We start from the raw sequence: 144,179 nt of genomic DNA, 5'->3' as shown, positions 1-144,179 counted from the left end.
ACGAGATGTGACTATAAAATAACGGGACTGATACTGTTACATGTGCCAAAGATGATCGACCAGTGGTTGTGAAGAGTGAAGCCTTCCTGCGGCATCTCTGGTGTCTGTCAACAGATTAGTGTCGGGGGTGGCTTTGGTTTGTTTGAGAGCTGTTATTTTATTTGGCCGGGAAAAAATAAGTGTGATAACAGAGCAACAAATTGTTGTTAGTTTGACGCGAAACTCGGAAAACCTCTGACCGAAACTTATCTGTTACTATATTATCACATACGCGAGTTTTTGAGTGGTTCATGCGCTTCCTTGGCGGAGAAGACGTTGAAGATGACATATACGCGAGCCGCCCTTCAGTATAAAAAAGTATCGAATAAATAGGTAATCTGATTTGATCTGACCGTCGATTAAGTATTCGATCGATCACTGAAACTGTAGGAAATGACAAACAATTTTATACACCCAAGTGTGTGCGGATCTAGTGCTGAAAAGCTGCGCGGGCTGGCTCTGGGCACTATGGGACTTAACTGTGGTCATCAGTCCCCTAGAACTTAGAACTACTTAAACCTAACTAATCTAAGGACATCGCACACATCCATGACCGAGGCAGGATTCGAACCTGCGACCGTAGCAGTCGCGCGGTTCCGGACTGAGCGCCTAGAACCGCTAGACCACCGCGGCCGGCCAAGCTGCGCGGGATTAGCCGAGCGGTCTAGGGCGCTGCAGTCATGGACTGTGCGGCTGGTCCCGGCGGAGGTTCGAGTCCTCCCTCGGGCAGGGGAGTGTGTGTTTGTCCTTAGGATGATTTAGGTTAAGTAGTGTGTAAGCTTAGGGACTGATGACCTTAGCAGTTAACTCCCATAAGATTTCACACACATTTGAACATTTTTCGTGCTGAAAATTCTCACGATCAAACAAAAAGAAGCTCGTGAAAATGTTTGTACTGATTCTTTTTTAACACCAATGAAAATGAGTCTAATTTCTTGGAAAGAGTGATAATACGTGACAAATCTTGATTTTTCGCTTACGATCCAGAAAATAAGCACCAATCCATGCACTGGAAGGGCCCAACTTCACCGAGAGCGAAAAAAGACAAGGCACCAGCTCACGCAGCACTGTCAGTTAAAAGATTTCTAAGGAAGTACAGCATCCTAGTTTTAGACCATCCACCTTATTTGTCTTACCTGTCTTCAAGTGACTTCTGTCTGTACCCCAAGGTCTAATATGCATTAAAAGGAACAATATTTCAGTCCAATGAAGCAATGAAAGGAAAGGCAGAACGAATCATCAAGGAGCTTACAGAGGAAGACTTCCAGCACGGTTTCCATCAATGAAAAATTCCCAATGAGCGTTGTAGGGACTAAGGAGGGAAATAAACTTAGCGTTACAATAATAAAATATATAAGTTTTTGAAATAATTACGAACAACTTAAATTGGAAAGAACATATAGAAAATGTTGTGGGGAAGGCTAACCAAAGGCTGCGTTTTATTGGCAGGACACTTACAAAATGTAACAGACCTACTGAGGAGACTGCCTACGCTACGCTTGTCCGTCCTCTTTAAGAATACTGCTGCGAGGTGCAGGATCTTACCAGGTAGGACTGACGGAGTACGTCGAAAAAGTTCAAAGAAAGGTAGCATGTTTTGTATGGGAGAGAGTGTCACAGAAATGATACAGGATTTGGGCTGGAAATCATTAAAAGAAAGGCGTTTTTCGTTGCGACGGAATCTTCTAACGAAATTCCAATCACCAACTTTGCCCTCCGAATGCGAAAATATTTTGTTGACACCGACCTACATAGGGCGGAACGATCACCACGATAAAGTGAGGAATATCAGAGCTCGTACGGAAAGATATAGTTGTTCATTCTTTCCGCGCACTATACGAGATTGGAATAATAGAGAATTATGAGGTGGTTCGATGAACCCTCATCCAGGCACTTAAATGTGATTTGCAGAGTATTGATGTAGATGTAGATAATGTTTTACAGCAATAGTCCCGTTATTGTATAGCCGCGCCTCGTACACCGAGATTTTCCGCAAAATCCTGGTTCTCCTAAATCAAGCTTTCTAGACGTCATACCGCTACCATCCGGTTGGATCACGGCTATCACTCTCCACATCTTTATAGGATAAACGTTCAGCCATCTTCATATTGCGAAGTCCATCCAACTCATATTGACCTCAACTGTGTGATACTAGGTGTTCACGTTACGACAGACAATGCTGCCACGTTTCTCAGGGCCTTGATCAGAGTAGGTATTCCCCAACCTACGTCTGTGACGGAACTGTTTTGGCAGCTGTCCACTACGCACTATGTAAATTTTTTCCTGTTTCTGCAAGAAACGAATATCAAGTGGTAAGTCAGATACATAGGATTCAGCGTGAGAAGTTATGATACACGGGCTGTGTTGAATGTGAGAATGTACAAAGTGTAGCATGAAGTTTAAGTGATATTAACGTAACTTCTAGTGGCTACTCTGTATGCAGGGCGAGGAAAAAGTGCCACACTAAGCGCTCGGCATGCGATTCCCCATCAAAATAAAAAGTTTTTAACAGAAATGTGGTTTAAGAAACGAGGCTCTGGCAACGCTGTAACTGCGTGCAGAGTGGCCAGGAACAGGCAGCATTAACTCTGCACTGTGTCAGAACTGACCCATGAGCTCTGTCAGACGAGGCTATGCCGTGGGGAACGCACCTATGTTCGAGTCACGATCGCAAGCAACTTGTTTTCCAGTTAAGGCATCAAATTTTATCGTATTTACACCTCCACAATGCGGAATCTTGAAAATTTCTTACTGTTACTTTTATTTAAACATTAAAACATATCATGAACTTCTTACAAATGTAAACGACCACTTTCTTTCGACCATGATACAGATAAATCCAATAGAAAATACAGCGGACACAGATAACATCTCCTGTATCCAATGAAGTGTACAAAAAACACAATAGTAGGCTACATTTTGATTGCACGTTAATCTCCGCACAATAATTCCACCTATAAGTTTGACATCCGGGCTTATCTTCACAGAGCCGGTGGGTACACGTACGAGCAACGTTCACATTAGAGGAGATGTTCAAAGCGACCACCCTGCCTTTGCAAACACTTCGCCACTCGCTGGATCATACTTTGCTGGACCCCACGCAACACATGAGCATCCACTATTACCGAAGAGGGATCCATACGAGTTATTAGGCCGATTGCATCCATAACTACTACAAACTTGTTCCTTTGTGTGACACCACAAATAAAAATCTAGTGAATTAAGGTCCATGGAACATGGAGGCCAGAACACAGAACAGTGGACCTCCACGACCAATCCATTTCCCTGGAAACGGTTCATTTAAATAATTTCGCTCATTCATTCCAAAGTGTAGCGGTGCACCATTATGATGAAACCATAGCTGTCGCCTAACACCAAGTGGAAAGTCAGGCAAAGTATTGCAAAGAAACGTACAATACGTGGGTCGCATTCATTTCGTCCGGTAATAGGTAACAGCCCAAAGGCATTCCTCCCACGATTCCAGCCCACAGGTTTATGTCAAAAGGTGTCTGAATGTCATATTCAAAGGTCACATGAAAGTTGTGTTCCGATCACTAATGGCTGTTCTGGAGATCGAAAATACCTTCAGGAATGAAGCTAAATTCGCCATCCCACATCACATTATTTATAAAATGTTCAGTATCCTCCACTCTGTGCAAAAGCCATTTACAAACCACTGCTCGTCGAATGCGGTCTTCTGGCCGCTCTTGTCCATTGCTCTAGTGGACGAAAATCACCGGTTTCCCGAAGGCGTTTCTTCAGGCGCCGAGAAACATTCGTATCGGGATGGCGCCTCCGAACGTACCGTGCAACATACGCTCGAGCAGTAGAAGGAGATTGATTATCGGATGCAACCAGCACCAAAAGCGTACTGACATTTTCATCATCTCTGTACTCCATCGGGAAGCCGCCCTAGATGAATTTGACAGGACCAGTTATAATTGTGCAGTATGCGGTTAGTACACGGCTGACTACGGCTGATACTGTGGTACAGGGTGATATATGTTCCTCTGCACATTGCAATCCGCTGCAAGATATGACTGTGTTGCCAGATCCTCGTTTTCATACATGTGTTTCCAAATTGCACCCGATCTGATACTGCTAGATAAATTTTTGTCTTCAACCTGGATGAGAAAATGGATGCCGACCTCCAAGTGCGGCATTTTTCTCCACCGTGTATATAATATTCTACACCAAATCTGTAATTACTAACTTCTCTGGCTAATTGATTAACGCCAAATACCACTAAATAAATAATAAAATAGCTAGCAGACGATACTGTATTCAGACGGCCTGCGCACATGTAAACTGTGATGTTTGTGATCATAATCACAGGGCAATATTTACACAGGAACAATACTCGTATTTACACGTTCCTTTCGTCCGTGTTGCTGAGCTTCCGTAGCGTCACACGAAATCACGTTCGCTGCCGCGGCTAGAACCCCGTCCGCACTGCTGGCGACCGAGGCGCGTGAGGCAAAAATTACACGAGTCACAGCTGCGCAGGTTTCTTCGTTGTTTTTTATTTTTTTTAGAGGACTTGAAGATTAATTCTCTGCACTGCTACACATCTAAAATCTGTTTAAATGAGAGTCGTCACACACGCTTCGACCCGCGAGATAGGGTTGAGTTTCTCACTGTTCCAATGACAATAATTGAAAGCCCTGTAACAATCCAACTACGTTCAGAAATATTCCAAGATCCGACCTCTGGACTGGAATATGTGCAAAGTTTCAACGGTGTCCGAAAATAAGCGGACCCCGGAGATTTGCAGACACAACCAGTTCACAAGGATTTCAGTGGTCCAAAGGGATGTGTACACTGTCTCCTCCCCCACCTCTCGCCCGTACTTTGGCCCTGTCTCAAGAGCTGTCTGAACGTCGCTCTAGTGTAATACATAAATAAAAAAATGGTTCAAATGGCTCTAAACACTATGGGACTTAACATCTGAGGTCATCAGTCACCTAACTAACCTAAGGAAATCAATACATCCATGCCCGAGGTAGGATTCGAACCTGCGACCGTAGCAGCAGCGCGGCTCCGGACTGAAGCGCCTAGAACCTCTCGGCCACAGCGGCCGACAAGCATAAACACCCAACCTACTTTGCTTCTGAAGCAAGGCCAGGAGATTGTAGTGTTTAACACGAAAAACACAAATTGTTCAATAACTGGCCATGTTTTCTAGTATATAAAAAAGTAGAAAGCATTGTTTAGCGGCACAATACACCTGAAATACCAGTATATGCTTCCACACATGGCTTTGTAATCACATTTAAATCAAAGCAAAAACTGAGGAAGTAAGTACGAGGGTGGTTCGAAAACTTCTCGGAATCACCACGAAAGGTCAGCGTTAGCGCAACGGGTTGTTCATATGATAGTCACTAGACTGTTGCCTGTAATCATGTGTCACGTCAGTGCTGTAGGAGGAGAGCTGTTGCGGTGACGTGGCTCTGTTGTTGTTCTCGCGTAGTGATTTGCGAAGACGGAACAAATCGAGATTCGAGCAGTGTCACAGTACTTCGCAAAGAATTGTATGAAAGCAAAGGACATTCATTTCGATATCCAGAATACACTGGGAGACTCTGCTCCTTCATATTCAAGTGTTGCCAAGTGGACGAATGAATTTAAATTTGGTCGGGAGAGCTTAGATAATGATGCGCGAAGTGGTCGACCAAGATGTGTCACTACTCCAGAAATCATTGCAAAAATACACAAAATGGTTACGGAGGATCGCCGATTGAAAGTGTGTGAAATTGCTCACGCTTGCCAGATGCCATCTGAAAGGATATATCATATTTTAACTGAAGAATTAGAAATGAAAAAATTATCTGCAAGATGTGTGTCGCGACTCCCCTACCTACTAAGATTATTTTGTTTTACTGAGGACCACTGCGTCGTGAAGACCTCATGGGATGTACTGCAGGTATTTTACTGAAGGAAAATGAAAAAATACATTTTTTCAACGCAACAGTCATTCTATGAGGTTCATTCAAATGAAACCTGGCCATCGCGTCTACATTTGCAAAAATGTTCAAATGTATGTGAAATCTTATGGGACTTAACTGCTAAGGTCATCAGTCCCTAAGCGTACACACTACTTAACCTAAATTATCCTAAGGACAAACACACACACACCCATGCCCGAGGGAGGACTCGAACCACCGCCCGGACCAGCCGCGTCTACCTTTGTCATACACGTAAGGCGGCACCACGTAACTGTGGGTATGGCGGCGCCATCTACTGGTAGAGAGACTGACGCGTGCGCACCGTTTGATGTTGCATAGCGCCTGTGTGGTTTCACGCCGAAGAGAAGGTGGTCACTCAAGTTATCGTCCACTTCCGAACATGCAGTCGAGCACGCAGGAACACCGGTAAGTGATCCGATTTTTGGCGCGGGGGGAGTTGGAGGCCGTGAAATGTAGCGACGGATGAAGGCTGTGTACGATGAGTACAGTCCGATTCGTTCAAGTGTTGTGGAATGGCGCAAACGATTCATTGAGGGGCACGAGTCACTGGAAGACGATGCCGTCGCCATGGCAAAATTACACCAACTAAGGTAAGAATTATTGCCACGCCCGCTTATTACCCGACATCGTTCTGTTAGACTTCCATCTTTTCACAAAACTGAAAATTTTTCTTAGTGGACGAAGATTCACTTCAAACGAAGAACTGATAGCCGGAGTTGAGAACTATTTTGCAGGCCTAGAGGAAACTCATTTTCTAGAGGGACATCGTTGGACCAAGTTCATTAATCTACAAGGAGACTACATTGAAAAATAAAAAAAAGTTTCAGTGATGTCTTTTTTTTCTATTCCGTTCCGAGAACTGTTCAAACCACCCTCGTATTTCAATTCGAAATTCATAGGTACCGTTAAGTTTATGCAATAATAATTACATTTAACGTTTCGGAATATGGTTTACCAGTGACTCTCTTGGACACTGCTTTCATTTTAAATATTAGAACATAGTTTTAGCTTGTCGAATTACATTACAGCACTATTCCACATTGCAGCTACGGGAAACTGTTTGTTCTTTGTACATTCATGGAATAACTGATAGTCTGTAAAATGCACGGTATCTCCATAGTGGCACCAATTTTTTCTTGGCATACAAAATAATAATCCCAAAACACATGTTTCTTTACTGTTCTTTAATTAACTAAAAATCTAACTGCACGACAAATATAAATGCTTTGTAGCTTTTCATGGCAATTACACTTCTCGTTCTGCTAAACATTAAAATGTCATTCAAATGATCTTACCGCCGCCAGCAACTTCAGTTATTCCTAACCTTTCTTTCGACTGTAGTTTCCTTCTTAATTACAAGGTTTTCTTTCTTGGTTTTTTTCCCCAGGATTTCGTTACTAATTTTCATACGCCGCAATGGATTTCAGTGGGCGTCAATTTTTTCTTTTTTTGCTGAATCATTAACGTACCCATTTTTTCTGTTTTCTTATTGAATTTACAACAGTCATGAACAATAAAATATCAATAAAACGCTTAATCGTCGCTTAATCGTTCTTCGACAACGTGCCTTCTTGAAATTGCGTTTCCATATGAAAATACAGAGATAATTATTGTAGGTGTGACGGTAGCTTTAGTACACTGAATGACTGACACTACCGAACGTCGGGAAGGCACATGTACTGGCGACGTCGTGAAAGATGCCGACACGACAGTTTGAAAACAGAGATTTCCGAACGCCACCAATTCGAGGAAGCGATAGGTGCTCAGATTACCCGGCACACGTGGTGTCCACGAATCGCCGGTGAACCGTGCTGTCGGCGTATTTCCGTGTCCGCATTTCTCTGGCATTCGCCTGCAACTGGCTGCTAGAAACTCTCACCGATAATCTTAGCAAAACAACACTACACTTCAGCGTCAGAGACACACCGAAAGATTCACTATCAAATTTCCAAGGAAACAAATCTAATTCTCGTTCACTTAAACACGACTATCCAGCTATCTACTGGCTCTGCGAGCTGATACGGGATTTGCCTACCGAGCGCCTGCACGCTCTTAAAAAAGCAGCATTCGATTAGAAAACCGGAGAGTTCCTGAACAGAATTCCACTGTAGCTCACGGGAACGCCCTTTCGAATGCTTGTAATCTTCGAATACTGAAAAAAATACTTGGTTAATCAATCACATCAACAACTACCAATTTCAGATACAGACATTACAAAAAAAACATCTCCGCCCCAGAGGACACACAACACCATCTACATGTGCGAACGTTGTCGGCCGACTCTATGGCGCCGCGTCCTCCAAACGATCCACGAAATTAATTAACATTTAAGATATCCAGCCAATTAAGAATCTGGAGCAGAATGTAGGCATTTTCGGTGGCCATGTTTTCCGCAACCAGTAAACGCAAGAATTTCGGCAGTGTAGATACTCGCTTCCGTCGGAAGCTGAAACATAACCCAAAATAATGGATATCTGCAGAAGCAAGCGAATTTGGTGCCCTCTCTTGTTTTGGAGCTGTCACTAAACATCTAGACCGATGGCGGCCACGTTGATGCAGTCAGATGGGAAACGCCAATAGAAGTAGTGAATGACGGATCCGATTCTCTGGGCTGATACAAGCTTTTGGGCTGGTAGTTCAGTACTTCGTATTACAAGCTAAATGCAGGAGGAAGAGGGTAAGAGAGTCTTTTAGGACGAAAGGTATCACATATATTTGCCGTCGGGAGCTTTGGACTTGTAGAGTTGTCCTCCTCCTCCTAATCCTATCGACGTCGATGTTTTCCCCAATGAGGCAGTCAAGGTTGTGTAGGAGACTCACGAGATGGGTCGTTTTAGTCGAGTTCGGCGCTCACACAAAAGACCGTAATCACGATCTCGGACATTGTTATCGTCCATCTCTGGCGTGTAAAGACAACCATCGAAGATTTGGTATCTGTGAAGTTGAGTTCAGTTCTGCACGCCCACGAGAACAAGCATGTCCGCCGCTCTATCCAGCCACATCAGCGTCATTCTGAAACTGAGAGGAAACGTGCACACGCAGATGTCATTAGTGTACGTTAAGATTTTTGCTGAAGGACCAAAGATTGCACCAAGATCTGACGAGTACACTTCATAAACATTAGACTTAGGCTGCCTATGGTTCCTCTTCCTTCTCGAAATACGTATTGAGATCCGAGCAGAAGAGATTTCCTCCGAAACTATCATTTCAATCGGCTCTTCAGGATCTTTCTAATTTTTTAAGCATGCAAGAAGAGAGAACGATGGGACGGTATGAATTGACCAAACCAGGTTTTTCGCCAGATTTGAATATGGGAACAACTACGTAAGCGCGCCAATCGTTCGGGAAGTTGCCTACTTTCCATAAATGGCTGTAGATGTCGACCAAGATGTGCAAGGCTTGGTCTGGGAAATTAGCTAGCATTCTGTAGTGGACGTTGTCATATCCAGGAGCAGCATCGTTATTACCTTTAAAGATGATTCGCACTTTTAAGAACTCAAATGAAATCAGTAAGAATTGCATCGATCCGAGGGATGATGGAGAATCAGCGTCCGAAGTTTAAAGTAATTCAGGGATGACCAAAGGGGACGCGACGATTTGTGCGAAGTCATCCAGCCAACCACGTAAATCTTTACCGAACGGGGACATGTTTTGGAATTTGGTTATGGAGGACCAAAGCGATAACAACGGAGTTTCTCTCGTGATTGTCTCACAAAACTGTGTTTTTTTTCAGCTTCTTAAAAAAATTAGGGCGGTGGCCATCTGTTTTTATTTGATAAATTCGCCACTTCGCCCAGGTGTGTTATCTTTTATAGATTCTGGAAGTTAGCTTGCGTTTAGCAACTTGTCTCGGAACCACCAGGGAACCGAAAGGCCTTTCGGCTTCTGGATCGATTTGACTTGGCTTCTAGAAAAGACGACCACCTCAATAATTAGGGAAATGAACCGATTATAGCGTTCGTCTGCGGGTATTTGTAATAAACCTGCATGGGGGCGTTCCCCAACACATGTTTTAGAAGCAACCCCCCAAGTCCGCTTTGCATATGTTCCATCGTGAAGACGGCATGTATGGTCCCTATCACTCTTATTTAGCATAGTTAATGAGAATGGCAAAATGATTCGACACCAGCTGGTAGAGGCAGACCTCCTTCTTAAATTCTTGCGAAATATTCGGAGTACGCACTGTGATATCTATCGCAGACGAGCGTCATCCAGAATAAATAAATTGTATTCATCTGTAATGTCCAAAACAGCTGAGCCATATCTGTCTTTCACGTCTTATCCCCAGATCGCATTGAAGTCTCCACAGAACGGAAATGGTTGTCGAACTAATTAACGAATGTATGGCACTCACCAGTTTCGATTTTGGTTCTTGGGAGGCAGTATATCGCCACTGTAGTAAGGTCTAAAGTCTTTAGCGAGTGCGCACACCTACTGCCTGAAAGTGTCTTACTTTTGTGTGGTCTCAGTATCCAGCAGAAGCAGGACCTGAAGTCCGCCTATTGTGTCCTGTCTGTTTTCCCGTAAATTTGAAACCCTGGTGGCGGGAACAATGAATGTGGTTTTAACTAAGTTTCTGAGATATCTGTCTTGGGTTTCTCTGTTGGGAAAGACGGACCTGACGTTCCACTGTAAATTTTTAATCGCCATTTTGTTGTTTCAGAATTTCAAGTAATATCTGGCGTATCGTTGTGGAATTAACAGTTTTTGTGGTGCCCTTTGGATTTCGTGAATGACCTGCATGTAAAAAAGTTTTTCTCGCAATGTGTGTGACTCCGGAGGCGACGGCCTTCCTATTTTCATCTTCGGAGCGGAACTTTCGTCACAAGAGTTGTTCTGCGACATGGAGGCGTGGTGTTGAACTGGGTACGGATCGGTCCAAGTGGCAGGATGTTCGGCTGCAGAGGTGGGGGCAGCGTCCATTAGGTTATGCACGCCGGGCTGGTGACCCGGCGTCGCTGCCTTGCGACTGTACTCGTATATCTGTGCCGCCGAGCCGGCGGACCTGGGAAGGCTCGCTCATCAAGTAGGGGTGGAGGAGAATACACTGCTTCGTCATACGGCCTATGTGAAAGTGATGCCTTGCCTAGTAGCGACTTCCTTAATGTGCCTCTGGTTTGCGTATTCTGGGCACACCCTGTTTACTGACTCATGTGCTTGGTTGCAAAGTACACACCGCGGCTGAGTGGAAGGGCAGTTGGCTGTAGCGTGATTTCCACCACACCTACCGCATCTTGTGGCAGGGCGGCACTGGCTGCTTACATGATTAAATCTGAGACAGTTTAAACATTGCCACACAGAAGGGATATGTGCAGGGTGAGTCAAAAGGGGCTTTAAAACTTTGTTGAGATAACGTACGGAATCGGTAGATGTGTCATTTCTAGCTAACAACCTCAAGTGTCACATGAAAGTGTCAAGCGTCATTTTGGTTCGTGTGACTACTATTTGTGATGCAACAAGCGTCGCACTAGTTGTCAACTCCTTCCCACATTCGTTGCAGCAAATCAGGTGTAACTTCAGCAACAGCAGCATAGACTCGATTTTTGAAGGTGGCTATATTGTTTGATTGGGGAGGGGGGGTGACATACATGCGGTCTTCAATGAAACCCCAGAGAAAGAAATTCGGTGCGTCTTGCTGGTAGTAAATCATCCCATCACGGCCATCTTTCCATCTCGGTCATCTACGTCGATACGCCGAAAAATTGTTGCAGAAGTCGTTTCACGAAACCAAAACACACAGCGAGCACGCTTCGAACCAGTGAAAGTAGCCATTTAAAACACAGAACAAGAAAAAAGAGAAACCCAACTCCCGTGTTAAAAGTGGGAAACACAGGCCGACAGCAGCGCCTCCAGTGGTATGGAGATGAACTAAAATATGAAAACATTGCGGTTTCATTTACCCCCCCCCCATTTACTTATTTTTATTTTAATTCTATTACCTTATTTTTCTGGGCGTGCTATGTAATTATTTTGTCTGGCATCATAATAAAATAATTGAAACACAGCTATAGCACACTGTAAAACCTATTGACAGACAAGAAAACATGATAGGAGCAGCGACTGCCAGGCGCAAACGTCAAAAATAGACTTTTTAATTGACATGCTTATATTGTTACATATCAACATGTAAAAGCTCCAGCATAGATGCAACACTTGAAACTGAGAGTAAGTTGAAACAAGCTTGTAGTGTAAATAATTGAAGCAAAAGAAAAATAACATTATAGCAGCTAAACTGGACTACAAATATTCCTGAATAATGTCATAATTTTTACCTCATACAAGCTGCTGGATCAATGGAGAAAAAAAAGCCTATTATTAAGAGAATAAGCAGCAGTTAAAGAGGTTCAATTAAGAAATATTTATCACAGTATTAATTAATGACGAATTCTAAAATTTGTTACAACTATGTTTCAGGACTAGTAAGTTTCAGAACTAGTAAATTCTGAGTAACTGCCCAGCAAACTTGCACTACTGACCATTAATTTCTTAAAAAGGTTCCTACATCTTACTACTGTAAATGCTTCAACACAAAAAAGAAAACATCAATATCAAGTACCAAAAGCAGGAAAGGTGGATAAAAACAGTGAAATGAAAACAAAACTTATCTTTTATTTATTTCTCAAGCACACACAAAAAAATTTCTTTCAACTGTTATAAAGCTTTAAACCGTTTTTCACAAGGAACACCTGTCACATGTTTTGGAAACACATCGCTGTTTAGCCTATGCCTACTTTTATTCATAAAATCTTCTTCGAAAAAATGATCTTCACAAACAAAATAAGAAGCACAGTCACATCTGGTGACAGTTTACAAACACTCTTCCACTTCAGAAGCAACGCTTGATGTTGTTTTGGAAACCTGTAGAAATGCTTGTTGCAGATTTCCTCCGTTGAACCCACGTAATAGCCAGATGAACAGCCGGGGAACTTGCAGGAGTATTTCAACGTCAGTCTGTTGTGTTGAATATTCTGAAAGAAAAACCATAAAAGTTTTCATTAAATAAAAGTACTACAGACATATCAAAATTACTTAAATAAACAAACGGAAACCACACTGCTTAATTCACGATAGAAGAGAATACATTTCATTTATAGGCTACGAGATTATTTAATGAAAAATTATATGTCGTACCTTACAATAAATTGTGGACATTTTTCAGCAGGAAATCTTCTCAATTCCACGGTGAACTTTATGGATTTAAAGTAAAAAATTTGTTTATAATGAAGAGGAGTAGTATGTAAATATGAAACAAATACAAAGACATCTGTAACCGAGGACCACAGACTTCAGTGCAGAGCAAGACGATAGAATATTTCAAAACAACCACCACTGGAGTTTAGACAGCTCTCATTGGTCAATTCCAGCTTCGTTTGACCCCTAGCGCCTCTCCTTTTAGGTCATATCCTTAAGATCCATCCGGCTGGTTCTCCTTTTAGTTTCTGTGATATGTGTTTTTTGGTGGTGCGGGTTATCAGCCCACAGCCCCCGAGTGTCCTAGTGGGGCTGCCATCTCATGGCCTGGACACCTGCCAAGGTATTATTTCAGGGCCTTACCCCTTAGATAGCTTGTCTTCACTACAGAACGCTATCCATCCCTTCGCAGTAAGGCCTATGTGCATCAACGTTGTCCTGGTTTCCAAGGATCTTCCGCTGTCACATTAGGGGACTGTGTCTTCTGCCACACAATCACAAGGAGGAAAAGGAAAGGAAGGGAGTGTATAGGATGGGACAGGACAGAACAGAATAGGATAGGACAGGACAGGACAGGACAGGACAGGACACTAGACGGGACGTTGTGAGACACACTTTGTCTGAATCCTCTATAGAGACCTGTCCGGCTTGGGAGGCCCTGCTGGTAGTTACACCACCGCCGGCATAGCCCTCCACTTCATTGGATCACACAAACTCCCTCGCCCACATGGACAGTGTCGGGAATGGAACTACGTGGCTTGTTGCCTCTTCGCCCACATAGCTTTCACCCCCGTGATTTAAAATGTGCACTACGCTGGCGCTCCTGGTGGCTGAATGGGGTACTGATGCACTACGTGAATCAAACTCCAGATTGTTTGCTACAAAATGACATATCTATCGATTCTGTAAGTTATCTCAATAAACTTCTGTATCACTCCCAATTTGTTAAGTTCTTTTTGACTCCCCGATATATCCATCGGGTAACGCATCCCGTAAATTGTAACGAAGTCTGGCAGCACTTGCGAGGCAAACTGAACGTGTCGCATGGTGCGGTACTGATGATCCCGTGCCTCCTCACCTGATTTGACATGGCGCCTAACGTGCAATACGTTACAGCGTGAAAAGATCGCACGAAAGAGTTCTTCCGCGTTTAAGCTGGTCTTGAATTTTCGAATTACATCCTAGCGCATAATGAATTTCATCCTGTCGCATAATGACGTGATTTGATATGCACGCCTCCAGTTGGTGGGCTGAAAATGCCGGGGACTCCACCGGTAAGTTAGCTGCTCTGGGAGAGTTAAGTTCATTTTTGATTCTTTTGTATCCTATTGATTCGATATTTGTAATGCATTATCTGCTCTGTGAATTCGTTGTGTACATAAGGTGTGCGCCTGCCATAGGATGCAGCCTACCAACATTTCCTGCACGTCCTTCCACACTGATACTGAAAGAGCCAATGTCACCGTTTTGATGTCGGTTATTTTCACTCATTGCATAAGCTGATCGATCGGAGGGACGAGCATTGTTTTTATCACGAGATGGTGCAACACCAGAAGAGCTTGAGAACAGATCTGATGATGGTCGTTAAAGACCGAAACCGGTAATCTGTTAACAACAACTTTGTGACCATAGACGTAAATTAAAGGAAAGCTCTTCTATTCTTCCACACAGTCGAAGGTCCGTTTCCGTAGGGCACACGAAGCTCCGATGCCGGATGAGCCCATGGTGGCGTAGCTGGAATAATTACTCAGAACTTCCTTGGCCTCCACGATCGCTGAGGTTATTGGTTGCTGGTCTGCTGTCGATTGACGTACAGCTGCCTTGGGGCATGGTAGCCACCTTCTCTGTAGGGCCCACTGTCCATGTTTAAACGAAGTTTTATCTCCTTTGCTAACTATTCGACGCTATTGGCGTGTCACAGTGAGAAGAATGTACGTAAGCCGTCCTCACACGCGTAGCACGAACAGAAGCAACGGAATGACCCTAGACACGGAAATCCTAATAAACAATGCTTTCGCTGCTACTAGGAAAGTTAACGCTTCGGAGTCTCGGCGCAGAATGACGTCTACTAGCTGAAGTTGACTAGATTGTGCAGAGGAACATGTCAGTACCGACCGAGGCCATTCGGCTTCTATTGAAACAGCAATTGCGGTCAGACTCCGCGCGTAATATCTTCTTAAAGTGAACATTTACAACACATTTGCCAATAATATAGTACTTGCGTGAACACTTAAGAAATGGGATGTTTATACGCATGTCCGGTTCTGTCAGCGGTCTGCTCTGTGGATTCTCGTCATTCCTATTTCGAATGTCTCTAGGTGGTAGTTTTGCATTCGGGGATACGGGGTTGACGTTTGCGATCAAAACAAATATAATAGTGATTTTATCGTGGAATAGATAGAATCATGTAGCTATGTATTGGTAAACGTACAAAAAGGCGAATGAAGCAAGTGAACGTACCTAAATCTATTAACCTTCTGTGTGACACAGACTAGAGTGTCTGTGTAGGGCTCGTGAGATGATGGTCAAATGTTGCTTCCAGAGCTGTAATTGTATAAAACATTTGGCGCAGAAGGTGAAGTCTGGGCAGAAACAACAATCCAACAATCTGTAGCACAAGCTTCTTAAGGAATATATCTGTCTGTAAAGCTAAAAAGCATGAAATTTGTTGAGTAGCTAATTTTTTTATGATCTGTAGATGTTCCAAATATCACCTGAATCGAAAATAGGAATTTGACTGGCTCTGTTGGTTGTACACCAAACTTACGGCCATTCTAAGCAACAGGGGAAGAGGTCTTAACAAACGTGCAACAGACTGTAGAAAATATGGCTGCTTCTTCTGAACCTATCGGTACAAAAAAGTTGCTTCTCCAACCAACTAACCGAGCGACGTGATGTAGTGGTTAACATACTGGGCACTCATTCTGGAGGACGACAGTTTAGAAGCCACTAAGATTTAAGTTTTCCCTGATTTCCCCAAATTGCTTAAGGCAAATGCCGGGGTGGTTACTTGGAAAGGGCTCGGCCGATTTCCTTCTCCCTCTCTACCGAGTCCGAGCTCCGTCTGTAAGGACCTCGTTGTCTACGGACTTTTTTTCTTCAGCCATCAAGAGTGTTGGACACTTTCTAGATAGTCTCGCAGTAGCCTGGCACTGGCCGGAACCAGCTGTGCCTGAGTATGAGTATCGAAGCGCAAACATCGCCTAGGTGGCAGTATGCAGGCCTTTGCTCCGCTAGCCTGTTTACGGTGTGTGCCGGGAAGTTCATTCTATCACTTTGAATGGTTCATGAGATGGATAATTAGTTGTACTCCACTGATGAGACCTATGACGATAATAACTGCGTCTGACCCAATGGCCGAGTACAAGTCTTCAATTGCATGCCACTTCTGTAACATTTGTGTCCCCAATCTAACCGTTATCCAATCGGGAAAAGGAGCCCAAAGTTTATCGTGGAATCCGAACTTCATATCGTTCGTGGCGACTCTTCACATCGCTGAAAGCCGAAGGCTAGATTAAAGTCGGTTTGAAAATTTCCGTGGTTCTGCCGGGATTCGATGCCGCGATCTCGACAGACGGCATCAATGTTGCAAATAGAGGGTAAATCGGATGGAGACAGCAACCAGCAGCGATTTATTGTCTTGAAATACTTATTCTCTCATGAGCTAACTTTCAAGCGATTGCACGATGAAACGGTGCATTTCCTTCTGTTTCTATCTTTTGGCTTATGAGAGTAATTTTGTATTTGTCTACAGTGTCACTTAGTGCATTAATTTCGTATTGCAATGAAACGCATCCCTTTTATTTTTCCATCGTTCAAAGTAATGACACCCTGCAGTTCTTCGCAGTCTCTATTCAAGACACTATCCATTCAGTTCCGCTGCTCTTCCAAGTCCGTTTCCGACGCTAACAAAAAAGCCTTTATTTCTTCTCTCTTTGCAAATTTATCCGTAATTTTTCTCATGGCTTACTGAATGTACAGATGGCATAACATCCGGCATATGCTACACTCTGCCTCACTCCCTTCTCAAATTCTGCTTACCGTCCATGTCCTTCGTCTTTTATAACTGCAGTCTGCTTTCTTTGCAAATTTGTGGTAAGGTCTTATGGGACCAAACTGCTGAGGTCATCGGTCCCTAATCTTACGCACTACTTAATCGAACTCAAACTAACTTACGCCAAGGACAACAAACATGTTAATGCCCAAGGGAGGACTCGAACCTCCGACGGGGGGAGCCACGCGGACCGTGACAAGACGCCTGAGGCCCGTTGCACACTTACGCGGATGGTTCGCGTTCCGCGCGCGGGTGGCGACCCGCGTCATGGTTCACACAGTCGGGCGGATGCGCGCGGTTCTGTGCAGCCGAGTGAACGCGGTCTCCCCTGCACTGTGCTGGATCTCATCTGTGGTGTAACACATCGTTCTGTTTGATCGGATCTATAGAGATGAGATCGCTGCAAGTAAAAGTCATTTCAGCCTATATGATACACAAAAAGAGAAATTCCACGCGCGAGAGACGGTTTTGGGTGCAGCCTATGGTGGAACAAAGATATGCGAAAGGAGCGTTCGTCACATTGTATTCCGAATTGCGCAAAGACGAAGACAAATTTAATACATTTTTTCGTATGTCTATTCGTTGCTTTGACGAGCTTGTCGGCAAAATACAAGACAACCTGGCACTTGAAAGTCTCAGAAGGGATACCTATTACTCCGACACAACGAGTAGCAGTAACCTTAAGGTAAGAATATGAATATGTATACGGATGACGATTACTTTAATAATATATTTAATCATTCAAAGCTTTGCTACAGCTATGTATTACATTCGTTTGGCAATAGACAGTTTTACATTTGTATTGTATTACTACTGAATTCCAATAATTTTTATGACATCTCCCAAGATGATGATGACTTTGATTGGGCTGAGAGGGATGGGGAGTCGTAACTCGTGTCTGTACGGACGGATCCTCGCGGTACTGCATTGATTGGTTAGGATGCTGTTGGGATATTGAAGGTGGGGCGTAGGTAAAAGAGGTCGGTGGATAGTGGAAAGAGCTGATGGGAGCTGGGGGGTGTATATTTAAATTAGCCTGATTTGTGTGCTTAATCCACATAAGCAGTTGAAGTACCTGAGTACGAAATATAGCTTCTGATCAACATTTAATGTCTTCACAGAGGGCAACAGCGAAACAAAGAATGCTCGGTCGTCGCCTTCCTCCTTTTCCTTACCATCTTTTAATAATGTAAGTAAATTATCTTCAAATGTTGTGTTCTTGATAGGCCTCTTCCTCTTGAAGGATTGTTTTTCGGTGTTGACATTCAGTCGGACATCATCGGTTTGTTCTTCAGAGGGTTCGTCTCGACTGTTTTCTGCGAGTGCATTGTTGTTATACAGATTATCTTGCACGACCGAAACTGAGTCAAAGTTACTCTCTGTTGGTGCAACTCGGAGACGGTCAGGAAAGTGTAACTGCTCATGGTAGATGTATTTTGGTCTCTTAGTTGGTGCTGATCCGGACCTCGTTTGCTTTATTCTAGTGAGGCTTTTAAAATAGGCATCCCGTCCAGTTTTCCATCTGGTCTGGACCTTGTCAACTGAAATAACAAGGTCGACAAGTCTTTTATTACTGAGGACGCGTACATATATTATTTTAAGAAGGAATACATCTAAGCTTTTATGTCAGCGTAGCCGACGTAATACCTAGAATTAATTCTACTTTCCTCTGTGAATGTACATAAGTATCAAATATATGCTTTACACGTTACAGGTATCTTGGAAGCGGAAACACATTTACAGATCTGCATTACTCTTATTTAATGGGTGCATCAACAATTCGACAGATTACAAGGCAGGTGAGCGCCACTATTTGGACTACGTTAAGAGAAGAATGCATGCCTGAGCCCTCAACAGACAAATGCAACGAAATTAGCCATGGTTTCCAAAATGTCGCTAATTTTCCTCATTGCATCGGAGCCCTGGATGAAAAACATATTCGTCTAGTAAAACCTATCAAAAGTGGATCACTTTTCTTCAATTACAAGAATTATTTCTCCATTATTCTTATGGCCATCTGTGACACTAACTATTGTTTCACGTTCATTGATGTAGGAGGATACGGAAGGAACTGTGATTCAAATATTTTTAAAAACAGCGTCTTTTGGAGGAAAATGGAAAAAGGAAAATTAGCGTTACCCCCACCAAAGCCACTGCCAGGTACACACGACTCTCCAGTGCCAAATGTTCTTGTGGCAGACGAAGGCTTCACATTAACACAACATGTGTTAGGCCATATGCGCGAAAAAACATTACTCACAAAAAGAAGATTTTCAATTACCGACTTACCCGAGCCCGAAGGTTTATTGAATGTACTTTCGGAATATTAAGCCACAAATGGAGGGTTTTTCACCGGCCCCTGAATGTCAATCTTGATCTAGCAGTATCTATTGTCAAAACGTGCTGCATTTTGCATAATTCTGTTCGAGTAAGAGACGGATACAACTTTGAAGATACCCTGTATGTTACCGGCTTCGAAGATGTGACAGAAACTACACCTGTCAGTAAATCGGGTAATACTGTACGAGATAAATTTGCGGAATATTTTGTCGGTAGAGGAGCTGTGCCCTGGCAGGAATCAAAAATTCACTGAACACAGGCCACTTATCTCAATGACAGACATTTGCGCTTGTGTACAGTTTTTCTACATAATCAATGTTTGTATTGTGCATAAACTGAACTTGTGAATGTCTATAATTGTAAATCATTGTATTTTGTATAGAAAAATGGTTCAAATGGCTCTGAGCACTATGGGACTTAACATCTATGGTCATGAGTCCCCTAGAACTTAGAACTACTTAAACCTAATTAACCTAAGGACAGCACACAACACCCAGCCATCACGAGGCAGAGAAACTACAATAAAAACGCAAGGAAAATATGCGTCTACTTACCACACTTTTTCTGATCTGCCTCGTTCAGACCTTCAAAGTAGAGTATTATATTTGCACAGACGTCTAGCCACGCCTTCAATCGCATTTCACGGTTCTTGTAGTCCCCATGCGATGGATCCCATATGTGAGGCCTTTCTTCAACTTCGGCAATTAACATGTCTGTATCGATTTCACAAGACATTCTGGAAACTTCTTAATCACACCCGTATTTACCACACTAGTCGAATGCTACGGCTGAAATGAGGTACTCTGCTTCTACTGTGCGCGCGGTATCCGCAGGACTGCGCACGCACCAACTTGTTTCTGTGTATTCAACTGACGCGGACGGTCCGCGGCGCGCAAGGGCTGCGCGGACGGCTCCGCCGCGTGTGGACCGTCCGCGTAACTGTGTGGTGCCCCATTGGAATACGTGACTACCGACCGCGCGCGGAACGCGAAGCGCGGACCATCCGCGTTAAGTGTGCAACGGGCCTAAGACTGCGCGGCTACCTCGCGCGGCCTCTGCTTCCCGTGCAGGTTATAAATAACCTTCCGTTCAATGTATTTTACCCCTGCTTCTCTCAGTATGTCAGTCAGTGACTTCCACTCAACAGTGTCATATGCTTTCTCTACATTTAGAATGCTATAAACGTAGATTTGCTTTTCTTCAGTCATTCGTCTCAAATAGTTCATGTTATTAGTACTGCCTTACTCTCTCCTAGCTAGCGAAATACATGGAAAGTTTCCTTCCATTACCCGGGGTCGAAACGATTGCCCCCGAATTGAGCGCCTGCACACAAGAGTACATTAAGACCACAGCTGCTAAACATGTTGCAGAGGAGTAAAGAGCAGTAGCATAAAAGGCTACCGTTATTCAGAATAAGAGTACAAGAAGAACTGCTGACGTCTAATCGCGCAATCGGTAGCGATTGGTTCAGAGCTGTGTGGTCAGTAACCGTGACCCCGGCCACACCAGCACGTGGAGGCGTTGCCGTCCTTGGTGCGTGCGCGTGGCTATGACGTAGCGCCCTAGCACATGTTGCCTGCCGTCGGCGCTCATTTGCCAGGTTGAGTACTCCACGCTCGTCGCTCTGAACAGATGCGCAGCTGCTGGCGCGAGGCGCTCCAGATGTTGCTGTACCGTTTTATGAAAGACAGTTTTCAGCTGTTCAAGGTAGCAATTACTGAGTGCTCGGTACCTTCAGGATTACCTCTTCTTCTCCCTTCCAGGTCTCATTGTCCATAACCCCAGCTGCACCGCCATCCATTGTACAACTGGTTAAGAAGTCCTTTTTCTGTCTCATTAAGGTGTTAAGAAAGAATTGTTGCACACTACACTTCTGTAACCAGTTCTCTAAGCTTATCGCAAGACAGCCATTCAAGCAACGATTTCCTCTTGTAGCACTTCTGTATGAGGTATGCTGATCTGTTGCAGTGCCAGCACTAGCTCCAGAATTCCTTTGACAACTTCCTCCAGGCCCGCGGGCCCACGATTCCAATAGTATTCCGGGATTATGTACTTCCGGGATAGAGTCTTGCTTGCAGTTCCCCTACCAGATCAGCCTTCTTTCTCACAATCCTCTCAGGATTTCCGAATTTCCATCCGTCTTCTCTAATGCTGATTTTGCATTTTCGTTCTGTTGCACAACGCTTCGTAGTGGTAATCCCTAGGTTTGTAAACTAGTGGTATTTACCACTAACGTTAGAATCTGATATTATTTGATGTTTTTCGTGTTCTTTATTGCCGTGACTGAGATTCAACGGTTGTACTGCCGGTCCGCGTCTTCCCAACACGATATTTCGACCTCGTGACTCGGCGTCCTCATGAGGTGTGATGACGAAAAATCGTGTAGGAAGGATGCGGACCATCGGCAGTACACCCTGTTCTACGAGATGAGATTTGACATAATGTCGGGACGAATCCACCGAGTAATCCAGAGAGAAAACCTTAAACGTAGGCAGAAGTGGAGACAAGTGACCAATAGTGCTTTGCGATATTGAGATGACCGTGAAAAGAATACACCACCAAGTCCTGTGTCACACGGTGGTGGAACTTCTAGGCAGCCGCCGTACCCTCTAATTGGCCGGTGGAATGGTGTGTGGCGCACCGGCAGGCGAAGCTAGAGCTGGCGGGTGTCCTACTCTGTCTAGCAGCCGAGGTCCAGTCCAAAGTCGCCCAGCCCCGAAACAGAATTACCTTGCATTTGTCTCCATTATGAGAGGTGACAGTCACACCAAGTGAAGATACCATCTTAATTCCTTCAGTGTTTTCTTACATTCATCTAGCGACGAACCTTTGCGATATTAATACACTGAGATGACGAAAGCCGTGGGATCCCTCTCTAACATCGTGAGCTCACGAAAGTCATGGAGTATCTTCTAATATCGTTCGGACCTCCTTTTGCCCGGCGTAATGCACCAATTCGATGTGACACGGAAGTCCCCCGTAGAAATATTGAGCTATGCTGCCTCTATAGCCGTCCATAATTGCGAAAGTGTTGCCGATGCTGGATTTTGTGCACGAACCGACCTCTCGATTATGCCCCATAAATGTTCGATGGGATTCATGTCGCGCGATTTGGGCGGCCAAATCATACGCTAGAATTGTCCGGAATGTTCTCCATACCAATGGCGAATAATCGTGGCCCGGTGACATGGTGCATTGTTACTTGTAAAAATTCCATCGTTGTTTGGGTACATGAACGGCTGCAAGCAGTCTCCAAGGAACCTAACATACCCGTTTCCAGTCAGTGATTAGTTTAGTAGGACTAGAGGATCCTGTCCATTCCATGTAAACACAACGTACACTATCAGGGAGCCATCACCAGTTTGCACAGTGCCTTGTTGACAACTTGGGTCGCCGCGCTTGGTAGGCGTGCGGTCTAGGGCATCTTGTTACGGTCAGCGCGGCTCCCGCCGTCGGAGGTTCGAGTCCTCCCTCCAGCATGGGCGTGTGTGTTGTTCTTAGCGTATGTTTAAGTTAGATTAAGTAGTGCATAAGCCTATGGACCGATGACCTCAGCAGTCTGGTCCCATAGTCTTTACCACAAATGTCCAAAATTTTACAACTTGGGTCCATGCCTTCGTGGAGTCTGCGCTACAATCGAACCCCACCATCATCTCTTACCAACTGAAACCAGAATCAGGCCACGATTTTGCAGAAGTCTAGGATCCAACGAGATGGTCCCGAGCCAAGGAGAGGCGCTACAGGTGATGTCGAGCTGTTAACAAAGGCACTCGCTTCGGTCTTCCGCTGCCATAACCCATTAACGCCTAATTCCGCCGCACTGTCGGACACGTTCGTCACTCGTCCCACATTGATTTCTGCTGCTATTTCATGCATTGTCGCTTGGCTGTTAGCACAAACAACTCATGCAAACGCTGCTGTTCGCGGTCGTTAAGTGAAGGCCGTCGGCCACTGCGTTGCCCGCGATGAAGAAAAATGGTTCAAATGGCTCTGAGCACTATGGGACTCAACTGCTGTGCTCATAAGTCCCCTAGCACTTAGAACTACTTAAACCTAACTAACCTAAGGACATCACAAACATCCATGCCCGAGGCAGGATTCGAACCTGCGACCGTATAGCCGCGATGAAGAGATGTGATGCCTGGACTGTGGTATTCTCGGCACACTCTTGACACTGTTGATCTCGGAATACTGAATTCCCTAACAATTTCCGAAATGGAATGTCTTATTCATCTCGCTCCAGCTACCATTTCACTTTCACAGTATGTTAATTGACATTGGAAACCTTTTCACGTTAATCACCTGATCCAAATGACAGCACCGCCAGTCCACTGCCCTTTTATACTTGGTGTACGCATTACTACCGCCACCTGTTTGTGTGCATATCGCTGTCCAATGACTTTCGTCACACTCAGTGTAGTGTAGTCCGCCGACAGTAAAAGAGTGCTACTGAAACTAAACTAATCTCCGTCCGAACAGGTCATGAAGGCCCGGCCGCCGTGTCATCCTCAGCCCATAGACATCAAAGGATGCGGATATGGAGGGGCATGTGGTCAGCACACCGCCCTCCTGGCCGTTGTCAGTTTTCTTGACCGGAGCCGTTACTTCTCACTCAAGTAGCACCTGTTTGTCTTACAAGGGCTGAGTGCACCTCGTTTGCCGACAGCGCTGGACAGACCGGATGGTCACCCATCCAAGTGCTATCCCAGCCCGACAGCGCCTAACTTCGGTAATCTGACGGGAATCGGTGTTACCACTGCGGCAAGGCCGTTGCAGAAGAGTGCTACTAACAGGTCCACTTATTATTTTATCTATATTGGAGAGCGTTAGTCGTTCTATTAAGCGTCGTTGGGGTAAACATGATGGTACTTTAATTTCGTCTAATTTTGTCAGTAAAACTGTCTTTCAGGGCCAGTCACGTATAAGAGGAGATAATGCGTGTGATACTTTACTCGTTATTAATCCGCTATGTTGTACAATGTAAAACGCTTTTTCAGATCTAGGAATTGGGAATTTATGTGTTCACGTGTGTCGTATAGTTTGCAACATATCACTTGTATGTGTATGGAGGGGATGCTGTGTTTGACACAAGTGTAGTCCACTCTAAATCAGTTATTATTCTTTGAGATCGGCTCCTTTCTGGTCGAGAAATATCGTAATCTTAGTGCATTGTACCCTAGGGTGAAGCATTAAATAAAATATGTTGGTCTTATAGTCCGTGTTTGTTTTTCTACCCTTTACTATGAACCTGAGTTCTTTCATAGACACTTAGGATTATTCGCTCCGCGTTATATATTCCAGAAATATGAGCTGAAAAAGTATTAAGTTTCCCAGCCTATCCTGTGTAATATTTAACGATTTTTGTCGTGGTCTAAACATGTCTTTAGCATTGGTAGCAGACCTGTACATGATTGAGCCGGCAGGGGTAGCCGAGCGGTTCTAGGCGCTACAGTCTGGAACCGCGCGATCGCTACGGTCGCAGGTTCGAATCCTGCCTCGGGCATGGATGTGTGTGATGTTATTAGGTTAGTTAGGTTTAAGTAGTTCTAAGTTCTAGGGCACTGATGACCTCAGAAGTTTTTAAGTCCCATAGTGCTCAGAGCCATTTTTTTAGTACATGACTGACCGCCGATATTCTGTTCGACCTGAAATTCGTAGGACTTTCTTTGCCGTGGTTTATTTGTAAATTATGCATGCTTCTTTCAGATGAACTAGTTGCTACTGTTTTCCCTGTCATATATCTTCCATAATTTTGAAAGCTTTTTTTACCATCCGTATTTTCTGTTAATTTTGCCGTTAAAAAAATTTGGATCTTCGCTCTATTTTATTACTTTTTTTTAGCATAATTATCTGGAGCACAAGCTTCGAGAACGTCATCTGCAGTTGTCATTTTGAACTAAAGATCTTAATCCGTCTTCTAAGTAGGGTGTCCAAAACAGTTTGATGTACTTTCACTTGGAGCTAAGCCGACATCTTACCAGATCCGGTCCGGTGTCTTGCAGACAGTAGGGTATTATTTAGCACCAATGTGATTGCTAGACTTTGCCCTCTAATATTTATCCCTCATAGTTACAGATTATACGCGGGGATCCCCTGTGTAACCCTGACTACACATCGACGTTTTTCAAGTTCGTAGTGGGGACCATGGGATCACTGTTGCCATAAACTGAGCTCAAGGCGCATGCCTCTCCGACAAGCTTTTGTATTTCTGGCGTCATTGTTCTTTATGAGAAGTCAGACTAACAACAGTCCATTGAGTACTGCAAGCCCACTGTCACCTTTTCTTGTTGCATCGCCCGTGCGTCTTGCCTGAGGTACATACACGTCGGTCTTCTACTCATATTTATCAAAATATGTGATCATTAGACTTGAAAAGTCACCAGCTTTATGACAGATTTGTAACTTCGACAGTGTACTACCCAGTACAGATGATTTAATGTTAGGGAGTCATAATTATGAACTTCTTTTTGACGTTCGCTTTCATTGTAGAAACGTAGGATATTCGGACGGCAGGTATAAACCTCTACTCCTGAGTAATCGTCGTAGTGTCTGCAGGTTAGAGGCAAAATACTTTTATAGTAATTGATCAGTGTTAACGACAGAATCATAAACGAATGTACTTAAGACATTTTTTGTGGAACGGCCGACTAAAGATTTGAAGTTGAAGAAGTTCATGATTTTTTTCCTGTTGGTATTTGTGAAAGACGGTAGTGTGAAATTACACCAGGGAAATTTCGAACTAATTTCTGAAATTGATATTACCAAATTGCCAAAATTATGACGAATAAATGAGAGCAGAACAACGCTTTAGCGAATGTTACACCCTACTTTGCAGATGGATTGTTTGTTGTACTGATAAAGTAGTTCAGCGAGATGCAAAACGAAACACGTTCGTTAAAACAGTTCAGGAGAAATTTAACAGAAACGGTTTTTATTAAAAAGGGCTGCATTATTCTAAGCCTCCTAAAGGCAGTCGCTATAGTATATACATTTGCTTTTTTCTCAGCGTTTGAGTGTGGTTATTTGTTTACGGTTGTAGGGGGGGGGGGGTTGCTGTCGATAGGCGACCTAGAGAAAATATATAATAAAGTCCTCGTATACTGTAAAAATGTTTTATTTTCAGTGCAACTTGAACATTATCCTCGGATAATGTAATAAATATTTTATTTTAAGTGCAACTTGAACATTATCTTTTGCGTTTCACTATAGTAGACACAGAAGTCAGAAATATTGACTGTTGATGAAATATTTCAAAAATAAAAACACATGCCAACAGCCGAATCAGGGGGGCTTGTTTCCTTTACTGGGACAGCCTGTTTCTGTGAATGGATTGTACTGTAACAGCTGTTGAATGTTCTACACATGTAAGTGTCAGTACATGTCACATTTTTTTTTATTATTTTGAGGAGCTTTTTGTTGGCATCTGGAACCGAATAACGTGTTTTCGAAACCAAGTAGGCTGCAAAGGTAAAAAAAAAAACCTGATCAGAACACTAACTACTAGTAAACATCTAATGAAAAGCCATTCCTTAAATTTTTTCATAGTGGGATACTTAGATCTAAGACTAGACAAAATTCGTGGCAACTCGCATTGCATTGCTATACACCACGTTGTCTGCTCCTACAGCACGCACCTTTATATTATTAATATACCAAAATGTTGTGAACTGCTCGTACTTTTCCAATTACGGCTGCAGAAATTTAATCAGTTGTACCATATCACTTCGACGTTTCAATCATTGATGCGAGCCAGTTCCAAGAACATAGTACAAATATGACATTTTTTCACTGTTGCTTTGTATCTCCATGGAACAACGTACATCTAATGGCGAATCTTCGCCAACTCGGCGTACACGTAACGACCGCTAGCAATATCCACAGGGAAATCGAGCCGGCGTATCGATAACATTGGTCTCACGGCCTCATACTTGGAAGATCAGCTGTGAAATTAGAGATACAGAAGGCATACGATGGTTAACGTGTATAAACACTAAGGCACATTCGATAGAGGCGTTTCAGCACCGTGCACTGGAGTATCTTCTGGAGCACACCAATCGATGTACGCAAATGGCTCGAGAATCGCGTGTAGAATGATTATAAATAAAATGCTTTTTATACCGTGCTTTCAGTTACACTTAAGCTGATTCCTATTAACTTGCGAATTATCGGATGCTGCAGCCCATTATCAGAGCATTAGCAGCTACGTTTTTCCGCAGATGCTAAAAACGTCACCAACGCCACATCCTCGGCAGATGCTAAAAACGCCACCAGCGCCACATCCTTGCTGTCGTCATGCCGATAAAAATGCCCCTTGTCACATGAATGCTGTGGCAGAAGATACTTCCCTGTGTAGCTGTGGAGGGAAATCCGATTCGCTGATAAGTTACAATGTGACGATGTGACGGGGGAACTGTGACGTTACGGAATCGTTTTCCGATACCCCGCAGAAGACTGGCTGGGTCCATAAATAAACTCTACAGCTTATCAGCTAGCTGAGACCACAGTGCTTTGGCGTGGGGGAAACACAGGATCATGGAAGAATCCCCCAATCCAATGAAACAGAAGTTTTACTTTATAGTCGACCAGATGCTGATCTCTGCTGAGTCAACTGCTTAACTTATGTTACAAACACCATCCCGTTCACCTCTCTCATTATACACTGGTTCAAAGATACCACCAAATTTTAGTCTAATTACCAAGAGAGCCAGTGTGAAACGTCAGAATTGTCTTCGAAAGACGAATAAGATGAACTGGGGCAGATGGCATGTGTCCCGAATTGTGAGTAAAAATCACTTTCCTAATAGACAGAAATTACTGTCGGTTGACTGCACCGTCTCATCTCGATTCCTTTACGAAGTCTCCAGAGAGAACTGCATTTGTTGTGGCGTAACACGAAACAGACCTTTGTCCACTGCAAACGAAAATTTTTCTCCATCACTGTTGCAACGTAACATCAGCTGTGAACCGCATGGTAGCGCAAATGTATTAAACTATTTAGTCTAATGGAGTTTTCGCCTGAATACGCATCGCCAGTGGTGTCACATTTATTGTAAGCCTTTATACAACGCCCCGATAGAGCTATGTATAAAGTGTACTACAAGGTGATGTTCCGGGGTGCTTTTATTGCATGGAAGTGGACCGTTTGGCTAAAGCGAGGGCACCCTGATTTGGAATAATTAGGAGCTGCTGGAAAGCTGCGAGAGTGTACGGAAAAGTAATACCTCTGAATTTGTATGTGAAAACTCGTAAACCTTTTTTTAAAAATAAAACAAACATTATTTCATTCTACATGCTTATTGTTGATGTTTACTTATTTGCAGACCTCTGCTGCTAAAGGACTCCGGACTTAGCGTGTAATATGGCGATGTCTAACAAATCCTATGTCGACGCGTGAGAAACAGTGTGCTGTAATTGAGTTTCGAATTCGAAGAGTTCATTCACACAGTGCTATACCACGCGCTGCGACATCTGCAACAGTCCGATGCTTTGGGTTCACTGTCATCGATCATCCTGTATATATAGTCCCGACTTGGCCCCATCCGATTTTGATCTGTTTCTAAAACTTGAAAGAACATCTTCGAGGACTTCAGTTTGATAGTGATGAAGCTGCGGAAGCAAAGGTGGGGTTGTGTCTCTGTCAACAAACATTCTACGATGATGGTAGCAAAAAACTGATGTCTAATTAGGAGAAATGTGTTCGTCGCCAGGGTGGCTACATTGAGATACAAAGAATAAATATATAGGATGTTATCAACGTTTATTTTATTTTAAAGGGTCAAGAGGTTTCACTTAAAAAATCGGAGACATTATTTGTCAGCATGCCCTCGAAGATTTTACATTTTTCCCATCAATAACTTTTACATTATTCCCATCTACTTATCAATAACTGCAATTCACTTATCCTTTATTCCAAGGTGACTGTTCTCAATATCTTCCAAGGTGATTGTTCTTAACATCTATAATTAAGTTATGTTTGGCATAAGACAGGTTTGAGAGCAATCAATTCGTTTTAACTGGCTGGAACATTCTTACTAATAGAAATGGAGCGGAACATAACAGAAGCTGTTAAGACGAAGACATTACAACAGTATGGCCATTCGGAACTAATGGATGATAACAGATGGCCAAAATATTTATGAAGATAGATGCCAGAGGGAAAAATAAAACGAGGTGAACCGTCTAGACGACAAGTGATAGGTATCAAGGTAACTACGGACATCAGGAATCTACAAGAGAGGGATTGGGAAGACCGTAAAGTATGGTGGTTTAGAAGCGAGAGACGGCAGTAGCTGTAAACAACTCGATATATATCTCTTCTATTGAACAAGTGCTCGCAGCTCTTAAAGTATGCGTTTTAGAGACCACATTTACTCTACTATTTTTTTGTTTTTTGTTCATACTATCTCCTCCCAAATCAGGGAAAGCAAAGAGCTTGCACCAGAAGCGATTTACTTCACAGTATTGAGGATAAAGTGGTCATTGCTGTTAAGGTATGCAGATTACAGCTCATGTTTACTGGGCATCTTGGCTTCGAATGAACGTTCCTGTAACATCCCTAAATATTGCCCACTCCTCCTGGAACACCCTGTAGACAAAATCCTCTACGATTTTCTGGGATCAGCAAGGAAAGTCTAACGTCGACCTGTTATTGTCGTTATATGGATATGGTGCTGACACCATTGATGACCTGTAGCTGTCTAGAACGACATTGCAATTACATTAATATCTTCAGCTGCCGACGGGCGTTGATATATATCAACGGGAACAGGGGGAAATGTGTGCCCCGACCGGGACTCGAACCCGGGATCTCCTGCTTACATGACAGACGCTCTGTCCATCTGAGCCACCGAGGGCACAGAGGATAGCGCGACTGCGGGGACTGTCTCGCGCACGCCTCCCGCGAGACCCCCATTCTCACCTTTAATGTCCACACACTACATTCGTAGTGTCCCACCCCAAAACATTACTCGTGGAAGACATGTCCGAAAGAACAGACACCACATACATATAAGTATATAGTTCTGGCAAGACCGGCCATGACCTTCTTGTTCTGTGCAGATGTACACATATTCCCCGAACTCTTAGGGGACTTCATAAGAATGTCTTCCACGAGTAATGAGTGTGTTGGGGTGGGACACTACGAATGTAGTGTGTGGACATACAAGGCGAGAATGTGGGTCTCGCGGGAGGCGTGCGCGAGATAGTCCCTGCAGTTGCACTATCCTCTGTGCCCTTGGTGGTTCAGATGGATTGAGCGTCTGCCATATAAGCAGAAGATCCCGGGTTCGAGTTGCTGTCGGGGCACACATTTTAACCTGTCCCCGTTGATATATATCAACGCCCGTCGGCAGCTGAAGATACTGAAGATATTAATATAATTCTAATTTTGTTATTGTCGACGTGGCAGGAGCGGTTGGACCCCAATGCCCCCTACATGCAAAACCTAATCCATTCATTTAATCACGGTTGCTATCTAGGTCGTGCAGGTGACAAAATTTTGCCCATTGAGCGTGCTCCTTATCGTGTGGATTTATTGGCTGTCGCGCACACAAGCCAACCATTCCGCGGGACAGCCGACAGTAATTATTTTTGCAGTCAGAAGCGGAGCGGCGCAAAGAGGTTTGCAGTTTCCGGCGAGTATTTAAATGATATCGGCCGGTGCAGACCGCATTAACGGCCGCGCGCAGTATCGTGTTGGCGGCATTCCGCGAACCGGACTCTCCTTGGCGCCAGCGCCGATTGGCTATCGCGCCGGCTGCGTCTGCGGCCGCGGCGGGGCCCGGAAGCGCCGCGATAACGCAGCAGGATGCGACGGCGCGTTATTTGTGGAGTCGAGAGCGTCCGTTCAGTGCGAGTGGCCAGTGCGTACCGACAGCATCGTTCGCCCAGCCTCGCCATGTTGATCGAGACCAGGCCTCCGCCGGCGCCGCCGAAAGGTAACGCTGCTGCTCAACGGAGATCCGTGCAGTGGAACAAGAAGCTCAGCACGCCTAGTCCCACGTCGTGTGTGCCTCCGCGCTTTAGGTCGTGGATGTCGCGTAGGACATCAAGCCGTGGAGGAACAGAAGCCTGTGATGTTATGAATGAATCTCTCTCTCTCTCTCTCTCTCTCTCTCTCTCTCTCTCTCTCTCTCTCTCTCGAGCCCGTAATCTCCACCGACAAATTTCGAATGTTGTTGAAGGACATTTTCAGAGTATTTTGCTATAAGGGATCTGCGGCCTCCAGTGCCTCGTCATAGATTAATAATCAAATTTATTCGGTTTGTTCCCCAAATACCACACCAATACCCATGAATGGACGTTGGAGTAATCTGATGAATTACAGACCCGTATTGCTAACGTCGATTTACATTACTAGTGTGGAACATACACTGCGTGCCGGCCTTTGTGGCCGAGCGGTTCTAGGCGCTTCAGTCTGGAACCGTGCGACCGCTACGGTCGCAGGTTCAAATCCTGCCTCGGGCACGGATATGTGTGGTGTCCTTAGGTTAGTTAGGTTTAAGTAGTTCTAAGGTCTAGGGGACTGATGACCTCAGATGTTAAGTCCCATAGTGCTCAGAGCCATTTGAACCATATACTGTGCTCGAACATTATGAATTACCTCGAAGAACAGCGATTTATTGACAAACCGGCAACACCTATTCAGAAAATATCGTTGTTGTGAAAAGCAACTAGCCCTTTATTCCCACGAAGTAATGAGTGCTATCGGTTTTTTTTTTTTTTTTTCTTCACAGGGCTTTTGACACCACCGTTCCTCACAAGCGAACTCTAATCAAATTGCGTGGCCATAGAATGTGGTCTCAGTTGTGAGACTGGATTCGTAATTTTCTGTCAGAAAGATCACAGTAAGTGACGGAAAGTATTCTAGCAGAACAGAAGTAATATCTTGCTTTCGCCAAGGAAGTGTTATAGGCCCTCCATGCAATCGCCGCAACATGAAGCACTATGGACAATCCCAGTGCCACTGTGGACAACAGCATCCTGCAGCCAGGGAGAGGAACTTAAGACTGTTTTCGGATGATGTTATCATATACCGTCTGGTAAAGTCATTATATGATCGAAACGAATTGCAGAATGATTTAGATAATATATCTGTATGGTGCAAAAAGTGTCATTTGACTCTAAATAGTGAAATATGTGAAGTCATCCACATGAGTACTGAAAGGAATCCGCTAAGTTTCGGTTACACGCTAAATCACAGAAATCGGAAGGCTGTAAACTCAACTAAATACTAGGGATCACATGAGTACTGAAAGGAATCCGCTAAGTTTCGGTTACACGCTAAATCACAGAAATCGGAAGGCTGTAACTCAATTAACTACCAGGGATCACATTTACGAATAACTTAAATTGGAACGATCACATAGATAGTGTTTATGGGAAAACAAACCAAAGACCACGATTTATTGGCAGAACACTTAGAAAATGTAACAGGTCTACTAAAGAGACGGCTTACACTACGCTCGTCCGCCCTCTTCTGGAGCACTGCTGCGTGATGTGGGATCCGCATCAGATGGGATTGACGGAGGACACTGAAGAAGTTCAAACACATGCAGCTCGTTTTGTATTATCGCGAAATAGGAGAGTGCCACATATATGACACACGCATTGCGGTGGCATTCATCAAAGCAGAGAGAGTTTTTCGCTGCGGCAGGGCCTTGTCATGAAATTCCAATTACCAATTTTCTCCCCAGAGTGTGAAAAAATTTGTTGGCGGCCCACCTACATATGGATGAATGATCAACATAGTAGAATAAGAGAAATCGGAACTCGCGCAGAAAGAGTTAAGTGTTCGGTTTTTCGTACGCTATTCGAGGGTGGAACGTTAGAGAGGTAGCGTGGAGGTGGTTCGATGAGCCCTCTGCCAGGCACTTAATTACGAATTGAAGATATACCTTTGTTTCTGTGAAAGTATGAAAATACTTTCCAAACATCGAAAAAGCCTGTAATAAGCCAATACCAAAACTTAAAAGCACGAAACACGGGATAATGCAACAACTCTTGAGGCAAATGCAAAAGTAGTGTGGTGTGGTTGCCGTCGCTACGAGAATAGTGTTGTTGTACTGGTGTTCAGTTGCACTCGGTGACCCCATACACGAGGTGTAATATCGGCCAACTCTATCGATCTGTTCGTATACTGTTGTGAGTCATTGTTAACAAACAGCTAACACTGCCAAAAACATTATCAAGACAATGGAGCAGCTCAGAAAGCGATATTGAGAGCGCATTACTGTCAACCGCCAGTTCCTAGTGCCATTAGTGAATAGTTTATTTCCAAACAAGATACACAGCGCGTCCCATTGCTATTTACACTTTTGAGCATATATTTTAAGTGGAGCACAGGTGCAAACGTAAAGGGGGATAATAAATCGAGCGGAATGTAGTTATTCTGTAACGAGCCAACGAAGACCATACATACGTCCCTTACACCAAAATACTGAAGAAATATTCCAGAACAGCATCCGAAATTTTGTCGTCTGAGTTCGATTTACTGTGATATGAGTGCGTCATCCTAAGTTTCTACGACATGGAAAGTGCTAACAAGGGGTGTTTCCGATTGTGACATCTACTTTGGAAGTGGAAAAGAAGGTGACTGTGAAGGCGTATTTGCAAAATTGATGGCGTAAATTGCCAGCGGTTTGCTTACGAAATGGGTTTAATTGTTTGTATTTAAAGGAGAACATTGCGTCGCGCGTTGGTGTGAAAACTTTTTACTCTACAATTTACAGTGTATCTAATAAATTAAGTTGGTTTCGTCACTGAACTGTGTCACTGACATTAACGTAGAGAGATACATCGAGTGACATGGATTGTAAAGCACAATGTAACGTAAAACGTAGGACAAGCTGATAGGATTTACCATTTGAGGTAGCTCATTAGAAAATAAGGAAAATATTTTATTCATACGAAGAATGTGCGTACAGCAAGAAGCTGTTTAATGTAAAAATAATATGACCATATCGTGATGATATGGTGTTGTCAGTGAGGTAGCACATACAATTTAATTTATTAAATAAAATCTAGATTGAAATATTGTAACACTATGTTTGTTCCTCGATGTGATCTACGCATCCCTAAAAAAAACATTTAAATTCAAACAATAAAACGCGTGTGTAAACGAACAGCCGGCGGGAAACGCCTACAGTTTCACAGACAAGCTACGTTCATGTGCCCTTTCATTTTGTTCGATAGCCTGCGGTCTAGTCGCAGACTCCTATTGTTAGTGTGTTAACTTGATAGACTATTCCCAGTATGAGGGAGAGGACGTGTGAGTTGGCTGTACACTCATGTAAAGTGTTCTTTTAACGAAAGTAAAGCAATACGGGTGAGATGAGGTGTTGCATTGCCTTAATTGAAGCTTCAATTTTACTGCGGGGTCCTGTAGGCGAACGAACAAATGCTGTACGTTCCGGTCTTTTTGTCCGTGAGGAACGATGGCAGTCTAATCAACGGACCCAATGTAAAACCTGGTAAACACTTAACGTCGAATATCTTCTTTCTCCTGCATGGATTCCCTTTGTTTGCAAGCGGCATACACCGTCTAACAGGTTTCTGGTGGACTCGGATTCTGTCATCAGCTTATATCAATATGTGCCTCGATTCATGTCCAGACGACTTTTCCCCTCGTTTTGGGCGTCCATTGGCGGTGTTTTTCCTGTGCCTACCATATTCACAGTGGTCAGTACTTATTGACGTGCGCTCAACACATTTATGTGTGGGGGCATTAGCTTTCGTACTCACAGCGAGTTGGTAGCTCTGAATGGCGTATAACTGCTCACTAGTCGCTGTTATACAACAATGAATCAGCGAGTGGTTTGCTGTACTGTGACCAGTGTATCCGCAGTTGCAATCCTGGATAAACGATGGCAATCGTCACCAGCGTGTTGACGCACACGGTAACTGACTCAAAAGGCGGCGGTTTTCTCTGAACGCTGCACCGTCGACACATTGGTTCGAGAAAAGTCCAGTACCTGAGCGAACTCAGAGGTAGGAGGTGCAAAGTTCCCGCGACCAGATGTACTCATATCGCGCGTCTCGCCCTTGACTGCCACACTGACACACATTGCAGCACCTAACGACATTTACATCTTCATATATTCTCCAAAAGCCACTACATAGAGCATGACGGAAAGCATATCGTAACAATGTTAGCAACTTGCTTTTGTAATCGATTCGCGAACTGAACGAGGGAAAAACAACACTCTAAACTCCTACGCGCCCTAATCTCTCATCTTTCTATCATGATCCATACGCGAGATACAAGGTCTGTTCGAAAAATTTTGAAACTTTATCCACAACATTTTTCTTCACTTACCTTTTGCTTATCGTGCATAGTCTCCTTCGAAATACTCTCCTCGCACAGCTGATAAACCGCTCCAAAAGCCGTTTCCACTTCCGGAAGCACTCTTGGTATGCCTATTGCTGGATCGTACGAAGCGCCGTTTGCGTCCTTTCAACGGGGTTTTCAACTTTGGAGATAAAAGAAAGTACGCAGGGGCCAGGTCTGGAGAGTACGGAGGATGAGGCAGCTCAGTGATTTCGTTTCTTGTGCTATAGTCACTCAACAATAAGGATGAATGTGCGGGTGCGTTATCGTGACGCAATAGTCATGAATTGTCTCGCCACATTTCAGGCCGTTTCCTTCTCACATTTTCTCGCAGGCGTCGCAGCACGTCCCGATAGTACCATAGATTAAGAGTTTGTCCGTGTGGGACGAATTCACGATGATCAAATCCTTCATAGTCAAAGAAAGCTATCACACGGCTTTGACATTTGACCTGACCTGACGAGCTTATTTTGGTCTTGGAGAACATTTTCCTACCCATTATGAAGATTGAATCTTTGTCTCAACATCATAACCGTAGACCCATGACTCATCACCAGTTATGATTCTCTTAAGGAACATTTCGTTCTCATTTGCGCGATGCAAAAGCTCTTCACAGATTGCAAGACGAAGGTCTTTCTGGTCTTGACTCATGAGCCATGAGAAGATCTTGGCGGCAACGTGGTGCATTCCAAGATGCTGTGTCAGGATCTCATGACATGATCCTACTGAAATGTTACAGTCTTCTGCAATCTCTCGGGCAGTCAGTTTTCGATTGGCACGCACAATTTTGTTGACGTTCCTGATATGAGCGTCGTCGATAGCCGTCAAAGGGCGTCCCGATCGAGGGCCATCTGTAACTTCCGTCTGGCCATTTTTAAACCGTGTGAGCCATTCATAACACCGAGTACGGCTGAAGCACTCAGCACCGTAGGCTTTCCGCATCATTTGGTTTGCCTCTGTAAAGTTTTTTTTTTTTTAGTTTCATGCAAAATAATACGCAAACGCATTGCTCCTCTAACTCTGCCATCTCGAAATTCGCAAAGTGCGACATATCGTTCTAACATACACAACAATGAATCTTCCGGCAATTACACATTCAACACAGTCGTGTGCAGTTATGCCAACAGCATTTCTCTCCAACTCACCATTGACGCGAAACTACGAATGTTCCGGAATTTTTTGAACAGACCTCGTATACATTATTGGCGGCATAATGGTCGCACAGATACCCTGGAATACAGTTTCAGTGAAGTTATACCGTCCTGTCACGATCCTAGTAGCTAGTCTTTGAGAATTAGTTCGATTTCTGTTGTCATGCACACTTGATTAGGACCGAAACACTGGAACAATATTCAAGACTTCGTCGCACTATACTCTTGCATGCAGTCTCCTTTACAGACGCAACACACCTTCCTTTAACGCTACCAAGAAGTCTGAATCTTCCGTTCGCCGTCACTATTACTGATTTTACATTTTCCTATTTCATATCGCTTCTTAGTATTACGTTGAAATATTTATACCAGGGTCGCCCACTTGGTGCGCGGGTGCGGCGTGTAGACCGCATGTTTGCAGAGGCTCTAGCGTCCCATTTCATTTAGCATTGCCGTGCGGCATTTTTCGGTCGGCATGACTTCCTTCAGTTCGTCGTGTCAGTGCTGTTTATCGTTCGTCAGGAGTTAATGATATAAGAAAGTTCATAGGTCCAGTGGATGTTTGCACAAATAGACAGTCTAGCGATCTAGGGCCACAGGCCTTTAAAAATGAATAGAAATGACATACGAGAAGAATAAAAATTCTCAATATATGTTACGTGATGCACGGTTGCGTAATCGACAGGTACCACAAATTTGTTATGGAATGACGTAACAAAACCACGCAGAATGAATATAACGATTAGCTGATAATGCAAGAGCAAAAAATTACAACGATCAACAAATGGGAGCCATTGTTCAGATTGCATTCTATGCTACATTTACAGGCATAGGGCACGTCATTAAATTTTCAGGAGTCCCACACTCTATTCAAAAAAGGCACTGAGCACTATGGGACTTAAGAGCTGAGGTCACCAGTCCCCTAGAACTTACAACTACTTAAACCTAACTGACCTAAGGACATCACACACATCCATGCCCGAGGCAGGATTCGAACCTGCGAACGTAGCGGTCGCGCGGTCCCAGACTGGAGCGCCTAGAACCGCTCGGCCACTCCGGCCGGTACACTCTATTCCACTGTCAGTTGTGAGTTCAAATGGTTCAAATGGCTCTAAGAACTATGGGATTTAACATCTGAGATCATCAGTCCCCTAGACTTAGAACTACTTAAACCTAACTAACCTAAGGACATCACACACACCCATGCCCGAGGCAGGATTCGAACCTGCAACCGTAGCAGCAGCGCAGTTCCGGACTGAAGCGCCTAAAACCGCTCGGCTACCGCGGCCGGCCAGTTTTGAGTATGGAGGCTTCATATATTACTGCAAATTACGTTGATTAAGCCGCCTTGAACGATTTTTCGATTTAAAATCAGCTGTTGTTGAATTTATGAAGGAAACAGGAGAAGAACGAAAATCAGAACATCCGGAATGGATTGCAGACCTCACACTTTAAGTGGACTTGACTGCACACTGTCCACAGTAAGACATTGCAAAGTGAGAAACAACTTATTCTCGACTTCACAGGGATGCGTTCTAAAAGGAGAGCGTACGTTCTTGTGAGGAACAAATCCTGATAAAAACATCAATTTTCCTGAGTTTACTGACGTTAATATGTGAGGTTTGAACAATTAATTATTGCCTCGAAAGAATTACAACGTTTTGACACTGCCATTCTTCCACCCGTTTTGGAAATGTCTTCGAGAGCATTTGCCGTTTCAGTTGAAAGGGCACCTGTGCATGTGCGGATGAAACTGACTAATCTGCATTGTAATTCCTGTTTAGAAGATAACTTTTCCGCGTTAAAACTGTCCAAGAGTTTCTACGTTGTTTTCCTCAAGAAGAATTTCCACATCTTCATCATGGGATTGCATACGTGATAAAATATTTAGAAAAATAATATCTGTATAAAGGCTTTTTTCGATTACGAAGCTAAATGAGGCATGATTATTTGGGAACCTGAACGCAAAAATCTGTGAAATTGTCATGTCTGTCCGTATGCCAACAGTTTGTACCAGATTAAAATTATATCTTAGGCAAACCAAAACTAATTGTATAATTTTGTTTGCGATCTGTGTTGTTGAGAAATATGAAACCAAATCGTATGCAGTGCGACTGCATTGACATTTAAAAGTCGTACATTCGGTTTCCTTTCTTCTCCATCTGTAACTCAGATGGCGTGGCGTGGCTTGGTGAAGGGGATATGTGTGTTCAGTCAGGCGAGAGAGCGGTAGCACGCGAGCCAGAGCCGCCCGCGTGTTTAATTCTGGGTCGTCCCTGCACCTCGAAACACACGATCTGACGTACTCAAGGTGTTCACCACTAATCTTGTAATCAGATGCTGTACCATTATTTTCTTTGTTAAATGAATTATCTTCCACTCATCTTCATTTAAGAAATGGCAGAAATGTCTCTGAGCACTATGGGACTTAACATCTGAGGTCTTCAGTCCCCTAGACTTAGAACTACTTAAACCTAACTAACCTAAGGACATCACACACATCCATGCCCGAGGCAGGATTCGAACCTGCGACCGTAGCAGCAGCGCGGTTCCGGACTGAGCGCCAGAACCGCTCGGTCACAATGGCCGGCTTATTTAAGAACAGCTGCCGCTCATTACACCAAATGGTGATGTTCAGTTTTTCTTCAATTGCTTACAATCGTCCCACGATGCTATTTTGCTGTACACAACTACGTCATCGACCAACAGTGTTATAGTATAGCCGATCCTATCAAGCAAGTTACAGATTGAACTGTTCCTCTCTCTCTCTCTCTCTCTCTCTCTCTCTCTCTCTCTCTCTCTCTGTGTGTGTGTGTGTTTGTGTGTGTGTGTGTGTGTGTGTGTGTGTGTGTGTGTCATATGCGATTCAATTTACTGTTGACAATAAAAGCATAAGAGGCGAGGGTTTTAACATGAAGAAGCATGAGATGTTGCAAGTGACTACATTGAAGGCAGAGCTTCGGCACTCTAACAGTATTCTTGGAACTGATACATGGATGTCCCCGACGGCATTTACTTATCGAAGTAACGCAGTCACGTTCGATTTCCTTCCCCAGGTCCGAGAAAATGCTCAGTCTGGAATGATCTGGTCATCTTCGGAACTTTAAACCCTAATCTTCCTAATCCTCATACGTTAAGATTTTTCTTCCTGATGGGAGCTGGACATGTTTTCGATCGTTATGGCTGTCATTTTATCGGCCGCGTTTGGTTACGAGACTGTAGTGCTCTTTCCTTCGAGTGGTGAATTATTATTTAAACGAACGTACACCACTCGTATCTCTTGCTTAAACTGTTGAGGGTACCATTGGAGACTGTAAGTGTGGGATCTTCCCTGACACCGTCACTTACGCGTTTCTGAACTGCTGCGAGCCGGAGTACGGCGTGGGTGGTGGCCGTGTCGCTGCTCGCCTGCGCAATATTCGCCTCACGGCGCCGGTGTGGGAGCGGGCATTCCTGCCCGCCAAACACCGGCTGACGTCACACTGCCGGCGCCTCAGCACGGCGTGGCACGCCTTAGCGGTCTCTCTCTCTCTCTCTCTCTCTCTCTCTCTATCTCTCCCCGTATGTGTGGCTGTCGGAGGGGGGGGGGGAGGAGGAGGGATAACTTACAGGTGCGCAACAATGAGTCAGGTGTACAATGTGAAGCGCATAATAGTGGGGATAGAGAACATCGCCGAAACACTTTGTCATGAAAGCCGTTACCTCACAGGCTATGAAGTTGGTGAGATTCCGGCGACGTAAATATATTACACTACTATCAATTAAAAATCCTACACTAAGAACAAATGCAGATGATAAACGAGTATTCATTGGACAAATATACAGGGTGTTTCAAAAATGACCGGTATATTTGAAACGGCAATAAAAACTAAACGAGCAGCAATAGAAATACACCGTTTGTTGCAATATGCTTGGGACAATAGTACATTTTCAGGCAGACAAACTTTCGAAATTACAGTAGTTACAATTTTCAACAACAGATGGCGCTGCGGTCTGGGAAACTCTATAGTACGATATTTTCCACATATCCACCATGCGTAGCAATAATATGGCGTAGTCTCTGAATGAAATTACCCGAAACCTTTGACAACGTGTCTGGCGGAATGGCTTCACATGCAGATGAGATGTACTGCTTCAGCTGTTCAATTGTTTCTGGATTCTGGCGGTACACCTGGTCTTTCAAGTGTCCCCGCAGAAAGAAGTCACAGGGGTTCATGTCTGGCGAATAGGGAGGCCAATCCACGCCGCCTCCTGTATGTTACGGATAGCCCAAAGCAATCACACGATCATCGAAATATTCATTCAGGAAATTAAAGACGTCGGCCGTGCGATGTGGCCGGGCACCATCTTGCATAAACCACGAGGTGTTCGCAGTGTCGTCTAAGGCAGTTTGTACCGCCACAAATTCACGAAGAATGTTCAGATAGCGAGATGCAGTAATCGTTTCGGATCTGAAAAATGGGCCAATGATTCCTTTGGAAGAAATGGCGGCCCAGACCAGTACTTTTTGAGGATGCAGGGACGATGGGACTGCAACATGGGGCTTTTCGGTTCCCCATATGTGCCAGTTCTGTTTATTGACGAAGCCGTCCAGGTAAAAATAAGCTTCGTCAGTAAACCAAATGCTGCCCACATGCATATCGCCGTCATCAATCCTGTGCACTATATCGTTAGCGAATGTCTCTCGTGCAGCAATGGTAGCGGCGCTGAGGGGTTGCCGCGTTTGAATTTTGTATGGATAGAGGTGTAAACTCTGGCGCATGAGACGATACGTGGACGTTGGCGTCATTTGGACCGCAGCTGCAACACGGCGAACGGAAACCCGAGGCCGCTGTTGGATCACCTGCTGCACTAGCTGCGCGTTGCCCTCTGTGGTTGCCGTACGCCGTCGCCCTACCTTTCCAGCATGTTCATCCGTCACGTTCCGAGTCCGTTGAAATTTTTCAAACAGATCCTTTATTGTATCGCTTTTCGGTCCTTTGGTTACATTAAACCTCCGTTGAAAACTTCGTCTTGTTGCAACAACACTGTGTTCTAGGCGGTGGAATTCCAACACCAGAAAAATCCTCTGTTCTAAGGAATAAACCATGTTGTCTACAGCACACTTGCACGTTGTGAACAGCACACGCTTACAGCAGAAAGACGACGTACAGAATGGCGCACCCACAGACTGCGTTGTCTTCTATATCTTTCACATCACTTGCAGCGCCATCTGTTGTTGAAAATTGTAACTACTGTAATTTCGAGAGTTTGTCTGCCTGAAAATGTACTGTTGTCCCAAGCATATTGCAACAAATGGTGTATTTCTATCGCTGCTCGTTTAGTTTTTATTGCCGTTTCAAATATACCGGTCATTTTTGAAACACCCTGTATTATACTAGAACTGACATGTGACTAAATTTTAACGCAATTTGGATGCATAGATCCTGAGAAATCAGTACCAAGAACAACCACCTCTGGCCGTAATAACGGCCTTGATACGTCTGGGCATTGAGTTAGACAGAGCTTGGATGGCGTGTACAGGTAAAGCTGCCCATGCAGCTTCAACACGGTACCACAGTTCATCAAGAGTAGTGACTGGCGTATTGTGACGAGCCAGTTGCTCGGCCACCATTGACCAGACGTTTTCAGTTGGTGAGAGATCTGGAGAATGTGCTGGCCAGGGCAGCAATCGAACATTTTCTGTATCCAGAAACGCCCGTACAGGACCTGCAACATGCGGTCGTGCATTATCCTGCTGAAATGTAGGGTTTCGCAGGGATCGAATGAAGGGTAGAGCCACGGATCGTAACACATCTGAAATGTGACGTCCACTGTTCAAAGTGCCATCACTGCGAACAAGAGGCGACAGAGGCGTGTAACCAATGGCAGCCCATACCATCACGCCGGGTGATACGCCAGTATGGCGTTAACGAATTCACGCTTCCAATGTGCGTTCACCGCGATGTCGCCAAACACGGATGCGACCATCATGATGCTGTAAACAGAACCTGGATTCATCCGAAAAAATGACGTTTTGCCATTCGTGCACCCGGGTTCGTCGTTGAGTACACCATCGCAGGCGCTCCTGTCTGTGATGCAGCGTCAAGGGTAACCGCAGCCATGATCTCCGAGCTGATAGCCCATGCTGCTGCAAACGTCGTCGAACTGATCGTGCAGATGGTTGTTGTCTTGCAAACGGCCCCATCTGTTGACTCGGGGATCGAGACGTGGCTGCACGATCCGTTACAGCCATGCGGATAAGATGCCTGTCATCTCGACTGCTAGTGATACGAGGCCGTTAGGATCTAGCACGGCGTTCCCTATTACCCTCCTGAACCCACCGATTCCATATTCTGCTAACAGCCACTGGATCTCGACCAACGCGAGCAGCAGTGTCGCGATACGATAAACCTCAATCGCGATTGGCTACAATCCGACCTTTATCAAAGTCGGAATCGTGATGGTACGCATTTCGGCTCCTTACACGAGGCATCACAACAACGTTTCACCAGTAAACGCCGGTCAACTGCTGTTTGTGTATGAGAAATCGGTTGGAAACTTTCCTCATGTCAGCACGTTGTAGGTGTCGCCACCGGCGCCAGCCTTGTGTGTATGTTCTGAAAAGCTAATCATTTGCATATCACAGCATCTTGTTCCTGTCGGTTAAATTTCGCGTCTGTAGCACGTCATCTTCGCGGTGTAGCAATTTTAATGGCCAGTAGTGTAGTTCTACGTTCTAAGGGACTGATGACCTCAGATGTTAAGTCCCATAGTGCTCAGAGCCATTTGATCCAGTTGTCAACGGCGATGGTGGAGGAGTGGTACGCCGTACCACAACTACTCCTTACCAAACTTGTGGCCAGCATGAGAGTTCGCTGCAGAGCATAACTGCAATCCATGATGTCCACACGTCCCTCTACTAAGAACCATGTCTCGCCTTTTCTAATATCCAGGGGACCAACAAACGTCGCGATGTCTTGCAAAGTTTTATTTGTATTTGTCTCATTACGTGTTCATTTAGATTAACTTATATACAACCACGAAGCAGTTCTTTCTATGCGTGGTCCAAGTTTCATAGAGCTATGTTACTTGGTAGTGCACATCTAGCAACATTTACTTTCACCTAAACAGTACCGTAGCAATATTTCTATGTTTGGTCCTGTTTTATAGAAAACTCTTACGGTACTGGATACCGTTAAGTCGTAAAAGACAGGCCGAAGATGAGTGCACATTCGTCAGCACTTAGTGGCAAACTAAATACTATATTATCATTTTCAAACAGAATGTTCGGCCATGGTATGCTATAAAAATTTACTGAATTTTCTGTACTCCGTCGTCCACTTTCCCAATTTGGCTCCGTCGCCACTGCTCGTGGTTTCAGACGTCAAAGAAAGGAAAATCCATTTTCTATTTCGCCTTTTTTTATGATGAGCTTCAGCGTGAAACTCTACATCCTGTCCCCACATGCGGGCTGTTGGGAAGCACTGTTAACTTCACAGTACTCCATAGCTGGACTAATGTGCGGTTTGAACGCTCTCAGTCCCCGCATTTCAGATGCCGGACTCATCACTCAGCGCTCATTGGGCTCTGTCGGCAGGTTCCCTGGCTGAGCAGTGTGGCTGGTCACGACAGCCGGCTGAACACAATAGGCCGCGAGCGCCGCCTATTGCCGTCTCCATGCGTAGCGCACTTGCGCGTGAGTCACGGGAAACCGGCACGCATATCAAGCACAACAGTCGGTCGCTAAGGGTGACGGGTCGACTTCGCTCTGTTCTCTACAATGTGAAGTCATTGTGAACAATAGAGCTCACCGATCTCCAGCGGGTTTGAAGCTATTTTTTAGGCTCCCAGGTAATCCCGGTTATCTTCCCATGCCCCTGCCACAAATGTCAGGAAGGCAGTAAAAGAATCCAGTGGAGAGCTTCATACAATTCCCGTTGTGACGGATTATTTGCCGGTATTGAATCGGAGGAATGTGAGCTTTAACATACGTTTGTCCCTTTAATTTTTTGGTAAAGTCATTGCTTGTTAAAAACTTCAAATTTCAACGAATGCATAATTCTGATTTTACCATATCGATCTCATTTTGTTTCTAGCGTCAGACCTCAAATTATTCATGTGACTGACGACTCTTCCCGCATAGGAATTATCGTTCTGATAATTTTACAAATCAATAAATAAATTAGTTATTTGGGTGGAATTCTAAAAATACCGAACCATTCACACTACGGTTCCGAACACCAAACACGGGGCTGAAATATCGAACAGTTCGGTAAAAAATACATCACCTTCAACCCAGGACGTGACCTATGCCCAGGGCAAACTGTAGCTTTGCTCACACATTCCCCCCGTCTCATTTTCCGGGCCGACATCCCTCATTTTTTGTTTAGCTCTCGTCGCAACATCCCTGTTTATTCGTTTATTGAAATCAACACGACTTTACAAGTATACGCATTGGAATAACTATTTTCCGTATGATACATTTCAGAACTTGATAACACACTGTTCATAGTCACGTTGTTCATTCTTTAAATGCTGATCAGTGCAAAGGCGTATGAAACCACTCCTCAAACGCAAAATATACTTCTATTCAATTTCGCCATCGATATATTGAAAAAAAAAAAAGTATCGGTATATCGACGTACTGGCCTATAAAAATATCGGCTGCACATTGTAAATATAATGCCGATTTTCGAACTGTACATTTAAATATTGATTTAGTATTAGATATTCTGTACATCAACAAGCTAGCAGCCTGCCCATCCTCCTTAGAGCCAGAATTGAAGGAAAACGGTGCACGTTCACGCTTGGCGATAACCACTTTGCTAAGAATGGTAACTGCATGTAACTGGCACAACAAAAGATGTCCGTCGTTCGGTTTCGTCACATATCGGATGTGTCAGGAACACTTCATGGCGACTTCCCTGTTTTCTTTCTTTCTTTTCCTTTAAATCGTGTGATGAAGTTTTACATTAGCATTTCCCCTCACACGTGTCAATTCCAATCGCCCCCCCCCCCCCCAAATTGCAACCGGACTACTTCTTTTTGTTACCTGTACTTGCTTCACGCAGTCAAAGGGAAAGACTGGACGTGATGAAAGCTCAAGTAGTAAGAATCCTTCATACGTAAAAGTAAATTATGTTCTGCTACAATTTCAAATATTTACCGAAAATTGTGAAAGAATATATTATAATATAAAAATATCGGCACTTGATATTGTCATTTTCGAATAGATACCTAATGGAAGAAGTATCGATACATATCTATATTTTATCAACAGCCCTAGTTTGGGAAACTGGATAGGGCTAGCAGAAATTATATTATACTTCTTCAACCGTTTTAAAAACATGTTACATTAAAAAGCTATTTATTTAAATAATTCGCTAACGTTCGGACGTTCCGTCTACTAGTGCCTATGAAATTCCGTGATTTTTGAAAGTATAATCTGTTTATCATCAAGGCCGGACCGGGTTCGATTCGCGGTCAGGTTGGGGATTTTCTCTGCCCGGGAACTGGGTGCCTGTATTGTCCTCATCATTTCATCGTCGTCATCATCATCACCTTTCGTGACAGTAGCTAGATAGGACAGGCCTGTTGACCAAAGCAGCAGTCTGTAGCCCAGCAGCCTCACGAGAGCCGGCCCCACAGAAAGGTGCTGTTTGTTAGTCGTGGTGTGGACTGCCGAATCCGAAGGCGCGAAGTTTCTTAGTTCGCTAACTGCTTAGAGCTCTGCAGCATAATACAACCTTTTTATTTAGTTTGTTAAGTTTCTGGGGAGGAGTGAGAAGGACTTCTTTACTTGTGTGTCTGGATGAACAGACATTTTTGAAGAGAGACAGAATGCCAAAATTATTTCGAAATAAATTCGCTTAATGCGACTAACTTGGCTTCAGCTGTATTAGGTGTACATGTACTACCTATTGGTGACTATGAAAATTTGTGCCGGACAGGGACTCGAACCGGGGTCTCCCACTTATCGCGAGCGCTCACCTTAACCAAACTTACATATGTCACACTGTCTACATCCCTACACCATAATATCCTATGTCCGTCACTAAAGGGTCGCAGCTATACACTGTATGCGTACCAGACACAGCTGAAGCCAAGTTATTCGCATTCGGCGAATTTATTTCCTAGCGACTTTCGTGATTATCATATTGTTGGTGCTCCATAACTCGATAGTTGAAAATGAGAAACGATTTGCAGGGAATTGACATGTGGCGCGCTCTCTGTTGCAGACTTGGCGCTGTGGAACAAGAGCATCTCGCAGCGGTGGCGGCGGCTGCGCAGGCGCTGCTCGTCGTTCACGACGCCGACGTCGACGTCGCCAGGGTCCGGGCAGCAGGAGCGGCTGCTGGAGGCGCCGGCGACGCCCGTCCAGGTGAAGGCGGCGTCGGCACCGCGGCACGCGCACATGGCGTCGGCACTGAGCCGGTCCGCAGAGCGGCTGGACGCGCGCCAGCGCGCCGCTGAGCCCGAGGAGGCGGCCACCCCCGGGGGCGGCGGCTCCACGCCCGGCCGCGGCGGCGGCTCCGTGCCGCTGCTCCGCCGCCTCCATGCGGGGCTGCGCAAGCGCAGGGCGCTCTCCGTTCACGAGCCGGTGAGTACTACGAATCACAAATGAGCTCGCGGCCCCTATGACATCTCCGAACTTCGAGCTCCTGTAAACACTGAAGCGCCAAAGAAGCTGGTATAGGCATCCGTATTGAAATACAGAGATATATAAACAGACAAAAATACTGCGCTGTTGTTAGATCGGTTACTGCTGCTACCGCAGCAGGTTATCAAGAATTAACTGAGTTTAAACGTGGCGCTATAGTCGGTGCACGAGTAATAGGACACAGCATCCCCGAGACAGCGATGAAGTGGGGATTATCCCGTACGACCCTTTCACGAGTGTACCGTGAATATCAGGAATCCGGTAACACATTAAATCTCCGACATTGCTGCGTCCGGAAAAAGATTCTGCAAGAACGGGACCAACGGCAACCGAACAGAATTATTCAACGTGACAGAAGTGCAACGCTGCCGCAAATTGCCACTGTCATTACCTCCCTTTCCTGTTCCACTCGCGTATGGTTCGCGGGAAGAACGACTGCCGGAAAGCCTCCGTGCGGGCTCGAATCTCTCTCTAATTTTACATTCGTGATATCCTCGGGAGGTATAAGTAGGGGGAAGCAATATATTCGATACCTCATCTAGAAACGCACCCTCTCGAAACCTGGACAGCAAGCTACACCGCGATGCAGAGCGCCTCTCTTGCAGAGTCTGCCACTTGAGTTTGCTAAACATCTCCGTAACGCTATCACGCTTACCAAATAACCCTGTGACGAAACGCGCCGCTCTTCTTTGGATCTTCTCTATCTCTTCTGTCAACCCGACCTGGTACGGATCCCACACTGATGAGCAATACTCAAGTATAGGATGAACGAGTGTTTTGTAAGCCAACTCCTTTGTTGATGGACTACATTTTCTAAGGACTCTCGCAATGAATCTCAACCTGGCACCCGCCTTACCAGCAGTTAATTTTATATGATCATTCCACTTCAAATCGTTCCGTACGCATACTCCCAGATATTTAACAGAAGTAACTGCTACCAGTGTTTGTTCCGCTATTATATAATCATACAATAAAGGAACCGTCTTTCTACGTATTCGCAATACATTACATTTGTCCATCCGTCAACACCGACATTGGACTGTTGATGGCTGGAACCATGTTGCCTAGTCGGACTAGTCTCGTTTCAAATTGTATCGAGCGGATGGGCGTGTACGGGTATGGAGACAACCTCATGAATTCACGGACCCTGCGTGTCAGCAGGGAACTGTTCAAGCTGGTGCAGTGTCTGCAATGGTGTGGGGCGTGTGGTGTTGCAGTGATATGTGACACCTGATACGTCTCGATACGACTGTGACGGGTAACACGTACGTAAGCATCCTGTCTGATCACGCATTCTAAAGGACTTGGGTCGGAAGTTCCAGCAGGACAATGCGATTCCCACACGTCCAGAATTGCTTCAGAGTTGCTCCAGGAACACTCATCTGAGTCTAAACACTTCTGCTGGCCCCCAAACTCCCCAGACATGAACGTTACTGAACACATCTGGGTTGCCTTGCAACGTCCTGTTCAGTAGAGATCTCCATCCCCTCGTACTCTTCCGGATTTGTGGATAGCACTGCAGTATTCAAGGTGTCAATTCCCTCTAGCACTAGCACGCTTACCAAATAACCCTGTGACGAAACGCGCCGCTCTTCTTCGGATCTTCTCTATCTCCTCTGTCGGGTCCATGCCACGTTGGTGTGCGGCACTTCTGTGTCTCGCGGTTGTCCTACACGATATTAGGCAGGTGTACCAATTTCTTTGGCTCTTCATTGTAATAGGCTGAACCGTCCGCCGTGTGTTCTCCAACTCTGAGGATTTGGCAGTGTTTACCATGTGGTTCAAATGGCTCAAATGGCTCTGAGCACTATGGGACTTAACATATATGGTCATCAGTCCCCTAGAACTTAGAACTACTTAAACCTAACTAACCTAAGGACAGCACACACATCCATGCCCGAGGCAGGATTCGATCCTGCGACCGTAGCAGTCGCGCGGCTCCGGACTGAGCGCCTAGAACCGCTAGACCACCGCGGCCGGCTTACCATGTGGGTCACTAACCTTTTCACGTAACTTCTTAGAGTATTTCTGATACTACATGTATGAAGTGTGCCAAACAGTAATGTGTATAGAGATACTTAGAATAGCCTTTTTAATTAATAGGAGAATGAAAATGTAATTACACGGCTAAAATACATATGCTCGGAACTAGTGTGGTAGGTCGTAAATATTAAAATATAATGCACTAAGAATTTCGTACCAATGTCTTCAAATTGGTGTGTTATGACTATACCGATTTATTTGTTTTTGTTCATGTTTAGGCACTCCCAAAAGTGATGTTTATTTTTTAATCTTAAGTAGGTTCATTAAGAAATGCGGCAGATTATACAGAGGGGAAATTGGACCATGAATGAACTCAAACCTAGAAGTATATTCATATAGGCCTATTACCCAAAACTAACTCTGAAGATTATGTTACTGTGCCTGCGCACTATGGGCAATCCACTATGAAAATACCTTAATTACCTCTAGTCCTATAGGAAATGGGGTTAAGTGTTATTTCGTTTGTGCATATATGGTTATGACAACCACGTATAAATAATCACAATAAATATTGCTTTCAACTTTGCCAACTGCGAAAATGTCTTAGGAATGGAAAAATTTTGAGACGAACTCCTTGAGTATAGTTTTCGACTGGCGGAAGAAAGGCAATTCTGTACAACTAGTTTCATGTTCATAGCATGTACCTGCAGTAATACACAATTGAGCTCCTTGTCCTGGTTGCTAGTTGTCATTGCGGCAATGTATGGCACATCTGTCTCTTTGTTCGGGATCACATGGAAACGTAAACGTGCTAAAGTCAAGCAGTGGTTAGTGCACTCTACAGCTTAGGAGAACCAATATTTAAGAAGAATTCTTCAATGCATTTAATTTGCACTCGCAACGTGACACATATGTGAACTAGTATGAATATCGTATACTTTAGGGGAAACATGGCGGACAGTTCATCTTAGGTTGTATTGTATTGTATTGTATCGTATTGTATGGAGCTGGGGACCTAGAAACGACGGAGAGGCTTCATCCCCGCCGTAGCCTGCAGTGGTACACAGCCCACAACAGGCTACAGCAGTCTGCTCACCCCACCGCCGCCCCACACCGAACCCAGGGTTATTGTGCGGTTCAGCCCCAGTGGCTACCTGGTAGGTAGGGAAGTCGCAATAAGTGATCTTCGATGGAGAATCATCGACAGACGTAGAAGTAACACAGGGTGTCCACCATGGACTTCATGATGTGTGTATTAATGACCTTGAGGACAATATTTAATAGTAACCTTAGATATTTCGCAAATGATGCAGTTATCTTTAATGAAGTGCAGTGTGACAGAACTAACTCTCTCTCTATGCGAGCAGGCCTCGGAACGCCCAGCGGTACCGATCGACCGCCATGTCATCCTCAGACGGTAGGCGTCACAGGATGCGGATTTGGAGGGCATGTGGTCAGCAGACCGCTCTCCTGGCCGGTGTCAGGTTTCGTGATCGAGCCCGTTACACTTCAGTCAAGTAGCTCCTCACTTCGCTTCACAGGGGCTGAGTGCATCCCACTTGCCAACAGCGCTCGGCAAACACAGACGGTCACGCATCCAAATGTCAGCCAAGCCCGACAGCACGTAACTTCCGTGATCTGACGCGAACCGTTGTTACAACTGCGGCAAGGCCGTTAGCGCCTGAAATAAGTCGCATAAATATTCAGTCAAATTTTGATCATTTTTTAAGGAGATTCAAAGAATGGAAACGCACTTTAAATGTATAAAAAATGTAAAACTATGCACTTCACAAAACAAAACAAAAAACAAAAAAACGTAGTAATCTGTGACTACTCACAGTTGGAACCGGTTAACACCTCCGAATATATGGACTTAACATTGTGTAGGGATATGAAATGGAATGATGACATAGGCTAAGTCGTGGGTATAACAGGAAACAGACCTCGGTTTGTTGATAGAATGCTAGGAAAACGCAACCAGTCTACAAAGGAGATTGCTTACAGATCACTCATGTGACCGATTCTAAAATATTGCTCAAGTGTGCGAGAGCTGTACTAAATAGGACTAACTGGGGATATTGAACGATACAGAGAAGGACAGCACGAATGACCACAGGTTTGTTTGATCCATGGAGGAGTGTCATTGCGATGATGAAGAAACTGAACTGCTAGGCTCTTAAAGATAGGCGTGAACTATCCTGAGAAGTCATACTTACAAAGTTGCAAGAACCGGCCTTAAATGACGATGACTCTATGGATAGTCAGTACAAGATTAGTTTAACTGCGGCACGTACAGAAGCATTTAAACAGTCATTTTTTCTACGCTTGAATTGAACGGGGAAAAGCGCTGATAACTTGTAGTATGGGACATAACCCTCTGGCAAGGACTTAAGTGGTTTGCAGGTAATTGATATAAATCTAGATCCACGCGAAAGTGGGTCCAGTACTTTAAGCATAACGCCAATCTTGCTTTGTTCTTGTAACTAGCTGAAGCTCTAAATAAATCGCGGTGTCACAGTAATCTAGATTTAACTGTAGGGAGCCACTTTAGAATTAAAAACGACACTTACGTCTGGTTAGAGTATGGAAATGATGGATAAGAATTTTGAGACTCTAATGTATCACACCTTGAGATGGTCTAGAACTGAATAATACAACTCAGTCTAGAAAATGACAGAGGTGTTTTCTACGCAGCTCGTGCGGAAAATAGCTTTCAGGAACGCAAATGACACGTGAACATATAGGAAGTCCTTTCTCGTGACACATTCTCAGGGGCAAAACAACCGTGGGCTGTCGATAATAGTGTCATTGCGCAACAACACCGTTCTCAGCTTGTATTATGAGAGTGGACTCGTGGCGTGACGGCTGTTGCAGTTTTCCTGTTTGTAGCTTGAGGCGGCCGTTGGAAATGTGATAAGGATCCTACGCAACTGGCTAGTTTTTGCCCACTGTGGCTCTGGCTGCGGACGAACACTGTCCGGGAAGTGCGTTATCAGCCACGCCGTTCCGCACAGGTCATTCCCCGTACTGTGCATCCACTAAAAATAGTACACAGGTCTCTGTGCATTTGCCTGACGTACCGTACCCTCGATGTGACTACTTCCGTATCATGAAACTACAACGGGAGGGCTCTTGTTCATGAAGGCACCGGGGTACAGCATGAGGAAATTACAAGTGATGTACAAGGCAACACGCTGAGATGAGAGAAGTCATGGTATACCTCCTTTTGTCCGGCGAAATGCACCAACTCGACGTGGCATGGACTCAAGTCGCTGGAAGTCCTGCAGAAAGATGTAGCCATGCTCCTTCTATAGCAGTCCATTATTGCGGAAGTGTTGCCTGCGTAGGATTTTGTGCACGAACTGAACCTTCTGTTATGTCTCATAAATGTTCGACGGGATTCGTGTCGGGCGATCTGAGTCGCCAGATAATTCGCTCGAATAATCTTGAATGTTCTTCAAACCAATTACGAACAATTGTGGCCAGGTGACGTTTGGAAATGTGAAGTCCATGAATGGCTGCAAATTGTCTCAGAGTACCCGAATACAACCATATCCAGTCAACGGTCGGTTTAGTTTGACCAGAAGACCTATTCCATTCCATGTAAACACAACCCACACTATTACTCAACCACCACCATTTGTGCAGCGTCCTGTTGACATGACAGCACAAAAAAATTCACACAATAGCTGTCAGTGCCATACCAAATGAGTGGCAGGAGTGGGTTTCATTGATTCAGGCACCAACTTCTGTTTGTGCTACATCGGGAGAGTAGATCATTCCCTGTTCATCGTATACCAAGCTTCTAAGCAGTAGGGAATTTTTATTTAGCTTTACCTCTGCGATTTTGTAGTTTATTCTTAAATTTCTCTCTTGTTTGTAGAGTGTAGGTTTCCACTGTCTTCGGTTTTGAGAAGGATTGAGGGAATGTTGTGTTCGGATGCGGTGTTGGAGACCCTCCGCTGACAGTTCCATACACTGTGGGGGTGGAGACGTGTCCCCCAATCGGCGCACTGCTGTGATCGGCTCGGTTATTGCCTACATTGAGGTTGACCTCTGCACCGTGGTCGAGTGGAAAGCCGTTTCAAAGTGTGACAGACAGCGAAAGGCTTTCCAGGGGGCCAAGGACCCTACTAGATTTGTCTGACAAACAGGTTTCAGGCGCTATCTGTGGCGTACAAAGATCCTGAGCCACTTGCAGTCGTTTGCCCTGTTTCAGTGGAAGCCTTTTGGTTTGTAAGGTGTGGGCATTCACAGAGAGTGGGATTATTGGTGGTTGTGAACTCAAATCTCAGGAGCCTCTTAGTGGTATTGCTGCCAAATAGGGAAAGAAATCCAGTATGTATTCTATATGCATATCTGGGGAAGTCGACCCGCATGTGGAACGGCGCCTTCCATATACCATGAAGAACACAGAATGCAGCGAACTACACGTGGTGGCTCATACCGGGACTAAGGATGTACCTCTCTTTGGATCGGAAGAGATACTCTCTGGTTTCTGGCGGCTAGCTGAAGAGGTGAGGATGCCAGTCTTGCTTGCGAGACGAAGGCAGAGCTCACAATCTTTGGCGTAGCTGAGAGCATCGATTACGAACCTTTGAGACGGAACCGAGGTGAGCGCCTGAATTAGGGGCTCAGACAGATCTGCCGTTGTGTAAGCCTACACGTATGATGGTGGAGAGTCGGGATCCGCTTAATAGATCAGAAGTCCACTACGTTCCGGACGCGGCTACCCGAGTAGGAAGGGCAGTGTGGAGTGGACCGGGCTGTCTTTTTAGATTAAAGAGTCTCAATAATGAACAGACAGCGGTTCAGTCTCGGAAGTACAGGGAAAACACAGGATGAATGTAGACCTTGTGTTGGCAAAGAGCCAGAGTTCCATGCACTAATACCACTGAAGCAGATTTTGTTACAGGTACTGAAAGATGGCTAAAGCCGGAGATAAGGTCATCAGAAGGTTTTACTAAGGACATAACGGTCTCCGATTTAGGATGGATTAAATTCAGTGTATGGTGGTGTGTTTATTGCTGTTAAAAGTAGTCGGACTTGTAGTGAAATTGAATTAGATAGTTACTGTTAGTTAATATGGGTAGAGGTTGTACCTGATAACAGTATAAATTAATAATTGGTTCCTTTTACCGATCCGCGACTCGAGTTGAAGGAAAATGCCAGTCTAATTTTGAATAGGTAACCGATTCATGTAGTAATAGTTGGTGACTTCAATCTGTCCTCGATAAGTTGCAAAAATTTGTGTTTAAAGCCAGTGGTAGGCATGTAACATCATCCTAAATTGTACTAAATGCAGTTAGTTTAGAAGCTCACAAGCAATTGGTTCAGGAGCCGATGCGAAATGTGATTGCTATAACGCATTACACCTCTTAAGAACAAAGAACACAAAGCAGATACAGAGCGTTAGGACGGATTAGTGACCACAAGGTCTTTGTAATGAGACTGAATACTGTAAGATCCAAATCCACCAAAAATAAATTGATAACATATCTAAAAAAAATGAGATAAAAATTTGCGTGGTGCCTTCCAAATTAAAACTCTAATCGTAGACCAGACGTGGCATACATTTAAAGAAATAATATCAAGTGCTGTTGAGAGATTCGTACCAAATAAAATGACAGCAGACGAAATTGATGCCTCATGGTACACAAAACAGGTTCCAACACAGTTGAAGGACCAACGAAAAAAGCATGCGAAATTTAAAACAACGAAAAATCTCCAAGATTGCCGGTGTTTTACACAGACTGGAAATTTAACACAGACTTCAGTGCGAGATACTTTTAATACTTTGCACAGTGAAACTCTGTAAGTCTCCCGGTCCAGTTAGGTTCCTTTAGGAATATGCTGAGGTAATACTCCCTTTTTAACAGTCACATACAAACGCTAGCGAAAGACCTGTTGCACAGTTCACACCGACACCCAAGAAAGGAAACACAAGTAATCCTCTAAATTACAGACACATGTCACTGACATAGATTTTCATTAGGATTTCAGAAAATATACAGTGTCTGAAAATGATGAGATGCCTTGAAGATAGCGATCTGTTGACTCAAAGTCAGTACGGACTCAGAAAATGTCGTTCTTGTGAACCGCAACTGGCTACTTTATTCAACGAAATAAAAAATGTTATTGACAAGGAATACAAAGTTTCATTTCATTTCTATAGATTTCCAGACAGCTTTCGTAACGGTTCATCACAAGGGGCATCCAATCGAATTGCGTGGTCTTGGATGTCAGGTACGCTTGGATTTGCGTTTTCCTTTCGGAAAGTCATCGGTAAGTCATCGAATGAAACAGGAATCATATAGTCCCTCGTCTGTTGGTAATCTAAAGATTTAGGATACAATCTGAGTAGCTCACTGAAATTGTTTGCAGGTTATGCTGTCGTTCACCATCTATTAAGCCGGCCGCGGTGGTCTCGCGGTTCTAGGCGCGCAGTCCGGAACCGTGCGACTGCTACGGTCGCAGGTTCGAATCCTGCCTCGGGCATGGATGTGTGTGGTGTCCTTAGGTTAGTTAGGTTTAAGTAGTTCTAAGTTCTAGGGGACTGATAACCACAGCAGTTGAGTCCCATAGTGCTCAGAGCCATTTGAACCACCATCTATTAAAGTCATCAGAGGATCAAAACGATTTGAAAATTTATTTAGACGAGCTATCCGTATGGTGGTAATTGACTGTAACCAATAAAATGTGTGAAATTCTCCACATTAGTACTAAAAGGAATTCTTTAAACTTCGGTTACGTGATGTTGTTGTGGTCTTCAGTCCGGAGACTGGTTTGATGCAGCTCTCCATGCTACTCTATCCTGTGCAAGCTTCTTCATCTCCCAGTACCTACTGCAACCTACATCCTTCTGAATCTGCTTAGTGTATTCATCTCTTGGTCTCCCTCTACGATTTTTACCCTCCACGCTGCCCTCCAATATTAAATTTGTGATCCCTTGATGCCGCAGAACATGTCCTACCAACCGATCCCTTCTTCTGGTCAAGTTGTGCCACAAACTTTTCTCCCCAATCCTATTCAATACTTCGTCATTAGTTATGTGATCTACCCATCTAATCTTCAGCATTCTTCTGAAGCACCACATTTCGAAAGCTTCTATTCTCTTCTTGTCCAAACTATTTATCGTCCATGTTTCACTTCCATACACGGCTACACTCCATACAAATACTTTCAGAAATGACTTCCTGACACTTAAATCTATACTCCATGTTAACAAATTTCTCTTCTTCAGAAACGCTTTCCTTGCCATTGCCACTCGACATTTTATATCCTCTCTACTTCGACCATCGTCAGTTATTTTGCTCCCCAAATAGCAAAACTCCTTTACTACTTTAAGTGTCTCATTTCCTAATCTAATTCCCTCAGCATCACCCGACTTAATTCGACTACATTCCATTATCCTCGTTTTGCTTTTGTTGATGTTCATCTTATATCCTCCTTTCAAGACGCTATCCATTCCATTCAACTGCTCTTCCAAGTCCTTTGCTGTCTCTGACAGAATTACAATGTCATCGGCGAACCTCGAAGTTTTAATTTCTTCTCCATGGATTTTAATATCTACTCCGAATTTTTCTTTTGTTTCCTTTACTGCTTGCTCAATATACAGATTGAATAACATCGGGGAGAGGCTACAACCCTGTCTTACTCCCTTCCCAACAACTGCTTCCCTTTCATGTCCCTCGACTCTTATAACTGCCATCTGGTTTCTGTACAAATTGTAAATAGCCTTTCGCTCCCTGTATTTTACCCCTGCCACAAATCACAGTAATGTAAAGGTTGTTTCAGTTAAATAGGAACCATCATTGTGGGCAAGACAACCCAAAGACTGCGTTTTATCAGTAGAACACTTAGAAGTTGCAACCAGCCAAGAGACACTCACATTACCATTTTCTTTCTTCTTCCGGGGCACTGCTGCGCGATATGGGTCCTTAAAAGATAGAACTGACGAAAACATCGAAAAAGTTGAAAGGAGGGCAGCTCGTTTTGTATTATCTACGAAGTGTGGTGGTGGCGATTATTAAAAAAAATGGTTTTCGTCGATGCGAGATCTTTTCACGAAATAGCAATCACCAATGCACAAATATGATTAGGTGACTCCCACGTCACCTAGCGAGAAATGACAGTCGGGATAACATAAGAGAAATCAGAACTCGCCAAAAAGATTCAGAAATTCGTGTCTGGCACGTGCTATTCAAGAATGAAACGGTCGAGAAATAATCTGAAAGTGGTTATATAAACCTTATCCAAGTCCTTGAGTGTCAACTGCAGATCATCATGTAGTTGTAGATGAAAGAACACAGCACATGGACTACCGTCTAATAGGAACATTTAATATAGCGGTACGACTCTACTTTCACACCGTTCCCTGCTGTAGCATGTTTTCACATATTGGGAACACCAGTGCAAACATTAGAAGCGTATTGGGGGCTATAATGGGTTTACGGATCATGTCGTGGTTTACTGTTGATTTACTACGGTTACATGGTAGGTTCTGTGAAACCAATATAGATGACCCTCTTCAATCAAAAGCGTAGGCACTGACTCACGCCAGGGGATTTCATCTGCCGAGAATTCTCCCGCTCAACGCTTTTAGTGTCCTAGATTAGTTTGGTAAGCATTCAGTTGAGATACCAAATCTTGTGTGGCCTCCACAATAGCTAAATTTTATTGTTACTGGCTCGTTGTAGCCGGGGCAGGGGGTGTCGTCGCACAGCTATCTAGTTCTGTGGAGGAACTATAGTATACTGGGCGGCAGTCCACTTTCAGCCCATGCGTTTCTTTTATCATCTGTCTTCTGAATGATTTGATGTGGTCCTTCACGAATTGCCCCTCCCCCATCCGGCCTCGTGAATACAATCAGAGCAGAAGCTGTACACTTGTTTTTATTTCATTTAGACACAGTTACAGAAAACGTTTACAGACGTTAGCTATTAGTTGTATGACAGTGTTGTGAACCATTTGCACAACCAAAACCACTAACGATTGTAAAAGTGTTCTGTTATTGCGTCTTAAGGAAATAAAAATGTAATTTTCTCCCATAGACAGTACGTTTCTGTTTTTCCATGAATAGGATCTGCTTGTTGATGACAAATAGTCTGCAAGCCATCACCTGCAGTCCCTTAAACTTTCGTCCTGTTAAACACTCCCTCTCTCTATCATCAATCATTTTCATAGTCCAGTGTTAACGAGTTAATGTTGTACATAACCGTCCGGCCTTACCACGAACACGAAAACAGGAAGCTTTCTAGTTCGGCCTTCCTGATAAATGCAACGGAAGTTGCACTGCCCTGCTAGCGAAGAGAAGGTCACCAAGAGAAGTTCCCGTGGGAAATTTCATTGGATGCTGCTGTGACCTCATTGTTGATTGAAAGGAAACCATCACGAGGTTTGAGAGCGTGGGCGACGTCTTAGTTGACAAGGATAATTATTGTTAGCTTTTGATTCAGAATGCACAAAACAGCATTTAAATTTGCATATTTGTTCGCGTAATTTTATCTCTGTCGGTCTAATATTTGATCATCCTTCCCTTCCACTGCTTTTTTTAAATCGTCGATGTATAGTAGGAGACTAGCTGTCGGTCATTTACGAAACCTGTTCAGCGGAAAGTTACTTATAGAGCGTTGACTATTGTCTAATTAGTTTAGCTAATAATAAAGACGCCGGCCGCGGTGGTCTCGCGGTTCTAGGCGCGCAGTCCGGAACCGTGGGACTGCTACGGTCGCAGGTTCGAATCCTGCCTCGGGCATGGATGTGTGTGATGTCCTTAGGTTGGTTAGGTTTAAGTAGTTCTAAGTTCTAGGGGACTGATAACCACAGCAGTTGAGTCCCATAGTGCTCAGAGCCATTTGAACCAATAATAAAGACGTTGACTGTAGTTCGAAAGGCTTTGAATTGCACCTGACGTACGGGTACTATGTATGACGTAACAGCAAAGCTTTCGAATACCAAAACGTGTGGAACCACATGAACATATATACACTGATTAGCCAAATCATTGTGACCATTACCCACCACGACGTTGGATCCCGCATTGTGGCTTTGCGGACGCGTGACGTAGTAACAAATATGTAAGCGGAGCAGACATGGACAAGGGATCACCCTAGCGAAAATATGGGCTGCAAATGAGAAAATCCATTGAGATAAGCGAATATGACAAAGGGCAGATTATTATTACGCAGAGCATGTGAACGAGTACCTCGAAAACGGCTTGTCGAATGTTAACGTGCTACTGTCGTGGGTATCTATGGAAAGAAGCAGAACGGCAGTGAAACTACCACTAGGCGCTAACTGGTTGGACGACCACAACTTTTCACAGTGATCTGTGGTATCTCAGCGGAAAGATTACAGTGCTGGTGCACGCACAGGTGTTTCGGAGCACACCTTTCACCGTACATTAACATAGAGGCAGCAGACCAGCCCTATGTGGTCACATGTTGACACAACGACATCGTCAAATACGATTGCAGTGGGCACGGGACCATCGGGGTCGATCAGTGGACACGTCTTGCACCTGCAACACTTTCGTAATTATGGACGGCTATAGAGGCAGCATGGCTCAATATTTCTGCAGGGGACTTCCAACGACTTTGAGTCCATGCCACGTAGAGTTCCTGTACTACATCGGGCAAAAGGTTGTCCGACACGATGTTAGGAGGAATCCCATGACTTCTTGTCACCCCAGTGTATGTTAGCAAATTTGTCTTCCAACCATTATGGTGCTACCTACTACCATCATTGTGTATCTTGTGCAGTGAAAATGTACAAAGCAGCAAAAGCGTGTACGTTTATCAGGCAATCATAAATATCGCATTTGTGGTAAAATATATTGTCGTATTTCGCGTCATTAAATGCGTATTGCTGCGCGCCAACGAAAACTGTACGGAAACGGAGGAATACTTGTTAAACCTGCAAGCAGGGTACACTTAGTGCTACCACTGTCGATGTTTTTATCTGAATGAAACGAGACGTGTATGATAAAACAATATGCATTTTTAGTAGCCAGGTTTTAAATATCTACAAAATTTCATGCATTGAACGCAGACTTCAAAAATGGCTCTGAGCACTATGCGACTTAACTTCTGAGGCCATCAGTCGCCTAGAACTTAGAACTAATTAAACCTAACTAACCTAAGGACATCACACACGTCCATGCCCGAGGCAGGATTCGAACCTGCGACCGTAGCGGTCACGCGGTTCCAGACTGAAGCGCCTTTAACCGCACGGCCACACCGGCCGGCGAACGCAGACTTCGTCCTACGGCAATAGTACGTTTATTAATTCTTACAATTGTAGGAAAACTTTTGGAAAAGGATTTGGAATTAAGGGAAATAATATTTAAAGGGTTAGATGATTTTTTTCTGGAAAATGTTATCGGACAAAAGGGGTTTGGTCCATCCGAACAGTCACCGTAGCTAATGAAGAAAAAATTGAACGATAATATTTCGTTATCAATACATAAGATATAAAAATTAAAATATGTTGTTACGCCCTTTCTTGAAATAATTTTTTTTTTTATACCTCTTCAACGCCACGGCGACACATTGGTGTTTCCCTGCATTATTGCTGGTGCCTTGCTGGCCCTCACGATAGTCCAACATCGTTATGATGGATTTTCGTGGACTGATAAATATTCAAATAACTTTTTGAAGCTGTCCTGAATATATTCTCACACACAACGTTTACGTAATGCATTCGCAAGGTTAGTGTCGTGCGAACATTTTTTACACATGCGTCTAGTCCCTTTCAGATCTCAACACAGACAGACAGGTATGAGTTAATTAGTGCACACTGGATTGCTTGTTAATAATCATCTCTGGCCTCGCTGTCTGTTATCGTTGTCACAGATGTTATCGCTATCTACCAGTCAGAGAGCGCGACTTTTAATCAACTTAAAAATTAACGCGACGCAATATGACACGTTTGGTAGATTCTGCTGTGATTCAAAATACTGTCTCCGAATAGAATGGAGAAGACGGGGTCTTTGTTGCTGGCATTGGGCAGCGGCGCAGGAAGAGCAGAAGTTGCCGCAAGGGAAGATTTTCCGCCGACCGGAAGCTGGCCGGAGGCAACGACCGGCCGCATTCATTGCAACAAGCAGAGGCCGGAGGCTCCGCGGCGTGGGCGCCCGCTACGCCTACTCCCGTGTACGCCAGCTGCTGTGGCGGCCACTATTCAGTAACCACCGAGATATGTCACGCGACAGACGGACTAGTAATGACACGGGGACAAGTTATGTATGAATGCGTGATGTCTGTTCTTTCGTACATATCCGAAAGCACATATACCAGGCAAAATCCGCACCTGTGGTACATATTATGTAAATTGAATGTAGGTAAGGGAGAAAGGAAAGCGAAGGAACAAATCATATTAGCTGCATTGGGGCCTTATGCGGAATCAGCGGACATGTCGGAAAACAAACAGACACCGCGCATTCATGTATAATTAATTCTCCTCGATGGGCAATGAATCCACAGCCTTCAGTGCGGATGCGCACTTACGTTCGACCTCCAGCGGGAATCCAAAATTAGCAGCATGGAGGGCATGCATGAGGAGTGTGGGGTGCACTGTCCCAGAGTGAACAGTGGTTAACCAAATGTTCAAATGTGTGTGAAATCTTATGGGACTTAACTGCTAAGGTCATCAGTCCCTAAGCATACACTCTACTTAACCTAAATTATCCTAAGGACAAACACACTCACCCATGCCCGAGAAGTTATCCTAAGGACAAACACACACACACACACACACACACACACACACACCAATGCCCGAGGGAGGACTCGAATCTCCACCGGGACCAGCCGCACAGTCCATGACAGCAGCTCCTCAGACCGCTCGGCTAATCCCGCGCGGCTGTGGTTAACCCAACTGCCTGGTGAGGTTCGAGTCCCGGTCCAGTACACATTTTCACTCGTCGCTGCCGATTCCACATACAGCCCCTATGCAGCTGCTGTCACTAGTTCCTTTTCTTTCCTTTTTTTCCCACCACTCCGCTCTTCAATTTCCATAATACGGGGACAAATGTCCAGAGGTGATGCCATACTGGATGCGTTAAGCTGCGACTACACAGGCGATATGCCGGCCGAAGTGGCCGTGCGGTTAAAGGCGCTGCAGTCTGGAACCGCAAGACCGCTACGGTCGCAGGTTCGAATCCTGCCTAGGGCATGGATGTTTGTGATGTCCTTAGGTTAGTTAGGTTTAACTAGTTCTAAGTTCTAGGGGACTAATGACCTCAGAAGTTGAGTCCCATAGTGCTCAGAGCCATTTGAACAGGCGATATTTTACGACAATTTGTGGCCGCAATACTATTGTCGTCAACATCGCTGCGATTTGGCTACAGTATTTGGCAATATTTCCGTATGGCTCGGCAATATTGGGGATAGACCATGCTGCTGTAGGGAGCTGGAGACGTATCGCCGACGTCTCACCAGGATTTAGTATGACTGGGCCATATTTACCTATGCCGTCATCTGTAAACGGTTGCCTCTCACCCTAACCCTTGCTTCCTCTTTCTCCTGCCGACAGCGCTGCAGTGCGAAGTCAAGTAAAGCTCTGAATAAAAAAGAAGTAGCGACAACCTTTTATGTCATATAGCAGACAAGTGAACGCTACCATTGGCCAGTTGAACGTCACGTGGTACAAAGCAGTCATTTTGGACTAATGTAGTGAATGAGAGTAAGTGGTTGGTTGATTGATTTGGGGGAGAGGACGGATTAGGGAAGAATGGGGAAGGAGGTCGGCCGTGCCCTTTCAAAGAAGCCATCCCAACATTTCCTTCAAGCGATTTAGGGAAATAATGGAAAACCTAAATGAGGATGGCCTGATGCAGGTTTGAACGATCGTCCTCCCGAATGCGAATCCAATGTGCTAACCACTGCTCCTCCTCACATTGTGATAGTAAGTGGGAGAATTGATCTAATTAGCGGTTATCTTAGACATAGGATTGTGTACAACACACAGATTCATTTTAGGTTAATTTAAGAATCTAACGAAACGTATCAACTTTCCCACAGTGGAGAAAAGCGAATAAACTGCTGTTCGAGGGCAGAGGATCGACATCTACGTGACTGCTCTGCTATTCACAATAAAGTGCCTGGCAGAGGGTTCAATGAACCGCCGGCCGCGGTGGTCTAGCTGTTCTAGGCGCTCAGTCCGGAACCACGCGACTGCTACGGTCGCAGGTTCGAATCCTGCCTCGGGCATGGATGTGTGTGATGTCCTTAGGTTAGTTAGGTTTAAGTAGTTCTAAGTTCTAGGGGACTGATGACCACAGATGTTAAGTCCCATAGTGCTCAGAGCCATTTGAACCTTTTTTTTTTTTTTTTCAGTGAACCACCTTCAAGCTATCTTTCTACCGTTCCACTCTCGAACAGCACGCGGGAAAAACGAGCACTTAAATTCTTCTGTGCGAGCCCTGATTTCTCTTATTTTATCGTGCCAACGGAATGTTTTCGCAATCAGAGGAAAAAACTAGTGATTGAAATTTCATGAGAAGATCCCGTCGCAACGAAAAACGCCTTTGTTTTAATGATTGCCACCCCTATTCACATACCATATCTGTGACACTATCTCCCCTATTTCGCTATAATACTAAACGAGCTGCCCTTCTTTGTAGGCCGGCCGCGGTGGCCGTGCGGTTCTGGCGCTGCAGTCCGGAACCGCGGGGCTGCTACGGTCGCAGGTTCGAATCCTGCCTCGGGCATGGGTGTGTGTGATGTCCTTAGGTTTGTTAGGTTTAAGTAGTTCTAAGTTCTAGGGGACTTATGACCTAAGATGTTGAGTCCCATAGTGCTCAGAGCCATTTGAACCATTTGAACCTTCTTTGTACTTTTTCGATGTCATCCGTCAGTCCCACCCGGTACTAGGTTTCTCCGATTCCACAAGGCGAACAAATTGCGGAAATCAAAATAAGGCTGCATCGCATTAGAAGGAAAGATAAATTTCGATACGATTCCCGTGCACATCTGAAATAAACATTCCTCTCATTGAAATATGTGATGTCTGCCGTATGGCACTTCCAGCGAGTGAACAGTCTGAATGAGAAGGAGTTTGTCGATTAACCGAACTCAGAATTACACGATCGACGACAATTTAGAATGTATATCGAAAGCAACGTTAAACAGCATTCAAACTGCAGAAATAGTTTTCTGTGACAATGAAAAACAAATTTTGGGACCGAATTTGTCTCTTCAGGTACTGGAGGGAGATGCATGTAAAGTAGCGAAGGACTCCTCATTGCATTGCGTCTTGTCACAAGGTCACAGAGAAAATCGTTCGTATATTTTTTGACAAAAGAGTGTATATTTTTTTGAGCAAATGTAACAGGCAGGCGGAGATGGACGCCACTGCAAAATATGGCAGTAAAACCATAGGCATGATAAATGCCTTAAAGTTATTCATTATCAAGTTGTATAATTTATTTCCTGTGTTTTCTGGCGAATTACATTGTGTAAATGTAAAACGGGTTATAATCTGCAAAACTTATGGTAACATTAAACATGTTAGCATGTAAACAGAAGTGTGCGTGTGGATTTTAAGTATGGTCTGCAGTTTCCAAATATCTCCCTCAGACAGTTATCTTGGTAACTTGTTTCCTTGTGGGGTGCAATAAACAGTAGAGCCTCACTCACTTAACTAGATCACTTTCGTCCATTCAGCAGCAATGCTATGATCCGTGTAAACAGTTCTGGCCCATAAATTTATTGTCATAAACATCGCCTGACAGCAGTGGCCGACAATGTTTCCGAACATACGGCTGCAATACTCGCGTAGTATATTGTAGGCCACATGCAATTTCCGTGGTCAGTGTGAACGTGCCTACCCACCATAAGAGGAGAAGGTGGAGGTGTACAGGGTAAATAAAATTTATGCGCGAACAGCATTAAAGCAGGGTGACGTGATCATTGGCTTGGAGACAATGACGTCTACGAGAATAAAGCTGTGATCAGGCCACAAATTCAACAAGAACCTTCTCTAATATTGTTGTATTGAAGGAGCTACGATGATCAATGTATAAAATAATATGCCAAATTTTGCAGGTGTGCTGTACTTATAATTAAACGAGCACCACTACTAAACAGCGTGCTCTTAAAAAAAACGTGTCTGTTTAGTCAATATGTATTAATAAATATGATAAGTCATATTTTTGCATTGCTGGTGCCTCCCCAGAGGGGAACTTTAGAGTCAGTAACTTCAAGTTATATTTTATTTATTAAGATCAGCACACTTGGAAGTCTGTGACTTCATCAGGTGCAAGCACGTTAGATAACGTTTTTGTTAATCCTCAGTGATAAAAATTTCTCCATCATGAGGGAATAGTACATTACATCATTGAGAGTTAACGTACGTGTAATTTCACTGCTCTCTCAAATTGAGCGTGGTATATATGAATAATTGTGCTACAGTTTCTGTGGGCTATTACATGCGTTGTCAATATTTGGTGGACAGCTGAATACTCGTGGTTTCTGCGCCGACAGCCGATTCTTGGTTTTCGTATATCCATCTTGTTTCGTTGAGTTGCTAAACGGGTTCTCGCGCACTGTGTACGTTTGCCTGCTAGTTACGTTCAAAATTTCTTTACCAATCAGACAAGCCTATGGCTTTTCGCATCGTTCTTTATATCGACCTAGTCTGAATCAGGCCAAGATCATCGCAGTACTCGAACACGTAAAAGAGAGATCGAATCTTCGTTCTTGAAACAGAATGATGCCTCCACATATTGTCAATAAGTGTAGTCCCTGCATTTAAACAACGCAGTACCATAATTAAAGTTACTATACATCATGCTCAAAACTTGTTTTAAAACACGCAGACAATGTAAGCACTAACTATAGTTTTTCTTCTACGAATTAGTGGCGTTTAATCTTTTTTAGGTATTAGGCAATGTTAATATAAAAAAGGAAACCAATGTTAATTTGAATACTACAGTTCAGTTTTGATTCAATTTAAGGAAGTCCTGCGAGACGGCTTTAAATTGCTTTCTTCGTTACTTTTTTCTGTAATCGCGACAACCGCTTCCTTGATATATTTTTCCTAAGTGATGTCCTGAGCAGAAGAAAGTGAGTTTGTGTGAGTGAGTGATATTTCACTCCGTATTCTTAACAACTGGAATGCACTTGCCTGTCTCTTCAGCTTTCACATAATCAAAGAAAATAATAGAATGTAACACATGATATATTAAAAGCTTGTTTCCAATAATCAAACCAACGAAATTTAAGTGGGCAACGCTGAATTATTTTTCGTTTTATGTCTCCCATATTCTCCATTCAATCAAAAAATTGCTCTTAAATGAATCGTTAATGTATAATGTTTACCCGTGACACTGGAAATGTTGCTTTATCTTTAAGTCCTACGAGTTTAAGCCTATCCGATTATTAGTTACTTACATGACACAAAATTGATGCCGGCCGAAGTGGCCGTGCGGTTAAAGGCGCTGCAGTCTGGAACCGCAAGACCGCTGCGGTCGCAGGTTCGAATCCTGCCTCGGGCATGGATGTTTGTGATGTCCTTAGGTTAGTTAGGTTTAACTAGTTCTAAGTTCTAGGGGACTAATGACCTCAGCAGTTGAGTCCCATAGTGCTCAGAGCCATTTGAACCATTTGAACAAAATTGATAACCGCAAAACTATTTCTGTATACTTCTCGTTGTTGTTCTTTCTGATCCTCGTTGCTAACAGTTTGCTTGTACGATGCACTGTATATTCTCTTTTCTCTGTCCACTATACACCAAAGAGTCTCTTATTTCTGGAGCGCGAGAGAGTTTACATATAACGTAACTTTTATTCTGCTGTTATTACAAGTCGCAAAACCTCTAGATTACACATATGATGTAAAGTTTACAGTATTAGCAGTAAAGAGTTGAAACATGAACTTTTTTCATATTTGAGAGTAGGGCCTTTCGTCGTAAACCTGTTAAACAAGGAAGCAATAAACTAACCATTGACCATTGCAGTTATCTCTTTTAGTGACAAAAGTATAACAATCTGATACGGTTCTCTCCGGATCAGTGTGCGTCTGGGTGTTTCTAAATTTCAGAACTGTTATCCATTGTATCAAGTTGGCAGTCAGTGGCTCGTTCTATTGCGAACAGCGTGCTGCAGTATTTGTGGTATTAAGTTATCTGAAAGAAACTTTGTACTTCTAGGTGGCGCGTAAGCGGGGTATACATATTCTCCTGACGTACTTACAGTTTTTCTCTTGTTTCTGCGTTCTTCCTTTGCCGTCGATTTATTTTAGAAGCGCATTCTGCAAGCCAGCAAGGCCCGTAGTCGCAGGACGTGCCTTGCTTACAACCAGGGCCTCATTTTCATTTACGACTCCTCCATAACACCTATTTCCGCTCGCGCGAAAGCGATGGAGGGCATGCTAGAGAATATTGGATGCCTTTGCTACTTCGCTTCTAGGCTAACACTGCGAAACGACTTAATTTAAACAAAAAAGAATACAGGTGATACATATTTTGAGTCTTCAGAATTTTTGCTTCTACAAATATCTCAGGTAAATTTAAGATGGTCGTAAGCATTTAAACGTTTGAAGTGTCTGATAGACGTATTGCTTAAGGTGGTTAAAATTTGCACCTACGCTAGTTAACATCTGCTGAATAATGTTGACTGTACATTAACTTTTCAAATAGATAGAGGACATGTTATACTTAGTGGATGGTTTGTGAATTCAAGCAACCCCGCCCGCATGGTGAACAGATAACTTAAAAAGTAGAAGGAAAGAAAATCTCATAAATATAGCAGTCCTTAAGGCAGATAACGTTGCTGTAGTCCCCGATTGGGTCAATTTCTCCCAATTGTGATAATGTCTCCAGAACTTAGCTGAAGTACTGAAAGTTCTTCGGAGGAAAAGTGCAGTGGATTATAAATATGCTAAATTGAATGCAGCACAAATAAATTTTCCCATTTTTACTAATGAATGTTATGGAGATGTTGGAATAATTTATAAAGAAGACTAACGCCAGAGACATTGCACCAACAAGTAGTATGCCCAGCGTTTGTGTCGAACTGTGTGTAACTACCAATAAGCCACAGTGGTTACTACTATGTTCTGATGTTCGGGTGGGGTGGGGTAGAATTGTCATAACTATGGGACACTACTAACTTCTTTCTTAAAATAATTCTTACTATTTCTAATTATGCGTTGATGTTTGTGATCCGTCTTTAATGACCTCGTCATGGACTGGAAATTAAACCCTTATCTTCCTCTCTTCTTTCCTCCCAATTTAATCTGACAGGAAATTTCATTACAGCGTACACTCCGTTGCTTACCGAATTCATTCTGGAAGGGCGTCGCCGGCCGGTGTGGCCGAGAGGTTCTAGGCGCTTGAGTCTGGAACCGCGCGACCGCGACGGTCTCAGGTTCGAATCCTACCTCGGGCATGGATGTGTGTGATGTCCTTAGGTTAGTTAGGTTTAAGTAGTTCTAAGTTCTAGGGAACTGATGACCTCAGATGTTGAGTCCCATAGTGCTCAGAGCCATTTGAACCATTTGGAAGGGCGTCTCTGATCATTTGTCGCAAGACGAAGGTTTTCCTGTAGAGGAATGAAAAGCGCGCTCGTTTCAAAGGAATTCACTGTTAGTGTGGCGTCAGTGGTATAAAGTAGATGGAAGAATCTGAATGAATATGGTTCTGCCGAAACGAAATTGAAATTCAAAACGCAACTGATGCGTGTGCAATTATATGAAGCGCTTGCAGGAGAGTAATGATGAAGTAGTCAGGCGACTGTTTTACACACGAAATGATGTTCCTGTACTTAATTCAGAGCCTCTCTTATAACCTCCTCCACTGAACACAAGTTAAAGAACCAACTGAACGTGAACACTGGTACTGAGAAAAGCACGCATGGCCCGCCCCTTCTCCGCGTGCTCTCTCTCTCTCTCTCTCTCTCTCTCTCTGTGTGTGTGTGTGTGTGTGTGTGTGTGTGTGTGTTTGTGGGAGGGGGTGGGATGCGCGCGGGAGGTACGTAGACATTCAGCATAGCACCTCATAAGCTTCCACGCGCCTATCTATTACGCCACATACCAGAAATTCTGCCGGAGCATTAAGTCTCGTGCAACTCCTGTTCCATGTCGTGCGTTCCAGAGTGTTATCGGAAAGGAATTTGCCAACATCTGGCGTCCATAACTCGAACCATTCATAGTCGAATATTACCGGAGTGGAATCTCATGCGATAGAACGGCCACGGTGCCAGCGGCTTCTGGCTTTTGACATGGAATGTTCGGAGTTTCTAACCGTTATTTCACATCGGTTTTAAGTTAATGGATTCGAAAAAAGTTGATGTTATCCTTCCGATTATTACGTCCGTTTTTAAAAGTATTCACCGACGTCATAGTCATCTCGCAATAAAGTCTCATCCATGATGGTTTGCCTTCATTTTATTTTACAGGGTAGTTCAAAATGAAAATAGCAGTTTCGAACGGCTATAACTACTTAATGCATAGCAATACATCCATAAGATATAGAAGCATGTTCGCTTTGTTTTACGTACTTAATAGGTGTTCTACGACTCACACCCCTAGGTCACACACGCAACATCTAAGCGTTAATTCACTACACGTAATGTATTCGTAATTATATGCGAAGTCAATGGAAGCGAACGCATTAGAAATGCGCTTTTTGAGTTGTGGAATTGTTTTCGGTAAAGGAATCACAAAGCTGGGTCTTTCACGTAACCAATCCATGCTTGACAGGTGGACAAGAGCAGAAGGCAGCGTCGTTATGTCGAGTGTGAGTATTCCAACGGTTTAGAAACTGTTGATTTTAAAATTTTCGGATCCCGATACTGCTTTCGATTCACGGCACTTGCGAAATGATCGAAATCTTGAACTTTCTTCTACCTTGTCTGTAATTCTTATCTATATATCGCTATGCACTATATAATTATTACCGTCTTAAATCACTATATTAATTTGAATTGCCCTATATTGTTTCACACGTCTCTACAGGGTTCTTTACCGCAATTGGTAACATAAGGTACACTGCTATATTTAGATCAGACCACATTTAGATAGCTATGAGTTGCTTTAACTGCTGTCCATGCCTGTGTTCATTACACAGTGGTTGTCAGTGTTACGTTGTTCGTTCTCAGTGTTCTGTCGTTCAGATGACTTGGGGCGTATTAATTCTTTAAACATCGATACGAAAAACGTCAATCCTAAGAAATCATCTCCAGCGAGAAAAGTTCTAGGTACTTTGATTCCTTCACAGGAGATATCAAGGTACTTTTACGATATATTGAATCTTTCGTAGCTTTAGCAGTCGAAAAACCAATGAATTGCTAGAACTTAATCACAACATTCAAATTGTTAGCTTGTCCTATGAAATCAGCTCCCAAAAGGATAGTGAGTTCCTCGTCGGTAAAACAAAATATTCGTTACAGTGCGAATTGCACTTTTTGCGATTTTCGTAACTGAACAAAAATTTGTAAATCTTTTTTAAAACTATTAAAGCAAACCGAAGGTTTTAGTAGAATTACTAGGCGCCTTTTTCGTTTCATAATGCAGAACAGATTCAACAGCTGATCATGTCCAGCCATCCCGATGGACCATGAGGAGTCGTATCAGAACTTACAAGTGTTTCAAGCGAATGCAGCAAAGCAAAAATACAGTTCTTCGTTACATTTATAGCCTGTTAAAATCCTACTTTTATGTTTCCACATCGCACATTTTCGATTGTGAGTAATAGACATTAGATCAGTATTAGACTGATTACATAACACTTCAGTATGATACCATCGGCATATGAACAGTTTTGAAGTAGTACTTGCGAAACATACGATGTGTGATTAAATAAGTAATGTTGGTACACTTGTTCCTGATGTTTATTTATATTTTCAGCTGTTTGGAATATTTAGTTTATTGTTGACCGTCGAAACCGTTATACGAGTTTTCGAGAGTTCGACGAATTTTTACGGAAAAGATAAATCAAACAATTTGCATCAAATTTTGATTGGAAAATGGAATAAAGTGCAGTACAGCCCTCGAAGTGTTGACTGTGGGTTTTCGTGAATTTGCTGCGAGAAAGACAGGAGCTTACGAGTGGTATAAATGTTTCAAAGACGGTGGAGAAGACGAAGACAACGGCCGCCCGGGACACCATAGCACATAAATTACTGACGACAGTGTGGAAAAAGTAAAGAAAATGGGTCTGGAAAATCACCGAATCACCATCAGAGAGAGATTGCTTATGATTGGCTCATATAAAGCATACCGCCGCCTCCCCCCCCCCCCCCCGGAAGTCTTGGGCATGAAACGCGTAGCAGTAAAGTTTGTTCCGAAGTGGTTGGAATTTTGACTAAAAAGGATGTCGCGTAAGGGTCTCTCAGGAATTGCTGAGTAATGTCGACAACGGTCTAGAACTTCTCAAGAAGGTTACAGCAGCTGACGAATCATGTACATAAGGATATGACATTGAAACCAAGGTCCAGTCGTCTCAGTAGAAACTACCTGAAAAGCCAAGACTGAATAAACTTTGACAAGTTCGATCACATGTGAAGGTTCTTCCCATTACAATGGGATAGCGTATCATGAGTTATTGGCTTATGGTCTTACGGTCAGTAAGAAATACTACCTAGAAGTTAAGCGCCGTTTGCGTGAAGCAACCCGACGAAAACCACCAGAAGTGTGTAAAAACCAGTCGTGGAAATTGTATCATGATAATGGCCCCGCTCACACCTCAATGCTTGTTCTAATTTTTTGGCATAAAGCAAAACCTTTATGTCGTCTCAACCGCCTTATTCCCCGGACATGGCCCGCTGCGACTTCTTTCTATTCCAGAGGCGAGGAGGACCATGAAAGGACGTCATTTTACAACCATTGTTAAGGCAAAAGCAGAATCGCTGAAGGAGCTCAAGATCATAACGAAAGTGAGTTCCAGAAGTGCCTGCAATTCTGCAAAAAGCGCTGGCACAAGTGTATTATATCTGAAGGGGATTGCTTTGAAGGGGACAAAGTTGATGTTCGCTTTGAAGGGGACAAAGTTCATGTTCATGAACAAATGAAGATATTATGAGAAAACAAAAATTTCCGTAACTTTTTGGTCATATCTCGTATTGGGTTTATTTGGACCCTATCAAAATTGACGTATTATACAGGGTGGTCCATCGATCGTGACCGCGCCAAATATCTCATGAAATAAGCGCCAAACGAAAAAACTACAAAGAACGAAACTTGTCTTGCTTGAAGGGGGAAACCAGATGGCGCTATGGTTGGCCCGCTAGATGGCGCTGCCATAGGTCAAACGGATATCAACTGCCTTTTCTTAAATAGACACCCCCATTTTTTATTACATATTCGTGTAGTACGTAAAGAAATCTGAATGTTTTAGTTGGACCACTTTTTTCGCTTTGTGACAGATGGCGCTTTTATAGTCACAAACATGTGGCTCACAAGTTTAGACGAACAGTTGGTAACATGTAGGCTTTTTAAATTAAAATACAGAACGTAGGTACGTTTGAACATTTTATTTCGGTTGTTCCAATGTTATACATGTACCTTTGTGAACTTATCATTCCTGAGAACGCATGCTGTTACAGCGTGATTACCTGTAATACCACATTATTGCAATAAATGCTCAAAATGATGTCCGTCAACCTCAATGCATTTGGAAAAACGTGTAAAACATTCCTCTCAACAGCGAGTAGTTCGCCTTCCGTAATGTTCGCACATGCATTGGCAATGCGCTGACGCATGTTGTCAGGTGCTGTCGGTGGATCACGATAGCAAATATCCTTCAACTTTCCCTACAGAAAGAAATCCGGGGACGTCAGACCCAGTGAACGTGCGGGCCACGGTATGGTGCTTCGACGACCAATCCATCTGTCATGAAATATGCTATTCAATACCGCTTCAACAGCACGCGAGCTATGTGCCGGACATCCATCAAGTTGGAAGTATATCGCCATTCTGTCATGCAGTGAAACATCTTGTAGTAACATCGGTAGAACATTAAGTAGGAAATCAGCATACATTGCATCATCCAGATTGCCATCGACAAAATGGGGGCCAATTATCCTTCCTCCCATAGCGCCGCACCATACATTAACCCGCCAATGTCGCTGATGTTCCACTTGTCGCAGCCATCGTGGATTTTACGTTGCCCAATAGTGCATATTATGCCGGTTTACGTTACCGCTGTTGGTGAATGACACTTCGTCGCAAAATAGAACGCGTGCAAAAAGTCTGTCATCGTCCCCTAATTTCTCTTGTTCCCAGTGGCAGAACTGCACACGACGTTCAAAGTCGTCGCCATGCAATTCCTGGTGCATAGATATATGGTACGGGTGCAATCGATGTTGGTGTAGCATTCTCAAAACCGACGTTTTTCAGATTCCCGATTCTCGTGCAATTTGTCTGCTACTGATGTGCGGATTAGCCGCGACAACAGCTAGAACACCTACTAGGGCATCATCATTTGTTGCATGTCGTGGTTGACGTTTCACATGTGGCTGAACACTTTCGGAGTGGCCGTGCGGTTCTAGGCGCTACAGTCTGGAACCGAGCGACCGTTACGGTCGCAGGTTCGAATCCTACCTCGGGCATGGATGTGTGGGATGTCCTTAGGTTGGTGAGGTTTAATTAGTTGAAAGTTCTAGGCGACCTCAGAAGTAAAGTCGCATAGTGCTCAGAGCCATTTGAACCATTTTTTTGAACACTTCCTCTTTCCTTAAATAACCTAACTATCCGGCGAACGATCTGGACACTTGGATGATGTCCAGGATACCGAGCAGCATACATAGCACACGCCCGTTGGGCATTTTGATCACAATAGCCATACATCAACACGATACCGACCTTTTCTGCAATTGGTAAACGGTCCATTTTAACACGGATAATGTATCACGAAGCAAATATCGTCCGCACTGGCGGAATGTTACGTGATACTACGTACTTATACGTTTGTGACTATTTCTGCGCCATCTATCACAAAGCGAAAAAAGTGGTCCAACTAAAACATTCAGAGGCGAAACAAGTACCGGAGAAACGCGAAACTGTAGAACTGCAATTTTGATAAGGTGCTTATTAAAGAGTAACGGGATGCGCTCGGCCTCGTAGGGTCAACAGAGGAGCTACGAGGACCAGAAGTTTCGGCTCCAGAGGTTGGAAAGCCAACACTAACTTGAAGACAGAGATGTGCTGGCCACATCCAAATGACGCCCTTCGACAAAGAATGACATGGCGTTTGGTCAGCATCGTATAGTCCTCATAGCATCAGAGAAGTACGCTTTCAGTTTTTAACTTATGATCGCTCTCATATCAAATGGACATTGTCAGACGTGTAGAAAGTGGGAAAAAACAGATTACTAGTTTTAGCAGAGGTAACGTGTATAAGAGAGAATTAAAGAAGAAATGAATAAAAATATGGTGCTGTAGTGATTGTCACAACAGTACACATAAGTGCTTAGATTTCTATCGAGGATGAGGCTGTTACATGATATGATGTGATATTCTTTCGAAATGGTGCACGATAATGGCAGACCCCGTAGCGTTTATGTTTTGCTACGTACTTTGTTCGTATAGTAAACACAAAGGGAGCTTTTGGAAGGCATTTTTGCATTATACGCATTTCAGTCCCATCAAAATACTTTCATGTACAGTTTCACCGTTACTCAAGCATTTATCGTAGCATGGAGTCAGTTGTTGTGCTCATCATCGAAGCGTGTTGCCACAGAGAATAATAACCACGAAACTTGCCGGCAGATTATAAGATCGTGCGCCAGATAGGGACTCGGACGTGGAGCCCTTGACTTCGCGAGAAAATGCTCTACCGTGTGGGCTTTTCCACGCATGTGTCTCGACCAGACTTAACAGCTGTACTTCCTCTTGGCGGAGGTCTGATCGAGAGACGGTAGAGCATTTGCTGTTGAAGGCAGAAGCCCCATGTTCGAGCCCCATCTCTAGCTGCAGAGTGAAAATTCATTCTGGGAATTATCTCCATTCTCACTCCGTCTCCTTCGCGTTCCCATCTTGCTCGGAAAGCTGAGCGGATGGCTTGAGCCTGCCGCTACCGGACGTCGCCATTGACCCGTGATGTAATGATGTGGCGAGTGACGTCATACATACGGGGAGAGAGAGAGAGGACAAAATACTTTGTATATTATTTTCTAGGGTGCTTTGTGTTGAGAGACTAATGCGTATACTGCAACCCAAAGTCTCTGTTAGGTTGGAAACTGGGAATTCGTTTGTGAATCGGATTATACAATGAATGTGAAGACAAAATCATAATAGTTGTGACTAACTGATTTGTAGCGTTATTCAAAATGTAGATCAGGCAACAGTTTGGTTATGAGTTGGTGGACCCAAGAAACGAGACGTAATTCTTGTTATAGTTCCTATTTTACACCTGTTGCATATCCGCCAAATTGACGGTGTCATAGGTCATAGCAGAGAAATCGTATTCGCAGGCTCAGTATTTCTCCACGAGCACCACGGAACTTCAAGTTAAAATTGTCGCGCCTTGCTAAGAGACATACTTAGGAAGACGTCGGTTCAAATCTCATCTGCCAATCCAGTTTCGTTTTCCGTGATCTATCTAAATATCGTAAGTCGAAAACTGAGATGGTTCCTTTGAAAGGGCCAATCTGAATTTGGGCTTCGTCCAGTTCGACCTCGTCGTCAGTGGGATGTGAAACTAGACTGCAGGCGTATGGCCAATCCGCGTGTTCTTTACTCGGCTGCGTTGCGCGCGAGAGAGAGGACGAATAAACTTGGCATCGCTTGGCTGAAGTTGCCGATAGTACCTCGCTTAATGACACAACCACGTGCTCGGTGCCTTTGACGCAGTCGACTGTGCCCACTTGCAAGTTGCACATAGATTGCGAAGTCGCAGAGAGCGCAGGGCCGATAAGTTTCGTTGAGTCACCGTTGTGACATGGCTAGCCGTCATGTGTATTTACCTACCTGGTAGGGCCAGGCGCCCGCTGGGGAGCTGTCGGTTAAGTGCTCGCTCGTATGAAGGCGAAAGAGGGATCCTGTTCAGTAATCTGAAGCAATCTTCTTTATGATGCTACAGTTCTTCTGTATTCTACGAAAGGCAACGCTTCCTCCTTCACAGGTTTTAGTTAATCCATTTACGTACCGTACATGAATTTTGGTTGGACTGTTTACTTTCATTGTAGTGGTTTCATTTCTGTCATTTGACTCTAGACTTTCCATGAGCCAAGTGACAACACATAGCAAAATGTGTTACCAGTACCTTCTGGAAGAGGACATAGTTCGAATATTAATTTCGGGAGAACGCTTCATTACGGAAGCAGCCTTGTCACATCATATATTCGTACTGTTTATTTAAAACTAGGCCAAATGTGTCGTATTATATATATATACCGGAGAAATGTCTGAAAATGCCTTCCTGACACTGTGTTATTCACGAAAGCACTATAAAAATTGCTATTGAAAACAGTTGCCTCCCCTTGTTATACCTCCATGATTTTAACCTCTTCGTTGTAGGGAGCAGCAGCAACCTCGACCGGCCGTCGGTTATACGCCTTCAGTGGCCAGGAATTCAATCCCCTGCTCGTCGGTGACAGCGTTGCCCACGAGTATCCCCGCCTGTTTATTAACGTACGAGGTGTTATAAAAATAAAAAAAAACAGGAATTTTTCGTTTTCTGGATTAATCTTTATTTATTCATCATCAAAAACTTTCTCCCTTTCAAAAGTAATCCTCTTCAGAAATAACACTCCTGTGCCAACACTTTTTCCTTTCTTGGAAGCACTTGTGGAATTCACTTTTCATTATGGTGTTCAGCTCCTTCAGCGATTCTTTTTTTATCTCATCAGTGGTGGCAAAACGACTTCTTGTCATGGTTCTCTCCAGCCTCGGGAATGGAAGTCGCAGGAGACCATGTCACTAATAAATACTGAGGCGTGAGCGGAAGCATTATTGTGATAAAATTTCCACGAGTTTTTTTTGCCACAATTTTGGTCAAAACATCGGACTGCTTCACGCAGATAACTTCCAGCTAGTATTCATTTTTTACCATACGATCATAAGGCAGGAACTCATTCCGCACTATTCGATTGTAATCGAAGAAAACAGTGAGAAAAACCTTCAGATGTGATCGAACTTGTCGAATATTTTTGGAGGTCTCAGATGTGATCGAACTTGTCGAATTTTTTTGTCGATTTTGGATCCTCAGGCAATTTCCATTGGGACGGCTGGGCCTTGGTTTCGAAGTCATGCTATGTTTAGTCACCTTCTTCTAAGTTCTGGATCGTTGTCGACTTCATTCAGTAATTCATGAGCTATGTCTACGCGACGCCGTTTTTGGTCTAAATTCAACAATTGCTGTTACATGTTTCATGCCTAAAACGTCCGAAAAAATTGCTCGACATGAGCGAGAGGATATGACGACATCATAAGCAACCTCTGTGCTGATTTGGCGATTTTCAAAAACCATTTTTCTGTACTTCTCCCACATTGTCGTCAGTAATATTGATGTGCTGAGGCGTCGTCGTCGTCTTCAACGTCTTCTCGACCGTCTTTGAAAGGTTTATACTACTCGTAAACTCTTATCTTAATCGTAGTAGATCTTGCGAAAGGCGCAGTCAACATTACGAATGCGGTGCTGCACCTTATTCCATTTTTGAAGCAAAATTTTATGGAAATCCTTTGATCTGTCTTTTCCGAAAGTAAAAATTCGCCGAGCACTCGAAAACACGTACATCTACATTTACATGGATATTCTGCAAAACGCATTGAAGTGCCTGGCAGAGGGTTCATCGAACGACCTTCGCAATAATTCTGTATTATTCCTGTCTCGTACAGCGAGCGGAAAAACGAACACCTATATCTTTCCGTGCGAGTTCTGATTTTTCCGTGCGAGCTCTGATTTACGTTATTTTATTACGATGATCGTTTGTCCCTTTGTAGGTCGGCATCAACAAAATATTTTCGCATTCGGAGGAGAAAGTTGGTGATTGAAATTCGTGAGGAATTCCTCCGCAACGAAAAGCGCCTTTGTTTTAATGACGTCACCTCAAATCATGTATAATTTCAGTGACACTTTCTCCCCTATTTCGCGGTAATACAAAACGTGCTGCCCTTCTTTGAAGTTCCTCGATGTAATCCGTCAATCCTATCTGGTAAGTATCTCAAACCGCGCAACAGTATTCTAAAAGAGGACGGACAAGGGTAGTGTAGGCAGTCTCGTTTGTAGATCTGGTTCATTTTGTAAGTGTCTTGCTGGCCGGAGTGGTCGTGCGGCTCTAGGCGCTACAGTCTGACACCGCGAGACCGCTGCGGTCGCAGGTTCTAATCCTGTCTCGGGCATGGATGTGTGTGATGTCCTTAGGTTAGTTAGGTTTAAGTAGTTCTAAGTTCTAGGGGACTGATGACCTCAGAAGTTAAGTCCCATAGTGCTCAGAGCCATTTGAACCATTTTTTTGTAAGTGTCTTGCCAATAAAACCCAACCTTTGGTTAGTCTTGCCCACAATATTTTCTGCGTGTTCCTTCGAATTTAAGCTGTTTGTAATTGTAGTTCCTAGCTATATACTTGAATTTACAGCGTTTAGATTTGACTGAATTATCGTGTAACCCAAGTTCAGCACTAGTGTGAATGACCTCACACTTTTCGTTATTTAAGGTCAATTGCTAATTTTCGCACCATTCAGATATATTTTCTAAATTGTTTTGCAATTTGTTGGTATCTTTTGATGACTTACGTCCCTTTCCACAGTCAACAATATACTAAATATTAAAAGCAGCTGAAAAAGCAAACGTACGTCAGGAGCAAGCGTACCAACGAGATAAAAGAATTTTGAAAATCGGATGTATGAAGCCAGCGAAATTAAAAAATTTCCTTTACTTTCCGACGACGCCTCCTATTCTAAAATGTTAAAACAAGGAAATTCCCCCTGCTGGACCATGACTGCATTCTCGGCTGCCCGTTTGTCATACACACCATTCAATCCCACCACTAGAACGACAGTAACATTACGGCATTAGGGGGACCACTTGCCGGACGCGGTGGCCAAGCGGTTGTAGGGGCTCAGTCGGGAACCGCGCGACGGCTAAGGTCGCAGGTTCGAATCCTGCCTCGGGCATGGATGCGTGTGATGTCCTTAGCTTAGTTAGGTTTAAGTAGTTCTAAGTTCTAGGGCGCTGATGACCATTTGAACCATTTTTGAGTGGACCACTTTTCATCCCGAGTCTTCTTCCTTCCTCGAGCTGACGGTCTTCGGTGGCAGAGTTTTAATACGACGACCGCCTGTGCCCCGCCAGGCCGTGACGGCGCCGCTTCCGCCGCCGCCGGCGACGTCTGTGTCGACGACGTTCTACGTGCCGTCGCCGCTGGTGGAGGAGCCGACGTCGCTGCCGCCCACGCTGGGCGGCTGCAGCCGGCGGTCGTCGGGGCGCGGCACCAGCACGGGCACCGACAGCGACAGCACCGGCACCGCCTCCTCCGGCGCCGCCGACCACGGCTACCACAGCATCGAGCGGCCCCCGGCCTCGCAGCCGCCCCACGGCCGCCGCTGGTCGCTCGCCGCCGACGCCTACGACGCCGCCGCGCGCGCCGCCTCAGACACCGACAGCGGCTTCGCAGGTCAGTCTCTACTAACGGTGGTCAAACATCGAAACGTGGATACTCAGCAAAAGTCGATGCCAGATCGTCGACACGAAATAAAGAACCCAAAATTAGCGTAAAAAGAAACAAACAAATGCACTATCTGATCTACAGTATCTGGACACCTCTATTAGAGGCCATTAATGTGGGGTGTGTTCATCCTTCGCCGTTATGACGGCTTCAGAAATGTTGGAGGATTTTTAATTGTCTGGATTTGTATGTGGGAACGGCAGCCCAATTTTCTTTAATAGCTGAAACCAGGGAAGTTAATGATGTTGTTGGATACTATTGGGCTCAGGCCGCAACACTAGGCGATCCAGTCATTTCATGAATATTATTGTTCACAAACCAGCCTCACATCTCCTGCCCTATGACAAGCTGCATAGTGATACTTACAAGTCATCGTCCCCGAACTGTTAAGGCCGGTTCCCACTACAGCGCGCCGTGCGGTAACGGCAGCGGCAAGCGTTTTCCGTTTTGACGCGGCGACTCGCGGAATTAGCGTTCCCACGTGGAAGCGGCAGACGCTAGCGGTAGCCAATTACGGACAGCCACTGAGGTACGGGGCGGGACCCACTGAAATGCCCGGTGCGTTTCATTAACTATATCTTACACCTGCATGAAGGAAAGACGAAGTTGGGTGAAGACACACCAATTTTTCATTTTCTGTGCAGTGTACTCTTTCACATATTTCATTATTCATGTTTTCTCATTTCACCATAAAGAGATTTCATATCTACCGTTCCTGATTGTTCACTATCTCCTAACACATTGAAACAATATACGATAAAAGACCGAGCGAGGTGGCGCAGTGGTTAGCACACTGGACTCGCATTCGGGAGGACGACGGTTCAATCCCGTCTCCGGCCATCCTGATTTAGGTTTTCCGTGATTTCCCTAAATCGCTTCAGGCAAATGCCGGGATGGTTCCTTTGAAAGGGCACGGCCGATTTCCTTCCCCATCCTTCCCTCACCCGAGCTTGCGCTCCGTCTCTAATGACCTCGTTGTCGACGGGACGTTAAACACTAATCTCCTCCTACGATAAAAGAGATTATTCAGATAGTTAAGCGAGACAAAAATTTAAAATGCGGTACGGTAGCAGGTACACGAAAACAGTAAGAACACAAAGGCTAGGGGGAAGGGATGAAAGTGGAAGCCACCTGATAGAATTTCCCACAGAGCACAATGTTATCATCGCCAGCACCTTGCTTAAGAATCACTGATGGTGAGATATCGGTCTTCTTGTGGTATTGTACACTGTGGACGTCCCGTACTGTAGCGCCTGAACACGTTTCCTGTCTACTGGAATCGTTGCCATAATCTTGAGATCACACTTCGTGGCACACAGAGGGCCCGTGCTACGACCTGCTGTGTTTGACCAGCCTCCAGTCGCCCTAGTATTCTACCGCTTATAACGTCATCAATGTGTGTTCTTTGAGCCATTTTCAACACACAGTCACCAGTAGCACGTCTGAAACCGTCTGCACACTTACTCGCTGCATCGTACTCTGACATGCACCAACATACCTGCGTATGTGGACTGCTGCAAGCGCCACCGTGCGATGACCGCAGCTCTAATGCACCGCATGGTCATACCCCGAGGTGATTTAAACAAGCAAATCGCCCACCAGACCGTTGTTTCACCATGTATCAGCATTATCCTTAATTTATGAGCATGAGTTTAATTTATATCGGAGCTGATCCGCACATGCTCTGTTTGAGACAGATGTGGAGCTCTGCTGGCTACAGGAGTACCTCAACAGTGATAGAGACGTGCGCCACGTAAGGACGAGCACTATCCTGTTGAGAAAAACAGCCCAACCGTCGTGCCGTCAGGCTTCTCTCAATTACCACCAGCCGTGACCAGAAGTCATATGTGATGGATCCCCATACTGTGACGTCAGGAGTAACAACCACTTTGCCTAAACAAAAATGGAAGAATGAGACTTATCAGGTGGTGCCGCCATACTCCCCAAAGATGGCCATCAGAGATCGTGCAGAAACATGATTCATTGCAGAACACAAAGCAACACCGCTCATCAACAATCAATTCTTCCTGGACACAGCATGTCTCCAAACACAATGTTTTGTGTTGTAGTGTTAAAGGCAGCCTTTGCATGATATGGTGATTACGTAGTTCGGCTGCTGCTAGTCTTTGGCCAATGCTGCGGAATGATACAGAAAGCTGCAGAGAGTCCGTTACTTGTTCTCGGATGATACGTGGAAATGCGAATGGGTTACGATGTGCTTGGTGCACAATACGACGATCGTCCCTTGTGGTGGTCAGACATGGTCATTCGGAACCATGACGACGACGACGATGATAATGATTTTGTTTAGAGGGGCGCTCAACGGCATGGTTATCAGCGTCCGTACAAATTCTCTTATCACGGTCCAGTCTCGCCATTTTCCTGAATGATGATGAAATGATGATGACAACACAAACACCCAGTCCCCGGGCGGAGAAAATCCGAAACCCGGCCGGGAATCAAACACGGGGCCCCGTGATCCACAGGCAGCAACACTAAACTTTAGACCAGTAGCTGCGGACCTTGACGACAAGTATGACTGGCCTCACATTCCCGTGCAGCCCAACGTCGGGCCAGTGTCACATGCGAATGCCCCACACATTTGTATATTGCACGATTCAACCGGCCGACCAAATGGAGACCCACAATGGGGCTCATAACGCTGTCTCACACAAGTAAGCTGTACCCCCTTATCTCTTCATTGATTATTCAACATCTGACGCTGTTCGCGCTTCTTGTACGCCGTACCAGGCCTGTTAACAACAACTAAACACGTGCACCGTTGATGTACCTTGTTCGTAGTTCTGCCTGTCACAGAGAATTGTAACACGTAATCTTTTACATATTCGCCGATAGTGTGTACAGGTACAAAGTTACGTGAAAATCGGGCGTGGTTTGGGGTACATGACTTCATCTGACCACGCCTTCTTGGTATGTCTTTGTTTCCGCAGCAGTGTATTTGAAAGCACCCTGTATGTGTTTTTGGTTGGGACTTTTGACAATAGGTCCACACCCTTTATAAGTTGGTACAAATCTCCTCGTCGCCACCATTTGCATCGATGGTCTGAGTTGCCTGGAAGTTGCTGACGCCCCCACAGTGTAACGTGGACGTGACGCGGCTGGTGACGCAGAGGCTCCCTCGTTTTGCAGAGCACCCGCCCCCGCCGCGCGCGTTCGCCATCGGCGGCGTGGTGTCGCGCCAGGCCGCGGAGACGCCGCTGCCGCCGCCGGACTCTGGCCCGGCGTCGCTGCCGCCCGACGACGACCTCCAGCGGCGGCGCCGCGCACTAGTCGCCGAGCTGCAGCAGCAGATCCGCAGGGGCGCGCCGCACCGCGACGGCAGGCACCTCGTGAGTACCACCGCTCTCCTCACAACAGAGCTCTGAACTTGCAAGGCTTTGCGGCTTGGGCTACAATTCATAGGCCCGATCCACTAGACTATCGCTCGTTCCTCTTACATGGGCGTAATCAGGGTAACAACTTAGGAAGGAAACTTTAGATAAAAAAAAATAAAAAACAAAACAAAAAAAACCGGTCAAGTGCGCTCTGAGACTTCCGCACAGACTAGTTATGTGTACATAAAGTTCATATCTAGGTTCTAATGAGTGAGTTTGAGAGTGTCAAAAAATGTGAACGAAATGGCCGTATCTTTTTATTGTATTGACTTGGAATCTTAAATTTTTACACCACCAAGGGACCGTAGAGCCTAGTATTTGACATAAATTTAAACTTGAGACCCTATCCGTCTCTAAGTAAGAGGTCTGAACGTATGGACAGACAATCGGACAACAAAAGGATCTTATATAAGGATTCCGTGTTTACCGTTTCATGTACGACCTTAAAATAACGTTCCATGGACTGACATACTTCTCACTTGAAATTGATTGTTAGACAGCAACAGTAAACTTTATTATTTACTGTAATTGGGTCAGTCAGTATTTCGTTATTGCACTAGTTACAACCCAACTACCCAAACGAACAGTCACGGTTACGCATAGTCTTAAGAGTACAAACATTAAAATCTGTCTGTGTCTGTAGCATATGGCGTGGAACTGACATTAGCTAGCCGTTGTACCAGTGCGTACTGACTATGGAGATATCATGAAGTGAGTCCCACAGGGTTCAGTTATATGTTCCACAGCTGTTCTTTATTGTGTGAATGTACCGGGTGATCAAAAAGTCAGTATAAATTTGAAAACTTAATAACCCACGGAATAATGTAGCTAGAGAGGTAAAAATTGACACACATGCTTGGAATGACATGGGGTTTTAATAGAACCAAAAGAAAAAACAAAGTTCACAAAACGTCCGACAGATGGCGCTGGACAGCAAAACGTCAGTGACTGCACATGACAATCGTATATAAAAGGAGCTGTAATGAAAGAGAGAATCAGATGCGCCAGCATTCGCAGCATGTTGACGTTACCTGAAAAGGCGCTTTTAGTGAAGCTGTATTATCAGAATGGGGAATGTGCTAGTTCAGCGTTACGATCCTATCGCCATAGGAAGGGGATTCGAACGGGTAAAGGTCCGTTGACAAATGCAGCTATGGCGAGAATGATTTCGAAGTTCGAAGCCACGGGTTGTTTAGACGATAGACCCCGTAGTGGCCGACCGACCACAAGGCACAATGCTGTTGAGACAGTTCAGTAAGAAATGGAGACTGTAGCGGGTTCGTCTATGCACGCGGAAGTCAGCGCTCGTGCAGTCGCACGTCGCACCGGCATTCCATACACTACTGTTTGGTTGGCACTGAGGCGTACCGTCCGATGCTATCCATACAAAATCCATCGGCATCATGAACCGTTACCTGGCGATTTAGTGAAGCGGAGGGCATTTGCAGTGTCGGCGTTTCAAAAGATGGCGGAAGATGACGATTGGTTGAGTAACATGTTGTGGACCGACGAAGCTCATTTCACGCTCCGAGGGTCTGTCAACGCCCACAACTGCAGAATTTGGGCTATCGAAAATCCTAGACCTGTCGTGGAAACTCCATTGCACGACGAGAAAGTCACGGTATGGGTTTGATTTACCACTTCTACCGTTATCGGGCCTTCGAGGAAATGCGTGATTCTGGTTTTGTAACTGCTACCGTGACGGGTGAGAGGTACGCCGATATGTTACAGAATCACATCATCCCCAGCCTGGCTGATAAACACCTGCTGGAACGTACGATGTTTATGCAGGATGGCGCTCCACCCCATATTGCTAGACGCGTGAAAGATCTCTTGCGCGCATCGTTTGGTGATGATCGTGTGCTCAGCCGCCACTTTCGTCATGATTGGCCTCCCAGGTCCCCAGACCTCAGTCCGTGCGATTATTGGCTTTGGGGTTACCTGAAGTCGCAAATGTATCGTGATCGACCGACATCTCTAGGGATGCTGAAAGACAACATCCGAGGCCAATGCCTCACTATAACTCCGGACATGCCTTACAGTGCTGTTCACAACATTATTCCTCGACTGTAGCTATTGTTCAGGAATGATGGTGGACATATTGAGCATTTCCTGTAAAGAGCATCATCTTTGCTTTGTCTTACTTTGTTATGCTAATTATTCCTATTCTGATCAGCTGACGCGCCATCTGTCGTACATTTTTTGAACTTTTGTATTTTTTTGGTTCTAATGGTTCAAAAGGCTCTGAGCACTATGGGATTCAACTTCTGAGGTCTTAGTCCCCTAGAACTTAGAACTAGTTAAACCTAACTAACCTAAGGACATCACACACATCCATGCCCGAGGCAGGGTCATTCCAAGCATGTGTGTCAATTTTTACCTCTCTATCTACATTATTCCGTGATTTATTTAATTTTCAAATTTATACTGACTTTTTGATCACTCTGTACTTCAGCGTAACATTCATCAAGTAAAATTGGTACTTTCGCAAACGATACTAGTGGTTTAGAGAGAAAGCCGCGGAAGAAATTGTTAATGATGTTTTTGAAAGACTAACTAACTGCTTAACTGAAAATGAACTCTCCCTTAACTTTGCGAAAACACACTACAATCAGTTCTGTACAACAAATAGTCATACCGACGACTTATACAGCACGTGAACAGATGTCAGTAAACAGAGTAGAGTATTCCAAATTTATACATATTGATGAGGACTTGAACTGGAAGAACAATTAAGTAAGGCTACCTACTTTCTTCCCGGCCTGGAAGCAAACGAATTAGCCTTAACATTGTATATACAATGGTCACAAACAGTCCGAAAACGTAGTGTGCTGCAAGGAAGGTCGTGCTGAGAAATAATTGTGGAAACAAAAATTTGGTACGTTGCACAGTTTCCGATTTAATTAGCACTGAAGTTAACCAGTCAGACTGTTGTGTGTGCAAATTCAAGTGGCCCGTCAGAGGTGGTGTCGCCAAACGTGTTCTTAGTTTTGTTTCCTGAAACCGAACAGGGGAGCGATACAAAAATTGGACATGTGACGGCAATAAGAATCGAACCCGGGGCCAGAAGCTGACCAGTTTCGGGAGCTATCATCTACGCTATGAGAACAGTTTTGGCACTAATGGTATCTAGCGGGCAGCTTGAATTTGCGTGCGAAACGGCCAGATTGGCTGTTCTAGGCAAGATTCTAGTGCCGTTGTCTTCTTCTAACTGTTACGAAGTGTCAAGTGTGTAACTGTATCGCGTGGATGATTGTGATGACTGATTTATGGCGTTGTGTTGTTTGGATGAAGGAGAGGGAGAGGTTGAAACCCGGGGCTGGCACATAGCTATCCTTCTCGAATAGCATATCCCTATCCGTCGGACAGATCACAATTATCAGTATTGCATGGCCTAACTTCATGAGATAATGCGCAGAGGTTTGGAATTTAATGTAAGACACTGGCGCCAAGAATTATGATCAGGAACTTCATGCTAGCACCCCTTCTCCTCTTGCCGGCTAAATGCCGACAGTAAAAATTTTTCCACCACCATGGCTCGAACCAGCTTACCATAGAGTCGACCGCCACTGTACAAGCGTGCATTAGTGATAACAGATACTGAAGCGGGTAATCTCTTGGCATATTCTGCATATTTCCACTTAAAAATTGATTTCTTTTCTGGAATATCTCACCACTTAGAAAGGACGTATTGATCCAGAAAAGTGAGCATTAAGAAAAAAAATCTGTGGTGTTGCACCGTAGTCATCTTCTAGATTGCTCATCAAGGAGTTGCACATTTTAACTGCGTCTTGCAAAACATTGTTTCGCTGATGAAATTCGTCATAAATAATGTATTACGATATGAGAAGAATACCGTCGTCCACATATACGACACTAGAAGGAAAAAAATATCTTTATTACTCATTTTTAAAGCTATTAGTGGCTCTGAAAGGAGCTCCCAATGCACCAATAAAAGTTTTCTATCGTTTTCTCAATACCGGTAATATAAACTATGTGATGGGTACTAAAGCAAGTCTGAAATTAATCTAAAATAAAATCTTCTGAACTCGTCCCGTTCCGTAGACGACTTTTTACTGTAAAACTGGAGGCTTATTTTGAAAAATCTTCTGATTTTAAGTGTATTTGCATGACTAGGACTGAAAAATATGTTATTTTATGTTGAATTTAAGCCATTGTACTATTTTGGAACTTGCAAGTGGCCAGCATGTAGTCATCCACTGAATCTACTCACGTATACATATTCTGTAAATTAAAAAAGTCGTTCAGTTGATTTGTTGATCCTGTAACTAACCGACACATCAATCAGTCGTTTGCTGCTGCATCACAATTTTTTCATGGTGTTCAATTAAGAAACCGTTTTTGTTAGGATCAAAAAATGTTCAAATGTGTGTGAAATCTTATGGGACTTAACTGCTAAGGTCATCAGTCCCTAAGCTTACACACTACTTAGGCTAAATTATCCTAAGGACAAACACACACACCCATGCCGGAGGGAGGACTCGAAACTCCGCCGGGATCAGCCGCACAGTCCATGACAGCAGCGCCCTAGTCAGCTCGGCTAATCCCGCGCGGCTGTTAGGATCGAAACTAAAATAAGCACTTCGTCATTTTAACCAAACAGTCATTCAGTTAATTGCATATGCTACGATGTCCACATGGTGTTGCGCCCTTGTCCACGCGATAGCAGCTGTACGTCTGTCGTCTGATGAGATCTAACGTTACATTTTGTCAGCTTGTGAACTTTCGGGCTTGGGTACTCCGCATTGCGACGGTTTATTCTGAAACTCCCACTGCAGGACAAAAACACATAAAAAGCATTTTACGTAGTAGGAATGTGCCCATACAGTCCTGATGTTTGTTCGACGGAAGATATTCCTCCTTGTGCAACAACAAGGGACGAAACAGCAGTTCATATCATCTAGTTTAGTGATACGACTGGAGACAGTGCACCAACGACGGAAACCAGCCAGTGACTTAGTACGGGAGTGCTGGAATTCAGTACCACAGACGTGCAAGCACGCTCATATCTGACATGCACTTGCCGAGAATTGTTGTCGCTTGACCAGTAAGAACGTTCTCGAATAGAAATAGAGCAAGAAGGAAAACAGAAAGGAAGAAAGAAAATGTTAAAAAAAATTATATTCTAGAACAGGAAAAACGTCGTTCTGCGAAAAGGAAATTGCCCATAGATTCTTAGAAAACAGTTTAAAAAATTACGCAGGGTGCTTGTTTTTGTACCTTTTAAACAATGACCCAGTGCACGTTTAAAAGTTTTCATAGTGAGGTAATGGGGAAACATACAAAACACAACAAACTGTGAAAGATAAACAGCTGTAACGCAAAATATAGAAAGCCACAAAAATCACGGGGTATATTAAATAAAATACACTCCTGGAAATTGAAATAAGAACACCGTGAATTCATTGTCCCAGGAAGGGGAAACTTTATTGACACATTCCTGGGGTCAGATACATCACATGATCACACTGACAGAACCACAGGCACATAGACACAGGCAACAGAGCATGCACAATGTCGGCACTAGTACAGTGTATATCCACCTTTCGCAGCAATGCAGGCTGCTATTATCCCATGGAGACGATCGTAGAGATGCTGGATGTAGTCCTGTGGAACGGCTTGCCATGCCATTTCCACCTGGCGCCTCAGTTGGACCAGCGTTCGTGCTGGACGTGCAGACCGCTTGAGACGACGCTTCATCCAGTCCCAAACATGCTCAATGGGGGACAGATCCGAAGATCTTGCTGGCCAGGGTAGTTGACTTACACCTTCTAGAGCACGTTGGGTGGCACGGGATACTTGCGGACGTGCATTGTCCTGTTGGAACAGCAAGTTCCCTTGCTGGTCTAGGAATGGTAGAACGATGGGTTCGATGACGGTTTGGATGTACCGTGCACTATTCAGTGTCCCCTCGACGATCACCAGTGGTGTACGGCCAGTGTAGGAGATCGCTCCCCACACCATGATGCCGGGTGTTGGCCCTGTGTGCCTCGGTCGTATGCAGTCCTGATTGTGGCGCTCACGTGCACGGCGCCAAACACGCATACGACCATCATTGGCACCAAGGCAGAAGCGACTCTCATCGCTGAAGACGACACGTCTCCATTCGTCCCTCCATTCACGCCTGTCGCGACACCACTGGAGGCGGGCCGCACGATGTTGGGGCGTGAGCGGAAGACGGCCTAACGGTGTGCGGGACCGTAGCCCAGCTTCATGGAGACGGTTGCGAATGGTCCTCGCCGATACCCCAGGAGCAACAGTGTCCCTAATTTGCTGGGAAGTGGCGGTGCGGTCCCCTACGGCACTGCGTAGGATCCTACGGTCTTGGCGTGCATCCTAGCGTCGCTGCGGTCCGGTCCCAGGTCGACGGGCACGTGCACCTTCCGCCGACCACTGGCGACAACATCGATGTACTGTGGAGACCTCACGCCCCACGTGTTGAGCAATTCGGCGGTACGTCCACCCGGCCTCCCGCATGCCCACTATACGCCCTCGCTCAAAGTCCGTCAACTGCACATACGGTTCACGTCCACGCTGTCGCGGCATGCTACCAGTGTTAAAGACTGCGATGGAGCTCCGTATGCCACGGCAAACTGGCTGACACTGACGGCGGCGGTGCACAAATGCTGCGCAGCTAGCGCCATTCGACGGCCAACACCGCGGTTCCTGGTGTGTCCGCTGTGCCGTGCGTGTGATCATTGCTTGTACAGCCCTCTCGCAGTGTCCGGAGCAAGTATGGTGGGTCTGACACACCGGTGTCAATGTGTTCTTTTTTCCATTTCCAGGAGTGTAATAATAAAAAGACACTGATGATGCTTTAACTTTAGCAAAGCATGTCTGGGTAGAAAAGAAGAAAAAGACATTGTTTTCACTCAAGGCGGCACATATGCGAAAACAAATTTACAACATAAATACCTATGTTTGTGCATTTAAGTCGGTATTATGGCAGCTATGTTTTGATACACCAGAAAGCAAGCTCATAGTGTATATACAATGCCGGAAAAAAATAAGTACATCCCTTTGAGAGTTTCCAATTCGTTCAAGATTTATTGTTGCAACTGTCCTTATGGAGTACATTTACGGATCAATAGCACAAGCGGTTCCGAGGTAGCAGTTATCGACCTACGCTGAATCAACCGCAGTAGCGCGTGGTGTAGCCTCTACGGGCGGCATTGCAGGCGCTGATTTTGGCATCCAGTGTATCGTACAGGTGGCGAATGCTGTCCTGGGATACGTTAAGCCTCGCCTACTCGACCTCATCACGTAGTTCTGTAAGAGTTGTTGGCTGAGCAGTCGCTTCTCGTCCCATCATAACCCACATTGCCCGAACTGAGACAAATCTGGAGGTAGTGCTGACCAGAGAAGCTATTGCGCCTCTTGCAGAACACGTTGAATTTCACGGGCAATGTGTGGTCGAGCGTTATCCTGTTGGAACAACACATCACCTTCCAGTTGCAAGAACGACATTCTGCGCGTACCGAGCGCTGGTTACTGGCCCCTCCAGAAACACCTAAGGTGTTCGAGAGTTGTATCTTATTGCATCCCGGACCATAAGGCCTGGGGTGCGGCCAGTGTGTCTTGGACGAATACACTCCATGTGGTAGCACTCACCAGGTCTACGTCGTAGTCCTAAACGACCATCCTGGTCGGCGTCTGTTTTGCGTGGATGTCCAGAACCTCGTCTACGGGTGTGAGACTGTCCACGTGATCACTACCAGCATCGTTGCATGACGGACGCAGCACGTCCAACATGTGTGGAAATTATGCGAAAGGATCATGCCCCCACTGGGAAGGCCACAATATGACCCGTCTGAAACTCTCTCAGTTGGCTGCAGAAAGCAGGAGCGCGTTTCCGTGGCGAGCTGGTCTGCTTGCTTCACACGTTTGCACTACACTCAGACTCGTGATTGTCAGCATTCACTGTTCAAGGGTAGACACAGATGGCGCTCTGCTAGCTATGCCACTACGCTGTCAGTGGACGACGTTGAAACCATTATCAGTACATCTACTTTCCTCCAGATGGCATATGCTGCCATCGGACTACGAGGCGTGTTTTTTAAGTAAGTACCGTTTTGAAATTTAAAAAAAATACGTCCTAAGATATCTCAATAATTTTATTTTTACATGAAAGCCTGTACCTTAATCTACGTACTGACGCCATTACAGTCTGATTCTACCTTGTTTACGTTGTGTACTGAGTGTTTAAAAAAATTGTTCAAATGGCTCTGAGCACTGTGGGACTTAACATCTATGGTCATCAGTCCCCTAGAACTTAGAACTACTTAAACCTAACTAACCTAAGGACATCACACAACATCCAGTCATCACGAGGCAGAGAAAATCCCTGACCCCGCCGGGAATCGAACCCGGGCGCGGGAAGCGAGAACGCTACCGCACGACCACGAGCTGCGGACTGAGTGTTTAAGATGTCTCCGATAATCGTGAGTCCCACCGACTGTGAAGTACGGGCTGTTATATGATTTCTTAGTACTAAAGGCCTAAAAGCGATCGATATTCATCGTGAGATCTGTGCAGTTTACGGAGATAACATTATGAATGATGGAATGGTAAGAAAGTAGGTGAGAGCATTTAAAGATGGCCGCACAAATGTGCATGATGAACAACGGAGTTGGCGTCCTTCGGTCGTTAATGAAAGTGTGGTGCAGGAAGTGGACAATAAGGTGAGAGAAAATAGACGCGTTACGATTTCCTCCTTGCGGGATGACTTTCCTAACGTTTCTCCTAGTGTTTTGTATGGCTTTGTGACCGAGCACTTGAATTACCGAAAATTGTGCGCCCGTTGGGTACCGAAAATGTTGACGGATGTGCACAAAACCAAACGTTTAGACAGTGCATTGACTTTCTTGAGTGGTACCACAACGACGGTGATGATTTCTTAAGCGAAATTGTTACGGGCGATGAAACATGGGTGGCCTAAGTCACACCAGAATCAAAGCAACAGTCCTTGGAAGTTGAGTAAGGGCATCGTTTTGCTTCAAGACAATGCCCGTCCGCATGTGGCGAATCAGATCAAAGATCTCATCACATCTTTTCGACGGAAAACTCTAGATCATCCTTCGTACAGCCCCGATCTTGCGCCCAGTGGCTACCATCTGTTCCTGCAGTTTGAAGAAACACCTGGGCGGTCAGCGTCTTCAAGACGATGGCGAAGTCAAAACAGTGGTGATGCAGTGTTAACAAGTCAGGCGGCAGACTTCTATGAGGAGGATATTCAAAAACTGGTACAACGTTATGACACGTGCCTCAGTATTGACTGAAATTATGTAGAAAAGTAGATTAAGGTACAGGCTTTCATGTAAAAATAAAATTATTGAGATATCTTAGCACGTCTTTTTTAATTTCAAAACGGTACGTAAAAAACGCGCCTCGTAAAATCGACGTCGTCTTCCCAAGTGTGCATATTTTTTTCCGGCAGTGTAAATACGTCATTTATGTCATTTCTCTACTGTAACAGCAAGCTTTCCCCGCTTAGATAAATGTAATCCTTCTTTTAAGTAAAACTGTTCCAAGCTTTGTACTGTGCCTTTTTTCTTCAAGAAGGATGCTCCCCGACAAAGACGTCCGTACTGACAGTTTTCCTTTTCCCCTCTTGATCGTTCTCTCTCCCCCATCTTAGCTCCAACAGATACCGGCGCTTGTCAGTTTGACAAGACGGGCTGCCCTGCCTGGTCCACTTAGCTCATCTAGGCGAACGCGGTAATGCAGGGGTGAAGCTTTGACAGGCGTAATTACAGTCGCTCCGGAGGACGGAGAGAGCCACAGGCCGGCCCATTACGTCTACCCCGGGACCTCTCCTCGGTAACGCCGTTACGTAACCGGGCGGGCGCCCCAGCCAGCGCGACCCGACCCTTTGTAGGAACACCCACGCCGACAGCCGCCTGTGGCTCGCATCTCCCCCATCCCCACCCTTCCGCCTCTAGTACTGTCTTACTCGCCCCCGCAGCTAAACAAAGGGGGAGAAGCCTGGTACCGCTGTTGTACCTCGTTCTGAACGGGAAATAGTGAATAATTTGTTCATTCTGGTAACGGGAGCTGCGGAGAGGAGGCTTCTTTTCGATCTAAATGTAAATTGCAGTCATTCACTAACACCCCTCACGCGGATATGCAAACGCCTGCGTAAAGAGCTGTAATGCATAACAGCCTCAAAGGGGACGAGGTAAAGCGACATTAATTTCTTCTCGAATAAAGAGCGTGCTCTCTCGAAAATAGCATTTTTGAATGTGAGAAAAATACATTCATCACGGTCGTTGTCTGGGAAAGAATGATTTCACCTTCTCAATAAAATGTATGTATTTCGTATCAGATTCCTTGTGGTGTGGAACATTAAACTCTTACCTTCCTTTGTGTTACACATATTTGCAGAAGGACCCGTTTTTGATAGTAGTGGAAATTCTGCTACTTCCGCCATCAGCATGCTTTCAACGAGATGCTGATGAGCCAAAACATTATAACTACTCCTCATCGCGAGATCGAATGTCGCCCGCTCACGTGAAGTGGTAAGGAAAGAATGTAAGCGGAATAGGGACGATACGGACCACATATCGGGAAATCCAATCCTCTGACATTCGCGACTTCGACAAAGGGCAGATTTACGGATTTCCAGCATACTGGGTTGCTGTAGATAAGCAACTTGTGATACTATTTCAATGTGACAGTGACAGTCATCCAAAGTTGCAAAATAACTCCTGTTTCTTACTAAATGATGACTAGTTACGGGTTTTTAGTCCAATCCAATCAGAAGAAATATTACTCCATATAGCAAAAAATCATGACAACCGTTATCGAAAGGAATGTAAAGTGAGTGATATGAAACGGGATACTAGCAGAAACGTCACTTGCTCCATACTTTTTCGGGTAACGATTGTCACAATTTTTTGTTATGTGGAGTAATATTTATTCTGATTGGTTGCATGATTCAAGAATGGTTTGTGAATAAACACCCGAATCTAGTCATCGCCAAGTAATAAACAAGAACTATTTTGCAACGTTTGCTGTCTGTCTTAATGAAATTGGAAAGGGGAGATTGGTGTTGTCTGGCACCTGGGAACGAACATTTCAGAAACGCCGAAGCTAATCGGCGACGTGGTGCTGGAAGATCGTGCATCACAAAACGTGGAAGTCGGAGGGTTGTTCGCTCTGTAAAGCAGGATAGGCGGCAACCTGTGGCGGATCTGACAACCAAGTACGGTGCCGGTGCACAACAGATGTTTCGGAGCACACTATTCACCGCAAATTGTTGAACAGGAAAGGGGAAAAAAATTGGAGTCAGACAGAGCTTGGATGGCGTATACTGGTACAGCTGCCCATGCAGCTTCAACACGATACCACAGTTCATCAAGAGTAGTGACTGGAGTATTGTGAGGAACCAGTTGCTCGGCCACCATTGACCAGACGTTTTCAATTGGTGAGAGATCTGGAGAATGTGCTGGCCAGGGCAGCAGTCTGAACATTTTCTGTATCCAGAAAGGCCCGTACAGGACCTGCAACATGCGGTCGTGCATTATCGTGCTGAAATGTAGGGTTTCGCAGGGATCGAATGAAGGGTAGAGCCACGGGTCGTAACACATCTGAAATGTAACGTCCACTATTCAAAGTGCCGTCAGTGCGAACAAGAGGTGACCGAGACGTGTAACTAATGGCACCCCACACCATCACGCCTGGTGATAAGCCAGTTTGGCGATGACGAATACACGCTTCCAATGTGCGTTCAGCGCGATGTCGCCCAACACGGATGCGACCATCATGACGTTGTAAACAGAACCTGGATTCACCCGAAAAAATGACGTTTTGCCATTCGTGCACCCAGGTTCGTCGGTGAGTACACCATCGCAGCCGCTCCTGTCTGTGATGCAGCGTCAAGGGTAACCGCAGCCATGGTCTCCGAGCTGATAGTCCATGCTGCTGCAAACGTCGTCGAATTGTACGTGCAATTGGTTGTTGTCTTGCAAACGTCCCCATCTGTTGACTCGGGGATCGAGACGTGGCTGCACGATCCGTTACAGCCATGCGGATAAGATGCCTGTCACCTCGACTGCTAGTGATACGAGGCTGTTGGGATCCAGCACTGCGTTCCGTATTACCCTCCTGAACCCACCGATTCCATATTCTGCTAACAGTAATTGGATCTCGACCAACGCGAGCTGCAATGTCGCGATACGATAAACCGAAATCGCGATAGGCTACAATCCGACCTTTGTCAAATTGGGAAACGTGATGGTACGCATTTCTCCGCCCTACGAGGCATTACAACGTTTCACCAGGCAACGCCGGTCAACTGCTGTTTGTGTATGAGAAATCTGTTGGAAACTTTCTTCATGTAAGCACGTTGTAGGTGTCGCCACCAGCGCCAACCTTGTGTGAATGCTCTGAAAAGCTAATCATTTGCATATCACAGCATCTTGTTCCTGTCGGTGAAATTTCGCGTCTGTAGCACGTCATCTTCGTGGTGTAGAAATTTTAATGGCCACTAGTGTAATACTGCGAAACTCTTCCGCATTTAACGTTGTCTTATGCACCAAATGCTAACCACAAAAACACCCCTATACGTAATAGCACCTCCGTACTTCATTGTTGGCACTCGACATAATGACAGGTGACGTTCTCCAGACACTCACCGGCCTCAAACCCTTCCATTGGATTGTCACGTGATAGAGTGTGATCGTCCCGTGCCCAATGCCGTGGCTCTTCACATCACCTGGCAAATTGCGTAACCTTAACTGTACAAACGTGTGCCGTATGAAGAGCTGCTCGACCACTGGTCCTCATTCTTTTTAACGCCTTCCCTTAGTCATAGTGCTAGCCTGGCTACTGGCAACGCATTGGAACTCATGAGTTATTTCTTGATCTAATTTCATGCGATTTTTTTACAACCAATCTCCGCACTGCTCGACGGTCCCTGCCCATAGCACATGAGCTCTGGATGGTCATGGTAAGCTCTGGTTGTTTCTTCGCGTTTTCACTTCTCAGTCATGCCACCAAAAGACGGCTAGGACAACTTCAGAAGGTTTGGCCCCTTAAGGATTTGTTATTGAGGTGACATTGAATGACTAGTCCGCGTTCTAAGTCACTGAACTCTTCTGCCCTACCCAAACTGCTGTTGCTGTTTCTCAGTCCTTTCCCCTTTTCAGACTGGCTGACCGTCTCAAGTGACTTTCTGATGGTCTGTTGCGCATTACAGAGGGCTGTCGGATACTTTTGATCAGATATTGTAGACTACATGGCGCGAGGAGCCGTAGGGGAGAAGGAAGACTACCCATGTGCCGCAATATAGGCGCCGTAACCTGTGCCTCACACTTCCGAGAAAGCAAAGTCACACACGGAAGTAAAAATCGCATAAATGTTGTTCATTATCGAAAGTGAAATTGTCTTTGTATTGTCGTGTTTAATAAAGATCCTAACCACAAAAGTAAAGTACACTTATAACAAGGAAAGGAACCAGTACGAAATAAGAGTGAAGTACAAAACAGTAATAACAGCAGGCAAGGGTGTCTACCCTCTACCACAGATTCGGCCAAGTTTCCAGGTAACACACTGTTTTCCGCAGATAATAGTGATGTTCAGTGCTGAGGTCGTTCTATAAAAAGGACGCTGGCGATTTCCTTCTCAATCTGAGCCCGAACTTTGCCTCTAATGGAATCGTCTAAGGGAACTTAAATACTAATCTTTTCTTATTATTTTCATTCGTTCACGTCATTTCAGGATCTGACCCGAAAGGCTCTTCGTGTATCCGTATTCAAGCACATAACATTTACATTCCATTTCAAGATCCCGGAATAAGCTGTTGCCACGGAAGTAGACATTTTATGTTGGAGGTACGCGTTGCTAAGCAGCCCTGAGAGAGCACTTGCTACCCACGCAACAGCGTGATGACGTAATCCTCCATTATAGCGGGGCTGGCTCACATTGTGGTTCGCACTTCTACCATAAGCCCCCGTGGAGAACTTGGCAAAACTCGCCCGCTCGGGTGGAAACGGCACCTTCCTTTTTTTCCTCCCTCGTCGGTTGGGAGACCACATTAGGGAGCTTAACTCTTAGCGGGGCGCAGAGCCCTTGCCGTAAAGATTATGGCGCCGCGCCAGCAACTGTTACTGTCCTCGTGGAGGGCGGTAGAAATATGTTTCACTTTCCTTGTTTTACGGCGCATCCTGTCTCCCACAAGTTCGCTCGGTTTTTGTTCCTTTGCCAAGTCTCTTAAGCGAAAGAGGTTATCCAAGCGTTTTACTTTGTGTATCGACCATCTCACTTCGTTGTTTTATACTTCACCGCTGTTTTTCTTTATCTCCATGTTATGCTGATCGGTAGATTTGGCATACATAGCGAGGTCCTCACGCTGCCTCGGTACAGGTGTCTCCGTAGCGTAGACTTCTACTGAGGTTCGCTATAAGGAAGGCCCCCATCTCCCACATAGTGGTGTGCACTTTCTCTGAGGGAAGGAAGTCATGAATAAGGGCTGCGCCATCTAAATAAAGGGCCGTGGACCGTGGCGCCCCAGGTATGGCCAGTGGTTGACCCTGATGCCTAGCTTTGAACCACATTTTTGTTTTATTTTTAGGACATTTCAGTTCTCCACCCTGAAGGGAGAAGAGCGCACTATTCCAGAGCGTGATTTTCTCTTTTTAGCCATTAGTAGCTTACATTTGTTTCATTTTTATTACGTTTCCCATTAGTATGGTTGCATAGCACTGCTTCTTAAATTACGTTGACGTGATTTACACTACTGGCCATTAAAATTGCTACACCAAGAAGAAATGCAGATGATAAACAGGTATTCATTGGACAAATATATTATACTAGAACTGACATGTGATTGCATTTTCACGCAATTTGGGTGCATAGATCCTGAGAAATCAATACCCAGAACAATCACCTCTGGCCGTAATAATGGCCTTGATACGCCTGGGCATTGAGTCAAACACAGCTTGGTTGGCGTGTACAGGTACAGCTACCCATGCAGCTTCAGCACGATACCACAGTTCATCAAGAGAGTGACTGGCGTATTGTGACGAGCCAGTTGCTCGGCCACCATTGACCAGGCGTTTTCAATTGGTGAGAGATCTGGATAATGTGCTGGCCAGGGAAGAAGTCGAACATTTTCTGTATCCAGAAAGGCCCGTACAGGACCTGCTGAAATGTAGGGTTTCGCAGGGATCGAATGAAGGGTCCACAGGTCCTAAAACATCTGAAATGTAACGTCCACTGTTCAAAGTGCCGTCAATGCGAACAAGAGGTGACCGAGACGTGAAGCCAATGGCACCCCATACCATCACGCCGGGTGATATGCCAGTATGGCGATGACGAATACACGCTTCCAATGAGCGTTCACCGCGATTTCGCCAAACACGGATGCGACCATCATGATGCTGTAAACAGAACCTTGATTCATCCGGAAAAATGACGTTTTGCCATTCGTGCACCCATGTTCGTCGTTGAGTACACCATCGCAGGCGCTCCAGTCTGTGATGCAGCGTCAAGGGTAACCGCAGCCATTGGTCTCCGACCTGATAGTCCATGCTGCTGCGAACGTCGTCGAACTCGTGCAGATGGTTGTTGTCTTGCAAACGTCCCCATCTGTTGACTCAGGGGTCGAGACGTGGCTGCACGATCCGTTACAGCCATGCGGATAGGATATCTGCCATCTCGACTGCTAGTGATACGAGGCTGTTGGGATCCAGCACTGCGTTCCGTATTACCCTCCTGAACCCACCGATTCCATATTCTGCTAACAGTAATTGGATCTCGACCAACACGAGCAGCAATGTCGCGATACGATAAACCGCAATCGCGATAGGCTATAATCCGACCTTTATCAAAGTGATGGTACGCATTTCTCCTCCTTACACGAGGCATCACAACAACGTTTCACTAGGCAACGCCGGTCAAATGCTGTTTGTGCATGAGAAATTGGTTGGAAACTTTCCACATGTCAGCACGTTGTAGGTGTCGCCAGCGGCGCCAACCTTGTGCGAATGCTCTGAAAAGCTAATTATTTGCATATCACAGCATCTTCTTCCTGTCGGTTAAATTTCGCGTCTGTAGCACGTCATCTTCGTGGTGTAGCAATTTTAACGGCCAGTAGTGTAATATAATCATTTTGCGTAATAAATTTAAGAGAAAATAAGGAATTTAAAAAATGTTGTTAGGAAGTTAAGCAGTTAAAAATCAGTATAACTTTTGTTATTGGTAAACAGGTAAATACGATAATATGAGAGCATGCTGAAAAGTAATGCGTTCGAATTTTTTATTCCGTCCTCACAATCGGTTTAGGTATTACACGTCGTGGATATTACTCGGTCGTCTTTCGTGCTTCACTGACGCAAGTTGCAATCCTCAGCCATTCGAAGGCTTCGGCGGCGGGTAACGTAACTATGTCGGTGTACTGAGAGAGCCTCAGAAACTGAAAGCACGAATTCGAAGAGTTCGCCCAAGCGTGAAGCATCCTCTTCTTCAGCACGACAGTGCCAGGCCACAGACGAGCGCTGCGACAGGTGCGACAGTCCGACGCCTTGGGTTCATTGTCATCGATTATCCTCCATACTGTCCCAACTTGACCTCATCCGATTTTCGTACGTTTCCAAAACTAGAGCAAATTCTTATTGCATCGATCCCATAACCCTTCTGTTCCTCGAAAATATTGAGCATTTTTGATAATTGCGTGCATATTTGGCAGGAAATATCTCATCAAATTGATTGACTGTGTGGAATATTGCAATTTGTGGGACACGCACTCACGGTATCAACAACTTGGTCTCTCTTTGGGAGAAATGTGTTCGTCACCAGGGTGACTATGCTGAGAAATAAAGATGTAGAATGTTAATGACGTTTGTTTTATTTCGAATGCTTTAAGAGTTTTCAGATAAGAAATTCGGAGACTACTTTTCAGCACGGCCTCGTATTTTACACAGTTGCCGGCCGCTGTGGCCGAGCGGTTCTAGGCGCTTCAGACCGGAACCGCGCTGCTGCTACGGTCGCAGGTTCGAATCCTGCCTCGGGCATGGATGTGTGTGATGTCGTTAGGTTAGTTAGATTTAAGTAGTACTAAGTTCTAGGGGACTTATGACCTCAGATGTTGAGTCCCGTAGTGCTCAGAGCCATTTGAACCATTTTTGAACCATTAATTCAGTCTCCAGCCAGTAATTCGATAGAAACAAGCAAGATATATTCTCAATTTCTAACACATAGTGTCCCATAGTGCTCAAAGCCATTTGAACCATTTTTTTGAGGAGGTCAGTGGGCTCTGAGACTGTAGAGGTACCTCACATCCCCAGTTCTTTCTGCACCCAGGAGATTGCCTCCGCCCTCTTCCTCTCACAACGTTTCGGTAGTACCTGGGTTAAATACGCGAGCGGTCATATCTTATCACGTCTTTCATTTTCAGGACCAGATAGGTAGAGTACCTGGATAATCTGAACCCGATAATGAGTACTTCTGGACGACTCCGAAACTGGATCCACATTCTGTGTACAGATGCTTGTCTGCCGTCGCTTCCGTGTGCTGCGCTATGTGCATTGGTAAGGTGTTTCATTAGTGATTGTTTTCAGGTTAATTGCTGAAGTCAACAAAGTCACATACAGCGCCTAACTGGACACTTGGAATGACAGGTGTTAGATCAGCCGACATACTAAAGACTGGTACCTGATGGGGGACTTTTAGAAGGGTAGATGATAACGAGACATTATGACCAGTACCCCCTGCCAAAACAAATGCCACCATGTTAAGCGGTAAGGTTGGTTGGTTGGTTTGGCGGAGGGGACCAAACAGTGAAGTCATCGGTCCCATCGGATTGGGGAAGGAAGTCAGCCGTGCCCTTTCAAAGGAACAATCCCGGCATTTGCCTGAAGCAGTTTAGAGAGAGCACGGAAAACCTGAATCAGGATGGCCGGACGCGGGTTTGAACCGTCATCCGCCCGAATGCGAGCGCACTGCGCAACCTCGCTCGGTAAGAGGTAAGAAAGGTGGAACAAATACGAATGGGGAATCATTCCAGCGACGATACGAGCGCCAAATGGCGAAATCCACTGACATAAACGCCAATGTGAAAAAGTGCAGATCATTACGACCCGGCGCGTGGGAACGAGGATTCCGGGAACGGCGAAGACGGTTGCCTGTTTGCGTGTTACTGCCGTGAGGATCCGTGGCTGAGGAACGGTGAAACACGGGTAGGCGACAAGATGCTGGACGTCCGCGCATCACAGAACATCGAGGTCGGAGGCTTGCCGTCCCTGTAAAGCAAGATGTGGCGATATGAGGCGGATCTGACGACGCACTACAATGCTGGTGCAAGCTTTGGATTCCATAAAAACAATTTTTTGACGCTGAAGAGAAGCCATCTAAAATAATTTCAGATATTTTCAGTAGTCCGATCAGTGAAATTTAATGAATGTTTCTGCAGTCAAACTCGGCTCTGTTTGAAAGAAATACAGAAACACGTGGAAAAAAATGAAGTCTCGATAGTTGAAATAAGAAATGGGTTAATCGACACCCAAAGATGTCTGAATGAAAGGAAGACTACCAGTTTTATTGGCATACAAACCAAGATTAAAGTGAACAAATCAAAGAATGAGAACCCTAACCAGGAAGTAATTAATTTGATTTTGAAATGTGAGGAAGAGACAATGGTTTTCTATACCAAGCGTTTGATTACTTAGAGAAACGGGCTATTTCTTTTAGAAAATAAGTATGGCTCGGAAGAACGGAAGTCTAAACATTCTTTGGAAGAAAGCTAGATTTACTTTCTTAATGAAACCGAAAATCCTGAACGCAAAAGCCAACTGAAAATAAAAATCATGCGAGTATTTGTTTTCTACTCCCCTACACAACGCCACTGCGGAAAGAGTATTTCCGCTGATGCCGGCCCAGTGGCCTGATGAAAGAAATCGACTGCTGCCAGGAACTGTGGACTCAATCTTACATCGTCAGTTTTAACTACAAGTTGACTTGCATGGAGTGTTATAAACACGTAAGAGGGAAAAAGTACTTGCTGAAAAACGTTAAATCTTCTGAAAAATATGATGTATCAACTGCTTCTGCCGCAACAAGTTTCGTGTAATTGTATTCTAAATAAAAAGTGATTATATTAAATAAACTTTTTACTTCATCTCTACGCCCCCATCTTAGTGTGCCCCGACGAGGTACCAGCAATCCCAAGCGGGCTCCATCACTGCATACTCCAATGCACCTATTCCATGATATCCCGTTTTGAATAAAATGAAGTACTGATTATGATTGGGCTGTTGCTGTTTTCAGTATCGGCTCAAAGAAAAGCAATTCCTCTCGAATGTTAAACTCATCAACGAAACGAACGTAAGCAATCAAATGCGCGTCTTTATGAATACCAGTAGCTTCACCACTTAAAGTGCAAAATAGTTGTTGCATATTTTATCGGTTAACTGCTTCTGCACGCTGTGTCATTAGATATAGGAATACTGTACTAATGTTGAGTAAATGTGTCAAAAATATTTTTTATACAATTTCAATCGTTGCTGGTGAAACCACAGTTCCTGCTACCGTGTGTGGTTTCTTGCATTTAGGAATACTATGCGTAGTCTGGTGAGGGTCTAAAAGGATCTTGAAAGTCACATTCGTCGTTTTAACAAAGTTCTTCCGGGTACACAATAAAACATTTAGTTCCCGACAAAAAATTCTTCCGGGTTTCCTGTTAATTCAACGTATTTGGTTTCAAGATGTCTCCTTGACTTGTTAGGCTTAAAGCTACCAACAGCTAAAATGTTTAAACAAATTACACACTACGGACGTTCTTCACTCTTGATGTAGTTTACAGGAAGCCTAGCAATAAATAATTCTCCTTATACCTTCTCGTTTTCGTCTTTGGAGTATCTCCCTCCGCTCCGCCAGTTGATGGATCACTGGTGTCTTCATATTTGGCACTACAACGAAGCGATTCATACTGCAGTCCAGTCTTCCTCGCGAAGTTTGAAAGTCTGTAAGAAGATGTAGAGATACACTATCCAAAGCATACATTGCGCCCGATAGTTGACGACACAGCCACAGTGCAGCCGCCCAGCTCGCCCAATGATTTCAAACAATGTGTAAAATATGACCGCCGTTTCAGTATCGTCGACAGCGCCTGGCGTAATGACGACAGACTGAGAGGAAATTCAGTGGAGGTCAATGATGGCATCTTCTTTGTTACTAAGAATTTTTTTAAATTGATATACCCCCCCCCCCCCCCTTGCACGCGATTGGCCTCACTTGGGGGTTGCACCCCACAGCTCGAGAATCATTGGTCTACGGAAAGTTAATATTAATCTTCTCTGTCTTTTAATTCGTTCACTACATTTCAGAATCTGACCCAAAAGACTCTGCCTATATCCGTCTTGAAGGACGTGGCGTTTCCATTTCATTTCAAGATCGCGAAATGAGCTATTACAGTAGAAGAAATTAAATACTCTTCCCCCAACTTTCCATGCTTCATAACAGATTATCGGAAGCTCTATTTGATAACACACTTATGGAAAGCAAAACTTTTCTTCAAACTGAAGGTGTTGAACTAGTTTCATATAAAAAAATCTGTACCTGATGCATGAAATATTCGCAGTTCATATACCTCCACCGCGCTATTAGCTATTTAGCTAGAAGCAAGAGTTTCGGCTGATGAAATCTGAGTGTTTCCAGAGCTTAGAAGCGCTGTAACGAGTGTGGGTGTTACCATATCTCCTCGCAGCAAAAGCTAAAGCTGCCGAGTCGGCATTTCACAGAACTCGCTGTCAACCGCCCACCGAGCGGATGCGCGAGCACGTATCTGTCCCGCTCGAAAAGCAGGAAGTGCTCCGAAGTTGGTTTTGTGCCCGCTTTGGCACTGTCTGCCGAATACCATCTGCTCCGAAGCACAGCCCGAACAGTACAGCGTACACATGCCGATGACGTCGATTCTCTACAGGACCCATTCCCTTTGTCTTGGGTCACAAGTCGTCTGATTGATACGAGGCGGCCCTCCGCGACTTTCTGTCATGCATGCATCAACGTCTTCATATCAGGAAAGCAGTGTGTGACATCACTAAATTGCGTAGTTAATATTGCCGAGAGACACGAACAACAGTACAGTTCTGCCAGTCGCTAATAGCTTGGGATTTCTTAGCTGTCATTCTGTTCACCCGAAATTATACCGTACATAAAGCTACGAATTCAGCATTCCAGTTGGCATGCTTCTGAACTGGAGAGACCTTAATCCAGACCTAGGCTGCTGAAAGTTGATGCTACTGATAAACTTGAGGATGATTTTAAGGTATTTTTCACATGGGTCTATATATTTTATGTCCTGGGCTGCATTAACTAGCCCAAAATCTGTAACATTTAGTACACATTTTGTCCAGCTTCATTTATTCCAGTCGACATTAAAAAATAGAAGTCGTGCAAGTAATGCAATAACTGTTAACAAGAACAAGTTTTATAAGCGAAGTGTTACAGATGGTATTTTATCGATCCTTAACAACTGTAGTCGTATATCATGAAATAATAGGCAACAGGTTACATAAAAGAAATTTAATTACTTTATCAGTTTCGAGCATCTATAGAAGGTTGTACCTATCGCATTATTTATTGTTAACACTATCAAATAATGCGATAGGCATAATCGTCTGAAGAAGGGCACTAGGTGCCCGTAACCGGTATAGACATTAAATTTCTTTTATGCAGCTGGCTGTTTATTATTCAGGGTGTATAGGACCCGGGACAACCGGGAGATCCGGGAATTTTTCATTGTTTTAGCTTTCAGTTTTTGTGATTTTGAGTGGTGAGAACCAATACTCTAACAAAGGATATTACTGTATCCCGCTACTGCAGAATAATACTGCAGCAACAAAACATGAACGAGAGAAAAAAGAAAAGGAAAATAAAACTTAAGTTGCAAAGGAAATGCACCGTATCAACACCGACTCAAAGGAAGGCCTCGGCGCTTGTTCGTGACGTCACGTCAGCTAGGCACGGCGAACGCCAGGTCTGTTGCAGGCATACTCATAATGGTGGTGTCTCCCTCCCTGACACAGGGAAATGTTAAACTATTGGCGGTAGTTGACCAACACACACACATTGTTCTGAGAGATTTCTGCAATCAATTAATTGTGCAATTCATTACACTTCTTAACAAATAGTGTACTCCTGAACTTAAATTTCCACCTGTTCTAAGGATTGACATACAAAAACAACGTCATGGTCCAGCAGCAACAGAATTCGTGCTTCTTTACCTTATTTGTAAATCTGAGGAAGTTACGTTTGTACTGGGTTGCTTTTACAAGAAACTGTAAACATATTGGTGCTCTTCTTTAGGTATCTGGGTTGACTATGGGGTGAGGAGCACTGATTGTTAATGAAATATCTTGCGATAGTACACGTTGGGGGAGGGGGTGGAGGACAGAAGACGAGGCAAAAGAGAGATACTTGTTTTATCAAATAAATTTTTTTCTATCTTATAAAGTTTCTCCTTTCAGTTACAAGAGGGCAATATTTATCGTTTCTAATGTGCACGTTTAAAAAAGTTTATGCTCAGCATTATTTTAGATGTAGGAAGCTATTTTGTTTCCTGTTAAGAATTCCTTTCGTTGAAAACGACTGTAATCTAATGACTGGCAACAGTTGGACATTTACACATTTCCAGTGACGATGTCAAACGAAAATAAATAAATAAATAAATAAAAGAAACGATTTCATTGAAAGGGGGTTGGGGTAAGTTTCGATAGCAAAATGGATCAAGTAAATATAGTTACTTGAATGTAAAATTTCCGAAGCTTGCAATGGGGCAAAGCGTCTTCTCATACTGATCTACGTTTGTTTCGACAGGATTCAGTAATACAGAACTATGATCTTCATTTGTAGCTCTAAGATAGTAAGAAAATCTTTCAAAAAAAACTGCAGAATCCAAAACAATACCAAACATTTTGTCCAAAAATAAGAGATTTACAGTGATAAGCACGCCCAGGCGTTTTTGCTTGCAACAGACCTGGCGTTCGCCGTGCCTAGCTGACGTGACGTCACCAACAAGCTCCGAGGCCTTCCTTTGAGTCGGTGTTGCCGTATACAACAACAAAACAGTGCTCATACAAGCGTCTGCCAACAGCAAAATGTGTCAAAGGCTTTAGGAATACTCCGCAGTGCTTTATAACAACAAACTGCCTCCGATGAGCGTGACGTGACAACTGTTTAAATTAGGTTCGTTTGAGCTGTTGCGGGCGGGCTCCTGAGCATGCGCAGTTGAGTCGCGTATGAGTAGTACCTTCTCCCGCTTCTGGTTACAGAAGTGTGGCTGGGCGCCACTGCTTAATATTGCCTCGGTTCGGAAATATAGTATATCCGGGGCTGATGCACAGAGCAGTCTGAGTTGAGGTGGGGAGCGTCCACGTCACCTGTGTTTAATATTATGTTCAGTGATTTTGTTGTTTCCTCTTCGTTTATTGCTCTCACGTTAAATGATAACAAAACGGATTTTTGTGGCCGGGATCTGTCAGATGAATTAAAATACGTTCACATAATTACGGAAGGCTAAAATATGTTACTAGTTTCAGATTTTATTTCCACCTTTCTGACAGAACAATGAAGTTATTTTTGCCGGTTTGGTAAAGAGATTTGGCTTAAAGTTAATCTTTTCTGCTGAGGCAGTCAATTTATTTGAAACGAAGTGTTTAATTTCACACTATTGGCTAGTTTCAACTGTTCGCTGCATTTCAAGTGCACTTATGGAATTATGCCATAATAAAGAACCAAACATGAAATAATACAGTATGGTAATCCAAGAAACTTTACATACGAATGTGCATTTTAAGCCGAATTATGCGTTTTAGTATGGTTCACGACATTCCGACGCTCTTGAAGTAACATCTGATGTCTTGTTTCTTTTATGCCATACGTAAGATCTTGTATGTTTTACACGTGCGAACATATCGGCTTCCTGCGTCATCGTAGCTGCGCAAGCGCGGTGACGCCTGCTATCTGGCGCTCTCTTGCAACTGCTGAAACGAAACTATTTCTAACAGGTCGCGGGAAAATATTGCGAATAGTGGTTTGAAAAGCGTTACATTCAAAGCAGATTTCCTTTTATGCGAGATGAACTATGTGCGAGAATGTACGATGAATTTCTTAAATCACAAAGCGTTTGACTCTCATTTAAAATGGTTCAAATGGCTCTGAGCACTATGGGACTTAACTTCTGAGGTCATCAGTCCCCTAGAACTCAGAACTATTGAAACCTAACTAACCTAAGGACATTACACACATCCATGCCCGAGGCAGGATTCGAACCTGTGACCGGAGTCTCATTTAAAAATCAACTCTTTGAGGACGACCATTTAGAAGAATTTCGAGCCCAAAAGATCAGACATTACGTCGTTTTACTAGCACATTTGTGTGGTGTATCTTAAAGTGTAACATGCGCAAAAAAGATTAACATTATATGTGGAAGCTTAGCTACTCTTCCAGCTTATTAATCTTAGAGACCAATATTATATGTGAATGCTGTGTATATTAATTTAAACCATTAACTTTTCTTATTTGTGTGTTCGCTCTACTTAAGAGTGATCTTGCTATTGGCTCACTACATCATGTGTCTTACGCTGCCATCAGCTGGCGAGATCATGTGACAGGAGCCATGACTGTCTTACAAAAGCGCATCGCAATCTCGAGTTCAATGTTTCGGAAAGTAACATGCAGTGTCTGGTGGAATTCAAATTTATACCTTCGTAATACGAAAATATGCAGCGTACATGTTGCTGCACATCAAAGGTCTTTCAAAACGTGTTTTCCTCCCTCAGAGTTTCGTTTTCTAAAGTGCCGGGTAATTCTACACCCGCATATAAAATCATAGGACTGATGAGTTTTACAGTGCCGAGGAAGAGTATACTGTCACTTAACACGAAAAAAGTGTATTTTCATCCGGGAGAAAGTGTATTTTTAACCGGGAAATCCGGGAAAAATCCGGGAATTTTTTTTCGTTGTCCACGTATACACCCTGTTATTTCATTATATGTTATAGATGGCATTAAAGATAAATAAGCCTTTTAAAAAGTTCATTCTGTTTCTTCACCTCCAGTGGTAATAATTTTAATGTCCAGCAGGATTTTCTCAATCATTCCAGACTTTTTTTTACCTATTTCGGATTTTTAAAATTTCAGTTCCAACCTAACATTGTGGGAGACCGAATAACTTATTTTCAGGGCGTTTCCTAGCATTATTTGCCCACCTCCATTGCTGAGTGGTCAGCTCAGCTGACTGCCGTGCGGAGGAACCAGGTTCGCTTCCCGGCACTGCCAGGAATCTTTCCTTGGTGGGAGGACTGGTGCAGGATGCACTCAGCCTCGTATGGTCAACTGAAGAGCTACTCGACCAAGTAGTAGTAGCGATCCTGAGGTTGAGAAACACGAGGCCGACAGAGAGAGTCGTGTTTTGACTTCTTGCCTTCCACACCACATCTGATGACGTCCCACGCAACAGCGGTCGGTGGGGCCCGATTGGCCTGTGTAGGGCCAGAACTTAGTCTTTATTTCTGGCGTTATTTCATATCCTGTCTTTATTTCTGGCGTTATTTCATATCCTGGATGTAATCATATGTGGATGTAATTTCAGATCGTTGAATCAAAGAATTGAATTAACATTCGTTATAACATAAAATGATTTTCTTTGCACTTGCTACTGAAATCTTCCTCTAATACCGTGGAAGTTATTTTCTGATGTCTTAATGCATGTCCTAGCATCCTGTAGCTTTTAGTTTGTGTTTTCCATGTATTTCTTTCCTCCCAGTTCTTAGGAGAACATCTATATTTCCTGTAAGTCTACTCAGTTTTCAACACCTTTGCTAGTTTGCGTTTACTAGGCCTGCTCAGAAAATTTCGGAAGTTTGTTCACAAAAATTTTCTACGCTTACCTTTCAATTGGGCATGACCTCCGAAGTATTCTTCTCCACAACTTATACACCGCTCCCAACACCATTTCCACTTCCGAAAGCAGTCTTAGTACGCCTCTTGCTGGATCGCACTTAGCGCCATCTGCGAATTCTTGTTTTAATCTCGCCTGTGGTTGCAAATCTTCGTCCTTTCAGCGAAGATTTCAAATTTGTAAATAAAAAAAAAAGAAGTCCGCAGGGGCCAGATGTGGAGAATACGGTGGATGATGCAGCACAGTGATTTCATTTTTTGTGCATTGTCACGCAGCAACAGAAATGAATGTGCGGCGCGGGTGCGTTATCGTGATGCAAGGACCATGAATTATCAAATTTCAGGCCGTTTCCTTCTCACATTTTCTCGCAGGCGTTGCTACACGTCCCGATGGCTCTGACACTTGACCTGACCTCTGCTGCTTCTCTCTCTCTTTTATTTTTTTAGAATATTTATCTTTCCCGACCCATTGTGAAGATTGAACCTTGGTCTCAACATCATAACCGTAGAAGCAAGTCTCATCAGCAATTATGATTATGTTAAGGAACACCTCGTTCTCATTTGCACAATCCAAAAGCTCTTCTCAGATTGCTTTAACTTCCGTCCGGCCATTTTTAAACCGTGTGAACTATTCGTGACACCGTGTACGGCGTAATTACTCATCACCGTAGGCTTTCTGCATCATTTGGTGTGTCTCTGTAGAGATTTTCCTGAGTTTCACACAAATTGTAATGCAAACTGTGCGACACAACTTTATACTCAACACAGCTCTGAACGATAACTAATAGACATGCAACAATGGAACTTCCGGCAGTTACACATTAAACATAGGCGTGTGCAGGGTTGCCAGCTGCGCTTCCTTCCAACAACCATTGTCCGAAATTTCGATTTTTCCGGATTTTTTTGAACGGACATCGTATATCTTCCTTTCTTCATCCATGATGCGTTATTTTCCATGCCACGTAGGGAATTGCTTTACTTCGTAAATTGATCTTCAGGTAGACCGGACGACACCAGCTGTTACTCTGTTTGTATTTAGTTATGAACGAATTCTTTTGGTATGAACGAATGCTTCAGGTATGAATGAATCCTTCGTCTATATTGAAAGGTTCTGCTTAATTTGCTATCGAATTCCGCGCTACAGTGCACCATCTTCAGGCCCCTCCATGTTAAGCCGGGTAATCATGCAGAAAACTGTGTAACCGTCGTAACACATCTCGATAGTGAGCAATGTCAAATCGATGTAGATAAAACACGCGTAACAGAACGCTCTTCTTCCCTCATGCAGTCGAGTACCCTGAGAGGCGGATGTCTAGCCCCTTTAGTGCCTTCCCACAGAAGTTTTATACCGCTATATACCTTGCAGTCCACTGGACAGTCTATAATAGACAATAATTCGTAGCAGCATCAGCCATATGGCTTAGCAGATAGCGGAATGATGCCTCCTATGCACGTGAGCCCTTCGGGAGATGCATTGATGATCCAAAACGTTATGACCACCTGCTTAATATCTTACTTGTCCGTCTTTGGAACGAAAGACATCACTGATTCTCCGTATCAGGGATCCAACAGTTTGCTGGTTTGAAACTTCTGGCAGATTAAAACTGTGTGCCCGACCGAGACTCGAACTCGGGACCTTTGCCTTTCGCGGGCAAGTGCTCTACCATCTGAGCTACCGAAGCACGACTCACGCCCGGTCCTCACAGCTTCGGTAGCTCAGATGGTAGAGCACTTGCCCGCGAAAGGCAAAGGTCCCGAGTTCGAGTCTCGGTCGGGCACACAGTTTTGATCTGCCAGGAAGTTTCATATCAGCGCACACTCCGCTGCAGAGTGAAAATCTCATTCTGGAAACATCCCCCAGGCTGTGGCTAAGCCATGTCTCCGCAGTATCCTTTCTTTCAGGAGTGCTAGTTCTGCAAGTTTCGCAGGAGAGCTTCTGTAAAGTTTGGAAGGTAGGAGACGAGATACTGGCAGAAGTAAAGTTGTGAGGACCGGGCGTGAGTCGTGCTTCGGTAGCTCAGATGGTAGAGCACTTGCCCGCGAAAGGCAAAGGTCCCGAGTTCGAGTCTCGGTCGGGCACACAGTTTTAATCTGCCAGAAAGTTTCATATCAGCGCACACTCCGCTGCAGAGTGAAAATCTCATTCAGTTTGCTGGTTTGCTCGTGGAGGTATGTGGCATTAGACGTGTATTCACAGGTCATGTAATTCGCGTAAATAATGGACATTTGATTTGAGTACGCGGTGATGGCGCCCAGTAGCAACACATATGGGTTCCATAGGATTTACATCAGGCGAATTTGATCGCCGAGACATAACGTGAGTTCACTATAATGCTCCTCAAACCACTGTAGCACGTCTCTGGCTCCGAGATTCGGAGACTTATACTGCTGAAAGATGACTTGCCGTCAACTGTCAGCGCCGGCCGCGGTGGTCTAGCGGTTCTAGGCGCTCAGTCCGGAGCCGCGCGACTGCTACGGTCGCAGATTCGAATCCTGCCTCGGGCATGGATGTGTGTGATGTCCTTAGGTTAGTTAGGTTTAAGTAGTTCTAAGTTCTAGGGGACTGATGACCATAGATGTTAAGTCCCATAGTGCTCAGAGCCATTTGAACCAACTGACAGCGTGCCTTCGACTACGCCACAGTTCCCACGCAAGCGCAGAAGAATGTCTCCCATAGCATAATGCTACTCCCACCAGCTTGTGTCCTTGGCGCGCTGCACGTTTCGAGCTGCCGTTCACCCCGATGATGGCGTATGTGTTGCAGAAATGTGATTCACCCTAAGAGCCGACGCGTTTCCATTGATCGACGGTCGAATCCCGACAGTCTCGTGTCCACTGCAATCGTAATTGACAATGTCATTGGATCAACATGTGAACACGTAGGTGTGGTCTGCATGTTCAGCAGTGTACGATGAGCGGTGTGCTCCGAAACACCTGCTTGTTCACCAGTATTACGTGCTTTCGGCAGAGATGCCACAGATCACTATCTATCCTACTGTACAGAGCAGACAAGCCTCCGCAGCCCACGTTCTTTGAAACGTCGTGAACGTCCAACCATGTAGCGCCTAGTGGTAGCCTCACTGCCCCACCTGTTTCCGTAGATGCCCACGATAGTAGGACGTGAACATTATACCAGCTTCGCCGTTTTCGAGATACTCGTTCACAGGCTGTGCTTAATAAATAATCTGCCCTTTGTGAAAGTCGCTTTACTCAATGGATTTCCCCATATGTTGCCCATAATCTTCGCTAAGGTGATCCCCTGCCCGTGTCTGCCCCGCTTACATACAGGGTTATTACAAATGATAGAAGCGATTTCACAGCTCTACAATAACTTTATTATTTGAGATATTTTCACAATGCTTTGCACACACATACAAAAACTCAAAAAGTTTTTTTAGGCATTCACAAATGTTCGATATGTGCCCCTTTAGTGATTCGGCAGACATCAAGCCGATAATCAAGTTCCTCCCACACTCGGCGCAGCATGTCCCCATCAATGAGTTCGAAAGCATCGTTGATGCGAGCTCGCATTTCTGGCACGTTTCTTGGTAGAGGAGGTTTAAACACTGAATCTTTCACATAACCCCACAGAAAGAAATCGCATGGGGTTAACTCGGGAGAGCGTGGAGGCCATGACATGAATTGCTGATCATGATCTCCACCACGACCGATCCATCGGTTTTCCAATCTGCTGTTTAAGAAATGCCGAACATCATGATGGAAGTGCGGTGGAGCACCATGCTGTTGAAAGATGAAATCGGCGCTGTCGGTCTCCAGTTGTGGCATGAGCCAATTTTCCAGCATGTCCAGATACACGTGTCCTGTAACGTTTTTTTCGCAGAAGAAAAAGGGGCCGCAAACTTTAAACCGTGAGATTGCACAAAACACGTTAACTTTTGGTGAATTGCGAATTTGCTGCACGAATGCGTGAGCATTCTCTACCGCCCAGATTCGCTCATTGTGTCTGTTCACTTCACCAATAAGAAAAAATGTTGCTTCATCACTGAAAACGAGTTTCGCACTGAACGCATCCTCTTCCATGAGCTGTTGCAACCGCGCCGAAAATTCAAAGCGTTTGACTTTGTCATCGGGTGTCAGGGCTTGTAGCAATTGTAAACGGTAAGGCTTCTGCTTTCGCCTTTTCCGTAAGATTTTCCAAACCGTCGGCTGTGGTACGTTTAGCTCCCTGCTTGCTTTATTCGTCGATTTCCGCGGGCTACGCGTGAAACTTGCCCGCACGCGTTCAACCGTTTCTTCGCTCACTGCAGGCCGACCCGTTGATTTCCCCTTACAGAGGCATCCAGAAGCTTTAAACTGCGCATACCATCGCCGAGTGGAGTTAGCAGTTGGTGGATCTTTGTTGAACTTGGTCCTGAAGTGTCGTTGCACTGTTATGACTGACTGATGTGAGTGCATTTCAAGCATGACATACACTTTTTCGGCTGCTGTCGCCATTTTGTCTCACTGCGCTCTCGAGCGCTCTGGCGGCAGAAACCTGAAGTGCGGCTTCAGCCGAACAAAACTTTATGAGTTTTTCTACGTATCTGTAGTGTGTCGTGACCATATGTCAATGAATGGAGTTACAGTGAATTTATGAAATCGCTTCAATCATTTGTAATAGCCCTGTACTTGCGTTACCGCGTCACGTGCCCGCAAAGCCCCTAGGAGGCATCCAAATTCTCTGTGGGCGGTGGTCGTAATGTTTTGGCTGATCAGTGTAAGAATGCCGAAGCGGACATCGTTGTAATTGCGCCCTCTGTCGAGGTGTGTTATGAAGATTCATTCATATTACCCAGTTTACATAAAGGACATGGTCTAGTGGTCTTGCGATAAAATTGTAGCTCTTCTTTCCACAGTTGGATAAATGGGATGGATTAGGGACACACAGGTCATCGAAGTGGGTTGCAATGGAGAGACTTGAAACTGGCCATCGAGCCACACAAAATTTTCGTCATCTTGGAGACGCCTGAAGATGGTGCATTCTTAAATATAGGTGAATGAAATTCCTTCACTTCATCTGTCCCCAGTCTCGATGTTAAGTTGTCGCCAATTTCTTTTCTGCAATTGGTCATTACTTTAATCCTTCCATGATTTGCTGTCTGTGAATTTTAATCCCACTCCTGAACCTTTCCCTTATTTCCGTCGTTGCTTGTTCGGTGTACAGGGTGCCTTACGCCGCTTTAATTCCGAGAGCTTATTTTTTGTCTTCCATTCTTATTATTACCTTTTTCGTTCTTGTACATACTCGTCTTTCCTAATAGCTAATAACAATTTTTCAACAATGTTTGAACATATGGCACCTTTTCATGTTATCAAACTTTTTTTTCCTGTCGTCGATGCGATTAGTGACACTGGCTTGTGGCACATCAGGTAGAAATGCTATGCGTGGCTTGCAACATCTTTTCTTTACCTGCCTTTAGTGAAGTAGCTCATTGTGCCACGACGTTTTATCTCACATGCCATAATACAAATACGTAAGAAGTCCGCAGCTCGTGGTCCAGTGGCTTGCGTTGCTGCCTACGTATCACGGGGTCCCAGGTTTGAATTCCGGCCGGGTCAGAGATTTTCTCCGTCCGAGGACTGAGTTGTCCTCATCATCATTTCGGGAAGTGGCGAGATTGGAAATGGAAAGATTGGCAAGTTGTATGGACGCTGATGATCACGATGTTGAGTGCTCCACAAACCACCATCAAATACATAAGAAGTTAAATTGCTTAGTAAGATAACGGAGGACAGTTGCCATCGTGCTGCTAATTTAAATGCGTCAGGCCCCTTCAAGAAGCAGGTAATCCACTAAATTCTTTTATCACATTATTTAGTGTGACTGCCGAGCGAGGTGGCGCAGTGGTTAGCACACTGGACTCGCATTCGGAAGGACGACGGTTCAATCCCGTCTCCGGCCTTCCTGATTTAGGTTTTCCGTGATTTCCCTAAATCGTTTCAGGCAAATGCCGGGAGGCTTCCTTTGATAGGGCACGGCCGATTTCCTTCCCAATCCTTCCCTAACCCGAGCTTGCGCTCCGTCTCTAATGACCTCGTTGTCGACGGGACGTTAAACACTAACCACCACCACCACTAGTGTGACTAACCACATATTTCACCGTGATCTTCAGTAACGACACCTTGAACTTAAAAAGGAAGTTGTGCATGCTTAAGGTGCCTCTTCAAAAACTCGCAGCATTTTCTTGGGTCATAGAGAATATTAAGAACAGCTACATAGGCAGGGCAGTAGCTTCGTGGGTTAGGGTGAAGAGACGTTAAAATACAAAAGTGAGGTACTGAACAACACCAGGCGTATCTGCTCCAAAATCCAGAAACTTTGGATGTTTTTAGGAGGGTCTAATGGTATGTGGTGTAGCAGTCCACAATATTCTGGGAAGTTATTGAGTCAAACTCTATATAGGATGTTTTTGTAAAGGTGTGCAAAAATGTAACAGGACTTAGAGAATGCTCCACTGAACAATTTGGATAGGGAACCTGTGGGGCCAGAGAAGCCAGCTTAAGGATATATGGAAGTAAACTTGTCTATTGCTTTGTCTAGGATTACTATTTTCCAGATTATTGACAACTAACATGCGTACAAGTTTACACCTACTGTGCTGTTTATTTACATTACATCGTTTATTTCCTGCAAGGAAACAGAGGACGAGCCTGATTACTAGGAAGTTTGACTGGCCCCATGTACTTGAGGTTCGGGCAAAGAGTTCTATTTGAGTTGTTGGAGAACATACCCCTGGCTGTTTCGTTAGAGAATGTGAATACAACATGACGGTGCACCGCCTGACTTCGGCGTGGATGTCCGCAACCATCTCAGTGCTGTATTTCCTGGTCTCTGGATTGGAAGGGAGGTCCCATCCATGGTCAGCGATTTTACCTGTCCTGAATCCGCTTCAGTATTTGCTATGGGGTTATCTAAAGTAACTTATGTATGAGACCCCAGTGGATACGGAGGTGGAATTTGTTGTCAAAATTGTAGTTGCCTATTGTCTCTAAGCACTATGGGATTTAACATCTGAGGTCATCAGTGCCCTAGAACTTAGAACTACTTAAACCTAACTAAACTAAGGATATCACACACATCCATGACCGTAGCGGTCGCGCGATTCCAGACTGCAGCGTTTAGAACCGCTCGGCCACACCTACCGGCTGTAGTTGCCTATTATGTGATTCGAAACACACGTGGGATATTTGTCAGGGTGCATCAGAACCTTGTCTACCAGTGTCATGCTTGCACTGAACTTGATGCCCCTCAGTTTCTGCACATTTTGTAAGATACAAGTGGTACGCTCATTGTGTCAGTGATGGTATTGGCAGTTAACTGTAACTAATGTAAATAAAAAAGTACACAGTAATGTGATCTTATTCCTATTATCTCCTTAAGATGGCATCTCGCACCCCAGGTTCACTATCTCAAATTCTTCCTTGGAGCACCCTCTATGTCCTGTTAAATTTTTGCACACACTTACAGAAACACCCCGTATAGCTATGATGGCTCTGTGGCGCGATGTAATCCGAAAAAGGCACAGTGTTGGTGCAGCAGTGGTCATCATCATTGTCACACTAGTAGCTGCAGCTAGAGTTAGTAGCAGAGCAGTAGTATAGAATGATCATCAAGAGGATTGCCCAGAAGCTGCCGAAATAGCTGCTCCAGCCATAACACTTGCCTTTCTAACTGCCAGGATACAGGTCTCTGCCATTTTTTGAGTGTTCCTCTTATAATCACTTTCCAGCAAGTAATTTCCCTCACTGAACTCTTTGGGATGGAAGACTCTCCCATTTACCCGCTAGCTGGAGGACATAACCCAATTTATCAGATATATGTAGATAGCTACTCTTGAACAATGCCTATCAAAACTCCGTGATGTTGGTAGAGTCACACTTTGACTTTTATCCACAGGCAGCATCAACAGGAGAGCGCATATCAGAAGTGGTGGAGGAGGAAGCGGAGGGTGAGGGAGCAGCAGACGGAGAGGAGGAGAGCCGTTTCTGCACGCTGCCACGCCACGGCCGTGGGGCTTCCTTCACCATCCTGACTGTTGCCTTCACCAAGGGGCCGGGCCACAAAGGGCTCGGGTTCAGCATTGTCGGCGGCCGCGATTCCCCACGCGGTTCCATGGGCATCTATGTCAAGACTGTGTTTCCTCATGGACAAGCTGCAGACAGCGGGAGGCTCAAGGAAGGTATGATTACGTGTGATACAGCAATGTTCATTCTCTACCTTAACATCAGTTCCCCCCATAATTTTTCTGGTATATATCAGAAATACTCCTCTTTCAAATTCTGAAGGTGGCAGGGGTAAAATACAGGGAGCGAAAGGCTATTTACAATTTGTACAGAAACCAGATGGCAGTTATAAGAGTCGAGGGACATGAAAGGGAAGCAGTGGTTGGGAAGGGAGTGAGACAGGGTTGTAGCCTCTCCCCGATGTTGTTCAATCTGTATATTGAGCAAGCAGTAAAGGAAACAAAAGATATATTCGGAGTAGGTACTAAAATCCATGGAGCAGTTGAACGGAATGGACAGTGTCTTGAAAGGAGGATATAAGATGAACATCAACAAAAGCAAAACGAGGATAATTGAATGTTGTCGAATTAAGTCGGGTGATGCTGAGGGAATTAGATTAGGAAATGAGACACTTAACGTAGTAAAGGAGTTTTGCTATTTGGGGAGCAAAATAACTGATGATGGTCGAAGTAGAGAGGATATAAAACGTAGACTGGCAATGGCAAGGAAAGTGTTTCTGAAGAAGAGAAAATTGTTAACATCGAGTATTGATTTAAGTGTCATGGAGTCGTTTCTGAAAGTATTTGTATGGAGTGTAGCCATGTACGGAAGTGAAACATGGACGATAAATAGTTAAGACAAGTAGAGAATAGAAGCTTTCGAAATGTGGTGCTTCAGAAGGATGCTGAAGATTAGACAGGTAGATCACATAACTAATGAGGAGGTATTTAATAGAATTGGGGAGAAGAGGAGTTTGTGGCACAATTTGACGAGAAGAAGGGATCGGTTGGTAGGACATGTTCTGAGGCATCAAGGGATCACCAGTTTAGTACTGGAGGGCAGCGTGGAGAGTAAAAATCGTATAGGGAGACCAAGAGATGAATACACTAAGCAGATTCAGAATGATGTAGGCTGCAGTAGGTACTGGGAGATGAAGAAGCTTGCACAGGATAGAGTAGCATGGAGAGCTGCATCAAACCAGTCTCAGGACTGAAGACCACAACAACAAACATGTCAGAAATACTTTATTGCATGGAAGGGAAAATGTGCCTTATGGCCTGCAACCACTGCCTCAGTCCATCGTTCACTGGTGATGCTCCGTACATTACTAATGTACGGCTTTCAGGAGCAAGATCAGTGCAAAGCAACTGGAATTCCTAGTTTCTGGTTATAATAGTGTGCACAACGAATTAAACTGCAGTGCCTAGAGGACTTTGGACAGTACAAATAGTGATCAGTTGGATCAAAACATTAGTCTCAGCAATACCTTTAATGGTCTCCCTAGCGAATTAGCTCCATTTCCTTCTTGGACTTCACTTCCTTCGTTTTATTTCCAGTCTGATGTTCATCATTATTGCACTTTCCAGTACTTACTAAAATCATTAACACTGCACATTTCATGGATACAAAGTTGAGAGCATCATTGCACCTCCACTATCACCCTGCAGTGAGTGAAATATTGATGACATCACTCTCCCATTGCACTCTTCAGTGGGTGCATTGACCCATTTCCATTGTTGTGGTATCGCTATGTTACTGTAGGCAAATGCTGAGATGGTTTCTTGAAGATGGCAGTGGATAACGCCATCTCACATCGCTGTTCAGCCTAAGCACATGTATCATCTGTAATGACCTGGTGATCAGGAGAGCACTGAACTCTAACCAACATTACTTCATTTTCAGTTTTTGAATGGCATATTGCAGGAACACAGAAGTCTAAATATAAACGAGAAACTTTTGTGAAAATGATGATATGTAGCAAAAATTATTAAGATTGTTGTTAACAGAACTATAAGTCTTAAATGAGGGAAAATACTTTTACATTGTCGGCTGAAAACAGATTTACACCATTCTTGATCAGCATCTAGACCAGGGGCGGGCAAACGTTGCACGCGGCTCATGAGCACACAGCGCTGCACGTGAGCTGCTCGCGTGCAATCGTCGAACGGAGCAGTGGCGACAGCCGGCAGGTTGCCGCAGTGTAGTTCCAGGCTAAACTGCGGACGTTGAAGCGAAGCGACCACTACGTAGTGAATTTCAGTAACCGGAAAATGCAGAGTGAATCAAGGAAACGGAGAATTGGAGATTTGCTATCTTTTAAAAAGGAATGGGAGAATCATTTTTTCTCTGTGCAAAAACGTGAAAATTGGAAATTTATAATATGTGACAGTATTCTCGCTGGTCAGCGGAAGTTTAATATTGAACGCCATTATAATAAATTTCAGTATGTTGCCGTTCTTAGTGCAATAAAAGAGGAATTTCTCAAGCGATTTGGGGATATATCTTACCTATCCCAAGGGTTTGAATAGTTCTCCAGACAATCTGCTGTTTCTGTAGATGATAATCATCCCAGTTTGCAAATGGAATTAATAGGTCTACAGCGTAATTCTCGTCTGAGAGATAGGTTCCTTTTGGCAAGACGTGTCATAGATTTTTATCACGACTTTCCACAGCAAGTTTCCTCGTCTCCTTCGTGAAGCCGCGAAGATAATGTCAATGTTTGGCTCGACATACGTTTGTGAGAGATTTTTTTCTGTTATGAAAATTAATAAGTCTCGGTTAAGAGCAAACATCAGTAATGAAAATTTGCGTAACTCTTTGCGTTTGTCTGTATGTAGAAATTTTGTTCCAGACATTAAACGTATTGTAAACTCCACCTGTGATAATTAAATAAAACGTATCGTAGGTAATAGGTACTCTTTCAAACGATGATTACTTTCAAGCACTCCTACTACCCTTATTCCTTCATTCAATAAAGCAGGCCAGGAAACAAAACGCATTACAGAGGAAGAAGCGGAGAGACGGTATGCTGGGGAGGGGAGAGAAGCGGGTGACCAGCTTGCCCCTGTGTGCACGCAGAACACCTGTTAACTGCACACGTGCATGTGCACCGCACACGTGCAGAATTCCTGCCCGCCCCTGATCTAGACTCATGGTCACATCTTGCAGTGCAGAATGGTGAACGTATTTCTATTTTTAGTTTAGCAGCCATGTTAAGAGCTACAACTACTCCTAAATAACTTCTGGAATATTCCAGCTCCAGTAATTTAGCTTTCATAGTAATATTTCAGCTCCTTGTTTGCAACGTGGATGCTTGCTTCAGTGAAGGAAACAGCTTTCATTTCATTAATTGTTTAACACTCCTGTTCCCTTCATGCTTAGAATCATTTGTGACATTATGTATCGATTAAATGCCATCACTGAACATGGTTCAATATTGTATTTTGGAAAGTCTTTGCAGGAAATAGTAGTATTGTAATTGTTTCTCACTTACAGGTGATGAGATTCTAGCTGTCAACGGCAAGCCGTTACATGGTCTGAGCCATCAGGAAGCCATAGCTGTTTTCAAGGACTTTAAAAGTGGACAAATGCTGATTCATATTGGACGCAGAATACCAAAACGTCGACGAGAATCACTTCCGCGCCCTCTGGCGTAAAAGCATTTGTAGTGTTGCTGTAATGCCACACTCAATGCCATTTCCTGTGTCAGTTGACGCTGCAAATTGTGAACTGATATGAGGTGCTAGTCCTTATGATGAATGAAACAGACAGTTTTATCTTTGACTGAAGAACTTACTCTCATTGTTTTATGCTCGAAAAAGTTGTATTTAACTTGTGTATTCTGAAGCAGAGAGAGAGAGAAAAGTGACTGTGTACAGGAAGACCTTTTTTGATAAATATTGAACAGAAATTTTGTAGTATATGTGCTTTACCTGTACAGTGGATAATATACAAATCAGTAAGTTCCATTTAATATATAATTTTTGTTATATTGTTAGTTGCTGTTTTCTGACGTTATAATATTACATTTACATGTGGTAGCTTTAAATGATTACTTGTATTTGCTCTGCCTGTGATACTGAGAATATTAAGATATAACACAGCGCTCTTCCAAAGTGTGTGATGTATCATTGAGTTAGAAGTTCTATCTTAGAAGAAATTGAACACTTTTGGAAACAGATTTTTATTCTAAAAAGAAAGGATGCAAAGACGCATTCCAAGGTATCAGACCTTTCCAAACACCTTTAGACAATTGTAAACATTATTCTGTGATGATTAAAAGAGTATCTGTTCTGATCACATAGATGTTAAGTTACTACAACTGGTTTTAGTTGCTTGTTTTCCCTTTAACTGATGCAATATGGACATCTTTGTACATAAGATTACTTCAGATTTTGCAACTGTTGTCAAAAGGCTCTTTTTTATGTACCAGTATCATACTGCTGTATTTGTGACAGGTTAGAACTGTTATAGATACGTACATGAATATAAAATACCTGTCTTTTCCAAACAGGTTTATTCCACTATCAGTAAGACAATTTATTGGAATATACTGTTGTTAAATCCTGTTAGCATTTACATTGAAAATTGTCAGCACAGATGTGTTGAGGTGCTGTTATCTCATGCGTGGTTAATAGCTTTCAAATAACAGTATATATTACCAAAATTTAACCTGACTGAGAAGTTCAGCATTCAGTGGAGTGTTAAGACTCACGTTTATTTAAGGTGCTGTTTAAGGGGAAAAAAAGAAACTGCAATTTTTTTGCAGCCATCTTTTTTCATGGCAGCTTAGGTATTGAAGTAATCTCTTATACTGATCTAAAATTAGAAACAGTAGTATGTGTAGTGTGCAGTTACTAGTCACTTTTCTGAGAATACTGTTTCTCTGTGTACCTATAAAATAAAGTATTGTCACACACAAATAAATTGTCATTCTCATTGTGCTCGTAGTTCACAAAAGTTTCCTTTCACTATTTTATTCTTACTTAATGTGTGATCTGCACATCGGTGGTGGCAGTTTTGTTATTTGAATGGCACTATGCATAAGTTTTCAGATATGACAAGCCATTTATAATATGGGAAAACAGTACAATAAAATTCGTTAATTCAAGAAAGGTAAGAGAAACATGACACATTATACAGGGCAATCAGAAACTGCCTGAAAAGTTTGTAAGGGTGTTGCAGGGTTGCTTGTGCAGAGAAATAATTGTAAAAAAAAAAGTTTGATGTGTTGTGCTGATTACAAGTTAATTCGCATTTAAGTTATTCAATTAAGCCATTCCATGCACAAATTCAAGTGACCTGCCAGATAAAATTAGTGTCAAGTTGTTCTCATAGTGTAGATGATGGTGCATGAGACTGCTCTGTCTTTGACTCGAGTTCAATCCTTACTACCAACCCCACATCCAATTCTTGTATCTCTGCCTTTTTCAGTTTTAGGGAACCAAGCGAAGAAAACATTTGGTGACAATGTCTCTGGCAAGCCACTTGAATTTGCGTACACAATGGCCTGATTGGCAACTAGTCCTTATTAACTTGTAAATAGTGCACAATATCACTTTTTACCATTATTTCTCAGCACAACCTATTCTGCAACACATTTACAAGCTTTTCAGTGTGTTTCTGTATATATTACAACACTAAAAAACACCAGAAGTGTTGTGCATATGTCATATGATATCGGTTAATAATTTAAATACGTACACGAAAATAACACTGACTGCAAAAAACAAATACATATAATTGTGCAAAAGAAGTACACCTTATGAAAAATTATTTCAAAGTTAATCCAGCCAAGAGACTAGTGAATTAATGTTTTATAGAGGCCATCATAGGCTCATGTTCAAAAATGCTGCTGCATCCACTGACACCTCTCTTGGTAACATAATAGTAGATGACACAGTAGACAATATATGTGTCTCTTAAAGTTACGTAGGTGAGAAAGTCAACAGATGCTGTTGGGGTTGGAATCAGAAAATAAACTGTTACCAGAAAACTATGATGAAAGAAATTTCAGGCCCACAAATTATCGCCAATTTTTTTTTTCAATCTATAACTGTCTTGTTTGAAATTTCAGGGCTGCAGAATTTGGCTATCATTCTGGTGAATGTTTTTAACAAAGAGTAGCCCTCCAACTTCCTCTTCCATGGAATTTTCCCACTTTTATTCACTGTAGCAGTAAATACGGTGAAAAGTGAAAATACTTTAACAAACCTGCTATCTACTGCCTCCCTTGTGTGCCTGATATTTGACAGAAATTACATATACTGGTATGAAAAACTGAGGTTTAAATAATTTGTCAGTTTTTCCATGTGCCAAAGCCCAACATACCAGTAATATCAATTAAAAACATTATCTAAAAATAAAAAAAACTATAGTTGTCATTGAAGATTCCATATCATTCCCTTCAATCTCTATTAAACATGGAATTTTGTTGGTGGTGTTAAGGTAATTAACAGTGTTAATGTTCAACAGTGTGAAAACGTGTAATTGTCGGCAGCGGCATATAAACAATGTCTTTAGTACATACTGCAGTCTCTTTCTGCTACCACCTAGAGCTGCTTGTGATCACGCATTTTTCTGAACTTCTGTCCACACATTTTTTTTTTGTGTACAAATTTTAATAACCTTCGCAGAAAAGTCCCTGAAGATAAAGCAGCAAGAAGACGACCTTAGAAATGAAATGTAAAATCACTGAAAAACGTGTACGTTGTATGAGCATTGCTGATTTAGCACGCACATACAATCCCTCTTCTTCCACTATTTGCATTGTCCTCGTGAACAAGGACAAGATTAGGGAGAGAGATGCTTCAATGGGAGTGACAAGAGTATCTAAACATCGGTTTCGTATCCTGGACAATTTTGAAAGGTTGCTCCTTATACGGATAAATGAAAGGCGGCTGCAAGGCAACACTATTAACGAGAACATCGCCGACTTCGTTAAGAAGATGCCAGGATCATCAGCAGTCAAAGAAGTGTTTAAGGGTAGCCGTGGGTAGTTCGAGAAGTTTAAAAGAAAAACCGGCATCCACAGTGTTGTAAGGCACGGCAAAGAAGCCAGCTCCGACACAAAGGCAGCAGAGAACTTCATCACCAACTTCAGGATGCTTGTAGACTCTGAAGGTTATCTCTCGCAACAGGTTTTTAATTGAGATGGGACAGATCTATTCTGAAAAAAGATGCCGAAGCTTAGTTTTATAACAGCAGAGGAGAATGCATTGCCTTGTCACAAGTCAACGAAAGGCTGTCTCACATTGCCATCCTGTGCCAATACAAGTGTCGATTTGAAATTTAAAAGTCGCACGGGATTAGCCGAGCGGTCTGAGACGCTGCAGTCATGGACTGTGCGGTTGGTCCCGGCGGAGGTTCGAGTCCTCCCTCGGGCATGGGTGTGTGTGTTTGTCCTTTGCATACTTTAGGTTAAGTTGTGTGTAAGCTTATGTACTGATGACCTTAACAGTTAAGTCCTATAAGATTTCACACACATTTGATCTTTTTTTTTAAAATTAAATCGCTGCTTGTTTAGCAGTCAGAAACCACGAATCTTCAAGAAGTGTGAAGTCCAGAAGAGCAGGTTAAATGTGATGTGGAAGTCCAACAACAAGGCTTGAGTGACACGTGACCATTTTTGCGACTGGATCAACAAAGTGTTTGGTCCTTTGGTGAACAAATATTTGCTTGAGATGAATCGGCCACTCCATGTCTTGCATATTATGGACAACCCTCCTGCCCATTCCCCAGGCATACAAGACCACCTCCTTGAAGAATTTCAGTTCTTCTAGATCCAATTTCTGTCTCCCAACACCACTCTGCTGCTCCAGCCTACGAACGAGTATATTATTTATAACTTTAAGAAGCTCTACACTTAACCACTCTCCGAAAATTGCTTTGAGTTGGCTGAAGATACTAATCTCACTCACAGAAAGTTTGGGAAATATCGCTTCAACATCGTTGGCTGCGTCAAGATGATCAAAAACGCGTGGGAGGGGGTTACCAAGAGAACTCTAACTTCTGCTTGGAAGAAACTATTGGCTGGAGTGCATTGTCGAATGTGATTCTGAGGCATTTGAGCCTGTAGTCAATGAGATTGTGTCTTTGGCCAAGAGAATGGGACTAAAAGTGAATAACAATGGTATTAATGAGCTTGTGGAAGATCACAGCCAAGAAATGGCCACCAAAGATCTTACGGAGTTGCAGTGTGTTTCACAGCAGGAAGTTCTAGAGAGGAGTTCTTTGGAGGAGAAAGAGGAGGAGGCGATAACAGCAAAGCAGCGATCTTCTGGCGCAATAAGAAAAATGCTGAAATCATGGAATCGGTTGTGTTGTGCATTGAAAATCATTACCCTAATAAGATAATGGCTACGTGCCTACAAATTTATTTGACAATAATGCAATGTCGCATTTTCACCAAGAGTTGAAGTGCCGGCAGAAACAAATGACTTCCCATTAAAAAAGATTAGCTGTGTATTGTGAATAATAAAGTACATTATACTGTATGTATAAATTTCTATGACAAAATGTTATGAATAAGATAAGACTTCTAGTACTTTTTCTGCATGGGACGCATTATCGTATTTTACATTGGTTTATATGGGATAAATTGTTTCGCTTAACATGCGTTTCGTACTATGAGGAAGGTTCTGGAACGAATTATGCTCGCTAAGCAATCTTCCACTGTACAGTTCTGGAGACAATATACAAGTGGATGCCCAGATTCTCTCTGGGATCAATGTGTATCACGTCTCATAAGAATCACACTACTTTGTGGGCCTTGGACCTGGAGTACCCTGCGTCAAACGGCAGCTTGATCGTGGCTTTCCGATATGAAAGAGCCATCGGATGTCAGGAACGTAGCTATGACTCTCGATACTAGCGCCACGCTGCGGTAAACAACAGACTCGGAAACGCGACATGGAGTGGCAAGGACTTCCTCACAGCTCCACAGCCAAATGCCGACTGAACCACTGTGCAATGCGGGACACCGTGTTATCGCTGCTGCATGGGCCATCTTGGCATGCTTCATGGCCAATCCACATTCCCACCGATCGCCACCTACCTGCAGTCCCTGTCCATTTCCTCCATGCTCTCTACACTGAGATTCCCTCAGGAGGTCGGACTTGTACATCCACACTGAAAAAGGTGGATCCATTTCCTGTGAAGGTGAATCATATGAATGTGTTGTGTCACTACACATTCATATAAAAGGGTTTTAGTATTGGAACAGCAGTTCTGGCGCACTCTGCATTGTTGCCAGATGTATCCAAGATGACAGTGATAACGTCATCCAAGATTGCAGCGTGTCGATTTGGCAACAGTGCATGATAGCATCCAAGATGGCGGCCAGGATGTAATTCAAGATGGCGGATTTTGGAGGGAAGTTTGAATTTTGGCGGGAAGAAGGTCAGTTGGGCTACCGCCACTAACCTAACCCTCTCCCCTCCCCCAGAAAAAATGATTGGAAGTTCCAATTCCAACAGGATAATGTATCACACCACAGTTATCTCTGCTAAGCTAAGAAAATCGCCGAAAGATAGCCCACTTGGGCTACCCACACTATCACCCGACCGCCACTTCCTCCTAGAACTGGCGCCAAGTTCGAATTTTGGCAGTAAACAAAGGACACTTGGGGTTTCGTTACCAACCTTAAAAAAGTAAAGGGAAGAAAGGAAACTTGTACTAACCTCAGTCACCCGACCACCATCTTCTAAGGAGTCGTGGGAAAAGGATTTGGACATAAGTCTTTATTAAAACAATTTCATGCAGTATGGCCATCCGGTATGTTCACAACGAGGTCAAGACTCCAACTGACTTAGTGCACATCGCCACCACCAGAGGGCGCTCTCATCCGTGATGTAATCCAAGATGACGGCATACATTGTGTTCACCATGAGCTCCAGACTCCAAGTCACTTAGTACACTGTACCGGCACCAATGGGCGCTGTCGTTGATGATGTCATCCAGTGATGCGACTACCGTTATTCAAGATGGCGGCATACATTGTCTTCACCATAAGGCCTAGTACGTATTGACACCACCAGTGAGCGCTACTATGGACTTGGAGTGAATTTTCGCGAATGCCATGCCCACCTGGACTTGGAAGGAAGTCTCCACCATGATTGTCAACCGACTGTCGTGTACCCTTACCAACCCATGTTGTCGGGCTAACGTACACTAACATGTACTGTCGTGTACTAAAGTGTACTAATGTGCACTAATGTGTACTAACATGTACTAATGTGTACTAATGTGCACAGTGCATGAAGTCATCCAAGATATTGGGGCGAAATGGCAGGAAAACGACTCTGCCTATGATGGACATAAGTTTTTATTTTACAAGCAATATTTCCACCACAAGATCTAGACTCCAACTGACAAAGTACACATTACTGCTACCAGATGGTAATGTCATCTCTCCTGTGACCTAATCCCAGATGGTGGTCTGTAGGGAGGTAATGGCGCGAAAATAACTTAGGCTGTGCTGGGCTGCTGGGGAGAGTAAGAAAGAAGTGCACTCCATCTACACTCCTGGAAATTGAAATAAGAACACCGTGAATTCATTGTCCCAGGAAGGGGAAACTTTATTGACACATTCCTGGGGTCAGATACATCACATGATCACACTGACAGAACCACAGGCACATAGACACAGGCAACAGAGCATGCACAATGTCGGCACTAGTACAGTGTATATCCACCTATCGCAGCAATGCAGGCTGCTATTCTCCCATGGAGACGATCGTAGAGATGCTGGATGCAGTCCTGTGGAACGGCTTGCCATGCCATTTCCACCTGGCGCCTCAGTTGGACCAGCGTTCGTGCTGGACGTGCAGACCGCGTGAGACGACGCTTCATCCAGTCCCAAACATGCTCAATGGGGGACAGATCCGGAGATCTTGCTGGCCAGGGTAGTTGACTTACACCTTCTAGAGCACGTTGGGTGGCACGGGATACATGCGGACGTGCATTGTCCTGTTGGAACAGCAAGTTCCCTTGCCGGTCTAGGAATGGTAGAACGATGGGTTCGATGACGGTTTGGATGTACCGTGCACTATTCAGTGTCCCCTCGACGATCACCAGTGGTGTACGGCCAGTGTAGGAGATCGCTCCCCACACCATGATGCCGGGTGTTGGCCCTGTGTGCCTCGGTCGTATGCAGTCCTGATTGTGGCGCTCACCTGCACGGCGCCAAACACGCATACGACCATCATTGGCACCAAGGCAGAAGCGACTCTCATCGCTGAAGACGACACGTCTCCATTCGTCCCTCCATTCACGCCTGTCGCGACACCACTGGAGGCGGGCTGCACGATGTTGGGGCGAGAGCGGAAGACGGCCTAACGGTGTGCGGGACCGTAGCCCAGCTTCAGGGAGACGGTTGCGAATGGTCCTCGCCGATACCCCAGGAGCAACAGTGTCCCTAATTTGCTGGGAAGTGGCGGTGCGGTCCCCTACGGCACTGCGTAGGATCCTACGGTCTTGGCGTGCATCCGTGCGTCGCTGCGGTCCGGTCCCAGGTCGACGGGCACGTGCACCTTCCGCCGACCACTGGCGACAACATCGATGTACTGTGGAGACCTCACGCCCCACGTGTTGAGCAATTCGGCGGTACGTCCACCCGGCCTCCCGCATGCCCACTATACGCCCTCGCTCAAAGTCCGTCAACTGCACATACGGTTCACGTCCACGCTGTCGCGGCATGCTACCAGTGTTAAAGACTGCGATGGAGCTCCGTATGCCACGGATGCCACGGCAAACTGGCTGACACTGACGGCGGCGGTGCACAAATGCTGCGCAGCTAGCGCCATTCGACGGCCAACACCGCGGTTCCTGGTGTGTCCGCTGTGCCGTGCGTGTGATCATTGCTTGTACAGCCCTCTCGCTGTGTCCGGAGCAAGTATGGTGGGTCTGACACACCGGTGTCAATGTGTTCTTTTTTCCATTTCCAGGAGTGTATTTTGGAACATTTTATTAAGGGATGGAGTACATCTATCACACTGACACAAAACACACGCCCTGCTGTGCTTGGGGTCACAATACCCAGTCTGCAGATGTGCAAACAACTCCTAATTTCCAGAAATAATTTCAGATCTGCAAACCGTTCCTAAATAATGCAGTACACAGATGTGCAGACACGAAATCAACTTGTAAACTGTCCAAATAATGCAAAGCACAGCATACAGGCCAGCTTACAAAATAATACACCAAAGACACCACAGGCACTGCGTGCCACCCCCTGTCTAGTAGAGCGCACAGGAGATTAGCGGCAAACCCCACAAATTGATGTGGCCATCAGCTGTCAAACTACATACAGGTGCCCTCAGGCAAGAGGCGGCGACATCCCTTTCATACTTGACACCAGAGACATTAATATCGCAATTCATGTTCGCCTAGACACCAGTGCTGACGTGATCAGGTGGGAGCAGAACCACGAACTGCCGCCGGATGCAGGTGAAAGTTGCCTCTATTTTCGAGTATACAGCCTCTGTTATACCGACCTCACAGAACTCCAAGGCGCAGTCCCCATATGCAACACACCTCCAGACAGTACTTGTCTTTACTGTCGATGACAGAGTAGCACAGGGCGCATTGCTTCTAGCGCAACATGACACACGTGTTTAACCCTGTTTAACAGCCCAGCGTGACCGACGCAACGCCACGAAGTGCACGCGCGTAGCTACAAACCTTCACAAACGAATCTAACAACATTCCCAATTTTATACTGATGTCACGTGACTATGTAAAAAATAAGAACCCAGTCGACCTCACGGAAATTGTATAGTGTCCCAGAAATAGTTAATGCTCACTTTCCAAATGTTTCAGCTTGTATGCACGAAAATTCTTATCCTAACAGAACCTGTTTACGAAAATAGCGCATAATAACCCAGCACATCACGTGTTACCCTTTCTGCTTTCAACACACACAAAAGTCCCATCCGCTATGTAGAGGCTCTTATATCTCAGCACAAAGGATGTGAATGAATCGAGCCTTATGATTGGCTCTTATCGAATTTACCCACAGAATTACTGTTGTCATTGGTATCAAAGTACCATCCCCCTCTTCATTCTTTCTGCAGACAGGACATACAGCGGTAAAATTATTTTGCGCAGATCACTAAAGTGCATTGACAGTTAAACCCGTAAAGTTGTCTATAGATCATCAAATACATGCGAGACTCAAAAGGATATTGGAAGCCAGGAACATATTTTACCAGTGTAAGTACAATTAAATATTACGATTACTGGTACAGTCTGACGCCAAGAGATGTACAGGTAATGTCTCCTCTTGATGGCTGTGCTTCTCGAAGCAATCTCATTATCTGTAAAGCACATAATTTTCCACATAAAAAAATCTCTCACATACCCTCGCGGTTATCGATGTGCTGAATCTATATGTACCTCACGATAGGACACACAGTCATCGTCTCTAGTCATGCCACAACATAAACCACAATACCTTTACAATGCAATATATACACATTTCACACAACATAAGCCACAGTAACGCTACAATGCAATATATACACATTTTATACAAACAGTGCAGTTATATCTGTACAGCACCCGAAAAAATTATGGCAACCTATACTAAAAAATGGTTCAAATGGCTCTGAGCACTATGGGACTTAACATCTCAGGTCATCAGTCCCCTAGAACTTAGAACTACTTAAACCTAACTAACCTACGGACATCACACACATCCATGCCCGAGGCAGGATTCGAACCTGCGACCATAGCGTTCGCCCGGTTCCAGACTGAAGCGCCTAGAACCGCTCGGCCACCAACGGCCGGCCAACCTATACTCACAAAGGCTATATGTCACGATGCTCCTCAGTCCTAGGAAAGCACCGTCCACCTTTTCTTTCTTTCTACACACCAGACTCGGAGTGGCAGTAAACTATTTTACCCTGATCGCTATATTGCAGTGACAACTAAACCTCGCAAAGTGCCATACATATTGTCAAATACGGAAATACTCTTACTCAATTACACTGCTCACCCACGCATGACAGGGGCTTGAATATAAGAACACTAGTATTTTCGCATCGTTTACCATAATATTAGACCATTTTCGCGCTACTTCTCGATATCAAGCACACTATATACACATAGCCTACCGCTAGCTCACGCAACCTAATTCAGAAGCCGGCCGAAGTGGCCGTGCGGTTAAAGGCGCTGCAGTCTGGAACCGCAAGACCGCTACGGTCGCAGGTTCGAATCCTGCCTCGGGCATGGATGTTTGTGATGTCCTTAGGTTAGTTAGGTTTAACTAGTTCTAAGTTCTAGGGGACTAATGACCTCAGCAGTTGAGTCCCATAGTACTCAGAGCCTAATTCAGAAGATATAGACTGGAAATTATTTCTCTACAAACCCGAAACTTTAGCTAGGTGGAGCGTGCTCTAGACCACTGACTAACTAGAAACAAACAGATGAAAAATGATATTTCCCCCCGCGAATACCGATCTCGCTGATGTAACAGATTCCAAATCATCCCTATAATTTACAAGCCAACTAAGATGTTTCTCATGTCTAGAGAACAAGGAAACTTCTCTTTCACCTGCTGGATGCACACCCCACACTCGATCTTCTCTCAACTACATAAAGGCGCGAAATCTACAGCGCGCCGGTACGGTCGCAGGTTCGAATCCTGCCTCCGGCATGGATGTGTGTGATGTCCTTAGGTTAGTTAGGGTTACTTAGTTCTAAGTTCTAGGGGACTGATGATCTCAGAAGTTAAGTCCCATACTGCTCAGAGCCATGTGAACCATTTTTTTTTTATATATAAATCTGCAGAAGCAGTCAACCGAACAATTTACATGGAAGGGAATAACAGTCCAATGCAAACGCACCTCCACGTTCATTCTCAAATTTCCATTTGATCACGAAAGCTATCGAACACATACTAAGTGTTAGTTGGCTATTCGGTCGTCTAGAGGATGGCAAAGTTAACTCAGATACATTGCTACACACCAACAGGCCTTTGCATTCAAATGGCTCTGAGCACTATGGGACTTAACATCTCAGGTCATCAGTCCCCTAGAACTTAGAACTACTTAAACCTAACTAACCTAAGGACATCACATACATCCATGCCCGAGGCAGGATTCGAACCTGCGACCGTAGCGATCGCGCGGTTCCGGACTGAAGCGCCTAGAACCGCTCGGCCACAACGGCCGGCCTTTGCATTCGGACGGATGCTGAGGTTAATGGGAAATGTGAATCATTCCTGCCACTGGCCATGCATACACGGAATCACTCTAGAAAACTGGTTACATAAATGTTTCATTATTACGTTACGATAGCGGTCTCAATTGAACGGCATTCGACAATGAGCGAAGTATTGGAATACACCCTGCTAAAGGCTGTGGCTTTGGAAATGGAAATATATGTACCTTCCTTACGACTGCACGTAGTCATTTACTTTACACAAGCACATACTCTACAAACGTGATGCTGAAATGCGAACATGTCACGCATCCCCTACTATTATGTATAATACTTCGTCAATAGCTGATTGCCTACAATACGACATAATACTGACCGAAAATCGACGGTGGGTGTGCATGTCCCTTAGATTTCTTCCTGGAAGTGCTACTACTGTGTCTTAGAAAGAGAGACGTAATCGTCCAGATGTTAAAAAAAAAACCGATCGCAACAACTACTGCATGTTACTGTCACAAGCGACCTTAGTTCTACAAGTGCACACAAGTATTCATGTTAAAAGCTATCCGCTTAACGAATCGAGGTACGACATTACCTCTGAATGAGGTGGTTTTTTCCGGACAAATACCGTGACGGTTATCGTAGGACTGTGTATTATCAGACCAACATGTAGACCACGATGGAACCACGTGATAAAATTACCACATCTTGAAATTAATTAAGCTAAGGAACGTAGTATGTAAGCAGTATTTGCCACTCCCTCAAACCATCCCCAGATAGATAATTCTATAGTGTTTGTAGCGCATCCTGTCTCGAGACCATATCAGAGGTTTCACCATACATCCAATGAGTTATAGGCGATGACTGAGAAGGAACACAAACAGTAGTAGTAGATGACGTGCCGGTTGAGGTCATAAGAAAAAAAAAATGAACATTAGCTTCTCATATCTCTGGTGTTACGCTATCCACTAGAAATGATGTCCATTATTTGGAATCGAGTCTTTCCATTCAAGCACATACCTGCGTTGGATCCTATTGACAATTCCTTTAATGATTACAACCACTACTCAATCATATTTCTGGCACTCTCATGTCTCGAAACGAGTCACCTTTCCCGAAGCTAGCTGCTACGGTAAAATTCCAACGTGGTTTTAGTCACCCCCTACGCATCTTGCAACTGCCCCCATTTCTACAACTTTCCGCATGTGATAGTTCCAATTTAAGTCGGAACTGAGCATAAGTCGGAAAAAGACATATCCACCACCTTCTACAACCCATGTAGAAACGGAACTACCTGAGTTACTGCAACAGGACCGTGTTGTGACCATTCGGTGGAAATGCGCGCAATGTGGTATGTCTCCAAACTAGATACAGGTACTACAGCCCGTAGCAGATCCGCGTCCATTCAAATCAATCAGCCCAACATGCTATCATCGTTTTTCTCTACACCCCAACAGACAAAAATTACGAACTGTAAAAGTTCACCTAGGCACCGATGCTGGTGCAATGACGCAAAGCTGCGGTAAGGCTCCAGCGTGGAGAAAGAAATTTCGCAATACTCCCCAGAATAGCGGAGTGTGCAGCCATCCAAGCATTCCTAGCGGTATACACAGCCCCTCATCGAATTTATACGTCAAACTGCTGCTGCTAATGCGTCCTGTGTGGCACGATCCTATTAAATATACAGGGACTACAGAGGCCACTTTAAAGTTTGATCACCTGTACTCTAGGCGAATGATCGTATTCCACAGACTATACTAAGTCGCAAAAGAAGCTCGCTCTGGTCCTGTTCAGTTGTTTGAAACACTGTTTTCTAACACGCTTTTGTACAATGCCAAACACGTCGTTTTTCTATCATGACTTTGAGGCCTGTGCCAGGTTCTAAACTGACATTAAAAAGTTCTGCTCCACATCCTCTCACAGGAAACTAGACGTTGCACAGTGTAAATCATGTTCTTACGGTGGCTCACCAACCCAGGACATCGAAGTTGAGTGGTGATTTAATTACCAAAACCAGTCTGTTCACATTGTGCCGTTGCTTTCCATGGTTGGCTGTTGGGGGTATTCCTGTGAGCAACAGTGAGTGTTCGAGTTGGTGATAGTTTGGTCACCATCCGTTGGAGTTTAACTGTATTTTGGTTATTTGAAGTCCAAGTGCACAGCGGAATTTTCTGCCTTGTGGCCATTAGCGTTCCGGTTACCTGCCCTGGCTACTGATGTAAAATTCAGGCAGTGTCCTTTGCTCACCGTGTTGGTGCTGTCCAACACATGTGTGTGGTTTTGACAGCTTATGCATACTTGCTTGTGGGCAGCTACGCCTTTTACGTTTTGGCTTTGGAGTTCCTTGTGTACTGATCGGGTGGAAGGCAAGTCATCTTGTCAGTGGGTCCGTTGACTGTCTCTTCATTGGATTGCCAGCGGATCGGATATAGTTGGGCCGACTACCTGTCTCCCCTAAGCGAACATTAATATTTCAAGTGCAGACCGCCCCCTGGAAACTTCTGAACGCCGCTGGCTGTATCGCCTTTTCCTATTGGTGTTTGATTGTGTATTTTAATGGGTCATAGCCGATGGTTTGAATTTGTATGCTTTTAGTTGGGTTTTAAATAATGAGCCTTCAACCGTTTTAAAACTGAAAGTTCCTTACTTTGCAGATGGGAAGAACTATGCCCCTTACATGAAGTCATTAAAGATCACCTAACTCACGTTGAGCGAACAGAAGGGCTGAACAAAAATGACTGACAAAGCACAATGCATCTTATAGAGGGTATAGTATGGACGTATTGGAATAATTAATGTCAGGTGACGGTTTTAAAGTAATACACATGACACTAGTTTATCCCAGGGAAGTATTCTAGTTGACTGTGGCCGGCTGGGGAGCGGCGAAGGGAAGCGACAATAGGCAGCTTAGGGTGGCTCAAGCTCTGAGAAAGTGGTAATGGGGCGCGGCCTCCAGCTGCCTTAAGATGAGTGACAGTCAGTGGGTGGTTGATCCCATGCTGGTGTACTGGGAAGCAGACGGAGAACTTGTACGCCTGTTGATTAATGTCCGTCGTCCTGTTTTCAGTGAAACATGCGAGAAAGCTGCGCAAAGCTACGGTGGAGAGGTCAACAGAGGCCAAAATATCCATGTTCGTGACTATAGCAACTTCACGCTGAATTCACAGTCCGCAGAGTCTGAAGTAAATCAGGTGAAGAGCAACAGAATGAAATACGCCGGCCTTCGAGGGGAACGTAGGGCCAAGGAATTTGAAGTACTCGCCTGGGAGTCAGAATTCCGGAAAAATTGGTGTTTTGTGCAAATGCTAACCTTGATGGGGGCCTGAGAGGAGCTAAATAGCAGAAGTTGAGAGGAAGGGAAATTTTGTGGGAATTTGTTCACTTCCCAGAGCAGGCATTGGTCGGCACTGGGAAGCGACGCATAATTAACGCGACTTGCGCCGCATTTGTCGTAAGTGATTTTGCTGGAGGGGAAACCGAGGCGAAGAGTGGACTGGGAGAAGTCTTCGTAGTTGTCTTCTGTTCCCAGCTTGCCTAGAGTGCGGACGTGGTGTTCTTTACTCAGCTTGCCTGAGAGAGAGTGAGCATCTCCGCAGTTTAGGACTTAGCAAACGGAACGATTGAGCTTGGAGATAGAAAGTTTTCATTCAGCTATGTACTGAGCATGATAGCTAGAAGTGAATAGACGAGCGCAGCTTTGCAGCACCATGAGGTCGGCCGCCGTCGGCATAACGATGCCACCCTAACATGCTGAATTCGGTGATATTACGCCCGCTCCGGCCACTGATTAATTTGTTGGATCACATTGGCAAAGTTTCCACGAGGGTTTCATGGGCCGTGTATTGTAGAATTCTTCTCGCACTTCGTATTACGCCTGGGTCAGTCGATAGGAATTACTTTTGATTTATCACACTTTACTCCACGCAAACGCAATTTATTACCACTGCCTGTTAGGAGAGTCATGTAATGTGATGATTGAAGGTCATGAGTTAAAATAAATCTGTGCTAATCGCCTGCATCTGTTTTCAATCAAGTAGTTGAAATCCCAAGTCACTTTCTTAATTAATTTTATGTTCAACATTTGCATCTGGTGTTCTATAGCTGAATATAACATCAATGTGCACCCCTTTTTAATTAAAAGGGATCAATTCTGAATCAATTAATGTCAACACTGCCACCGCAGTTCAATCAGGAGTCACAGGGCCTTATTACTTTCTTTGCGTTATCTGACATTGCGGCAGTTTTGCACTCTCTGTTGATCTGTTAGTCAATTACCTGGGGTGAACACACACCAAAAGTGACAGGTGGGGTGTTACAACTTATCAAGTCTTGCATTGTTTAGGCCTTCAGCCTCATTTAAAATATTTTTGGATAAAGCCTTGGCCCTTCTGCCTTTTGAAAATTTATTGTAGTTGTGTTTTTCAATCATGGGCCTTCAGCCATCTTAAAATTTAAATTCCTTACTTGTTAAATCTTACATTGTTTTGAGCCTTCAGTCTCATTTTTAAACAAATATTTAAGGATAAAGCCTTGCGCTTTCTACCTTTTAAAAATTTATTGTAGTTGTGTTTTGAATCATGGCCTTCAGCCGTTTTAAGAGTAAAATTCCTTACCGTTAAGTCTTAGACTGTTTGGGCCTTCAGCCTCCTTTTTTTAAATTAATTAAGGATAAAGCTTTGGGCCTTCTGCCTTTGAAAATTTATTGTAGTTATATTTTTAAATCATGGGCCTTCAGCTGTTTTAAAAATGAAAGAGGTTGTGCCCTTAACCCATAAGATTGTGTAACATATTTAGTCGATAGTTCAGCCTGGAAATTCGCCCTGTAATGTTTGGGCAACTAAATAAAGTTATATGTGTTCCAGTGTAACTGACATCCGCCCATTTTTAGCCCCTTTCCACAATTCCAACTACCTGTTCTGTCCTGCGGATTTAACCAGGCATTTCACTGTCCACTAAACGCTTTCGTGAATTTCGAGACTGGGAGAGCCTTTTTGAAGTGTGTGTTAGTCGCACAAAAAGCGTGTTTGTACGTTTCCTGCGTCTTCGCTTGTCTGACGTTTGAGCAGAGGAAGTGCAGAATTGGAACATGAAATAACATTGCCACCTGCTTCGCTTTAGTACCATGTGAAACAGAAGAAGGCTTTCTAGTCTTTTATAGGCAGACCGGTTTTGTATGTCCTGTGCCATGACAAAATTTGCATTCAGTTTGTCTGAAGAAGCAGTTCTTCCGATCATGGGTGACATAGCACTTCACTCATAACTTCGCTTTGTGTGGGCCAAGGGCAGTGTAATTAGTGTTGCGCCAGCATGGCAAACGCCATATGTAGTGTGTCCGGCCTTGTTTATGGGGTACTGACTTGGGAGTGTTGTGGCTGGCACTATGCCTGGGACAAAGTTCGTTTATCTCAAGTGAAGCGGTAACTGGTGGACAGAAATCTTGATTGCCTAAATCTTGAACTTCATCTTCCCTCTCTCTCCATCTGTCCTCTTCTCCCCCTCTCTGTACTTCTCCTCCTTCCCCTCTCTCTTTCTAGACCCTCCTGTGCCATCTCTCTGGCCACCTCCTCCACCCAACCGCCCAATCTCTCAGCACATCTCCTCTTTCCTCTCCCTATCTGTCTCTCTATCTCTTCCTCCCCCCTCTCTATCTACCCCACCCTCTCTGTACACTTCCTCCTCTCCCTCTCTCTGTCCATCTCCTTTTCTCCCTGTTCCTTTTCCACCAGCCACTTTCCCTCTCAATCTCCCACCTGCCTCATTCACCTCCCCCTCCTCGCCATTATCTCTGTCCAAGCCTTCTTCCCCCTCTCTCTGACCATGTTCTCCTTCTTCCCTTTCCCTCTGTCCGCCCCCTCCTCCACCCTCTGCCTTGACAATTTCTCCTCCTCCAATTATAGCAAGGTTTTCCGAACAGTGTTCAGAGAATTTACGAAGAACTTGGCAGTATGAGCTCACTTATCGATATGATGTTGCATCTCCTCTGGTCTGGACGCATGTGCTAATTCAGTTGGGAACAGTGTCACAAAGCCGTTGTATCTTCTGCTGTGCATGGTGTCCCGCAACTATTATAAATTGTGCTTGATATCCCTGCATGCTGCCTCTGGAATGAAGTTGACGTCCAACCTGGTCCCATACACAATGGCGGAAAAAATTTAGCAGTAAAAAATAATTAATGTACAGTAATGAAATTTTGGGAATACATTTATCTAGGTAACTTATTTAAGTGATTAGCTTTGCAAGATAACAATGTAAGCGCGAGATAAGCCATTACAAATATGAAATGCTGGTAAATTAATAACCAGTATAACCACCTGAATGTTAAAAGCAAGCAAACGTGCATGCATTGTTTTGTACAGCAGCTGGACGTCAGTTTGTAGGATGAAGTTCCATGCCTGTTCCACTTGGTCAGTCAATACAGGGACGGTTAATGCTATTTGTAGATGATGCTGGACTTGTCGTCCAATGATGACCCATATGTCCTCGACTGAAGACAGATCTGGTAATTGAGCAACCCAAGACAACATGTGGACACACTGTAGAACATGTTGGGTTACAACAGCGGTATGTGGGCAAGAGTTATCCTGTTGGAAAACACCCCATGGAAAGCTGTTCATGAATGGCAGCACAACAGGTCGAATCACCAAACTGACGTACGAATTTGCAATCAGCTTGCCTGGGATAACCACGAGAGTGCTCCTGCTGTCGTCCGAAACTGCACCCCAGACCGTAACCCCTGGTGTAGGTGCAGTGTGTCTGGCACACAGACAGATTGCTTGCAGGCCCTCAATTGGCCTCTTTCTAACCAACACTCATCCATCATTGAGACTGAGTCAGAACCTTCTTTCATCAGAAAACATAAAAGACCTGCACCCTGCCCTCCAGTGAGCTTCCACATGTCACCCCTGAAGTCGCAATTGGCAGTCGTTTAGGGTCAGTGGACTGCACCCTACTAGGCTTCTGGCTCAGAGCTGCCCTTGAAGTAATCGATTCATTGTGTCACTGTGGTGCCAAATGCTGCTGAGATTGCTGCTTAGGTGCAATATGTTGCGCCATAGCCATAAGCCATACTCCAAACACGATGGTCTTGCCTCTCGGTAGTGCTACGCGTCTGTTGGGAGCCCCGCCCTTCTTATGACCTTACATTTTCATGACCACAGCTGCGAGCAATCATGTACACTGGCTACTTTCTTACCAAGTATTTCTGCACTATGGCTTGAAAGAATATTCAGCTTCTTGTAGCCCTGTTACGAGACTTTGTTCAAACTTTGTGAGGTGTTCATAGTGGCAACTTTGTCGCCTTAGGGGCGCTTACAACCAACATAAACTCACCATGTCAAATCTCTAAGGTAACTGACGCTCACGACTGATACAGCGTGTATTTAGAGCAAAACTGATTTTCATCCTCCCAGGGGCTCTACTAGCGCGAAATTTGAATAGACATCTTTCAGATGCAGAAACGTCCGTTTATGTCACACAACTCCTTCTTGGTGCTGTGATTTTTTTCCATCACTGTATGTTCTTTGGGGCGAGATCTGAGGATCCTGCAAGCCACAGGAGTATCTCAGCATCATGCAGACACACTCGATGGTGGATGGGCATTGTCCCACTGAAAACGAAACCACAATTTTGTCACGTCACAGGAAACTTACGATGAAACATGATGTCCATGACATGGCTTTGTGACATCAGCTGTGACCTGACATCACACACAAAGGCCCCCCTCTCTATGACGTCAGGAGGAATACCTCTGTGTTTCTCCACTTCATTGCAAGAATCTAACTTGTCCTCATGTCGCCACCATGCTCGCCAGTGATAGTCTTCCAGGATAGTGCTGGACTGCAATTCATCAGTGAACGCAGTGTGATGCCATTCACCAGCAGTTTATGGTTCCCAGTCACAGTACAACTCCAAATGCAGCCATTTGTGGTGGGGTACCTATGCATGGGACAGAAATTTTCCATCTGGTGCTAGTCTCCAACCAACGGGGGAGGAATGACGCAGAATGTTACAGTGAGTTCACTATATATTCTCAGACAACAGGTGGAAATGTGAATGGGTTACAATGTGTTTGGTGCAAAATACAATAATACACCATTGTGGTGACCAGATGTTATCAACCAGAACCATGAAGACGATTATGCTTGCCCTAGATAAATCGTCAATTTGAATCACAGTCACACTTCGTGATCCACAGTTCATATACTGACATTACCACTAATTCCCCGGTAAAACGAACAGTGAACACGTACAGGAACAAAAAGTTTAAACTGATGAAATCCATCCAAGCCATCAAGTTTAATAAGAAGTGTCTAACAGAAAAAGTTATTCCAAAGTACATTAATATAACGATAAATAACAACAGCAAGTCAGCACTGAAATCCAAAAGAAAATGTGAAATATTCTGTCTAAAATAGGAAATCATATAGCACTACAAACACAGACATGCTAACTTAACACCTTTATGAGTTGCATTTTGAACTATGTAATGTCATTGACCCAAGTCGCCTTATGCAATCTCTTGACAAAGAGTACCAAGAGAAGCTGAAAAGACTACCTAAACACTGTAGTTTTCTACTAACCAATAGTGAAGCTCAGTACTGTGTTGTAATGAATCTGCAGGCCGCTAGATTAAGGTCCAAGCCTAAGATTCGCAAAACTGGTTGTTCTATACATCCAATTGTAAATGCAACAAACAGCCCAGGATACAAAATTACCAGAAAACTTCTTGATATAATGAAGAAAAACCACACATTTAAAAACAGCTTTTCAATTAACAACAGCTTTGAGTTGATCAACAACATTAAAGATCTAACAGAGCCAGATACAGCAACATTTGCCTCGTTTGACATAGTAAACCTCTATCTGAATATCCCCTGAAAACACACCCTCACAATAATACAAAAGAATCTAATCAAACACAAAAAGCTAACCAATGTAGAAATTTATGAAATCATGATGTTGCTTGATTTAGTCTTCTCACATAACTATTTTTTATTCAATGGAAAATTTTACATGCAAAATAATGGTCTCGCAATGGGTACCAGCCTTGCAGGCTTGCTTGCTAACATATTTATACATCACCTGGAACAAGAATTATTCTTAACACATTCACAATTCACTGACAAAATTTTGTATTGTAAAAGATATGTGGATGACACAATAACACTTTTCAATGGTCCAAAGGAAAAACTAAATAACCTAGCAGATGAAATGAATAAAATACATCCAAATATCAAATTCAAAGTTGAACACCAGACCACTGAAGGAATTAATTACCTTGAAACGACTATCTCCACTCACAATAACAAGCATACCTTCCAGATACACGGAAAACCTACTGCTAGTGATGTTGTCATTAACAATACCTTGTTCCACCCAAACCAATGTAAAACTGCTTCCTTTAGGTAATCTTTAAACTATATGCTCTGCATCCCTATCAGTGAAGAAGATGCATGTAAACAAATGAACGTACTTAAATCTATAACCCAAAATAATGGTTATATTCGTAATGCCTCTTTGATAAACACCCTAGTTGAAAAAATGCAAACCAAACTTAAGCAACCATCATCACCATTACAATCTTAGAAAGAAGTGTCAAAATTTGTCAGTCTCCCATCGCTTGGCAAAGTGTCATATAAACTTAAGAATCTTTTAAGACCACACAACATAAAAATATCCTTCCACACTGACAATAAACTACAAAATAAAATTGTTCACAGTAATAAATCCACTGGAGGTTGGCATAAAAATTCTGGCATATACAAACTCACATTCTCCTGTTCTTGCTTCTAATAGGTCAAACAGGGAGGAATTTTGCCACCCACTACAAAAAACATATGGAAGCCCTTCGACTCAAAAACTTAAATAAGTCCAGTTTTGCATCACATATTGCTCATCATTAACACACTGTGGGTGATATCAACGACAGTCTTCCTGTGCACACAGTGCTGAGAAAGGAATAGAGTGAGCTTCCTTGAACAATTACAGATTTACATCCAATACGTGAAACCTCTCAGAAAATCCTAAATGAACAAACTGAATCAAAACAAAGCCTTTTCTTCCAGAATTTCCAGGACATCCTGGCACCAAAACAACAAAAATCATAATAACATACATTCATCTTCCTGCATAAATTTTGTTCTCTTTGACACATAACAACTATGGCATTCTGTAACATACAAAAAGTTTTTAATTATATAGTAAATACTCCACTCTATTTGTTTACTGTTTGTATAACTTTTAACCCACATTAAAATTTTGTTGCAAGTATAAAAACACACCTGAAGCTAGCAAAATTTACTGAAAAATAATATCTGTACTAGTAATATTTGTGCTGTGTTGCAATGAAACTCTTGCCAAAGACCGCGATGTGGTAAAATATGATATCTATCATATCCATATTCTTTGTAAGAGCATCCAGTGTTTACTTTCTGTGAATTAGTGTAAAACTGAGGACAGCTAAATACTGTCTGTATTTGTGTACATAGTTTAATAATGTACCTTATAGGAAGAAATCCGATGTGGGTACCACTAGGCAGTGCACTGTAAGTACCTAAAACATAAAAAAACTTTCGGTTTCGTAAACTTTTCGTCACCAGTAACAAAATTTCCATCATTTCTGCCAGCACCATCAGCACTACATCAAGCTACACTTGGTCCACAACATAATGTTTTTGTTAACATCTCCATCTGATCTCTCATCAGTTACACTGCCAGAAGCAGAGTTCATTTTGTTTACAGATGGCACAAGTATTGCAATAAATAGTATGTCGAGTGTAGTTCTAGAAAGATCTGCTAATTATATTTTCACAGATATTAACAAATGGTTTAAAGCCAACTCACTGACATTAAACTTCGGAAAGACTCACTATATGCAATTCAGAACCTGTATTAGGTTTCCACCCAGAATATGCATAAAGTATGAAGAAGAGCAGATAGAAGAGGGTGACAGTCTTAAATTCCTGGGATTACAACTTGATAATAAATTCAGCAGGGAGGAGCACACCACAGAACTGCAGAAATGCCTTAACAAATCTGTATTTGCAATTCGATTGTTAGCAGACATAGGCTACATAAAAATGAAAAAGCTTGCATATTTTGCCTACTTTCATTCCATAATGTCATATGGTATAATATTTTGGGGTAACTCTTCAAGTCAAACAAAAGTTTTCAGAGTCCAAAAGCGTCTAATACGTATTATTTGTGGAGTAAATTCATGGACGTCCTGTAGAAACCTCTTCAAAGAACTGGGTATGCTAACTACTGTCTCTCAGTATATTTACTCCTTAATGAAATTGGTCCTAAATACTATACTCTTTTTCCAACAAACAGCTCAGTTCATACATATAATACCAGGAACAAAAATGATTTGCACAAGGACTTAAATGCACTTACTGTAGTTC

At 44.1% G+C, this 144,179-nt stretch overlaps 1 protein-coding gene across 1 annotated transcript; it reads left to right on the top strand.

The window, feature by feature from the left end:
* Positions 1-31,396: 31,396 nt before the first annotated feature.
* LOC126263379 (uncharacterized) lies at positions 31,397-121,917 on the top strand. Its single transcript, XM_049960471.1, has 7 exons — positions 31,397-31,526; positions 47,289-47,650; positions 61,667-61,879; positions 79,931-80,252; positions 83,454-83,653; positions 117,512-117,794; positions 121,114-121,917. The coding sequence occupies exons 1-7, from the start codon at positions 31,397-31,399 to the stop codon at positions 121,272-121,274; spliced, it is 1,671 nt and encodes a 556-aa protein (XP_049816428.1). The 3' UTR covers positions 121,275-121,917.
* Positions 121,918-144,179: the final 22,262 nt, after the last annotated feature.

This window comes from Schistocerca nitens, chromosome 6, assembly GCF_023898315.1.
Source record: "Schistocerca nitens isolate TAMUIC-IGC-003100 chromosome 6, iqSchNite1.1, whole genome shotgun sequence".
Lineage (NCBI taxonomy): Eukaryota > Metazoa > Arthropoda > Insecta > Orthoptera > Acrididae > Schistocerca > Schistocerca nitens.
This window is presented reverse-complemented; position numbering and strand designations above follow the sequence as displayed.

What these genes read in the sequence shown, in the direction of transcription:
- LOC126263379 (XM_049960471.1), top strand. Translation starts at nt 31,397, where the DNA reads ATGCGACGGCGCGTTATTTGTGGAGTCGAGAGCGTCCGTTCAGTGCGA. An exon ending in TCCGCCGGCGCCGCCGAAAG is followed by an intron (nt 31,527 to 47,288) that starts GTAACGCTGCTG and finishes TCTCTGTTGCAG; the next exon opens with ACTTGGCGCTGTGGAACAAG. An exon ending in CAGCGGGAGGCTCAAGGAAG is followed by an intron (nt 117,795 to 121,113) that starts GTATGATTACGT and finishes TCTCACTTACAG; the next exon opens with GTGATGAGATTCTAGCTGTC.